At 43.1% G+C, this 144,179-nt stretch overlaps 1 protein-coding gene and 1 non-coding gene across 2 annotated transcripts; one reads left to right on the top strand and one right to left on the bottom strand.

The window, feature by feature from the left end:
- Window positions 1-46,392: 46,392 nt before the first annotated feature.
- On the bottom strand, window positions 46,393-134,884 carry DKK2 (dickkopf Wnt signaling pathway inhibitor 2). Its single transcript, XM_012779036.3, has 4 exons — window positions 133,986-134,884; window positions 50,630-50,780; window positions 49,044-49,250; window positions 46,393-46,952 (listed from the first exon to the last, which is right to left on the bottom strand). The coding sequence occupies exons 1-4, from the start codon at window positions 134,205-134,207 to the stop codon at window positions 46,702-46,704; spliced, it is 831 nt and encodes a 276-aa protein (XP_012634490.1). The 5' UTR covers window positions 134,208-134,884; the 3' UTR covers window positions 46,393-46,701.
- Window positions 95,855-95,968, top strand: LOC142864949 (U5 spliceosomal RNA). The gene has a single exon (XR_012915243.1). It is a non-coding gene; the product is annotated as a U5 spliceosomal RNA (small nuclear RNA).
- Window positions 134,885-144,179: the final 9,295 nt, after the last annotated feature.

The following is a 144,179-nucleotide window of genomic DNA, read 5'->3' as shown; positions in this document are numbered from 1 at the left end:
CTGTGACTGATTTATTTAATTGGAGGGTGTTATCTTCAAGCTCTGAGATTCTTTCTTCTGTTTGATCTATCCTGTTCTTGAGACTTTCCACTGTATTTTGTAGTTCCTTGAATTGAATCTTCATTTCCAGGAGTTCGGTTACACTTTTCTTCATTGTGCCTATTTCTTTTCCCATATCCTGGAGACTTTTTGTGGTTTCTTTGTGTTGGTTATTGAGTTGTTGTTGCAGCTGGGTGAGTGTTCTTATGATCCACATACGAAATTCCCCTTCTGTCATATCGGTTGCCTGATTTTGGTTGGTGTCCTTTTCTAGGGGGCTGGTGCTCCTCTTTGGGGGTGTGTTTTCCGTTTGGTTCTTCATATTTCCTGAGTTCTTTCGCTGATTTCTTCTCATGTCGATCAGTTGTTGTTTCTTTCCTTAGGTTATTGTTTGGGTATTCACACACCTTTTTTAGTTCCTGAGGTGTTAGGTGGTGTCTGTGGGTGAAATTGGACCACTCCCTGTATAATGAGTCAGTGGGTGCCGTGGAAAGGCTGTGCAAGATGCCGTCCCTGTCAGTAGGTGGCGTTTGCTTGTAGGAATAGGCTATACTGTTGATTTTGTGTCCTGTTAACAGCTCTTGTTCTGGGCGGAGCTGGGTTGGGTAAGCCTGCCCTCAGGCAGTTAGCAGGGGTCAAAGTTCTGTTCTCTGCTTCCAGGGAAAGCTGTCAGGGCGGGGCTGGAATGGTCCCGCTCAGCCAGAAAGTCTGTGTGTGGGGTTGGGGCTTTCTGAGACCCGCAGTCTGGAGCGAGCCTCGCTTCTTTCCACCCTCCCCAACTCCGCTGCTACTCCTGGGCCTCTGTCAGCAGGCCAGACCACAAGCCACCAGGCCTCCCCGGACTGTGATGCCGGCAGGGAGGTTCCCTGCACAGGAACGCCACCTGGGTTGGGCGCACGGCCTCCTCCTGGGAGGAGGGTTGCCCTCTAGGACGCCAATCCGCCCCTGGAGGCACACACACCTCAGTAGGCTGTTCACGTATAACCCTTCTGTGCCCTGGGCAATGCTAGCCCTCGGTGCAGGGGATCTGGTCTGCAGGTCCGACCTCTGGGTCCCAGAGTTCAAACTGTATCCCCACCAGGGAGAGGATTTCCGGTCCCAATTCACCCACAGGGAGCTCAAGCTGGGTCTATGTCTCTCAGCCTCTGAGTCGGCACCCTTCTCCTGGGAACACGGTGCCAGCAGCACCTGGGAGGGCGGGTGGGTAGGGAGCTCACAGTCTGAGTTCCCCTGAGTCAGGTGTAGGGTCCCAAACGGGAAGGTCCTGTTCCCTGGAGGTTCCTCCGGCTGGTGGCTGTATTGTCTCTCTGGGCAGCTGCAAGTAGGGTCGGCGGAGGGGAGGAGGAGGCAATATGGCGTCTGCTGCGCGGCTCGGGTCTGTGCACACGGAGGTGCCCAGAGAAAGTTGGGAACCTGGTGCCACGTCTGCTACAGGCTCACCGCTGGCTGGCGGCGGTGGTCTCTGGGCTGGTGTCCGCTGGGGAGCCCACCAGCAGTCCCGAATGCAGGGGAGGGGAAACAGCAAATCTACCTACCCTTGCCGCTGGTCTCCGGGCTGCTCCGGTGGTCTCAGCCTCCAGTTCTCCTCCGCAGCCTCCCCCCGTGGAGTCTCCCGGGGTCTCAGGTACCCCTCCTTCGGGCCCCTGTCCGCTGTATGCTCGTCTTCTTGTTTCTTTCCTCTAATTTCTGCTAGAATCTGTCTTTTCTGCAGAGACCCATGTCTGGCGGTGTCACTTGTCTGCCATCTTGCTCCGCCCCCTCTCGGTCAGTGTCCTTATAAGGAGAGATGCCTGGGAACCCGCTTCTCTCTACACGCAGAGAAGAGGCCGTGTGAGGACACAGTGAGAAGGAGGCAATGTGCGGACCAGGAGGAGAGGCCTCCAGAACTCTGGCAAATGCATTTCTGAAGCCGCCCGGTCTGCTTCCGAAGCGCAGGCAGACGGAGAGCGCCACGCGGGCTGGCAGACGGCGCCGGGGGCGGGGGCGGGGGCCGGGGCGGGGGCGGGGGCCGGGGCGGGGGCGGGGGCCGCCTTGTGGGCAGGCGAGCCTGCCCTCCACCCCCCCCCAGCGTCGCGGCGGGGCGCGCCTGCCCTCCACTCCCCCGGAGACCTCCCGGCTCCCCGGGACGTGGACGAGGCGCGGGTCCGACCTGCGCGGTGGCCGGGCCACGGACATTAAGTTTCTCGGTTTCTACAACAGCAGCAGTGACGGCACCGACCTCATAGGTTGGCTGTGAGAAGCAAACAAGTTAACAGTGAAGATAAATAAGCAAATGGTAATTGCTCCGTGACATTACTATTTTTATTCTTACAAACAATTTGCGCCTTCCCAAAGTTTGTTTTCCCCATCCAGCCAAATCAAAGACCTGAACTCAACCTATGAGTCACAGAAGGAAGATTGGGAACTCTTGATTTCCGAGGTCTGTGTGTAAGCACAGATATGTGTTGCACTGGATTCTGCACCATTCAAGTTTGACGTATGGCAAGGTTCTAGCTGTTCAAAGCCAAAACACCCACCAGTAGACTCTTCTCTTCCCATAGTGAGTTTGTTACCTTTTGGTAGAACTGTCAAAACAGACTCACATGAGTCATGGGTCTTACCCAATATCAAACTATTAATGATTCATGAGATACGAGTGAAAAAGAGGTACACATGCGGCATTCCTTTCCCAAGGGGCATGAGCCTTCAAAAGCAGCTTCCTAATTGCCCATTTCGCCAAACTGGAAGTAGCAAGCAAGTGCTGACAATGTGCAGTGTGCACACGAGCTCAGGGCAAGTCGTTAGGCTTTTGAGATGCTCACTTTTTATATGTGGGTAGTCATTCAAGGGTAAAGGTATTACAGGACTACTTTCATTCACCAGCCAACTGTATCCCCATAATTGCATAATAAGATTTATTTCCAGTATAGACAGACCAAGCACATCCTGCTCAAATCATCTTTTAGAAAAGAACTCCACAAAACCTGCCAGTGGCATGCTCACTAGGAGGTCTGGTGGATGGCCGTCAAGATTTCCTTCAGCCTGCTGCTAATACTTTCTGTTGTCCCTGACCTTCTGCTGGGTGCTGAGGTGGGATGGATTAGTATTTAAAAGCAAGACTTCTAGATCTACCTTGCCTGGATTCAAATAATGATTTTGCTATCATTGGTATGCTTGGCAAAGTACTTAATCATTGCCTCATTTTTTAATCTGCACAATGGGCGTAATAATAAGAGTTTTCTTCAACAAACTTACTGTTAGAATTTAAAAGTTAATACATGTAAATTACTTGAGAGTAGTATATGGCATATAGTGAATTCTCAATAACATTAGCTGACAAATGTAGTGTGATCCTAGGATGAAGCTTCATGAGTTAGACCTGTTTTTTGCTGAATCTAACTTACTTTCTACCAGCTCCTTCTCTTCTGCTTATACATAAACTCTCCATCCGTCCTGCTTGCTGTATCTCTCTTAACGGAATAAAGAAACGAAATGTTTCCTGAACAAAGCAGAATACCATCTGATTAGCTGAGGTGAGGATAACAAAGCTTTATTAGGGATCAGTCATTTCTCTGGTTTACCCCACAACACCACAGGCATAGTGATTAAGGAGTGCTAGACTGAGCTACATAAACGCTAGCAAGCTCAAGGTCACAGAGCAGATTAAATTATATGCTTGTCTTGCAACTTGGTGAAATCTCTCTTTAATGATGTTAAAGCCTTTTATTCAGTCTCTTGTTCTCCATTCACACTTAATAAGGCCCAGGCCCTACAAGGGCCCTGTCTACGCAGGACTTGTCCTTGCTTCTGAATCAGATTCTCTGTGTCTCACATTGTATTGCTTCCACTTTTTCTCACCATTGATTGATTCCCTAGATCCCTTAAAATTAGCTATCTAAATTAACAATCTGTTCAAGTCACTGTCCTGCTTAAAAATGATATCTGACTCTCAATTTCCTACAAGATGAAGTCAAACATTTCGAATGCATGGAGGGCTTTCCAAAATGTGATCCAACTTTCACTATAACTTTCACTGTTCACTGTGGATAGATCAGTTCTCCAGAAACCCGGAACATGCCCTGGACTCTGGAGACGTCAGAAGGTCTTTGTTTTATTTTGTTATTAATTTCTCATCTCCATGGCTTCGGTCATTCTCTTCCCTTCACTCGGATTGCTCCTCTCCCCCTTTATCCATGACCTCTTTAACTTCAGAGTTAGGAAGCCTCCTGGATTAGCCTAGGTGCAGTTGACAACTGTGTCTAGCTCCTTCTACAGTCTCCACGTGGCACAGTGTGGTTTGCAGCAGTGGAGACTGGGAGACCGTGAGAATTCCTCAACAGACTTCTTCAAAATATACTACATGCTAGTCTTCACTTCTCTCCGAGATTTAGCGATACAGTATTTTCGGGGGGTACACTTCTTTACAGTAGTTACCTTATCATTATTATTTTTCCACAAGGCTCTTTCTCATTATATACTAGCTTGGGCTTCTCAAAAAAAGTAACTGTATCTTAGCCATCCACAGATCCCTAATACATAGTAGAGGTACATTAAAATTATTTTTTTAAACATAAACTCAATTTATCAATTTTCAGATACATGCTCTATTTCCAAATGAAGTTGAGAAAAGTTTTTTTCATCTTGATAGTGATTAAGATCTAAAACCCAGCTGTACATATAAGTTATTTTGGAGGTTGAACTCTATGACTTTCAAAGACAGCATTTGTTTTATTTTCTGCATGTCAAATCCTAACAGTTCACTCTACAAATTCCCTTTCACAGAGTTTTATAGAGAAATATAGAAAACATTGTGTTTCTAAAGTATGTTTTATTTGCACTCAAATTATAATAAACTTATCTAAATGTGCTTAATTATGTAATGTTCTCAATCACAATACATTTACTTAAATGTATTTAATTATAATTAAAATACTGTTAAGGAAGCTTCTGCATATATACTCAGAAAATATATTTGATTTATTCATAGTGTATAAGCTATAATCTATTAAAATATAATTTTCATTTTTCCAAAAAGCAGAATAGAAGAAAAATGAGAGCCCTCTGGTGGGCAATGCTTTAAGTTCAAAATATTAAATACAGTATTTTCCTGATAGGATTCTCTAAAGATTAAGCAAACATTATATTTCGAAACAAATCAGTAACAAAAAGCAAGATGAACTTTCAAAAGCTATTTCAACTCATTAAGTGTAACGCAAGTAAACTAAATTTCTATGGAATATGTCTTATTCTAAGTAATTATTCTATTAAATAAAATAAATCTAAAAGCATAGGAAAACTTCTCACAAAAAAGCAAGAATAAAATATTAAAATACATTCATATCTTTATCCTCTCACATTAAATTTGAATCAAATAGATATATCAAATTAAAACCCAGAAAAGTGATGAAGTTAGGACTTTTGAAATGCAAATTATTCAATGACAAGTGTATTATTATTTTTTTTCTAATTGAGGTATATCTTTTTTTTTTAACTACAGCTACCATAACAAAAAACTATAAACTGAGTGGTTTACAATAGAGAAATATATTTCTCACAGTTCTGGAGGTTGGAAATCTGAGACCAGCAGAACCGCACGTTGGGATCTAGCGAGGGCTTTTCCCCGACTTGCAAACAGCCGGCGCGCTGCTGCGTCTTCAGATGACAGGGGGAGGAGGCTCTGGCATTTCTTCCTCTACTTTTAAGGGCACTAATCCCATGATGGGGCTCCACCCTCACAGCCCCACCTTCTAGTGCATCACATTAGGGGTTAGGGCTTCATCTGGTTCATAACAAGGTGAAGCTCTTAAGTCATAACAGTAAGCAGTTTAAACTGAACGATTCAGTGGTGTTTAGTACATTCACAACGCTGTGCACTGCCATCTCCATCTAGTTCCAAAACATTTACATTAGCACGAAATAAAAATCCATACCCGGTCAGCAGTTACTCCCCTATTCCCCTTTCCCTCAGTTCCTGGCAAATGCCACTTTGCTTTTTGTTTTTATGTATTCATGTATTCTGGATATTTCATATAAGTGAAATCATGTAACATGTGACATTTTGTGTCTGGCTTCTTTCACATGGCTTATTATTTTTTAAAATCATCTATATTATAGCTTGTATCATCACTTCATCCTTTTTTGTTGACACTGTCTCACTCTGTTGCCCGGGCTAGAATGCCTTGGCGTCAGCCTAGCTCACAGCAACCTCAAACTCCTGGGCTCAGGCAATTCTTTTGCCTCAGCCTTCCCAGTAGCTGGGACTAAAGGCATGCGCCACCGTGCCCAGCTAATTTTTTCTATATATTTTTAGTTGTCTAGCTAATTTTTTTCCATTTTAGTAGAGACAGGGTCTCACTCTTGCTCAGGCTGGTCTTGAACTCCTGACCTCCAGTGATCCTCCCTCCTCGGTCTCCCAGAGTGCTAGGATTACAGGCATGAGCTACTGCGCCTGGCCACTTCATCCATTTTATGACTGAAAAATATTATGTTTTGTGAATATACTACAGTTTTTTTATCCATTCATCTGTTGATGAACATTTGGGTTGTTTTATTTTTCTGTATTGTGACTACCAATAGGTAAAATTACTATGAGCATTCGTATGACCATTTGTTTGAGTTCTTGTTTTCAATTCTTTGGGGCTTATCCCTAGGAAAGGAATTGCATGGCTAAGTTATTAGAATGGAAATTAAATTATAATAAAAACATAAATGTAGTATTATGAAAAACTACAAGAGTAATCTATTCATTATGCTAGACAATCTTAGAGTAGAAAACTACATATGTACAGGAGATTTTAAATGCTGTTTTTCATTTTGTAAGTATAACAGTTAACTATGCCAGGGAATAATGAAACCATGTAGATATTTAAGAAGTTCACATTTTTAGCACATTTTCTTAATGGCAGTGGTAGAAATGATCAATTGCTTGTCCTGATTCACAAAGCAGCCCGGAGGACGAAAATAGCCAGTTTCATTATTCTGATGGTTGTTTACACTGATGGAGCCTCTGTGTGAATTCCAGTTGTTGACCATATGTGCAGTGATCTTTATAAACAAAATACTTTTCTTCACGACTACTTAAAATATATAAAACATATGCAACCAAGACCTTTCTGGTCAGTGTGAAGGGCTATCAACACCAGTTATCTTCAGTGTTTTTCTAAAAAAAAAAATCAGTTTATAGCATTAAGTACAGGAGAGGTATTAATAAAAACCATGAAATTTGCTATTCCATGAAACTCCTGACTTGTTTGTGCATGACAGTCATCTGCTCCATGACTGGAATACCAGTCAACCACAGACACTATCTTTTAATTAGCGAGATACCCAACTACTGGAGTTGGAAAAATATTTTGTAGATCCAAGTATAAGATTGCTCAAAGTTCAACAAGAAAGACAAAGGGAATCTAATTTCATAAAGGATCACTTTCCTTTGCGATTTTGCATTGCCTTGTACCTGCCTTAATGTTGAGATCATTCTCACACATGGTTTTAGTTTAAATTAAAATGAATTAACCAAAATGGCCAAGAAGTTTTTTTTGTTTCCTTAGTCTTTCTCTATTTAGTGAGAAAAGAGTTAAATGCTAAAAGAGGATGGTTAAAGAGAACTTTTGACTAAAAAGGATACCAGATATCCTATTTTTTCAAAAGCCATGTTATTTGTTTCAATTGATTTCAATTAATTAATGTAACTTTCCCAAGAGAAAAATCTGCTAAATATCCTGAAATCAAGTGAAAACCACATGTGAGAAAGAGGTAAATTGTACTAAATGACACTAGAATGTGGGAGAGGGGGAAGTTCTCATTTAGAAAGGCTGGGAGGTAATAAAAAAATGAAGAAATTATTACAAAATTGCATATTTATGAAGGAGATTTTCCTGGAGAATGAGAAAGAGTATTAAAAAGTTTTATTTATAGGAGACATATGACTATGATGGTTTGTGGTTATTTTTCTTGATGTAATTCATATTATGTGTCAGTTGCAAGTTGCACATCTGTGCTCCTCAGCCGGAGTCATTTATTTCATTACTATTAAGTTTTGAAGAATAAGCATGAAAAGGGGACTTTGTATCCTTATCAGTTTAGCAAATATACATCATAGATAAATGTCTAATTTTTATATTTTTTAAAGGAGTGGTGCCAGACAGGACAGGGAAAGTAGAAAAATATTTCCTAGTTTTATATGAAAGACATGAGGCTGGAAATCTTGTATATAATATCCCATTATATTAACACTATATATATATATATATATATACACACACACACACACACACACACACACACATATATATATTTTAAAATTATATCTGCCTTGTAGCCCCAGTACCTCTCAAGCTTCTCTTTAAATGCCTATAAAATCAAGGAAAAGAATACAAATTTTGAAAAATAATAAACACCAGTGAAGATGACAAATGCCCGGACCTGGCTGGGGTATTCACTAACTATTGGGCAGATAGAACTGGGATAAGAACGTATATAAAAATGTGTGTGTCTTGATCCCATGGTACCTTTGGATATTGCCTTGTACAATAGAGAATCATAGAAGGTAGAAAGACTTGCATCTCCAGCCCTGCCTACCCCCAGCTGAAGAAAAGACCTAGAGCAGCCTGCTCATTACCAGGAGGGTGTTACCTGTCGAGGAGGCCAGAATCCTGGTTCTGTCTGTCTGTAATCCCTATCTCTAGCTCTTCTGTCTGGTTTTTACACTTATACAGGAATGGAAACTCCAAGTAAACAGTTGCACAGAAAGAAAATGAAACAGTAATGGCATTATATAAACTTGACAGCTTTATAAAGTGAGGAAATAAAAGGAACATTAGTTGTGAGATTGCTGGGAATATTATTTTGTTATTTTTACAAAAATCCAGAGTAGAAGAGATACAGGTTATGGGGAGAGGAGAAGATAATGTCTATATGGTAGATATCTTTGCCCCAAACTAGAGATTAGATGAGGATTATGAATATTGATTTGCTCTTTTGTTGTTGATCTGAGAAGGCTACCTTTCAACTAAATCAAAATTGGTAGCACTTCTACAGTGCTTAGTATATGCCAGGTGTTGTTCTAAGCCCTTTATAGAAATTGACTCATTTAATTTTCCTAGAACCTTTATGAGGGAGATACTGTTATTATATTACCCAAACTTTACAGATGATGAAACGGAAACATAGAAAAGTCAAGTTCACAAAGCTAGCATATGGCAAAACTGGGATTTGAACCTGGGCAGTCTGGCTCTAGTGTCCGAACTCTTGATCGCAATTTAATAGAGAAAGAGAATAGAACCCAAGTGTGTCCTGCACCAGACCTACTTCAGAGATACACTACTTCAAAATTTGTAAAGAAATAGAACATCACTGGAATCAATGAAAACCACTGACAGAACACTTGAAAAATATCTTGATGAATCAGAGGATCAGCCACCCCTGAAAATTATCTCCTGTGAAATCCAGAAGAAAATGTCAAGAAACTATATGGAATCTTTAACATTGTTTCAGAAGAGATGAGAAAATCTACAATCTAGTCATAGTGGAGACAAAAGGAGAAAAGACAGCAGAATGGGATGAAAAGGATAATAGGAGATTAGAAAGAGTTTAAAGAAAATCTGACCCAAAATCAGATTTAAAATTCACCATGTACTGACTATTGTAACTGTATTCGTGTTAACCAATAATGAATAGGAAAAATTCGAGTGAGTTTTCAAAACAAATGAGTTGAAAATGGATACTTCTGGGGTGAATATTAGACCAAATGGAAAAGAAGCAATAATCAAGATACATAGTAGAGGTGTAAAATGACACGAATACTTAAAGGGCTTTCCATGTCCCAGACAAAATAAAGAGACTTTTGCGAGCTTCTTAAAATAAAGGTGTAATATATCTGTATTTTTTGTGATCTCAAAAAAGAGTTAATAGTTAAGTACTAAGAACTAAGAATTCAGTACTAAAGAGCATTACCAATTGCTCAGAGAACTCACCCCTAAAACCATGTGGGCCCCGGAGCTAAGATCTATATCATGGTAGTTCCTTGGCAATATTTTTCATTTCTTTTATCATTTGGGAAGGCTGTTCCTTCCTCATTTAATGTTAGTCATTTGTCTATTCTAGAGAAACATTAAGGCAGTCTAAATTTTGAAAATTGACAGCTTAGTTATCTATTTTAATAAATTTTAAAAATATTTCCTCCATATTTGTGGTTATATAGCCTTTCTCATTCCTGACATTATGCCTGTAGTTATGTCTTTTTATCTACTAGGTATTCGAGAGCCTTGGTTATATCATAGGTATTTTCAAAGAAATGGCTTTTAAATACAGTTAGCAATTCCACTATGTTTCTATTTTCTTGTCTTTTAGCTTCTGCTCTTATATTTTTATTGTTTTCTCATGGGTTTCTTAAGCTTGGATTTTGGTGGGTGGAATGCTTTTGCTACTTTCTTGAGTTGACCATTCAATTTGTTTCTTGATCAACTTGTTTCTTAATTCTTTCTTGATTAATCCTGAGTGCATTTAAGGCTATAGTTTTCTTCTTTGTTTTTGGCTACATCCCACAACTTATAGTGCAGTTACGATATCTTAATAGTCTACGATTATATTTTAAAGTTTTCAATGATATGAGAGTTACTTAACACAGTACTATTAAATTTCTGAGTGGATAAGTATAGTGGCTCCTTTTTCTTTCTTCTAACTCCTCCTATTATTACCTAATTTCATTTCAGTGTAGATGGGGAATATATCTTATATAATTCCTATTTCTAGAAATTTTGACAGATATTCTTTCTGGCCAAAGTATAATCACATTTAAAAGTTCCATGGGAATTGAAGAAGGTGTTTGCTTTGCAGGCATCAAAATATAACCTATGAGGCAATTAAATTAATTTTATTTATTGTATTATTAATTTTCCACGTATTCTGTGTAATGAATATCCCTGGCTATAGCTGAGAAACATTAGTTTCCCTTTTCTCATTTCTAGTATCTTTTGCAACCTGACTGAGGCTGATTCAAGTAGGCACTCTCCACAAACAGATTCATAAACCAAAACTAATTTATTGTGAGATTGTATACGTGTGTGTGTGTGTGTAAATGTGTGTATAAATATTTATATTCAAATACATATATACATGTATGTCAGGTTTTGAACAATTTCATCATATACTTATAACAGTTTTTATTTTTGAGAGATATTTTTAATAGAAAGCTATTTATAATTAATTATGCTTGAAAATAATGTTCAATTTATGCCAACTAAGATTTTTCAACTTTGTTTTTATTAGGTCATTAAGTTCAACTTAAAAATCTTGCTATGCCACATATAGATCTTATAAAATAATAATCACCATCATTAAAAAAATTTAGTGTTCTATTAAGTCAAATTGAACATATTGAACTCTTAAATCATCTGATCCAGTTAAACTCTTTATGCATTTTAAACTATATTTAGAACATTTATTTTGTCATATTAGAACTTTAATGCAAATTTTACTTTGAAAGCAGAAGGTAAAGAGATGGAGTTTGACTTACTAAACAGCACGGCCAGGAATTCTCAGAGATAAAACTAGTTACAGAAGAAGATAAAACCTTATTGTATGTTTATTCTACTTTTTTTTCATTCTCTTTAAAGCTTCTTTGAAAGTCTCTTCCTGTTCCAGCTGCATCAAGAGCATCAAGGAACTCTTATTGAAGTACTAAAAGGAGAGAGGTGAGACACCTCAATTCAAAACACATTTTGGAAATCAGTGTGCATCCTATAACAGAAATTGAGTTATAAAACAGTTGTCATTTTCTCTATCAGCTTAACCCTATTATAGCTGGTGTCTGTTCAAGTAATTTATACGAAAGTCACCTCTATGGACTTACTTGTAATTGACAGCATCAAATAGGATTGAGTAATATTAATAATTTACCTTATTTCCTCAATTTGAAACCACCACTAAAGGAGAACATGAACATAAAGATTGGTCTAGGTCTCATGCAAAAGTAAACAAACCTCTTTCCCCACCCCTATCAGCAAGTATGGAACCACTAAGAATGTTCAGACTGGATTTAAAATGGTATTCCAGCTGCCTTCCAGAGCTCCAGCCAGCAGTTATTTGGTTCACTGCCCCACTTTCCATAACTTTAATATATTCCATTGATTTAATAATAGCTCTTCACAGAAAAGAAACGAAAAAGAAGTTCTAGGATTCTGGCTTCCACATAAGATGTGAAAAGCTGAAAAGACTATTACACCCAGTCATAGCAAAAAAAAAAAAAACAAACCGAAAAATAGTGTTTGTTTTTTGTAGATAATCTGCAAAGTCACAAATTTTCTTGACCTGTTCAGAAAGCTGACATTATTATAAGGTAATGAAATTGTTCAACATCTAAGGAAGGGTAGGTAATTCCAAAGAAAGAATGGAATCTATCATTTGTTTAATTTGGGCAGATATTGAAAAAACAAACAAGCCAGAAGAATTAAGCAACTTGAAGAGATTGCTAAAGGCCAAATATGGGCTATCCTGAGAGTACAGAGTCCCTGGGAGCTCCCAAAACTACGGCAATTTGCATCCAGTCTCAGGCTCTTTTCCACAAAGCTCACATGGTGTTTACAAGAAGGATTAAGCACAGGTCAAGAGATGGGAGGAAGCCTCCTTAGTGACTTCATCTGGGAAAGGGAAATAGCAGCCTTCCCAGGAAAACCACAACAATCCTTCTATGACATCTTTTTGTGGAACAAAAGCCTTAAGCTTCAGGGAGAAGAGCAGCAAAACTGGTTGACTTTAGGACGTTTAGTGAAGATCATTTGAAGTTATACAAGCGGAATGAAAAGATTCCTCTACTCCTGAGGGAGGAAGAGGAATATGTCTTGGGCCCACAATATTAGAAATCTCCTACTGCTAGAAGAGAGGAAGGATCATTGACAAGACCTGAGTCTTAAAACCAAGGGACATTAGTACTTACCTAATCTAGAAATGTGTCCACAATAACAGAGAGGGACCCAGCAGCAATCATTGAGTGATAAGTAAGAGCAGTCTGGGTAAAAGGGACCAGAGTATAGAGGGACACCTTTCCAGAGGCACAGGAAATGTCTAAAGCTGGCGGCAGAACCGACATTGAGAACACTCTGGCAAGCCAGTGTCCACTGCATACACGCCCTAGCCTATGTTCGCTGCAAACTGAAGATAACAATGAACCCCAAGCATACCTCCTATTTTGACTAGATTGATTCAACTCTAACACCAAAAGTCTAACCAAAAATAGGCAAGCCTGTTTCCAGTCCATAAAAATTATCTTCTTTAGTTTCTACTGTTCTACAGAAGATCACCAGAGTTTACCAAAAAATCATGAGACGCACAAAGAATAAAGAAAAATGAAACATTTTTAAGAGACAAAGCAACCGCTGAACCAGAATCCTATCACTCAGATGTTGGAACTATCAAACAGGGACTCTAAAATAAACATGGTTATCATGTAATAAGCTCTAGTGGAAAAGGTGGACACTGCATGAACAGATGGGAAATTTTAACAGAAAGACAGACACGCTGAATAAAAATCAAGTGGAAATAGAAATCAAATTAATAGCAATGAAGGACAACATTGATTGACCCATCAATAGACGTGACATAGACAAGAATATAAGAAGTGAACTTGAAGATAAGTAATAGAAATCCCCCAAACTAGAATACAGAGAACGAAGAATGAGAAATGCAGAATATTCCGAGAGCTGTTAGAATACTATCAAATGGTCCAGCACATTATAATTGGAATCTTATAGGAAGAATATACAGAGAAAGCAGTAAAGACAAAATATTTAAAGAATTTTTATAAAATTCATTAATAATACAAACTCACAAATTCAAGAAGCTCCAAGAACACCAAGAATGATAAATATAAAAGCAAAAAAGGGAGGGTAATCAAGATGGAAGACAAGAAACACCACCAGACAGAGTGTCTCTGCAGAAAAGACAGCTTCTAGCAGAAATTAGAAGAAAGAAGCAAGAAGACGAGCATACATCGGCTGAGGGTCGGAAGGAAGGGTACCTGAAACCATGGGAGACTCCATAGGAGGAGGTTGCAGAGGAGAACTGGAAGCTGAGACCACCGGAGGAGCCCAGAGACCAGCGGGAAGGGTAGGTGAATCGGCCAAGTGTCCCCACCCTTGCATCTCAGACTGCTGGTGGGCTCCCCAGCAGGTGGAGAGACCTCAGGACACCAGCCCAGAGACGGCTGCCACCAGTGAGTGGTAAGCCAGTAGCAGACACGGAACCAGGCTCCCAAATCCCTCGGGACACCTCCGTGTGCACAGACCCGAGCTGCACGGCAGGTGCCATATTGCCTCCGTCTCCCCTCAGACAACCCTACCCGCGGCTGCCCAAAGAGACAATACAGCCATCAGCCAGGGGCACCTCCAAGGAATAGGACCTTCCCTTTTGGAGCCCTACAGCTGACTAAGGGGAACTCAGACTGTGAGCTCCCTACCCACCAGCCCTCCCAGGTGCTGCAGGAACGGTGATCACAGAACGGTGCAGACCCTGAGGCTGAGAGAAATAGACCCAGCTTGGACTCCCCATGGGTGAATTGGGACTGGCACTCCTCTCCCTGGTGGGGATATAGTTTTAACTCTGGGGCCCAGAGGTCAGACCTGCAGACCAGATCCCATGCACCGAGGTCTCGCATTGCCCAGGGCACAGAAGGGATAAACATGAACAGCCTACTGAGGTGTGTGTGCCTTCAGGGGCAGATCAGCGTCCTACCAAAGGGAGGCCGTGTGTCCAGCGCAGGTGACGTCCGTGCACAGGGAACCTCCCTGCCAGTATCACAGTCAGGGGAGGCCTGGTGGCGTGTGGTCTGGCCTGATGGCAGAGGCCCAGGAGTAGCCGCGAGTTGGGGAGGGTGGAAAGAAGCAAGGCACGCTTCAGACTGCGGGTCTAAGACAGCGCCACCCCTACACGCAGACTTTGTGGCTGAGCGGGACCATCCCAGCACCTCCCTGACAGCTATTCCTGGAAGCAGAGAACAGAACTTTGACCCACGACATTGGTGGTGCTTAAGGGCAGGCTTACCGAGCCCAGTTCCGCCCAGACTCACTCCCAGAGCAGCCCTCACTGAGGGGGAGAAAAGGACACACCTGGAAGTCCCAGGGCCCCACCCACCACCTGAGGCACTAGAGTGCCTCTCTACAGGAACAAGAGCTGATAACAGGACACAAAAACAACAATGTAGCCTGTTCCTCCAAGCAAGCACCACCTACTGACAGGGAGGACATCCTGCACAGCCTTTCCACGGCATCTACTGACTCATTATACATGGAGTGGTCAAATCTCACCCACAGATACCACCTACCAGCTCAGAAACTAAACAAGGCGTGTGAATACCCAAACAAAAACCTAAAAGAAAGAAACAAAACTGATCAACATGGGAAGAAATCAGCGAAGGAACTCCAGAAATATGAAGAACCAAATGGAAAACAAACCCCCAAAGAGGAGCACCAGCCCCCTAGAAATGGACACCAACCAAAATCAGGCAACGAAAATGACAGAAGAGGAATTTCGTATGTGGATCCTAAGAAAATTCAATGACCTGCAAGAACAACTCAATAACCAACACACAAAAAAAACCCAAAAGCCTCCAAGACCTGGAACAAAAGTTCACTAAAGAAATCAACACAATAAAGAAAAGTTTAATCGAACTCCTGGAAATGAAGAATCAATTCAAGGAACTACAAAATACAGTGGAAAGTCTCAAGAACAGGGTAGGCCAAACAGAAGAAAGAATCTCAGAGCTTGAAGATAACACCCTCCAATTAAATAAATCAGTCATAGAGATAGAGCAGAGAAACAAGAGAAAAGAGCAAAGCCTACAAGAGATGTGGGATTATGTGAAGAAACCTAATGTGAGAGTTATAGGGATACCAGAAGGGGAAGAAGACAACACTTAAGGGTTGGACAAGCTGTTTGAAGATATAATAGAGGAAAATTTCCCAGGCCTTGCTGACAATCTCGATATACAAGTTCAAGAAGCTCAGAGGACCCCTGGGAGATTCAATGCAAACAGGAAGACGTCATGACATGCAGTCTTCAGACTGACCAAAATATCAACTAAAGAGGCCCTTCTAAGAGCTGTAAGACGAAAGAAGCAAGTAACATACAAGGGAAAGCCAATTTGAATAACACCAGACTTCTCAATGAGACTTTACAAGCAAGGAGAGGCTGGGGCCCCATTCTCACTCTTCTGAAACAAAACAATGCCCAGCCTAGAATCTTATTCCCTGCAAAACTAAGCTTTGTATATGAAGGAGAAATAAAGACATTGTCAGATAAGCAAAGTTTCAGAGAATTCACCAAGACAAGACCAGCCCTACAAGAAGTACTCAAAACAGTGTTACTCACGGAACACCATAATAAAAACTCATGAATATAAAAACAACCAAAACCCAAAGATTAAAGGCCAGATATTAGAATGGCTCAAGAGAGAAATCAAAGCAACAACGTCTAACCCAACAGAATGAACAGTAATCTGCCTCACCCACCAGTTCTGTCAATAAATGTGAATGGCTTAAACTCCCCACTCAAGAGACATAGGCTGGCTGAATGGATAAGAAAATACAGGCCAAGTATATGCTGTCTTCAAGAAACACATCTAACCTGCAAGGATGCATATATACTAAAAGTAAAAGGGTGGAGATCAATATTCCAGGCAAGTGAAAGCCAAAAGAAGGCTGGCGTGGCATTTCTAATTTCAGACGATTCAGTTTTTAAACTAACAAAAGCAGTGAAAGACAAAGAGGGTCATTATATAATGGTGAAAGGCACAGTTCAACAAGAAGAGATAACAATTTTAAATATATATGCACCCAACTTAGGTGCACCCACCTAAGCAAACCTTACTGGATCTAAGCAAATGGATTAATAGCAACTCCATAATCGCCAGTGATTTCAACACCCCATTAACGGCACACGACAGATCCTCCAAACAGAAAATTAATAAAGAAATAATGGACTTAAACAAAACTCAAGAACAATTGGGTCTGACTGACATTTACAGGACATTCTACCCAAAATCCACTGAATATACATTCTTCTCATCAGCTCACGGGACATTCTCTAAGATTGACCATATCCTAGGACACAAATTAAACCTCAAGAAATTTAAAAAAATAGAAATCATACCATGTATCTTCTCAGATCACAGTGGAATAAAGGTAGAAATCAACCATAAGAGAAACTCACATTTCTACACAAAAACGTGGAAATGGAACAACCTCCTACTAAATGATTATTTTGTAAATGAAGAAATCAAGATGGAAATAAAAATATTCTATGAAGAAAATGACAATGGAGAGAAAAGTTATCAAATCCTGTGGGACACAGCTAAAGTAGTTCTGAGAAGAAAGTTTATCTGCATAAATGCCTATAACCAAAAGTCAAAAAGATCACAAATAGACAATCTAATGAAACAACTCAAAGAGCTGGAAAAAGAACATATTCGCCAGTATCGCCATAATCGCCAACCAACCCCAAACACAGCAGAAGAAGTGAAATCAACAAGATCAAATCAGAACTAAACGAAATTGACAACAGGGCAGCTATACAGGAGATTAATAAAACAAAAAATTGGTTCTTTGAAAAAATAAACAAAATCAACACACCATTGGCTAAGCTAATGAAAAGCAGAAAAGAGAAATCTCTAATAAGCTCCATCAGGAACAAAAAAGGAGATATCACAACTGATCCCAAAGAGATACAAGATACAATTTATGAATACTACAAAAATCTTTATGCACACAAACTGGAAAATGTGGAAGAAATGGACATATTTCTAGAAACATACAGCCTCCCTAGGCTCAACCAGGAAGAAATAGATTCCCTGAACAGACCAATCTCAACAGCTGAAATAGAAACAGCAATTAAAAATCTCCCTAAAAAGAAAAGTCTGGTCCAGATGGTTTCACACCCGAATTTTGCCACACTTACAAAGAAGAACTAGTACCTATCTTACAGAAATTATTCCACAACATCGAGAAGAACGGAAACCTCCCTGACACCTTTTATGAAGCGAATATTACTCTGATACCAAAACCAGGAAAGGATGCAACAAAAAAAGAAAACTACAGACCAATATCCCTAATGAATATAGATGCAAAAATTTCCAACAAAATCTTAGCTAACCGAATCCAGACGCTTATTAAAAAAATAATCCATCATGACCAAGTGGGCTTCATCCCAGGGATGCAGGGATGGTTCAACATACATAAACCAATAAATGCAATTCACCACATAAATAGAAGCAAAAACAAAGACCACATGATTCTTTCAATAGATGCAGAAAAAGCTTTGGACAAAATTCAATACCCTTTCATGATACGAACACTTAATAAAATAGGCATAGAAGGAACATACCTAAAAATGATACAAGCCATATATGACAGACCCATAGCCAACATCATACTGAATTGGGAAAAATTGAAAGCATTCCCACTCAGAACTGGAACCAGACAAGGCTGCCCACTATCTCCACTTCTATTCAACATAGTGCTGGAAGTCCTGGCTACAGCATTCAGACAGGAAAGTGGAATTAAAGGCATCCAAATAGGGGCAGAAGAGATCAAACTTTCACTGTTTGCTCATGATATGATATTATATTTAGAAAACCCCAAAGATTCAACCAAGAAACTCCTGGAACTGATCAATGAATTTAGTAAAGTCTCAGGATACAAAATCAATACACAGAAATCAGAGGCATTCATATACGCCAACAATAATCTAATTGAGAACCAATCAAAGACTCAATTCCCTTCACAATAGCAACTAAGAAATTAAAGTACCTAGGAATATACTTAACCAAGGAGGTAAAAGACCTCTACAGGGAGAACTATGAAACACTGAGGAAGGAAATAGCAGAGGATGTAAACAGATGGAAATCCATTCCATGCTCATGGATCGGCAGACTCAATATCATCAAAATGTCTATACTACCCAAACTGATCTACAGATTCAATGCAATACCTATTAAAGTCCCATCAGCATTCTTCACAGATATAGAAAAAATAATTTTACACTTCGTATGGAACCAAAGAAGACCCCGTATATCAAGAGCAATTCTAGGCAACAAAAACAAAATGGGAGGCATTAATATGCCAGATATCAAACTATACTACAAAGCTGTAGTAATTAAAACAATCTGGTATTGGCACAAAAATAGGAATATTGACCAGTGGAACAGATGTGAGAATCCTGATATAAAACCATCCTCATATAGCCATCTCATCTTTGACAAAGCAGACAAAAACATACGCTGGGGAAAAGAATCCCTCTTCAATAAATGGTGCTGGGAAAACTGGATAGCCACCTGTAGAAGGCTAAAACAGGACCCACACCTTTCACCTCTCACAAAAATCAACTCACGCTGGATAACAGACTTAAACCTAAGGTATGAAACTATTAGAATTCTAGAGGAAAAAGTTGGAAACACTCTCCTAGACATAGGCCTAGGCAAAAGTTTATGAAGAAGTCCCCAAAGGCAATCACAGCAGCAACAAAAATAAATAAATGGGACATGATCAAACTACAAAGCTTCTGCACAGCCAAAGAAATAGTCATGAAAGTAAACAGACAACCTACAGAATGGGAGAAAATTTTTGCATCCTATACGTCCGATAAGGGACTGATAACTAGAATATACTTAGAACTCACAAAAATCAGCAAGAAAAAATCAAATAACCCTATTAAAAAGTGGGCAAAGGACTTGAACAGAAACTTTTCTAAAGAAGACAGAAGAATGGCCAACAAACACATGAAAAAATGCTCAACATCTCTAATCATCAGGGAAATGCAAATCAAAACCACAATGAGATATCACTTAACTCCAGTGAGAATGGCCTTTATCAAAAAGTCCCCAAACAATAAATGCTGGCATGGATGCGGAGAGAGAGGAACACTCCTATACTGCTGTTGGGACTGCAAACTAGTTCAACCTCTGTGGAAAGCAATATGGAGATACCTTAAAGCGATACAATCCAATCTACCATTTGATCCAGCAATCCCATTGCTGGGCATCTACCCAAAAGGTCCAATGGCACTCTACAAAAAAGACACCTGCACTCGAATGTTTATAGCAGCACTATTCATAATTGCAAGGCTGTGGAAACAACCCAAGTGCCCATCCACCCACGAATGGATAAATAAAATGTGGTATATGTATACCATGGAGTACCATTCAGCTCTAAGAAACAATGGTGATATAGCACATCTTATATTTTCCTGGTTAGAGCTGGAACCCATTCTACTAAGGGAAGTATCCCAAGAATGGAAAAACAAGCACCACATGTACTCACCAGCAAATTGGTATTAATGGATCAACACATTAGTGGACATATAGGAATAACATTTATCGGATGTTGTGCGGGTGGGGGGGAGGGGCATGGGAGATATATGTAACTTTAACATTTGTACCCCCATACTATGCTGAAATAACAAAAGGAAGGGGGAAGAGCTGTGTTGCAGTTCTAATATTAAAGCAAGCATATTTGACCTTTTGGTGGTTTTAGACTCTTTCTTCAACTTCTCCTTTATTTAATAATTGATTCATTTTTTAAAAACTATGGTGGTTGCCTATACTATGATATTCACCCTTCTTTTTACTGGAGTAACAAATATAAATAAGATACTGTCCTTCCATACCTCCAAATATTCTCTATAACACGTTCTATCAGAAATTAATTTAAAATTAACTTAATCTTGAGATTTTTATCATTCCTCTTGAGAGAATCTGAAATTTTTTGGCAAGGGCCTGGGGGTGGTGTTGACAGGGCAGGGTTTTCAGAGTTAAGGAAGGGATTTTGCTATTCTAGAAATATGATGGATATTTATTTTACTTTACTCATCAAAACCTTTCTAATGTTTTAGGATGTGATAATCTAAGACATTCTTTTGTTGTTGTTGTTGTTGTTAATGTCATCTACTGACTTTACACTTCTATGCCCTGTTCTAGGAGAGAACAATTACTTTTAAAGTATAATTTTGAAACGATCATTAATAGGTTACATGACAATTGAATTCTATGGATTCTTCCTTTGTTTTCCTTTCTTGGCTGTGTTCAACAATGCAGCCATTGAGTCGAATGTCAAGGGAGTAAGAATGCCCAATCTGGGAGAAATATGGCACAACATTCCCTAATTTTCAGGACTGTAGGTATAGAATTTGTCAGCTATCTCTGTCCCAATATGAACTTCTCTCTGGTATGATCTATTACTGAGAAACAGGGAACAGCTCTGAAAACTTAAAAGGATTTTATTTTAACTTTGGAACTTGATATTTTAAAAGCTGAAAATGACATAGAGTTTAAAGTAATTTTCTCAATGCTTCTAAGTCTTGGTATGAAGCTTAACTTCCTCGCAGAGAATGCTGGCTTGCCAAACGGCTCTCCAGCTACTCTGGTATTTGTTCACTTCTTAGTCCTCAAAACCCAGCCACAAAGCATATGTGAAAGGAATCCTCCAAAGCAACTCCATATTAAAAAGAAAAAATGACTTAATCTAGGGAATGTATGCCAAAAGTAATTTATGTCTCTAAGGAAATTTGATCAATAAATTAGAGGAGAATGAAGACTTTTTCAAAATAAGATGACTACAGTGATGTTCTAATAAAGTGACACTAAACATATGCCATAGGGTGAGACATGATAGAAAAGGATAACTTAGCAATGCGACTCAAGAGGCAGCTAGGAAATGGGACAGCGTGGGCGCCTTGCGCACGGCCGTCTGAGGTTCTCAGCGACCCTAAAGCAACATGACTTACCCACAGACACTGGGGAGCCAGAGCAGCCCCTCAGAGAGCTGCAGCATGCCACTGCTCAACCTTTTTGGTTCTGTGGGGTGGCCAGAGAGTTCCTAAAGCCATCTTGGCGTGTAGTGCCACGATCTGTTAAGTTCCCTATCAATCCAGAGACATCAGCATCACTACGTGTTGGCTACTGCTATTGCCAAATGGTTAGTAGAATTAAAAAATAAGGATGTAGAGGCCAGCTTTCAAGCCTTGGTTTCGGCATTTGTTAACTGCTCTTTGTCAAGTCACGCGGTCTCTCTGAAGTCCCGTTTCTTAAGCTGTAACACGGGCATTATTATGCTTTACCTGAGAGGCTTTCCTGACGGCCTGGAGAGGCCGTGAGTGTTGAGCACAGGGCCTTGTGCCCTCATTCGTTGCTCTCTCTCTTGCACCGACCTATTCTAGCGCCTGCCACAGAGGAGATGCTCAATTAATATTTGTTGAATAAGTTAAATGAAAAGACAACAAATAAAGTATTTGAACACGACTTACAAGAACTTAAAATCCCATGTTAGTGTTAATTTAAACATGGGGAAAAATATCATCATTTTTTCCCCATGTTTAAATTGATTTGTTGTAAATTCATATATGAAAAAGTTATTTTGAAGAGTGGTGAAATATTTTCATGTCAATTTCAGTCACCACTCTACAAGGAAAAATAGGACTGCCAACACCTCTGAGTTGAGTGATGGCGTTGGCCAGTGAGGGCCAGGGAGATCTTTTCTCTCGTGGCGTATTAGACAACTGACTGTGCTGTAATGACTATTTGGTTTTCTCAGAATATGGCATTAGTCTGACTCCAAATTCTGAGTGAAGATAGCATAGTAAGTCTTATAAGGCTAGAAATACTTTCTATTAGTGACATATTCTTTGTTTTCAAAGATACATTATAGCAAAAGCTACCTAAAGAGATCATCCGCTAGTCACAAAAGTGTTTTTATAAAAGGAGCCACTAATGAAAGTTTCCTGCTTCTTTGACATAAAATCAAATCTAAGAAAATCTTGGGTCCTTAAATTAATGTGGTCTTCCAGACTGTATAAACCATATTTTTAAAATTTAGAAGCAATCTTGCTTTCTTTTCTTCAATATCTTTCTGGAATTCTATATAGAAAAAGTCTTTTCAGCACAAACATGAATGCTTATGCACTGTTGGAAAAATTTAGAAACATTTTAATATGTTTTTCTCCAATTTAATGTATTTCATACTGTGTGCATTCCTTTTTCTTTCACTCAACAATGTGGGCATCATCTGGTCGCCCAGATCATTCTTTTTAGCTTCTTACATTCTAGCACATCATGTCCTGTGTCTTCACTTTACGTGGTAAGTGTCCAGGTGCCATCTGTTTGCAAATGTCTTGAGGAAGGGGCTGAGAGTATGGGCTAGAAGAGAGCACACGCTGCTCTCCAGGAAGGGATTGAAAGTAGATGTTCTATGGATGGACCGTCTTGGAGAAAACATGAGCCATCAGAGGAGTGACTGGAGACAGACAAAGCAAAAGAGAGGGAGGTGGGGTGACCTACACAGCAAGATCAGAAGGCACCTGGGGAAAGCACCCGCACGCGGGAAGTGGGGGAGGAAAGAGCCCTGGGCTCCATGTTCCCCCGAGGACTCTCACTGCAAGCTGAGCTGGGAGGCCCAGCCTTCCCATGATGGCAGCCTCCAAACTGATCAGGGAGGTCTTGGAGACTGTGCAGTGACATTGTACCGTAGAGCAGGCACAGAAAGGACCAATGGCTTCCATTCCTGAAGTTGCAGCCACTGCAACTGACAGGCCCAGAGTGCCCAGTCTACACAGGGACCAGCTCTCCTGCCACGGCCTCCACATTGCCCTGCCAGCCCAGGGAGGCTGCAGGGAGAGCAGCCGCTCTCACGTGCCCGTGGCTGGGGCCATGCTGCCTCCCACTCCGCCGCCAGGGGCTCTGCGCAGGCCCCACGCATCACCAAATTAACCAGACCATGAGCCAGATTAACCAGATATACAAGAGAAAGGACCCAAATAAGTTCAATTTCTGGCAAAAATTTAAAAAGTTCAATGGATTTCTGGGTAAAATGGTAGCAGAGCAAGAGCCTGGATGGGGAATTGGTACTATGGAATTCAAAAGAAGCGACTATTCCAAGACGGAGAGCATGGAAAACAGTGTCAGATCTTTCCAAGAGGCCAAGAAAGTACGAGTTGGAGGAGCTGCCCAAATTTTCATCTCGCACCTTCTTGCCTAGCATGCGACTTTTTCTTCCATGAACATTGTCTAGAGACTCCTCCTCTCTATTACTGAATTAGTTTTGCGATTTGTTTTCTGATTGCCTACATTCTTTTCACAGTGGGATTGAACCTCTCCAAGAAACTTCTAAGCTTTGCACTACCATCTTTTAGATAATCCATTTGGGCTGCAACACCAGCGAAATGGTGCAATTATAGAGGCTAGAATCGCTTCACCATAACCTCACTTGCATTTTTTTTCATATAATTTTGGAGCTTGATCCATGAGCAAAAAGCACCCACTCTAGCCACCGACAATGACTTTAGGGAAGAGTTTCTTTCTTTCGTAACTTTAGAAACCACAGGGACCACATAAGGACTCTGCAGATAAATATTGCAAATTAAAGAAAGAGAAAAATCAGTGGGGGAAAAACACTTTATAATGGAAAGTGTTAGCTTTCTAAAGATGAGCAGCTGCGATTTCCATATCAGGCAACCAGAGCTAAACCGCCGTGCATTAATGCACTAATGCATTCTAAAGATCTCCGTGGGAGTTTCCGAGCGGGCTGTGCGTGCGCTGTCGCTGTGTCTGGGAGCCTTCGGGTGTATGATTTCTAATGAAGATGATCGTGGCTCACTCTTGCCCATGCCCAGGGGGACAGTTCTGCTGAATAACATTTCTCAGCTTATTCATCACGTCTCCTCAAGGACCTGATATGAAGGCTGCACATGAAATCATTCTGTCTTCCCAAGTGATGGATTTTATGTGCCTTTATGTTCCCCAAAGACAGCATTAGGCTTGGAGAAGGACTCCCTCAAAACCCAAGTGCACTAACACTGCAGGCCAGAGCGAGAGTAAGGTCCCGCGTGCCACCTCTCCAGAGGTGACTGCCAGAGTCCCTTCCACTCATTCAGAGATGAAGCCTGTCAGTAGGAAGGAAAAAATGAGTCCCCACAGCCCATTTCTGCCCCAAGTCTCTTTAGACAGAACGAAGACTGCAATTTGGACTGAAATTGAGGTCCTTTTGTTATGTGCTGGGAACTCGAGTTCTCTGGGAACTGTGCCAAGACCACCAGACACATTGAACTCACAACTTTTTGCCATCAGATCATCAGAACAAGTTCCAGTCCCTCTGGTCAATATTGGATTCTGACCAATGGGAGTCAGCGGAAAGGTCACTAACGCAAAAAGTACTTTGATTTTTCTTTTCTCTCCCTCTGACCTCTTCCCATTGTCCTGGTAATTATCTTGTGTTTATCACTCCTTAATACAAGTTAGATGTCGCTGTATACTGGCTTACCTCTATGTGGCTATAATATTTAACTGGAAGATTTTATAACCTTATTTAAGAAGGTTTAGTTTATAGGAAACTTACCAGTAAGAATAAAATGTAATTTAAAAATCTGACTTTCATGTTGAATGCTTATAAGGAAACATTTCTGACTCCTCCTTGGGGTCTTGCCTTTCTGAAAAACAAAACTTAAATGGACATAGTGGCTTCATTGATGTAGCCAGTTAGAGTACGCCAACAGAATAATTATGCAGAGTGGAAAAGTGCGCCTAAGTTCAACAGCGCATTAAATTCAGTAACGACACCCACGCCTGCATGAGTAATGATATATCTCACAGTATTTTTGCAGCAGATATTATCAAATTATTCTTCAGTAACCGACTTCTCCGTGATAGAGCATTTTTGTCTATAGAAAGAGCATGGGAAATGGGCGCCCTGCACAGACATGGGTTTTGACAGCAATTTTCATTATAGTAGTCAACAAATACATTTTGGGAACTGGTTTTGAGCTGGAATTAGAGATGGATGGCAATTTTGTTTTTATTTAACTAGATGTTTCCCCGTTAGTGCTCTGAGCTCAACTCTGGCTGGCAAACGACTGAAGGGCATGGTGGCAGGAAACTGCAGCTTTCAGATTCTGAGACCTGGCTAAATTCAGAATGTTCAAGTTATGGCCGGGCGCGGTGGCTCACGTCTGTAATCCTAGCACTGTGGGAGGCCGAGGCGGGTGGATCGCTCAAGATCAGGAGTTCGAAACCAGCATGAGCAAGAGTGAGACCCCGTCTCTACTAAAAGTAGAAATAAATCAATTGGCCAACTAAAAACATATAGAAAAAATTAGCCGGGCATGGTGGCACATGCCTGTAGTCCCAGCTACTTGGGACGCTGAGGCAGGAGGATCGCTTGAGCCCAGGAGTTTGAGGTTGCTGTGAGCTAGGCTGACGCCACGGCACTCTAGCCTGGGCAACAGAGTGAGACTCTGTCTCAGGAAAAAAAAAAAAAAAAAAAAAAGATTGTTCAAGTTTTAAGAGCACCACCTAGATACAGTAGCTACCCCAAACACCCAATTCAACTCACAGTCACAAAAAATGTATTAAACCCTCAGAATAAAAGATGAAAGTATTTTTGCCTGATGTGCACAGAGATATACAGCGGGTTTGGGTGGTGGTGGTTTGTTGGCTTGTTTTGATTTGTTTCATAGGTGGAGGAGTGTGTTTGGGACTTGCCAGACAGAGCAGTACTTCTCCAGTCTTTCGTTCTCTTTGAAACAAACAAAATGCCTTCATATTATCATCAAACGTGGAGCTGAATTGTCTTTGCACTGATGTTACTCAGCAAAAGTCACACCTGCCTAAGCATCCCCGAGAAGGTGTCTCAAGAGGGTGTTTACTCAGAGCTGACCTGGCCTGGTCCTCTTGGCCAGCCTGCCCCAGGAGAAGGTGCTCCCTTTTCTGAAGAAACAGGCCCAGGGTTCTCTAGTTGGAGCACTTGTAAAGATCTGGGGCTTCTGGCTTGTTCTCCCAGCGGCACCGTCAGATCAGGGCGTGCCTTCTGTCCGGCAGCTCCCTGTGCGCTGCGCTGGTTGGTGGTTAGCCGTGCCCAGGGTAGGGGCACGCGTGTTTGATGTTTGTTCCGAGGATCTTGTTTGAAAGGTGCTGTGCGCCCTTTCAGAGTGGAAAGTTAGCACCCGATGTCATGGCTTCCAACATGTGCTCAGATGTCAAAAAAAGGGGAAGATAACTAAAGCAATGCCATTTCCTTGGAGGGTGTTGTCAGGGATTGAAGGAAGGGTGCATGGATAAATAGGTGGCAGGTTGTTTTCCTGCCCTAAAGCACAGCTTTTGCATCATGTCATTCTGACAAGTGGAATTTGAAGAAAACTTCCAGCGAGGTGTGATGGACACTGGAAATGTTTGACGAAAGTTCACAGGGAAGTGACTGGGGACCTGGAAGTATGGACTTGATTTGAACCCTTGGATGGAAATCTTCTTTTCTGGGTTGTTTCTGTGACTTGTGATATTACAATGATGCCATTTGCACTCTCCAGCCCAGGATTAGTCGGAGGGGAAGGAGAGGCTCAGGGCAGTTGCTTTAGGGAGCACATAAGCCATGACATCTTCGACAGATAATTCTAATTAAAGGATCGTAAAACCCTAAGTCCAGTTTGCTCCCAGCATGGTAACACAATTATATACAACTGTGACATGTGCCTGAACATAAAGGGGAAATGCTTCTTCCTCGTCAGCTACATCCTGGCTTTGAGGTGAAAGAAGTCGGGACTTTCCTACTGGGACGTCAGATGCAGTCCCACCTCGGAGAGCAGACAGCACCCCACGCACAGATCATGGTTTCACAAGAGAAATCTGTTTTCAAACATTTGTCTTGAACAGTGGGCTGCTGGCAGGGAGGGAAAGCATCATTTGCACATGAAAGACAAGATATTTTGCTGTCAAGGAGGAACAACACACAGGCCCAGACTCTGGTGGCTCGCGCTGTGTGTCCTCGCGTGGGCGCCCCGCCGCGCCTGCAGCTCCGGAGACGACGGCCTCGCCCTCCGCTGTGTGAGGGAGCCACCAACATGTTCATCACGGTCAGCAGTAAAAATATAACGAAATACCTCGCATTTCTACTAAGGTAATTTCTATATCAAGGACCTAAAATAAGCTTTTGTTGCCATCTATATTTAATAGCTGAGGAAACTGAAGAAGAAACATTGTTACTTACTTTCCTTCTTTGTAGGAAGAAAGAATTTGACTAAGGTACTAAAACTCCTTCTAGCTTTAAAATTATTACACACATTGTTAACTTGCTAAAAGTTACACATTTTCTAATACCATGTTCTCCCAAAAATAAGACAGGGTCTTTTATTTATTTTTCCTCAAGAAGACACCCTAGGGCTTATTTTCAGGGCATGTGTTATTTTTTTAAGTACGGTACAACCATCTACATTTATTCAAACACAGTGAAGTCGTCTTCTTCTGGAACATCATCATCACTCTCCAAACCCTGAATTCCATCCTGAATTTCTTGCGACTCTATTTCCTTTAGAACCACTGGCCCCGATCTCTCGTGTGGAGCACTAGAGCTCTCCTGGGGCGGATGAGAAGGGCTGCTCTCTTCTTTCCTACGGCGCTGAAACCCGTGGGCCGTGCAGATGCGGGGTAGCCACGCCCATCGCTAGGGCTTACTTTTGGGGTAGGGCTTATATTGCGCCAATCCTGCTAGGGCTTACTTTATGGGTAGGTCTTATTTTCGGGGCAACACGGTAGTACCCTGACATTACACCGAGTGATTTCAGAATAAACTACTCTAAGATCTCATTGTCCCAATCTCAGAAATTTATGGTGACTTAGTGCTTATTTTTTTATGTCTTTAAATACTAAATAGTATCTCATCTCCCCAAATTTAAGGAGATTTGTAAATATGCACACAATGTAGTAAGATGAAATAAATATATAAAGTAAGGCAAAGAGAATATAAGGGATGGAATTTGAGTGAGGTTGTGAGGTTACAAGTTCCTAATATTTTTTTTATTTCATCATCTTATTGGGGTACAAATATTGTTAAGGTTACATATATTGCCCTTGCCACCCCTCCTCCCGCTGCTGAGTCAGAGCTTCAAGCGCGTCCATCCTCCAGGTGGTGCACATCGCACTCATTATGTAAGTATGCACCCATCCCGTCCTCCCACTCCCACCTGCCCGGCTCCCGATAAATGTTTTTTTTTTTTTTTTTTTTACATTTTGGTTACATTTTTTATCTTTGCCTCTCCCTAGGAAGGGTTAGGGGCATGCCCTTCCTCTTCACAATGCTCACCACATCCCTAAGATGTGGGTCTACCCCCCACCCCCGAATCCCTGGTGAACACCACCACCATTTGAGCACCGTAGTGTTAATCAGTCAGTACCAATTTGATGGCGAGTACATGTGGAGCCCATTTTCCTGATCTTGTGTCGCCTCACTTTGGATAATGGGCTTAAGCTTAATCCAGGATAGTATAAGTGGTGCTAGCTCACTGTCGCTTCTTAGAATTGAGTAATATTCCATTGTGAACATATATCACATTTTAATTATCCACTCATGAATTGACGGGCACTTGGGTTGTTTCCATGTCCCTGCAATAGTGAATTGTGCTGCCATAAGCATTCGGGTGCAGATGTCTTTATAATAGAGTGTCTTATGCTCTTTTGGGTAGATGCCCAACAATGCTATTGCTGGGTTGAATGGTATGTCTATTTCTAGCTGTTTGAGGTATCTCCAGATGCTTTTTCACAAAGATTGCACCAATTTGCAGTCCCACCAGCAGTGTAAGAGTGCTCCTGTCTCTCCGCATCCTCGCCAGCATTTGTTGTTTTGGGATTTCTTGATACAGGCCATTCTCACTGGGCTTAGGTGGTATCTCATTGTGGTTTTGATTTGCATTTCTCTAATGATTAGAGATGTTGAGCATTTTTTTTATATGTTTGCAGGCCATTATTCTGTCTTCTTTGGAGAAGTTTTTATTCATTTCCGTTGCTGATTTCTTGATGGGGTTTTTTATTTTTTCTTGTTAATTCTTTTGAGTTCTAGATGGATTCTTGTTATTAGACCTTTATCAGAAGTGTAGAGAGAAAATATTTTCTCCCATTCTGTGGTTGTCTATTTGCTCTAATGAAAGTTTCCTTGGCTATGCAGAAGCTTTTTAATTTGATCAGATCCCATTTGTTTACTTTTGCTGCGGTGATTGCCTTGGGGGTCTTCCTCAAGAATTCTTTGCCTAGGCCAATGTCTGATAGGGTTTTCCCAAGATTTTCTTCTAGGATTTTTAAGGTTTCATGCCTTAGGTTTAAATCTGTTATCCGTCTTGAGTGGATTTTTGTGAGAGGTGAGAGGTAGGGATTCTGATTCATTCTTCTGCATGTAGCTAACCAGTTTTCCCAGCACCATTTATTGAAGAGAGATTCTTTTCCCCTTTGTATATTTTTGTCTGCTTTATCAAAGATTAGGTTACCGTATGCAGATGGTTTCATCTCTAGAATCTCAGTTCTCTTCCAGACATCAATGCTTCTGTTCACAAGTTCCTAATATTGACTCCATTTTCCAGAGATGAGTCTCCTATTTGGATCTCATCTTGCTAAGACTCAAAAAGAAATGTGGAAACAGTCACAATAATAAGATTTTAGTTTTTTAAAGCAATAGTTTTCAAAATGTGGTCTGAGAATAACTGAGGGTCCCTTAGATACTTCAGAGGCTGCAAATTGGAAACTGTTTTCAGAATAAGACAAAACCCCCTTGCCTTTCCACTCTGCCTGCCTGGCTCCCGGGGCTGCGTGGCGAGAGGCGGTGCTGGTGCTGCGAGGGCTACCGGGAGTGTGCTCGTGTGGGTTGACATTTAACATTTTCCTTTCCCAGTTCCTAATACGGGAAATGTTAATAGACACAGCTCACATAAACAAAAACTCTGTGGGGTCCTCAATCATTTTTGAAAGTGTAAAAGGGTACTGAGAACTGCTTTGCTAAAGTAGGAACAATTGTGTTTTATTTTCACTTTCCTGACGTTGAAGCCTGAAAAATTTCCTGCATATAAGTGTAATATTAGTTATTATATTGGATCGTGGACTAATGAATAACTTTAGGTTATTTAGGATGAATTATAATCATCAGTTGAGTAGAAGATCTTATTGGTCCCTAATTTTGAAGCTTTGGGTCAAAAGGCCCCTTTTAAGAACTGATAAGAGCTGCATACACTCTCACTTCAACAGAACATCGGACACACAAAACCTTGCAAAGAATTGCCGAATGTTTCTGGGCACCCTGAAGTCTGCTGGTTGGCACCACAAAGTTTTAAGAACACCTGCACACAGAAAAGAAAGAAACACAGATATTCTAGTTTCCTGCAACTGATTTGTTTAAATTACTTTAAAACACAGTTTTGAAAGTTCAAAACACAGTTTTGAAAGTTTAAAACAATGAGTATAAATTTGGGTAATAAGACAAAAAGAAGTTTAATAAATAGTGATTCCTTTTTTGTATTCTCTCTCCGGGTATCCCTGTTTCTCCCATAGCATGAATTAAGGCAAATTATTTCTAGTTACACTGTAACTCATTCTACACCAGAAAAGAACTATCATTTCTCGTCATGTTGATATATGGAAGGGTTCGTAGGCTCAGTTTTTCTTCCTGAAAATAATAATCTCACTTGCATAACATAAATCCATTGTCTTGGAATCTTCTAATGGATGTCAAAATAGAAATATAAAAGTCTCGTAGATTTTAAAGACTTGGCTCCATGAAGCTAGGTGAGCTGATACAGCTCTGCAGAGATGCTCATGAGGAGTGCAGAGCCCCCACTACACAGCTTCTGAATTTACTGAGAGATATTCACTGAGTGTCCTCCATAGTATAGATCCCAGTAGACCTGAGGACTTTTGGGGCTATTTGAGTTTAGTCTGACATTTAGCTGAAACTGAAGATAGACATTATATACATACATGTATAAATGTACACACACACACACATGAGATAATGTAATGTACAGAATAGTTAAAAAGAAAGTCTCTAAATTTAGAAACTTGGGTGAGTGTCATCATTTACTGTCTGTATGGCTTGAGCAAATATTTTAATCTGGCCAATTGGATTGGTATACAGACAATACCTGATGCATATAGTTATTATGAGAATGAAATTGAGTAATGTATATAAAATACAGAGAAAACAGTGTGTCATATAACAAGTGCTCAGTAATGTTATCAGAGCAAAGTGCTGTGCTGCAGTTAAAAATGCAATATGAACTTGGAGAAGGGAAGGCTCACCAGGGGTTGGAAGGGCATGCAGGAAAGTTTGTGGAGGAGCTAAGCCTTCAGCTGTGGGTGAAGTGGAGCATGGAGTTATAAAGTTCTTGGTGCACCATAAATTCAGAGTTTAATGGAGGAGAGAGGATCAGCCCCAGTATGTACAAGCACAAGTGTCAGAAACATGGAAGGAATGCTCAGGTCTCCAGAGATACACATAGAAGTGCTAAAGCACAGGCCAGTGAAAAGGATAAAGACTGGGTGTGAGTTATTAAAATGATTGGAGTGAAGCTAAGTACACTGCTCTACTTATGGGACCAGATTGTTCCATTCATCCCTCCCAAATTAAATTTCACTTGTCTCATAGGAATCTTCTATGGGTAATGGTTCCAAAGGGAGGATTTGTCTTTCATATTCTTTATTTCTGAGTAAAACACACCTTATGCACATAGAAAATACACACATATGCACACCCTAAAAATGAAGCACCAAAAATCTATCTTTATGTGCTTTTACAACATTTGTGCTTTCTGTCTCTTCATTGAAAGAACTAAAAGAATAAAACATTATGGAAGGAATTTTGGAAAAGGCTTACAAGTACATGTTAATGGAAACAGATATTTCTACAGAAAAAAAATTCAAGGATATTCTAAAGTAATTGCTTTGCAAGTCTTTGCTGATTTTTTTTAATGGCCATGATGCTATATCCTGGCTTTGTTAGTGCACTTTTCCTGATTAAGAACCCCCATTACTCTAATTAAAATAACACCATATGGTTTTAATACTGCACAATAACTCTCATACCCCTTAATCCCAGGGCTGAAGCTACGTTCACAATCTGGACCATACATAGGTCATGCAGTATTAGTTCATTTGCTGCTATGATTTATGGATTTGCTGGTGGATGAGGTTGGGAGGTAGTGGTGCTGGAGTTTAAAAGGAAAAAAGGTAGAGAAGAAAGAAAGAACAAGAAACTGGAGTTGTTTGCATACATGCTACATCCTCCTCTCAAAACGGACAGCTTCAGGTTGCAGAGAGACGTGATGGCCATCCACACAGCGAGGACGCAGCTCCCCGAAGCTCAGGTCCAGACGTGCATGTGGATGATGTGTTGGGCCTAAAAGAAGGATGAGCTTGGGGGGGACAAGCTAGGTGGGTTCAAGGAACAGAAAGAAAATAAGTTTGGCAGGAGTGGAGCAAGAGAAGCAGGAAGAGATGACACAGGTTAAAAAGACAGGCCACATCATATGGGATTTTGAGGCTATTCTGGAGGGAATGGGACACTTCGGAGTATTTGTAGCTGAGAAATGAGGTGACAATTTTTTTCCTTAATGCTCAAAACAGAAGAAAAAGTCCACATTGAGTATTTTTTAAAGCAGCTGGTGCCAGACACATCAGAGAGTGGGGAACGGAGGGCCCCAGAGAACCCCGGCTCTCCCAGCGCCGGTCAGCTACTGCTGGGCAGAAACCGGGCTCGGAGTTCTCCTATGGCTCAGGGTGTTTGGTTTTGCTTTCTCAAGAATCTAGAAATCCGTATTTGTATGTGGTAAACTTTCAATTTTCTAAATATTGGCAAATAATATCAATGTTCCCAGATTTGGTATGTCACTAAGTGTTGTCAGCATGTCGCAGCCCGGTTGAACTGCAGGGCTCACTTACAGAGGGGCTTTTTTCAATGCACACAGCCGTCCCTCTGCACGGCAGGCCCGCGTCCGCGCGCGGTGTGGGCAGCACGCGGAACCTACCTGCAGGAAGGGCCACTCCTCCAAGGAACCTGCCTGCAGGAAGGGCCACTCCTCCTGGGAACCTGCCTGCAGGAAGGGCCACTCCTCCTAGGAACCTGCCTGCAGGAAGGGCCACTCCTCCAAGGAACCTGTCTGCAGGAAGGGCCACTCCTCCTGGGAACCTGCCTGCAGGAAGGGCCACTCCTCCAAGGAACCTGCCTGCAGGAAGGGCCACTCCTCCTGGGAACCTGCCTGCAGGAAGGGCCACTCCTCCTAGGAACCTACCTGCAGGAAGGACCACTCCTCCAAGGAACCTGCCTGCAGGAAGGGCCACTCCTCCTGGGAACCTGCCTGCAGGAAGGGCCACTCCTCCAGGGAACCTGCCTGCAGGAAGGGCCACTCCTCCTGGGAACCTACCTGCAGGAAGGGCCACTCCTCCTGGGAACCTGCCTGCAGGAAGGGCCACTCCTCCAAGGAACCTGCCTGCAGGAAGGGCCACTCCTCCAAGGAACCTACCTGCAGGAAGGGCCACTCCTCCTGGGAACCTGCCTGCAGGAAGGGCCACTCCTCCTGGGAACCTACCTGCAGGAAGGGCCACTCCTCCAAGGAACCTACCTGCAGGAAGGGCCACTCCTCCTGGGAACCTGCCTGCAGGAAGGGCCACTCCTCCAAGGAACCTGCCTGCAGGAAGGGCCACTCCTCCTGGGAACCTACCTGCAGGAAGGGCCACTCCTCCTGGGAACCTGCCTGCAGGAAGGGCCACTCCTCCTAGGAACCTACCTGCAGGAAGGGCCACTCCTCCTGGGAACCTGCCTGCAGGAAGGGCCACTCCTCCTGGGAACCTGCCTGCAGGAAGGGCCACTCCTCCTGGGAACCTGCCTGCAGGAAGGGCCACTCCTCCTGGGAACCTGCCTGCAGGAAGGGCCACTCCTCCAAGGAACCTGCCTGCAGGAAGGGCCACTCCTCCTAGGAACCTACCTGCAGGAAGGGCCACTCCTCCAAGGAACCTGCCTGCAGGAAGGGCCACTCCTCCTGGGAACCTACCTGCAGGAAGGGCCACTCCTCCTGGGAACCTGCCTGCAGGAAGGGCCACTCCTCCTGGGAACCTGCCTGCAGGAAGGGCCACTCCTCCTGGGAACCTGCCTGCAGGAAGGGCCACTCTTCCTGGGCCGTCCCGGGCCAGCTGCGGGCGAGCGTGCGCACCCTGGGCGAGGGGACCAGCTCCCCGCAGACAGGAGGAGGCACCGAGCACTGCGGGAGCCAGCACTCCGAAGGCAAGACCGGGCGTGTTCCGAAGCCGAATGGCGCTCTGACCTTGATTCTTGACCGTCTTCACGACTTTGGAGACTGCGAAGGGGAGCGGCGAGAAAGAAGAACACATTCACGTGTACCGCGGGGTGCTGCTCAGGGTCCTCAGGAAACTGATGGCAGACAGGGTGACGGAGCGGGAATCGATGAAGGCGCGGCTCATCACGGTGTGGTAGGGGCAGGAAAAGGCGGCAAAGGATGTTGACACAGCCAGGGCTGGATCAACCCCGAGTCACTACCACCGGCCCGAAGGAGTCCTTCCTGAAACGTGCGGAAGAGTCAAGCCAAGCCTGCCCGCGCCGGGCAGAGACCCAGCCACCGCCGCCTGGTGTGCGCCGCGGGAGCCGAGAGGCGAGCTCCGGGCTGGCCGCCCCCATAGCCACACCACCTCCCTCGGCCGTCCCCATAGCCACATCTCCCTCGGCCGTCCCCATAGCCACACCACCTCCCTCGGCCGTCCCCCATAGCCACATCTCCCTCGGCCGTCCCCATAGCCACACCACCTCCCTCGGCCGTCCCCCATAGCCACATCTCCCTCGGCCGTCCCCCATAGCCACACCACCTCCCTCGGCCGTCCCCCATAGCCACACCACCTCCCTCGGCCGTCCCCTATAGCCACACCACCTCCCTCGGCCGCCCCCATAGCCACACCACCTCCCTCGGCCGTCCCCCATAGCCACATCTCCCTCGGCCGTCCCCCATAGCCACACCACCTCCCTCGGCCGTCCCCCATAGCCACATCTCCCTCGGCCGTCCCCCATAGCCACACCACCTCCCTCGGCCGCCCCCATAGCCACACCACCTCCCTCGGCCGTCCCCTATAGCCACACCACCTCCCTCGGCCGCCCCCATAGCCACATCTCCCTCGGCCGTCCCCTATAGCCACACCACCTCCCTCGGCCGTCCCCCATAGCCACATCTCCCTCGGCCGTCCCCATAGCCACATCTCCCTCGGCCGTCCCCCATAGCCACACCACCTCCCTCGGCCGTCCCCCATAGCCACACCACCTCCCTCGGCCGTCCCCATAGCCACACCACCTCCCTCGGCCGTCCCATAGCCACACCACCTCCCTCGGCCGCCCCCATAGCCACACCACCTCCCTCGGCTGTCCCCATAGCCACACCACCTCCCTCGGCCGTCCCCATAGCCACACCACCTCCCTCGGCCGTCCCCCATAGCCACATCTCCCTCGGCCGTCCCCATAGCCACACCACCTCCCTCGGCCGTCCCCTATAGCCACACCACCTCCCTCGGCCGTCCCCTATAGCCACACCACCTCCCTCGGCCGCCCCCATAGCCACACCACCTCCCTCGGCCGTCCCCTATAGCCACACCACCTCCCTCGGCCGCCCCCATAGCCACATCTCCCTCGGCCGTCCCCTATAGCCACACCACCTCCCTCGGCCGTCCCCCATAGCCACATCTCCCTCGGCCGTCCCCATAGCCACATCTCCCTCGGCCGTCCCCCATAGCCACACCACCTCCCTCGGCCGTCCCCCATAGCCACACCACCTCCCTCGGCCGTCCCCATAGCCACACCACCTCCCTCGGCCGTCCCCATAGCCACACCACCTCCCTCGGCCGTCCCCTATAGCCACACCACCTCCCTCGGCCGTCCCCTATAGCCACACCACCTCCCTCGGCCGCCCCCATAGCCACACCACCTCCCTCGGCCGTCCCCTATAGCCACACCACCTCCCTCGGCCGCCCCCATAGCCACATCTCCCTCGGCCGTCCCCTATAGCCACACCACCTCCCTCGGCCGTCCCCCATAGCCACATCTCCCTCGGCCGTCCCCATAGCCACATCTCCCTCGGCCGTCCCCCATAGCCACACCACCTCCCTCCGCCGTCCCCCATAGCCACACCACCTCCCTCGGCCGCCCCCATAGCCACACCACCTCCCTCGGCCGTCCCCATAGCCACACCACCTCCCTCGGCCGTCCCCATAGCCACACCACCTCCCTCGGCCGTCCCCATAGCCACATCTCCCTCGGCCGTCCCCCATAGCCACACCACCTCCCTCGGCCGTCCCCATAGCCACACCACCTCCCTCGGCCGTCCCATAGCCACATCTCCCTCGGCCGTCCCCTATAGCCACATCTCCCTCGGCCGCCCCCATAGCCACACCACCTCCCTCGGCCGCCCCCATAGCCACACCACCTCCCTCGGCCGCCCCCATAGCCACACCACCTCCCTCGGCCGCCCCCATAGCCACACCACCTCCCTCGGCCGTCCCCATAGCCACACCACCTCCCTCGGCCGTCCCCATAGCCACACCACCTCCCTCGGCCGTCCCCCATAGCCACACCACCTCCCTCGGCCGTCCCCCATAGCCACATCTCCCTCGGCCGTCCCCCATAGCCACACCACCTCCCTCGGCCGTCCCCATAGCCACACCACCTCCCTCGGCCGTCCCCATAGCCACATCTCCCTCGGCCGTCCCCATAGCCACACCACCTCCCTCGGCCGCCCCCATAGCCACATCTCCCTCGGCCGTCCCCCATAGCCACACCACCTCCCTCGGCCGTCCCCATAGCCACACCACCTCCCTCGGCCGTCCCCCATAGCCACACCACCTCCCTCGGCCGTCCCCATAGCCACACCACCTCCCTCGGCCGTCTCCCTTTGGCCAAGCGCCTCTAGGAGCCAGAGACCTAGGGAGCTGCGCCCACTGGTGCAGCTGCTCTTGGTCGGGCCCTGAGAGGTGGGGGACGTCACAGTCCTTCACAGGATGGCCAGCACACTAGGGCACCTTTTCTCTAAAAAAAAATTTACATATATTTCAAATATAAGCGATTTCAAATACATTACCACCTTTAATAATTATAGCAATCCAATAAGCCATACAGATCCTTTCAACTTGAGCCATTTTTATAGAAATTGGTTGAAACTAAAAATTGTGTACTTAAAAAAAAAACTTGTTTATTGCTCTAAATTGTGGTCATTCTACAAAGTCTTTTCATACCTGACTCTGTTTCTTCATGTTGTTGCTCTTTAAGAAAAGAAATGCTTCTCAAGTGAAACTTTTATATTCTGGTAGAAATTACTCATCAAAACCCAGAGTTTTTAAAACAAAATCTAAACTGGCAATCAGCTTCAGTTTGCTCTTTAAGGAGCCAATCATAATGAGTGGATAAAGGGCTTTTATCAAAAAGTCCCAAAACAACAGATGCTGGCGTGGATGCGGAGAGACAGGAACACTCCTACACTGCTGGTGGGACTGCAAACTAGTACAACCTCTATGGAAAGTAATATGGAGATACCTTAAAGAACTAAAAGTAGAACCACCATTTGATACAGCAATCCCACTATGGGGTATTTACCCAAAGGAGAAAAAAGCATTCTATTAAAAAAAAAAATCTGCACTTGAATGTTTATAGCAGCACAATTCACAACTGCAAAGGTGTGGAAACACCCAAGTGCTTATTAATACATGAGTGGATTAATAAAATGTGGTATATGTATATCATGGAGTTCTACTCAGCCATAAAAAATAGTGGTGAACTACCTATTGTATTATCCTGGGTGGAGCTGGAGCCCCTTCTTCAAAGTGAAGTCTCATGAGAATGAGAAAACCAACACCATATGTGCTCACCATCAGATTGGCACTAATCAATCAACACTAATGTGCACACATGGAAGTAACATTCACTGGTGTTGGGCGGGTGGGAGAGGGGCGAGGGGATGGATAAATTCACACCTAGTGGGTATGGACAGCGCTATCTGGGGGATGGGCATGCTAGTACCAGTAGCTCTGACTCTGGTGGTGCAAAGTCAATTTATGTAAATAGTGTTTGTAGCCCCATAATATTCTGAAATTATAAAAAAATAATAATGAATAGCTAAACAGATGGCACTAGCAAAGCACCATTTGTAACATAAGAGAGCACCATCCCTCCAGAAGCTGATAAATTCTCTAGGCCACACCACACAAAGAAACAAGAAACACCTTAGTAATATTTTTAAAGAGCACATAAGAGAACTTGGCCCACAAATAAAATACAGGTGGAAAATCAAAGCATATTGGTCATAATTTGGGCAAATCTCCACCTCCACTTCCTCTGGCCCCCAACCCAAGGCCACTACCTTGGTGAATCATTTTGTTCAGTCTGCATTTCAGTCTCCCTAACAGGATGATTAGACATTTCAGGAAAAAAAAAGTGTATGAGAGAATGATGTATACATTCTCATCATGTTTAGTAATTCTGTGTATTATCTAAACAGAGACGATATTTTGGTAAAAGACAGAACAGAGAACAAGTTAAGTGGAATCTTAAACTAACTCTTAAAAATATAACAGTGTTTTCAAAGAAATGGTGATTAATTTTCTACTCTGAACTTTGTTCTCACAGCAGAATGCGAGGTGGGGCAGGGTGGGGATTCATTTGCTATTTTAGTGTGTTAGTCATACTGAGGCTAATTCCAGCCATGCACTCCTCGAATCTGTTTTGAAAGATCCCATTCCTGTTTTCTTTCTTTTTGTGAAATTTTGAACTTTTAAATTACCTTTTAATAATTGTCCACATATCAAATGACATTTATTTGTATGCATTATAACCTACAGAATGTTATATACCCTTAAGCTGTTCTTGTTAATGTCTGAAATACTAACTGATAGTTTGTCCTCTGAAAAGAAACCAACAGCAAGGAATTAACTACTGGGGGAGATAGTGATATACTGATTGTTCATCCTAATTTTAGCACTGACTCCTGCGGTTTTAGAGAAAGTTAGGAGACTGCTTTCGGACGTAATGAGCAAAGCTGAGCGAGAGGACATGGTTACCGAAGAGAGCCTCCAGCATCAGCCCGGCACTCGTGAGCTCCCGACGGCAGGCAGGCCACAGAAGGTGCCCGCATCGGAAAGGGGCTGGCTGGTCCTTCTGATGAAGGCAGCAAAAGCTGGTGGTTAAGAGTGAAAATTCTGGCCTCACACAGCCCCGGCCTCAAAGCCTGGCTCGTCCGCCGGAACGGTGGAGAGGTTGCCGCGAAGAACGTGAGCCGAAGCAGAGACCCCACGAAGCGGGCGCGGGCTCCGCAGCAGCAGCCGAGAGAGAGGGGCATTGCAAGCTCACGGCAAAGAATCTACTGTAGCAACACACATCGTGGCATTCTGGGCAAAGTGAAAAGTGTTGTGTAAACGTCAGGTCATTACCATACTGCCATGTCTGCACCCCATGGGAGGGTCCCTATGAACGATCTTTCTTGCCAACTGACCACGGGATCGGAGTTGGATTCTGAGCAGTGCAGCTGAAGGACAAGAGAAGGGTGTTGGGCGTGCACAACGCTGTTTGGATGGCCCTGACTCACTGACTTTTCTAGAAGCCTCCACCGCGGCAGCCAGCTTTCACGCAGCCCATCCTTCCAAGGGCTTCCTTGATTTGTCCTATTTCGAGGCTGCTAAAACATGTCTCTCTAAAAGGAAATCCACATATTCCCTGTTCCCTGAACATGCTCTGGAATCGTCCCTGATGGCGCCTTTCTTTCAGATGGACGATCTCTTCTTCCACCCTACTCTCGGCACCGATCAGCCCTCTCTCGGGGCTACTTTCCCCCATTAAATAATAGACATCCGTTTCCTTCTGTAATCTTAAAACAGGGTTTTAAGCAACTTCAAACTCATAGAAGAAGTGAATCCTGACAACTTTCATGTTGTCTTGACCTCTTAGTTTAAGAAAAGTTTTGCAGAGCATGGCCATGGTTCTGCATGGGGAACGCTGGCTTTTAATAGTCTCAAACTGAAGCCCATAGTGTACTGAGACAATCTGCTCCCCGTAGAGAATTCCAGGTCCCTCGAAACACGTACAGCAGGGTGTGCCGTGTGCTCCTCGCAGGCATTATAAAAGGCAGCACCACTGGGCCTGGATCTTGGACGGCTGTGAGACATGGACGCTGGGCGGCACTGCGAGACTGCTGGAGACGCCGCTCTGTCCTCTGTCTCGACGGGATTTAAGCGTGGCGTGACACTGGGCACAGAATCGATGAAGCAGGCAGGAACGCAGCTGGGAGGAATGATTGGCAAGGTAGGAAAAGAAATGGAAGATAAAGCGATCTCCATTTCAAGGTCTGTCCGAAAGCTTAAGCAGGACTCAGACCGCTTCACACGTGCTGGCGGACCTGGCGCTCTCCACCCGCCACGAGGCCCTGGAGACCGCTGGCCAGTAAACCCCGACGACGAGTGGCGCGGCAGGTGCCGCGGGGCGGGAAGGTGTGGAGCAAATAAAACAAGTCCGTGGCATCTATAAGAAACGCTGACCCCCAGGAAATTGTAAAAGGCTGTGCACTGTGGTATCCATGACGTATGTGTGAGAGGGAGGGCGGCAAGTGTATTTCTCATGAAAAGACTTCAATTACTTGCATATTGTTATTTCTTTAGAATTCCCAGGCCCGACAGTATGCAATTACTTAATACTCAAAGAGAACTATGACTTTGACAAACGGCCCTTTAATGCAATTAATTGGCCCGAGTCAATGGGAGTGTTGCCGGAGCTATGCCCTTTGCTAAAACAGTTTTCTAAATGCACTGCTGTGAGTCAACAGAGAATTCTTCCTGTAAGTTCTCCTTGTCACTCCTTGACATCTGTATCAAATTGAAGCTTCCTATTAGCACTTTTCAGGATTTCCAGCATTCCGCTGGACGCCTCTCTCTGTCTCAGACTCTCGCGTGAACCTGCTCAGCTTTGTGCTCTGGCCCTGTTTGTTCTCTTTTCCATGTTTTCCTGCCACCCCTTAATCTTTCCAAGCTCTCTCTTTTTGTTGATGCAATTCCTCCAACTTTCGGAAGAACTGTTGGCATTCCGCTGAAGGCAATCCTTTCTTTATATGTGAAATGTCACAGAAGGGCACGGTACAGGAAAAAGATACATTTTAACTTTTCTTACCAACCATGTCTCTTCCAGTGTTCCTGATTCTCATGCTAGTCTAAAGAGACCCCTTTCTTTCCTAGTCTTCATTCAGCCCAACAGCAAATCCATTCACTGTACAGCCAGCGGACCCCAAATCCAACAACTTCCCCTGACCTCTGCCTCCTGTCCCCAACCCGGGCCGCCAGCAGGCTCCCTGCAGTCTGTTCTCCACGCAGCAGCCGGGAGACCCGCTGGAAACAGAGGTCAGCTCATCTTACCCCTGCTCGAAAGCTTCCCCCAGCGTCCTGTCTCTGCAGACAAAGCTAATGATTGCCAGCAAGGTTCTGCACCGCCTGGCGCGGTTCCCGCTGCAGCCCGAGCCTCTCTCCCGCCCGACCCAGTGCCCAGCCTCAGCCCACTGGCAGGAGCTCGCCTTGCCCGCCACTGCCCGTGTCGGCTTCCCCAGACCTTTCAATTGCTGCCCGTTCACTCCAACCAGGCTTCTGCTCTTATTTTACTTCTCTAGGAGATCTTCCCTAAGAATCTGAAACAAAACTATTCATCTCCCTCTGTCCCTTTACTCTGCCTTAATTTTCTTCCTGTTGTTCATCTCTGTCTCCTACAGGATTGATAAATTTGCTGTTTAGTTCTCTGCTGTCCAGTCATTGCCCTAAATCATAACTGGAAAGTCAAACAGAGAGAGTGGACTTAATTGGTTTGGTTCTCTACTTCCACCTGCTGTGTCTACGGAGTTGCCCAGTGCACAGTGGGTGCTTGGCGACTGTGTTGAGTGAGGGAATCTAAGTCGGGAGTGCCTAGGAGTGTGTGGGCTTTCATGACATAACTTTCAGAAGTATCAATAGTGATTTTAGTTCAGGACTCTGTTGATGTGCTCCTGCAACTAGAAGAAAATACAGAGATGAAGGAGCAAATGATTGTGCAGTGTGAAGCGGCGGAAGCTGCCACTGTGGCACAGCCATGAGGAAGAGCAGCTGGCAGGATGCTGCGGCTGCCGATCACTGGACGAGCCTGTTCTCAGGTAAACACAGGCGATGCTTCGAATGTGCTAGATGCACAAGGAAGAAGCCCATGGCTAAGAGCAAGGCAAGTTTCTAAGCTCGGTCGATGCTCTATGAAGGCAGCGGTGCCTCAAATGCCACTCGCCCTCTAAAAGGAGGAGTCGCCTCCCTCCCCGCCGATGGTGAAACACAGCGCCAAGCCTGACTTTTGATGGAACATGTTTCCCAATAAGTTTCAGCTCACAGGCCATGGGTTCCAGACACTTGGTTAGGATTGGAGGGCGTTTCTAGCAAAGCAAAGCAAAAGCAAAGATTTTCTCCATCTTTCTCCACTTATATTTCATGCATCTCTAGTATGGCTTAGGACACCCCTAAGTCCTACATGAATTGACAGCCCTTTGCCTAAGATATCTTCTCTAAGAAATAGAAATCGGCTTGTTTTCTAAATGGGATGGCATCTTTGGCTTAATCTTGTGTGTCCTAATAATTCATTGGACTGTATTAAAAGTGAGCTATATCAGAAGTTGTCAAACCAATAAACTTCTGAGGTCCTACTGAGCCAACACTCATTCTGGCGAGAGGCGGCCGGCCCTCGCCGCGGGAGTTCCGGCTCGCCCCGGCGTGAGGAGCCCTTGTCTGAGACAGAGCAGGATACGGAAATAAGGAAGGAAAACTGCAGCCGTTAACTTGAGGATTTTGAACCTTGATTTTACCCACATGCCTGTTATAGAACACTTTAACGAGAAAATATATTAATAAATGTTCACTATTTGAGGTAGTGGATATCTATTTAATATGCCCTTAGTGAGTGATTAAAATGATATAGAAATTATCTCATCAGTGCCTGAGGTAGTCTCAGCTCTGATCTCTAGCTATGGGGCTGTTTTCGCTTCATTAAGCTGCCATAGCTACACTTTATCCGTCCCACCGTGTCACAGAATGTTTATTTTCTACATTCCCAGCCCATTAACCTCTCAATACAGCCTGGGCTCTTACAGCCATCCTTAGTCTCGTAATTGATAAGCTCTGTTTGTCAAACATTCCTGGAATCTCTGGGTTCAGGAAACAGAGGAGAGACCCATCTCCCAGGAAGTGGTTTTGAGTTTGGTCAGGACCAAGTAACTCCATTCATCTCCAAACACAGACAAAGGCATCTCGTAGCTTCTTTATGTTGTATGGAAATGAACCAATACCTTAAGATCGGTTCTTTTCAGCCTAGAGAGAAGAAGATTATGGGGAATACACTACCTGTCTTCAAGTATTGTGATGAGGTTTGTGGAGAGCCCTTGTTCTATGATGTTCCAGAAGGCAAAGTAAGAATAAATGGGTGGAAATCACAAGCTAGAATACTTTGGTTTAATTAAAAAATAACTTTCTAGCAATTGTAGCTATCTTGCCATGAAATAAGCTACCTCCGCAGTAGTAAACCTTTTTGAATCATCTCATGGTGATGTTGCCTAAAGGACTCCCACTCAGTCTGTGAACTGAGAACAAGTCCAGCTGAACTCTGAAAATTTATGATTCTATGAAAGTTTTTCCCATAGCAAAATACAAAGAACTTTGAATTCAAATTTTGGAAGGAAAAAATTTAATATATTTTATCTTATTATACATTTTCCCTAAATTACAAAGTCAATAGCTACAAATATATTCTGCTACAAAGCTTTCTGTAAGAAATATCTCTATAAGAAAATACATCTCATTAACATTTCCTGTAAATAAATTACTTCGAATAATAATTTTTGAAAGGGTGAACATAAGGAAATAATGCAGAAACCAGATTGTGAATGTAATTGCTATATAGGAAACGTTTGACGGAAATGTTCCATTCTCATGTCACCAAGCTTACAGCAATCTGCTTGTACAAACTTTAGTTCTTGGATAATTTAGCTTATAATTTTTGTTTTTGCAGACGTGCAGAAAACATAAATCTTAATCATCCTAGTAAATGTGTGTGGGAAGCTAAAATTCTTAATAGAGATACAGGCTCAAATTCAGTTTCTACTAGGAGAACTTAAATTGGAGACTGCAGATGGAGTTTCAATAAAAGAAAATTAAGGAGTGACTTGGGGTCTGTAAAAGTTTAAAGTAACAACTATAAGATAACCTTGTTTTCTTTTATGCTCTAGACACAATATTTAGAACTGAGTTAAGTAAAAAAGTAGTAAAGTTGTTTCAAAGAATTTAGAAACTTTGGTTTCTAAAGATTAGCAATATGTAGATTTTACAAGTTATTCTATTTATATTTCGTAACCTCAATGGCTGCAGGAACAGAAACTATATCTTTGGCAATGAAACAGCTATTGCAGGGAGAGTTTGGGACAATAAAACCAAACAAACAGATGGTGCTGTTGGTTCATCAGAAGCTTCTGGAAGGCAATGGAGCCTCCCTACACTGTCTACCTGGGGAGTCCATTGCGTGAGAACTCCTTAGAGGAAGATTATTTTAGGACCTCAAAAATATAAAATAAATATTTTGAGGAAAGTAAGGGCAAAGGACCTCAGGCTGGATTCATCTGTGTAGTAAATATTATGAAAGCAAATCCCATGGAGATATTTCATTTATGCTGTGCAGCCTCCAGTTTCAAAGATGAAAAGTCAGCTTGTGCTCCAGACACATGACCTATGTGTTGCCAAAACCTGGGGAATGGACAGCGTTTCCCCCAGGTTAGCGCTGCGCTTCAGTGCAGTGCAGGTATGGCTCGAGTCTCTGTTACTGCTGAGCATATAAAACATAAAATGTCTTTATCAGTCTAATCTGTGAAAACATAGGCCATGGCAAAGCTATAAAAAAACCAACGATCTCTCCATTAGCTTGTTTCCAACATATATTGAGCATCTTTAAATTTTTAGCAATCTGTGAAAATTCTGTGCCATGCGAGTATTGTGCTAGTCTCAATTGATGGATATATTTTGGAAAATAAAAAGTATTCAGGGCAGGAATCACATAGGATAAAGACACATGCGCTGTCATGCATTTAGACTCTGAAGGGACTGTTTTTGTCTTATACCAGTTCTAACTAATTACAGGCAAAATTAAACTTTTGAAAAATGTCAGTAGCAGTTTGTGGAAAAATAAGTTTTTTCCCCCTAGAAGTTCTTGATAAAACACCTGCCATGATTTTGAAATTATTTGGAAAATATTAACTTCTGACTACTTCTTTTCATTTACCAAGGCCTTTAATTAAGCAGCAGAATTAGTGCTCCAAATTAAAAGGTTATTCTGTGTTGCAAATTATGCTCCATGTTTTTATTTCCTGTTTAACAACTTTTTTCATTTTAGAGCCTATTGTATGTTCAAGTATACTGGAAGTATTTTGTTAAACTATAACTTTGAATAGAAACATGGCTTTTAGGTTATTTTTGTAGGCAATCTCCAATCTGAAGGAAACCTTTCCTCTAGCCCAACCTAAACTCTTGGATAGTCACATGGTATTTATTTTTCCATAATTTCTATTGTGTGCTTTGTTTTTAAATCATGGCGTTTTTGCAAATGTGTACATTATTTACATTTAAAAAGTTGCATAATGGAAACACACTGGCTGTGTTGCCTTTGTCACCCATTCTAATCTAGTCAGTTCTCTTTTTCTTTCTCTTGCTGTGATCTACATTCTTATCACATTTCTTATTTTGGCCATTCTTTTGCATTCCACATGTTATTTTCCACCATGCTATAATGCATTAAATACACAAATTCACAGTCTGCTAGTGATGATTTTCCTTGGTGGTGATCAAACTTTCTGACACACATGGAGTCTGGCTTTGGAGGAATAGGTCGCGTCTTTCCACACTTTGCAAGACAGGCCCTTGGCACAGTCACAGCGCTGGAAAATTTCCAGCCCGTGGGAGCCTTTCTTGCGCTGCTTGGTGCAGACCTCTCCCTGGTGCAGCACCGGCTTGCAGATTTTGGTCCAGAAGTGGCGAGCACAACAAAGCCCTTCAATGCAGTCCGACGATCGCAGGCAGGGGTCTCCCTCATGCCCTGCAGGATGAAGACCAAAAGGTATTATTACCATGGCACCCTAGGAAACAAATTCTACTTCATAATCAGAAGCACATAAAATATTTTTACTTATACTATCTTCTATGATGTCACCATTTTTAATGAAAAGTCTTAAATTCATAGCAATTGGTTCTCTCTCTAATCATGTCAATCCACTATTGTCTGTTTCCATTATTTGCCATCTGAATGTGAAATTTAATAAATAGCCAGGACTTTGCTTCATCTTTTCTTTACTTTGTCATCATCTGCTTTTCAGATATTTCTCTGATTGTTATTGTTTTCCTACTAGGAGAGTGCAAACAAAAGTAAAAGGATTTTTTTCAAATTAATTAATTTGATACCTTCTTGGAAGGTCTAAACAAACCTCTTATTCAAGGAGAAGGCTGAAATTGTCTGGTATTCCTAAGACCATGTATCAGTAAGAGTCTGGCCAGGATAACAGAAACTTTAAATGTTCAAACAGAAGATGTTTAATGCAGAGAGTTGTTCACACGGGGGGCAGTAGAGGTAAGATTATTAAAGGAAGGTGAGGCAATGTGGAGGTTAGCAGCCACAAAATGCCACTTCCACACTAGGGTGGAGGACCCAAAGGAGCAGATGTCGGAATTGGGGCTGGGGTCACTAGCCTGGAGCCCCAGCAGGCTCATAAGGCAGGCGCTAAAGCCGCAGGGAGACAGCTTTGCCAGGAACATCACCTACAGTGGTGGCAGCACAGGAGTATGTTGGCTTTTCCTTCCTCTGCCACTTACTCTCGCCCATGGCCAAGCCCGGCCAGCTGCAGCTGACCGGCAGCCTAGGACAGTTGGTCGATAGAGAGCTGGGAGAAAGAGCCGAACAGAACTGGCCATCAACCCATCCGAGAGCAAACAGCCTGAGGGGCTACCAAGAACTCATCATAAAAATATGTGGGAGCACAAATCTGGGTGTCTTATTCCAAGAAAGATGAAGTCAGCAAATAGCTCCCCCCCCCCCACTGTGGCAGGTTGACATGTAATCCACACAAGCAAACATGGGCAGACTGCTCTAGAAAGCACTGGGCTGTACAACGTCAGGGTTTGAGGCCCTGTGATCTCTGCCACAATCCTCAGTTCTGGTGCTTTACTGAAAAACAGCCGTAGACAATGCCTAAATGAGTGGACAAGTCTGTGTTCCCATTCAACACTGCTCAACAGAAACCAGGTGGCAGGAGAGACTGGCTCACAGGCAACAGTGCACCAACATCTGGAATAAAGGGTATCTGTCAGCCCAGATGTACCTAATCCCACTGTGTGATTTGCACACAACTCACTAGCCATCCAAAATAAGATTTCTTCCGTTTGCCATCAGAAAATTGTAAATATAAGTAGATAAACATTATTAGTAGATTTGGAGCTACGCTGTAACATAGTGTCTGTCGGAACAAGGAAGGGGACTGGCATAGTCATGGATGCACGTGAGTTTGGTGGAAGAGAAACAGGAGACATGGGGAGGGAATGTAGGACTTTAGGGAATATTGGGTTTCAATAATTTCATGCTTTCAAATTTTACTATTAGTGATTAGGTTTCTCAAATATTTTGACACAAGGAAGGAGATTGGATGGCCATACACAATGCCACAATAAACTAAATATTTTTGGTAGGTTTATGAACAGTGTCATCTGGCTGTTTAGTGAAATAAAGTTTCTCAATCAGAAAAGGTGAGAAAATGACCCCAAAACTTAAGGATTTAATCATGTGTCAATAACCATTTTCTCATTTATATTTTAGAAGATATTATCATTTGGCATGTATGTGACAGAAATATCTGTATGGGATATTTCTTCTAAATTCCATGTAAAAAGGAAAGCCTGTTTAGAAAATGGCATGATTTATCTACGTCCTGCAATTCTCACAATATATATATGACAATTTAAGATCTCCACGAAATTTCTGGCATCCTCAAAATTGAGAATTAATAAATTTAGTTAAAATTTTGCCCTTAAGCTACTTTCCTTGTAATTTTTTCCAAAACGAATAGAATTAATTATCTGTATTTTTCTTTCACCTCTTTATAAAACAAGAAATAATAAACAGAACTACAGGTAGCCCCACCTTTTATGTGTGACATCTTTGCATGTGGTCTTCCCAGGTTCTGCCATCCCAAGTCGTAGTTTGAGTAGTGGCCGTGGTTGCGGTCCCTGTGCCGGGTGCCGGCCAGCGCTGGGATGTGGGCGCCGTGGTTGCGGTCCCTGTGCCGGGTGCCGGCCAGCACTGGGATGTAGGCGGTGAGGATGCTCTCGGTGACTGGGATGCAGAGGCCTGCAGACGGTCATGCCAGCAGTTAGACTAACGATTCCACCAAGCGCAAACCTGCCCAGGTCTCGTCCTGATGTGAAGTAGGGGGCCATTTCCCCATCTACCTGCATATCTGCCTACCTAGCTGTCTACCTGTCCATCGCTCATTCATTCACTTATTGACTGAGAGAGAGTATGACAAACTCTGGCCCTACAGCCAGGCTTCCTTGATTTGAATCTTGCCTCTCTCGAGATCAAATGACCTTGGGAAAGAAAAGGACTAAAAATAGCATTGATTTCACTGAGTTATCGCACATGCATGTGAAATGCTGAGAATAATGACGTGGTAAAGAATTACATGCATGCTAGCTATTAGTCTTTTTAAATCATAGGACCAGACATACATCTTCTGGTTCCAGGTTCCTCTCTCAGTTAACAATATGCTCCGAGTCTACACTGCAGCTTCTCTAATGCTGTGGGCTTTCCTTTCCTCACCTCACGTCCAAGGTACTCATAGGAGACCTATGCCCAGAGGTCAGGAACGGTGTGGGAATATAAGCCTAATTACATTGTTTTGTATGACTACGTATATATTTCTGATTACCTTCTGCAATTATTTAATTTTTTAAATCACGTGTTGTCTGTGATTCTCCGTTTCATCGTTAATGTTGAATTGTCTGCCTATAAATTCTTTGAGATTGGGTGAATCCAGGCTGGGGGGTAGAATCGCGTGTCTCTACTCAGAGGAACCAATCACTCCATCACCGTAAGAGTGAGCCACAGAACGTCTTGGTACGAAACTGGGGCAGAACTGGAAGAGAGACCACACCTGCGCCACTAGCTCACGTCAGCTTCCTTTCTTTGGTTCTTTTGCATGTGCTCACGCAGGTGTGGCTGGGGCAGAACATCTTGCTATTTACATACAACACTCAGTGTGGCAGCAGCCCAGATCCGCGCAGACCATAACAGATAGGAAGGGATCAGATGAGCTGGAGCCCATTCTGCTAAGTGAAGTGTCCCAAGAATGGAAAAACAAGCACCACATGCCCTCCCCAGCAAACTGGTATGAACTGAGCAGCGCCTAAGTGGACACACAGGAGTAACATGTACCGGGTGTCGGCGGGCGGGAGGGGCGGCGGGGAGGGGTGTGTACAAGCTCGATGAGTGAGATGTGCAGCGTTTGGGGGGTGGTCACGCTTGAAGCTCTGACTCGAGGGGGCGGGGGCGGGGGCGGGGGCAATATATGTAACCTTAACATTTGCACCCCAACAATACGCTGAAATACAAAAAGGAAGAAAGTGATCAGAGCCCAGGAAACTAAGGTCTGGGAGGTCAGCCAGCTAATCTCATCCTACGACAGCACCCCTCCGCCGGGCGGCGGGAGAAGAGGGCGGCGTGGTTACCGTTGCTGCAGCGCGTCCCCGCGCAGCACGCGCCGTCGCGGCGGCAGCGCCTCTTCCTCCGGCGGCACAGCGCGCAGGCCGCCGCGCCCTGGTGCGGGCTGTGGCAGTACCTCCCGGGCCCGCACTCCTTGTCGCTGCTGCAAGGGTAGGCCTGCGCGAGCCAAACGACAGAGAGCAGAGGGTTAAACCCGTCCACGCCCCTCACGGCCACCCTGAGTGTCCTGAGCACAGCCCCGCACCGCCTCGCACCGCCCCGCACCTCCGCGCACAGCCCCGCACCTCCGCGCACAGCCCCGCACCGCCTCGCACCGCCCCGCACCGCCCCGCACCGCCGCGCACCGCCGCGCACCGCCCCGCACCGCCCCGCACCGCCGCGCACCGCCCCGCACCGCCGCGCACAGCCCCGCACCGCCCCGCACCGCCGCGCACAGCCCCGCACCGCCCCGCACCGCCCCGCACCGCCGCGCACCGCCCCGCACCGCCGCGCACCGCCCCGCACCGCCCCGCACCGCCGCGCACCGCCGCGCACAGCCGCTTACGGTGCTTGCTGGTGGTGACAAAGATAAAATTGACGCTATGCATCTACCGTGTTTCCCCGAAAACAAGACGGGGTCCTATATTTCTTTTTCCTCAAGAAGACACCCTAGGGCTTATTTTCAGGGGATGTGTTATTTTTTTAAGTACGGCACAACCATCTACATTGATTCAAATAGAGTGACGTCTTCTTCTGGAACATCATCCTCACTCTCCAAACCCCAAATTCCATCCTGAATTTCTTGCGACTCTATTTCCTTTAGAACCGTCCCCGGTCTCTCCTGTGGAGCCACAGAGCTGTCGGGGCGGATGAGAGGGCTGCTCGTGTCCTTTCCCGCCCGCCACCACACGCACGGGTCGTGCAGACCGCCGCGCAGCCACGCCGCCACTAGGGCTTGTTTTATGGGTAGGTCTTATTTTTGGGGAAATACGATATTTTCATTGACACAGCTTTAAAGTTAGAACTTAGTCTTTCTGTTGATTAGTAGAGCCCTGCGAGTGGCTTTGGGGTCTCGGGAACAGTCACCACTATCGTGTTGTTGCTGATTTACGGTGACTCTCCGTAGCCACTCCACGTCTCATCTGCCAAAGGGGGATGAGAAGAAGGTTAAATGAAACAACAAAGGACCGTGGAAGAAAGCAGGATGCAGCTCCTGCCTGCCTGTGTAACACGCACGTTGAGAGTGACTCCCCACGACTCCTGCCTGTGAAGAGCAAGGAGGAGAAACGCGTCCGGAGCAGTTTGGGACCACGCGCTGCCTGGCAAGAGGAGAGGGAGGATTTGCGAGGTGCTGTGCGACACGCGGGACGGGCAGCGCAGAGCCCAGCGGCGGACGGCGGAGCCCGGGGACCCCCGGCCCAGGGAGCGCGACGGCCCCAGGCCGCGCACCTTCGGGAGGGCTCTGCTCACGCGTCCTCTGCCGAGGGACCTGCAGAAGGCCACTGAGCCACTGTTGTGTGTGTGTGTGTGTGTGTGTAATATGTATATAAAATTTGTTTGCTCCTTACCTCTTGGAAGTTTTTGAAACATTTAAAATGTTCCCGTTTTCAGAGACGGAGCATTGAGAAACTAAAAAGGTCACACCGCACATTAAACGTAACTCATTTTGAATCAGGAAGACTTACCCGTTGGCCTTTCTTTCATGTGGGTAATTTTTTTCTTCTGATTTTCAGAGTAGCACATGATTTTTTAAAATTGAAAAATACAAGCTATAAAAAGAATCTATGCACTTGTTTTTAAGTATGTAAATGGCATGGCTATAAAACGATGGGGTAAGGCTTCCGTGACTCTCAAATAGTTACTGCGGGAGAGCGAGCGCTCACCGATGAGCGAGGCGGGATGCCCAACTCTGCGGGGCCACGCTCCCTCCCCGCCTTCTCCTCTCTTGCTCTCTCACTCTTTCTGTCTGCCCGTCTCCGGCATGTGTGTGCACATTTAGCCCCCATGTGTTTTCCATTTAGATTTGATCATCTTAAGTTAGAAAAAGGAAACGTGAGATTTATGTATGCATCTGAAGGAAAAAAAAATATATATATTTTAGTACTATTACAATTTCTTGTTTACCCCTGAAAGAATTACATGGAAAAATCACCAACTTCAAATTGAAAGTGATTTTTCTGAAGGCTTTCATAGTGGCAATGTTTAATGCATACATTATAATTGGAGCCAGATAAAGCTATAAAATGAATTTGCATACTATTTTCCCATTTTGTAATTCCGTCATTAGGCATGGAAGAATCTGAATGAGGTTGAACTGAGAGTATTAGGCCATTTTTCAAGAATCCAAGACTGATGAAAACAAAACAAATGTCACTTCCTGCCTTACCACACTTTTCCCCTAAGCACTTTACCCCCTTCATATTTAAACCCATTAATTTTAATTGTAACACAATTCACATGTTTCTGATTCATTTACATTTATTTCATCAAATTGTTTTGCAAGAAACATTTGATGTCTTACAAGTTTCTTTCCTTCCTCAAAAATAGGACATTTTCTTTCAACGGAAATAAACATGTGCCACATAAAACATCAAGTGCTATTTACAATGCAAACAACAAATGCCCAAGGGACTCCGAATATAGAATGATGCTGGGTTCTAGCCCTAAAAAATAGTCTACATGGTAGACTAACTTATTTATTAGTTGTTATTAATAGTTATTTATTTATAGTTGTTTGCTAAAAGTAGCAGTGGATATATGCAGAAAACTGCGAAAAGTGCATCATCTTCCCATTCTCAGTTGATGGGAAATGGAAAATATTAAAGTGGCAAATATTTGGAGCAGATGATATTATAAAAAGTGATATGCACAGGAGTGCTTTATTTGAATTGGATCACAGTAAAATTCTCATAATTCAAGTTTTAAAGAGGGATGCTCACTTTGTCCAAAGTAGAAAGTACATTAGAGGATATGTAGTTTGTTATGCTCTAATATATCTTTTAACTAACTTTTATTAAGTAAAAATGACACTTGAAGGGAAAATATGTTTGAATAACTTTTTAAAGTTTGAAAGGTTGTGGATATTGTGAACTTGCACTTGGATTAGAATCTCAGAACATAAATGCTAGGATGCTTTCTTTGGAAATTTAAAAAATAAATTTTAATAACTGAAAGGCAAGTTTTTATCACACAGCTTCTAGTATCCTTATGAAATTCCTGGATCCAATAAATAGCCTTTATGTATGACTAAAATCAAGAAGAGATTAAATAAATTTATTAAAGCAGGTTTTAGGGAAAACAAGAGATATTTGGGGACATGCCTTTCCCTCTGAAGTCATGTCCTCAGCACAGATCTATCCAGCCATAACGCTTCCCTTGGATAACCATTAGCAAGAAAACTTGGAACATGAGAAAATACAGATCTAACTCATTAATAACAATTCTCATGTTTTAACAAGCACCATGCATTATTTTTCAGTAAAGAGTTTTAAACAAAGCATTTTCAACTCAAGTATGAGGGTTCTGCAGCTTGTCTTGTTTTTTTCCCCCACATTAACTGCCCCTTCAAAGAGTCTGAGAATGGTATCTCAGGTGAGGCAGAGAAAGAGAGACACAGTCAACAGAAGCCATGCAGGACCCTCACGAGGTGAGGACTGTGGAAACCAGAGGACAGCTGGGGGTTACACACATTGATAAAAGTGCTATTCAGAAATTTCCAAGTGGGACATCTCTATTTTCCATTTAATTGGGCCTCCAAATGCCGTCACCTAGTCCTATCTGATGGTGGTTTTGTGATGAACAAAAAGTGAGCTTGAGTACCTCAGTCTAAGTTTCCCTTCAACAAAATCAATAATAGGTTTATCTGGTACTTATGTTAGAGCTGAATAAAAATGCTGATTTTTACTTAACTTGCTAATGAAATTTTTGATAGTTATATTTCATGGCTCTTACGTTACTCAGACTCCAGGTGGACAGATAAGATAACTTTTCCTTTTGGTCTGAGAACTACAGTAGTCTGTGTGAAAGGCTGGGAGTCGAGTGAATGGATTAGGGAGAGGCCACAGCACCCCTGTCCCGTGAGGAAATGTCCCACGGCCGAATCAGAAATTCGGCTTCGTGAACATCAGAGACACTTAGCTTTCTTGTAGAATCACGTTCATTACTCAGCGTTGGTCGCGAGTAGGAGATGAATTAATTTGGGACACCTAATAATAGCAGATGACTGGCCATAAATTAAGGATGTTTGAGAGCTACCCCCTGCTCAGGCCAAAAGACAAAGACGTTTTGGCCAATCCACTTTAGGCTAAAAATAGAGTAGTTTCCACAAATAGCAGTGCCAGTTATTACGATCATGACAAGAACTAAAAAAAGAGTAAACACATTGGACACAGCTTGAAAATAAAGTCTATCAGAAATTAGCATTTCTTTTTAGTATAAAAGACTTTTTTTTTAAAGTCCATTTCCTCTGTGCTAATTTGGAATCATTATTTAAAATTTTAGCAAAGAAGGGAAGGGAGGTTAAATAACTGTTGGGAATAAGTAAAGTGTTCTCAGGGCAGACCTTGGGCAGACTTACAGACCGTGGGCTCTGCCTGGGCTTTCAGGCCTTCCTGTAAGTTGTCATGACTAAGGGCATTTGACAAGGTTTGAGGCACACATAGATAAGATAATTAAGTAATGACCTATGTGCTGAATGTAGAGATTAAAAAAATAACTTGGCCACATCGTTTTCAAGAAGCCTCTAAATACCAATAGTGTGTCGAGCTGCAGGTGTTGGAAAGACGGAATACGAGAGGAAAACATCAACAAGTCCGTAAACAACATCTTCTCATTCTATTTCTTGACAGCAGTCTTACATTCATTGAACCTCAGTGTAAACCAGAGCTATAAGCAAAAGGCCATCATGCAAACAATGATAATGAAGTAATATTCTAGTGAACAAAGAGAAATTAAATATAGGCAGTCCATCTTATTTGAGCTAATTAAGCCTTTTCCCCAGTTAATCTCAAACCTGTAGGGAGAAAAGGCCTATCTATTGATTCAAGACTTATATTTAGGGTTAAGTTTATTCTTCTTTTTCAGTAACTGCCCACCTGTCAGAACAGGCGAATGCAGTAATGAGGTCATCAGATCCCTGGGAATAATGAGATGAGAAGTACTGTTTCAGGTATCTGGGCTGTCCTGACCATGGAATGGACCTTTTGCCACAAGTAAAACCTTAGTTTAGCTCTCAAGTTTTCAAAATAATGATATTGTTCCTGTTTAATGACGAGAGGGGAAGAAAGAAGAAGAGAGAAGCATCACGCAGTGTTAGTGTGGGATGGCCACCCATCCGGATTCTTGCAAGACCATCCTAGTTTTGTTGTTGTTTTAATCAGGACAATCCTTTGTCCCTCGAGCACTGTTTGTAGCAATCTCAGAAGGTTTTCTGGAGCCAAAAATAAGTCATCAGCGGGGCAGGCGGCAGAAAGCCGGCAAGGAGCAGCCCGGCTGTGGGAAGGAAAGCAGCTGAGGCAAGGGGAGAGGGCGGGGCCGGCACAGAGCTGGGGACGGGGCTGCTTCTGGGGTCTCCGTGAGCACTGCAGAAGGTTGACAGTTGCATTTGGGAAACCATATCAGACTGGCTTGCCCTAAGTCCTTAGGGAAAAGACTAATTTCCTTCGTTGCAGCATTCTGCATGATAGATCTATATTTCCAAGAACATGCACGATATGCTACCGTTCAGGTGGTCATTTCAAAATCAGATACTAAAATTGCAACTGCAAGAAGTTCAGGGACCTATAACTCCATCTAGCTACATGAAATTGCATACCGTCTGCCGAAGCCTGTGCAATCTCATCTTCTCTTTTGTCTATGATTACCTCTGGGGGAGAGAGGTGTGCTATGTGCATCTTTGAGGGTTTGTGAACATAAGGCCAGGAGGATTGCGCTATATTAAATTTGAGGGGAAAAGTTCAGATACTTCATGATGTTCTGCATGTGCAGTCATAGGATCATGAGGACAACTGCTTGGGTATTTATTCCATATTCAATAAATATTTATTCAGCCTATATTTATTGAATGCCAGCTATGATCCAGACACAACTAATTAGGTGATCATACAAATATTTTGTCTGTTATGCCTAAAATAATTTTGAAAAAACATATATCCTTTTACATATTTGACATCGAAATTTTTTCAGCATTTATTTAAGCTGATTTTATTACTATGATCTATTAAACATTTTAGAAGATGATGTTTGCACGATAATTTGACATGATTCAATAAAATGCCTTTTAACTACTTTCTTAATCAAAGCACACTGGTCCTAAAATTAATCATAGCATATTTATCCATGAGCATTTTCCCTTGAAAAACTGGATAGTCTGGAAAACATTTAGTTAAATTTTAAAATATACAAGTCCTCACCACTATTTTTAATATTCTGCATTGAAATTTTCAACCGGGACAAAGTTTCACTGTTAAAGAATTAACGATAAGACAAGGAAATATAGCACCATTGTGAGTGTAACATGTTCCAAGCAATCATTAAAAATGTCATTGTTAAAACCAAAATTCCAAATTTTATTTTTATTCATCATCCAAAATGACATATTTTTTTTATAGATAGAGTCTCACCATGTAGCCCAGGCTGCAGTGCAGTGGCGAGTCACAGGTGTGATTACAGCATACTGCAGCCCCGAACTCCAGGCCTCAAGCAATCTTCCCACACCTGAACCCCCTAGCTGGGACTGTAGGTACACACCGCCACGCCTGACCCCAAGCAATTTTGTATCTCTGGCTAATGCAGTACATTAAGATTTGGAATACAAGAAGGTGTTACCTCCTTTTCTACCCATAAAAGAGCAAAAAGAATTATAAGCCCAGGCATATTCCTGGACAATTTTAAGAAGAAAGAACCATGGAAATTGAGGATCTGGAAATTGATTCCATTATAACAACTCAAGCTGTGCACATATGGAAAATCTTTGAGTAGTTTTTACACACATTCATTTTAAAGCTAAAGTAGTTTGAAAAATGGCTTTTGATACAAAAGTTTAGAGCTGAGAGAATACCTACTACAATGGCCTGAATTATAAATTAGGAATGATAGATTTCTTCAAGTGGTCTCTTAGTCTCCACAATTAGTTTTCCCAGAAAGCTTCACGTAAATCCTGAGCAGTTCTATGAAATAAGGCAAGGTCCTCTCTAACTTCAGGTTCTCTACCCTGTTCTCGGTACGTCATTAAGCAGAAAGAAGATTCTAGGAAATTCTCTGCTTGGAGCATAGCCAACATCCTCCATGGTGACGAGCGTATCACTGTCTCGGCCGAGGGGAGAATGGAGAACTAGCCTTTCCCGTGCGGCCTCAGCACCCAGCAAGTCTCAGCTGTGTGGCTCACCTAGCACTTGATTATCCTTGTTTTTGACCCATTCCCCTCCCTCACTTAAAATATGTAGGATGAAACACTTGTATTCACGCTCTAGAAGCGGCATCTCAGGTTTTACAACAGTGCTTGGGGGCCATGTCCAATTATAAAGGTCTTCTTAATTCTGTGATTGTTGAGTATATTTGTCCTAACCAAATAGAGGAAAAACTGCACTATTTTAAAGTCTCTTGTAAATCTGATGTTGTCTATAATATAAATTTTCATTGTATGTCGCCTTACAGATTTGCCTGACCTCATGACCTTCAGAAAAGGAACATGGTAGGATGAATTTTAGAGTTATATTGCAGTTGGAGTTATGCCTCCAAAGTTAATTTCTTGTGCGACTCTTAGCTAAGTTACTGAATTTCAGTTTCCTCCTGGACAAAATTGATATAATTGCTAAATTCACTTGTGTTTCCTTACCTGCCTTGTCATAAACATTCCATGGGATTTCTTTATAAACTACTTATTCACAGACTCCTAGAAGTTTTATTTCTATAAGACTAGCTGGGGTCCCAGAATCTATATTTTTAACAAATATTGCCCCAGTGATCATACAATAAGGTGAGACAGGGAAAAGCTGCTATATAGAATTGCTGCAGAGAGGAATGATGCCGCCTGTGTATGTCTCATATAGACAATGCCTGGTCCATATACGATGTGGACCCAGCAGGATCTCTGGGTAGACATGGGTCCAAGTGAGGAATTGGCTTTCTGACAACAGCACAAGTCTGGGTATGAAACTCACTGACAACAGCAACTATCTCCAGGAAAGTTCATCTTCACTCCTAGTACTTAGCCACTGTGCTTAGGGGTGAGTTGAGAATTTCTAAAACTATATGAAAAATAAAATAACACATAACAAACACACCCGTGCACGCTCGGAGGAGCACAGGGAGGACTCGGAGCTGCCAGCGCAGCATCATGGCGGACCGGTTCACACCCCTGTGGTGTGCGCCGGTGTCTCGTCGGCAGTGCCTGGCTTTGCAGTTTCCTTTGTATCTTGTATGCTGTGGGTCTCTACAAAGCAAGCACTCTTCTCCATATCAAGCATGATAAGTGAGTTATGTGTGTTTTTATTATCTTCTATTCTTTGTATAGCATCAATGTTTTCTTTTTCAATACAAATACGTTCAAAAATTCAAAAACTGATATTCAGGTAGATATGATATCATACTTTCAAATTACTGTTTAGAAAAGACCTGCTTTGTGATTATAGAATAGATCACAGTTGGTGAATGTCTGTGCCCAAAATGCAAACACTCATGAGTTTAATGTTTTTATATGAGTTGAGTTTAAACACTCATGAGTTTATGTTTTTATATGAGTTGAAGTGAGTAATTTTTAACTTACAACATCATGGGTTTAGAAATGAGGGCATGAGATTCTTGTGAATATGCACATGTGAACACATGTGTGTATGTTATGTATATACACATACATACAGAAAGCTGTGTGTGTATGTGTAATATCGCAGAACAAATACACAAGATATGTGTAATGGAGTTTACCCACAGGAAGGTGGACAGGGTTATTGAGAGAGGAAAGAAGAAAATTCAGTTTACGTGTAAACCTTTTAAAACATTGTATAATTTGCACTATATGCTACAGAATAATGGCCAACAAATATATGAAAAAATGCTCAACATCTCTAATCATCAGAGAAATGCAAATCAAAACTGCAATGAGATATCACCTATCTCCAGTAGGAATGGCCTTTATCAAAAACTCCCCAAACAATAAATGGTGGCGTGGATGTGGAGAAAGAGGAACACTCCTACCCTGCTGGTGGGACTGCAAACTAGTTCAACCTCCGTGGAAAGCAATATGGAGATACCTCAAAGCGATACAAGTAGATCTACCATTTGATCCAGTGGAATCCAATAATTCCACTACTGGGCATCTACCCAAAAGATCAAAAGTCACTTTATGAAAAAGACACCTGCACTCAAATGTTTATAGCAGCACAATTCAAAATTGCAAAGCTGTGGAAACAACCCAAGTGCGCATCAATTCATGAGTGGATTAATAAAATGTGGTATATGTATACCATGCAGTACTATTCAGCTCTAAGAAACAATGGTGATATAGCACCTCTTGTATTTTCCTGAATAGAGCTGGAACCCATTCTATTAAGTGAAGTATCCCAAGAATGGAAAAATAAGCATCACATGTACTCACGAGCAAATTGATATTAACGGATCCACACCTAAGTGGACATACAGGAATAACATTTATTGGGTGTTGGGCAGGTGGGAGGGGGGAAGGAGGGATGGGTGTATACAAATACAATGAGATGTGCAACATTTGGGGGATGGTCACGCTTGAGGCTCTGACTGAAGGGGGGAGGGGAACATGGGTAATATACGTAACCTTAACATTTGTACCCCTATAATATGCTGAAATAAAAACATTATTACAATTTAAAAAGGAAATATTATAAGATCAAAGTGAAATTTCTTACTCCTTGCCGATTTATGCCTTATGGTTTCATATTAAGAAATCTTGGAAGAATTTGATTGTATTAGAGTCAGGGATTCTTCCACAAGGTGTCAAGCATCCAGACCAAAATTTCTGACATTATTCAGATAATAGACACACTAAAAACCCAGACGTCACCACTATACAATATATTCACGTAACAATATTGCACTTATACCCTTTAAATTTATACAAATAAAATTTTAAAATAATAAAAATAAAATTGTGTCTTTTGCTTTATAAATTTTATACCTCATTAGCAGAATCAGATTACCAATACAACATTAAAATACACACACACACACATATACACACAATTACATTGTTCCAATAATTGGAACAATGCATTGTTCCAACAATTAATTGACTGATGTTTACCATCTTGGCTGATTTGACTATAGAACATTCAATCTGCAATGCTTCTCTAATCTCGTTTAATTCTCTTTCATTTCCTCTAGGAATTAGGGCAGACTAACGTCCAATGGCCACTGACCACATTCTATTCTGATTTTGAGGAAACATCTGAGGGAAGCAGATAAAAGTAAAAGATTGTCTTTTACGGTTGGGAAGGTAGATAAAAATACAGCAAAATGTAACCCTCAATATTCATTCTGTGGTGAAAGGACTTCTAATTTCTGTTTAAGGGGAGATACTGTAAGCCCCATGTAAATATTTCTTGAAAATTCTAAAATGTTCCCATTTGAATTCACAGTCTGTGAGCAAAAAGGCAGGGGGGTCCTATCCTTCCAGGCGGGCAGCTGTGGTGTGGCTGCCCCAGGTGACCACCTGGACAGGTGGAGTAAGGCGCTCCTCATTAGCCACCCCCACGAAGATTAAATTGACTAAGAAACCTTTGACTGAAAACTAGGACAAGGAAGTTGCTCTCGGTTCTACCACAGAGCTCTGCCTGCGTAATTCACCTTCCTGCCTCTGCCGTTTAGAAGAAAATAAAACAGTCGTGGGTCTGTGAAGATTCTTGGACCAGAAATGTCCACCTGTGGGGTACGGGAGGACTTAGCTGCAAGTGACATCACAACAAGATAAAGGACTCTAACTGCTTGAACAAGCCACCTTATCTGTTAGTAAGAGAAAGGAACGGAAATTATCTCATATATTCAGTTACTTTACCATTCTTCTTCTTTCCCATTTTCCAGCTGAGACCTTCTCTGGGTATCTCCGGCCTCTACGTACATACCCTGTGACACAGTGAGGGTCCGTGTCCCACGCCTGTGTTTCCTTCTATTTATTTGGAATGTTTAATTGGTAAGGAAGATCTTACATATCAATTTATGCAAGGAGCGCTCTAAGTAAGCTTATATAGTCAATTAATCATGTCTGGCTTTCAAATATCAGGACAAACTACGTTTGGGAGAGTTTGAACCAGTCTCCAAGTCCCAACATAATGAGAGGTTCAAAGCATCCTGGGAGAAGTGTTACTTGCCTTCGTGACAGATGGCATTTCATAATGGACAAGGCCACTCTTTTACTTCAGACATTTTCCAGACGATTGAGTTGAAAAGCCTGAGCTTGGAGAGTATTTTTATTTTTCTGATAATAATAATATGACCACATGTTGTCTATTAAAATAAAATACTTTTCCAAAAAATAATCAGTATCTCAATACACACATGGACTTGCTTCTCAGCCTCCCACCTCGAGGAACCAATTCAAATTCCTACTGTGCGGAAGGAGGACGGAGGGTCAGCACATGAGGGCGAAGGGAATTTACGTCTAGCGAGCAGCATAGTATAAAGACATCATTCATGGGCTTATAATCTATTTCTATCAAAATATTCTATTAAATGCTTTGCTAGCAGATTGGCAATGGAGGGAATCATGAGCCAGAGGACAGACACTTTGGTCTGTGTGAGCCTGGTGTTCAAATCTCACCTCGGAAACGCGGCGCATCTCGGGTGACATGCTCAGTGCGTTCGCGATCCCCCAGAAGAACGTGCGGGCGGCACCGCGCATGCTCACAGGGCAAGGCCGCTCGGCTCTGTGGCCCGAGGAAAGAATGCAACCCTGTCTCCAGGTCCAAGCCGCTCTCCCTGCACCCCGTGGGCTCTTCTGGCCCGCGCGTGGGGCTGCTCCTCGGCGTCGCTCCCGCACGTTTCTCGGGCCCTTGTCCCCCGGCTGTCCTGGCACGGGCTCCTCTTAACGCCTGCCTCCACGTCTGGCTCACACTCCAGCGGCCTTGGCAGCAAGTGTCGCGCTGGAAAATGGACGTCGGGGGAGGCGGGAGGGAAGGGCTGAGGGGCGAAGGAGGCGGGAGGGAAGGGCTGAGGGGCGAAGGAGGCGGGAGGGAAGGGCTGAGGGGCGAAGGAGGCGGGGAGGGAAGGGCTGAGGGGCGAAGGAGGCGGGAGGGAAGGGCTGAGGGGCGAAGGAGGCGGGAGGGAAGGGCTGAGGGGCGAAGGAGGCGGGAGGGAAGGGCTGAGGGGCGAAGGAGGCGGGAGGGAAGGGCTGAGGGGCGAAGGAGGCGGGGAGGGAAGGGCTGAGGGGCGAAGGAGGCGGGAGGGAAGGGCTGAGGGGCGAAGGAGGCGGGGAGGGAAGGGCTGAGGGGCGAAGGAGGCGGGAGGGAAGGGCTGAGGGGCGAAGGAGGCGGGAGGGAAGGGCTGAGGGGCGAAGGAGGCGGGAGGGAAGGGCTGAGGGGCGAAGGAGGCGGGAGGGAAGGGCTGAGGGGCGAAGGAGGCGCACCCCCAGGGCTGGGATGGGTGCGTCCAGCCGCAGCGGGACTCGATGCTGTTTGGGTTCACGGGAACTCTAGGCAAACGCAGCAATCAAACTTCATTAGCCCACTGGCTCATGGAGTTTTTATGTGACTTCGTGAGGGTCCATCTGTAACTCCGTATTTTTATTCAAAGTTTCCCCCTTATATCGAACAGTGAAATGTATCTAGAACATGTTCTGAATGCTATATGAAATCTGGCCTGGTTTTATATTTATTTGTTTGTTTTAACCAACAAAGGAAGCTGCGTTAAAAATAAGATGATCAGAAAACCTCCTGGTTCTCAGCGCGGTGCGCGTTCCCTGCCCGCCTCTGCAGCCCTCAGTCCCGCCGGCGCGGCTGCGCACGGCCCTCGCCGCGGCCCCACGGATCCACGTGTTTGCAGACATTGTCCCTCTACCAGGAACACCCTTCCCCCATTCCCTTCATCATGAGAGAAGTCCCGAGTCGTCATTCAGAGATGCTGTCCTCTGACTTCACTTTTGGGAACCCTCTGGGCTGACTTCCCACCTCTGCTAAGACGCGCGTCTCCTTAGCCGGCGCCCTGCGGACACTTCATGCTTATCTGGACCATGATGTAGATCACACTCTGTTGAATTCTTCATCTGCCTTCTCTATACTCTCTGAGTAAGGAAAACATCCTTCATCTCTGTATCCCCAGTGGCCACACAATGCCTGGAATAATACAGCATTCCACAATTTATCCACTAATGAATTAATGAATGAGATTTTGTTGCAACAGTGATTGGAAATTTGTAGCATTGAATTGACAAAAATGCTCACATGAGAACCCAACATGAAATGGTAAAAGGAAAAAGCTTGAACATTAAGAGATGATTTTGTAGATATTTTGAAATTGATTTTTTTTAAATCAGCTAAGCCCTAAATAAGTCATCTATAACCTACGACTATGTAGGGAAGGGCAATATATGTATGCAAGAAGGAAGGAAATTGGCTGTCGAATGATTTTCCGGCCAGTATCTTGGCTGCAAGGATTTCATGTTGAGCCATAACATTCACATTTCAAGTGCTATCACCAGTTCCTTCACATTACGCTCCTACAGCTGAGCATATTTTTCATGTATGAGTTATCTAAAGTGAAAGATAGGCTCTTGCATTTCCAAGTGGTCTAGATCAGGCGTCCTCACACTACGGCCAGCGGGCCACATGCGGGTGTTTTTGCCTGTTTGTTTTTTTACTTCAAAATAAGATATGCGCAGGGTGCATAGGAATTTGTTCATAGTTTTTAAAACTATAGTCCAGCCCTCTGACGGTCTGAGGGACAGTGAACTGGCCCCCTGTTTAAAAAGTTTGGGGAGCCCTGCTCTAGATGGTCTCTACCATAGCAATAGTGACACGCTACAGCCATGCAGCCGTCGCTGGGTCTGACGTCTTGACTAACCATCCTCTTGGAACTGTTCAAGCCTATTGACAAGTGGGGGCTTTGACAGTGGGGACTTCGGAGGGTCCTGTGGCACTAGCGACACTCCCATCTTAAATATTTCTTTCTAATTTGTCTCTGTTCTGTTTCTAAATATTTTTCTTGTTGGAGGGTTGTATCTAATATTGCTTAGGGAGCCTTCACCACTATGAGGTGGTGTTGCAAAAAGCGGGAAAGGCAGCTTGCGAGAGCCTCCTGGAAATGTCTGTGGTGCTGGGCACCACCTTAGTCACGGCAACGTGTCAAGCAGCACGTAACAGCTGAAGTACGTTTTCCAGATACGTGCTTCATGGAATGCCACCGCTAAAACATACACCTGATCTCTAACTCACTTATGATCCTAAACAAATTGAGTTACACAAGGTTCCCACCAGCCATGTTAAATTCGTTAAATCTCACTGGCATGTCAATTTTTACCAAAAATGTGGACAATGCTTCTAGGTTTTGAACCAAATTCATTTCAAATAATGTCTACAGTTCTTGTACACAACTATCCAACTTTCCTCATTGTACCCACACTTATTGGAATTTTAGAAACATTCATGCATTTTTCATGCCCTGATTCCAAGTAAAGACTTCCTTCCGCCTAAGCTGGGTTTGTATTTGATATTTGTAGAAAGATGGTATGAGCCTATTATTACTTGGACAAAGAGAGAAGAAATAACAACTGTGTCTTCTAGGTTACATTTCCTAAGTTACATGTTTGCTACATATTTTGAGTCCGGGAAGAGATTGTGTATTTGAAAAGGTTAAGTCCTGGTAAGACTCCTGTGCAGTCTCTGTGCACAGTCTGCAGTAATTGGATCCCCCTGTTCTGTAGGAAGAGAAAAGACACGGCACACCTGGGCACAGCAGGTATCAGACAGGATGGATTACCACGTGACTTTAACATTTCCTAGGTTTAAATGGGATCACCAGAACTTTATTCACACAGACAAGTCAAGTTGTTTCCATATTCACATTGAATGAAGTGATTTTTATTACAAAACCCAGCACTAGTCAGGCTCCTGTCTGAGGGCAGATCAAAACCATAAGCATCTGGTCATGCGCTGCTTTTCATCTTCCCTCCTGAAGAACAGCACTGTCTAACACACACTGACCCAACTCTGCCTTGATTTTAAGTAGGGTGATTTGAAAAGGCCAAGAAGGTGCCTTTAAGTAAGACTGTTTATCCCAGAATAATGAGAACTGGAGCTGTACTTTTAAAAGTGGCACGTTGGAAACTCTTTGCAACTTCCAAATGACACTTGCAAGAAACATTAGAATGACTTTCTTACATAGAAACATCGGCAAATTTGCAAAAAAGTCCAGTCCTGCTTTCTGGGAACCTTCCAATAAGAAATCACAGATCTTCAAAATACAGTTTCACAGAGTGAATCAGTTAGAGGAGTCATCAGCTCGTTATTGATTATATAATAATAATTAATATTAATATTTAACAGCATGTGTATGTAGAGCCTTTTGTCTTCAAAGGAGTGAACTGCTTACGTATTAACAAATTACCTCTGTCATAAACTGCCAACACATGTTTGGAGATCTCCAGACAGAACTTACTTAACAGCCATGTGTTTTGTCCTGTTGCGTCCTGTTCATGTTTCCCTAACTATGGGATCCTTCCACGGTTAGAGAAACATGTTGGGATGTGCACAGATGGGGTAATACCACAACACACCCATGTCCTGATGTCTGTCTGGTTCATTGCTGAGTCCTCAACCAATACCCAATCCAAGGCAAAAAATGTGTTTCTGGTGATAGTGCAGTATGGTTTTCATTGAGGACAAGCTTTGCCGAAAATAAGACAAGAATTGTCTGGGAATTTGGGTGCATAACCTGGGTGTGGTGAGGAGGAGAGTTTCACATTTCTCACTAGAGTTCAGTAACTCTACACGTAACCTCAGCCCAGTCGTGGATCCTTAAATTCACTGTCTCACCAGCCAAAAAGATTCTGCCTGCCAACAGATGCCCTGGGGGCTAGCGCTCCTCTGCAAACCGTGCACATTTTCATGAGACTCTAAAAATAATAGGCTCCTGGAAACTGCAGACATTTTGTAGATGTAATTTTTACAAAATGATTTCACAATTTGCCTTGGCACTTTATCTATGTGTCACTTTACATATGAGTAAAAGCCAACCACTGTTCTTTATTACAAATCACAAATTTTAATTGTAATCACTTGTCTTTGTTAATTTCCAAAATTGTAAAAACTCAACAATTCCATCTATTGTATATTTAATAATATTAAAGAATTATAAATTTTTAGTTATGATTATAGTATTGCAGCTATTCTTAAAAACTTTTCTTTGGAAGAAACATCTAAAATATTTATGGGTAAAATAATATAACCTCTAGCGGGTCAGTTGGGGAGTGTGCAAGAAACGAGATTTAGCCATGAGCTAAACATTTTTAAAACTGTGGGACAGGCATGCAGGGTCCTTTCTCTACTTTTGTGTATGTTTGACATTTCCATTAAAAGAAAATGAAGAATTTCTGCAACATAGACAGAATTTGAAAACCAATCCCTAATAAGCAGCCAACTCCAGACATAATCTCAAATCACTTGGTCTACACAGAGCACAGGCAGCATCCTGACTATGTGGAATCGATATTCTCTCTTCCTGTTTCCATCTGCTATTGCAGAGGCTGAACGGGCAACTCCTCTGTCAGGCGGGAAGGACCTCTGCGTGCGCGGGCAGCCTCCCCACGAGCCGCCCACCACGCTGTGCGCGGGGAGCAGAGAATCGATGTCGCCAGACTGAGTGAAAATGTTTTAGGTACGTGGAGCATCGTGGCTGTTACTGACTGACTGATCGACTCAGGGTGACTGGGGCGTGCATATGAGCTGGAGGGCGGCACCTGAAGGCAGTGTCCCGGGACACCAGCCACACCTGCCACACCTGCCACACCTGCCACACCTGCCGTGAGCAGCCTTTCCCACCTCCATCCACCCCCACTCACCCTGACACAGCTGCTTGGAAAGTGCTAGAAAGATAAAGTGTTTTCTTTAAAATGCCATGGTGTTTGGCAACACTTGCTAAGTGTCTGTCTAACCGAAATGACGGAGGTCTCTGTTTTTCAGGAAAATAACAGCACTAGGATAGTCACTCTCAGAACAGCCTTCCTATGAACTCACGTCTGCGCAGCGCCCTGTGGCTCGCAAAGGCTTCACACGTCTGCAATCGTCAGACTAGGAAGGTGAGTTGAGCCGGCATGCTTAAGAAGTTATTGATGTAAAATTCACCTGACATAAAATTAATCATTCTAAAGTCAACTGTTCGGTGGCGTTTCATAGATTCACAAAGCCATGCAACCACTGCCTCTGATTCAGTTCCAAAACGTCTCCATCACTCCTAGATAAAACTCAGTACCCACTGAGCAGTTTGGGTAGGCATCGTTGACTTCAATTGCACAGTTGAGGAAGTCAGCTCGGAGATTGTTAGACGACGTGCTGTTGGTAAGTGTTAGAGCTAGAAACAGAACTTGGGGTTTGTAACTCCAAATTATTTACCAAACCAGAGGTTCTCAAATGTGAGCCTGCATCAGCACCCCCTGGCGGGTGTAAAAGCCCAGACTGCAGGCTTCCACCTTCAAAGTCTCGGACTCGGTAGGTCTGTGGTGGGGCCCGAGATCTGAACTTTCAGCAAGTTCTCAGGTGGCGCCCATGTCGCTGGTCCGGAGACCACACTCCGGGGGCAGCCGTGCTGCGCTGAGCTGCCCACTCTGATGGCAGGTTCCACTGACTCAGTCAGGGACTGTCGGATATTTAAGCAAAGTAGGCTTCTAGGAGGCACTTGCTTTCTCTGCCTCACCAGCTTTTTAAATTAAATCACCGTCAAAATGAAAACACGCAGGTGAAAGCACTTAACTTAAAAATTGCCATGGAGATGAGACTCCGATTTCTTGCTGAAGATCAGCCCTTTTACTTAACTGGCTAAGCTTACAATCCCTTACAACATATTTGAGCAAATTGCTAAACTATGTAAGTTCGTAGATCAGAACTGGAGGTATTCATATTTCCTATCATGGGTCTGACACAGCGCCTGGCATGTTTTGGTCATTAGCTGCTTGTTTAATAAATTAGTTTACTTAATATCAAAGATAAGAGGTTTTCTTTTGGTATTATCTGAAGCAACCCCAGATACACAGCATCTGTAGGATTTACATGATGGGCAGAGCTTTATACATAGGTTAGTCCTTGGCCAAGTCAGGTTTCATGCCAGTGTCCTGGTCTAACTGCATTAAAGGATCTTCTTAATGCACTGCCTGCAGTTGTCTGAGACATCCCATCCTCTCTTGGATCTCTGCTTAAGTTGATGCCAATGTTTTCAACCCCAAACCCTTTTCTTTGCCATCCCCTCACGTGCATACATGTGTGTCGATGATGATCTGTAAAGTAGCCAGCGGAAATTCCAACATCTGCACGCCAGATCTGCGCGCACCACTTGGTCACTTAGCTGAGGCTGGGTGAGGTGGAGCGTCACCGCAGAGCCATCGGTGGGGCTGACGATGCCTCATTTCTAAAGTGCCAGGATCCTTTAATCTTATTTCTTCCTTTGATGTTGGAGATTTTCTTCTTTACGCAGTGACACTGGGACCAAATGCAACACCAGGAAACCATTTCCAGTAAAGGGTGTGTGTTACAAACACCTGCAGCACCCATAGTGCCGGGTGACTTGAATTACTCACACATTTCTAGATCTTTGCTCTGTGGGTGGGTGGCTATTTTGACTCTTTTTTTTTTTTTTTACCTTGGGTAAAATGATGATAGTTCTGGTCACACTGCTATGATTTTAATTTATTTTATTTCCATGCATCAAGTAAAGGCACAAAGAATCAGAGAGGGTAAAAACCTCATAGCTCTTATGTATATAAAAGCAGTCGATGGCACACTCATAGAATCTTTGTACAAATGGGTTTTGGATTCAAATAAGAGAACATTTTGTGGTCAAGGGTGCTATGGACTGGTAGACAGAGTTTGGGGTTTGAGTCCTGACTCTGTCACCAATCGGCATGTAGACTCTGCACCTGTCACTTAACATTCAGGGCCTTCTGGTTTCTCATGTTTAGAATGAAGAAAAACAGCTTTAAAAGGTCAGTTTTTGTTTTATTTTTGGCAAACTATCTCTTGCAATTAATGAAAAACTTACATATTCCCAGATCTGCCTGTCATTAATCTGTCTTTTGCTTTACAGAAATAGTATATGACTTCCTTCCATTGTTCTTTTCATCTATTAGGATAAGCTAGACACCTAGACAGAACATGAGGTAAACATGAAGTAGCATCACTATAAACACAGCCCAGCACCAACAAAACTCGAGGCACAACCACCGCGCGTTGGGTCCCCTGTGCCAGGCTCCGGCGTGGTAAGTGCTTGGCGAGCAACGACTCCCTGGCGAAGCCCCTGCAGAGTGTGGAGCAAGCCCCGCGGCGCACGGCCGTCGCAGGCTGGCCGCAAACTGGGAAGTCGGAAAGGCCCAGCAGATGTGTATGTTCTGCTCAAGTCCTCACCGGTGGGGCTGGCCCCTGGAGGGCTGCGCAGAGGCTATGCATGCTCTTTCTGTCCTTCTCACAGGCGCCGTCCCCATCCCAGCGCGTGGACAGGCTGTGGCGGCAGTGGCTGCGGCCAGAAACCTTGAAGCCACCCATCCCTCCCCCTCATTCCTAGCTTCAAATCCGCTCGCAAATCCGGCCAGCTCTGTCTTCAGAGCGTTCTTAGCGTCCAGCCTCTCCGCCACGTGCCCTGCCCCCCTCCACCCCAGACCTCCGCCCGTGCCCCACCCCGGCAGGCCCTGCCACCGTCGTCGCAATCCGCAGGCCTGGGGGCCTGCTGAAAGGGGGTCCCGCCACGTCCGGTCACTTGCTAGAAACCGTCCCTGGCTTTGCACCTCACTCAGCGTGGACACCTGACTGAGCCCGTGTCTGCGACCAGCCACCCAGGGCTCCTCTCTCCCCTCGTCCCTCCGCTCACGCTGTGCAGCCGCACTCCCTCCTGCTGCTCCTGGACACCAGTGTCCTCCGCGCCTCCCAGAGAGCCCTGTGGCCACTCCCGCCTCCCTTCCAGGCTTTGTCCAAATGTCTCCTTCAGAGTCGAGCCTCCCTGATACGCTGTCCCACTCTCGGGCATTCTTGCCCAATTATTTTTCTCACTATCTGACATACTACCTGTTTTAATTATTTGTTTAATTATTATTTTTTATTATTATACATTATTATATTATTATTGTTAATAGTATTATTAATTGTCTGTTCTGCCTCTGGTCACTGAAGTGTAAGTAACATTTAGTAGGGATTTTAATTTTTCTTTGTTTGTGACTGTATCTCCAACGTCTACAACTGTATCTCGCACGGAGTAGATGCTTAGTGAGTGAGTGAATTAGTAGATACATTTTGTAAACTTAATTTTTCATATTCAGCATTAAAGAAGTCCTCTCTCCTTCCTACTGCTCTGTCTCTCTTCCAAGCTCCCTAGCTTCTCATTCCCTCAGTTATTTTTCCTTTATTTTATAAAAGTTTGCCTTACTACCTGAATTGTTTCCTGACACTGGCTCATGAGAGCGTGACTAGAAAGAGACACATTTCTTAAATTCTGTTCATCTACTAGCGACTTTTCATTCCCTTGCAAAAATTCCTTCCTGAAGAAAAATCCTAATTATGCTTATTCTCTCTTTCACTGGTAAATTTCTTGAAACAGTGGCATACACATGTCACCTCCTCTTTCTGGCCACTAATTTATTCCTTAATTTACGTGGAATCGTACGCTGCCACTGTACAGAAGAAATTCATCACTCACCTCTTGTCATACTTAACCTTCTAATAGTTAAATTCAAAGGGTTATTGACTTTATCACTCAGTATATTGACTTCATCATTCTCTACTCTTCTTATGGGATTTGCCTTTGTGGACAACCTTTCCCCTTAGCTTCTATTGCTTGTCTTCTTCTTAAACTTCTTCTCCTAAACGAGTCTTTTCTAACATAGTGATTCTTAACAGTTCTGGCCTCAGATTTCTTATTTACCTATAGAGTCTTTCACTCCAGAATCCTATTCACCTGTATAGCTTCAAGTGTGTTGGGTGGATGGCATTGTAAACACAGTGTCTAAGACTCATCCCCAGAGGCCCCCCCTTCACTGCCTATTTTTCGGATCTCTTCCGACATTCCGAACGCCACAGGTTTACATGTGCATGTGTTAAGATTCATTCAAGACCATCTCTTCCTCACCACTTTCTATTGCTCTTTAAACATCCTCCAAAAAAGGTAAACATTTGTGAGTTTGAGAGGTTTAAAAAGAGACTTAAAAACCTTGTGGCCAAGGGGTTAGGGAACGTTTGGTGTGGCATTGACTAAACAACAACAACTCTTAGATTCGGATGTGAGACTGGCAGTTATTGAATCAACATGAATTCTTACTCAGCGTTTTTGACATGTGGCCATCCAGTCTTGGCTTCAGTGCGGACACCACGGCCCCAAGGGGCTGTCCATTCCATTTGAAAATGAACTGCTAACCTGCTCTTGCCTGTATCAAGTAAAAGTCTAATTCCCTTTCTATTCTTATCCAGTTTTCCTGGTTCTTTCTAGTAGATCTACTCAGAATCAGCCTTATACTCTCATTAGTACAGAGGTTTCATTTAACTCTCCATGATTATGCCTTGAACTACAGAAAAGTATCCTCTTAGCTTTAGTTTCCTTATAGAAAAGGACCTATTTCTATTTCAGCCATTCTGGTATCACCTAGTATGAGGATAGGTACAGCAGGACTTATTTTTTTTAACCATAGGAATTGGCAACTTAATGAACTTTTCAACTTAAAAGACATGAATGTTAAGAACCTTCACTATTCCTCTCTATTTACAACTTTTCATAAATAATCAGATTCTGGCTCCTTTAAAATGACGAGTGATATCGATGACAAAATTCCTTACTTATATCAAGGTTAGGTTATGATCTGAAATGAGTACTGCCTCAGTGTCAACATATATTCAATGAGTTCATAAATCAAAAACAAACTTCTCAAAGTAAAAACAGACTCAAAGCCTTAAAATATAATGATAATTTGTTAGATTTCATAAATAGAAAAAAAAATTAAAAGTTACTGATTAACCATTTGCAGGAAAAGACTTGAGCATTTTCTAATCTTCAAACACCTTACCATCAATGGTCAAGAGGTTTAACTGACTGGGGAATCACATTTTCCACATCTGTTAGGATTTGAAGAGATTTCAAAAAGTCTGTTTTTCTTCATCCAAATTCTCCAAAATTTAATTTTTCATTGTCTCAACATGTGTTGGTCAATTTGCTTATAAAAATAATGCAAAACTTAAACATAGAATCTTCATTTTATGTCTTAGGGCTATTTTATCTATTTTTTAAATCTCTGATATATTCCTCCCTTTTACAAGTTGCATCTAATTTCCTGCTTTAGCTTAGTTACTTTTTGGTATTCCTCCTAGGTAACCACTTTTATTTTGTGGTATTCCCATTTGTGTTTCAACTCCTTGTTCAAATTTTTTCTGTAGACAACCAGCTGCTAAGCTTAAGAACACCAGATGTTAGTGTAAGATTTGAGATTTGAGATGTTGTTGCCAGGGCAACCAGCACTGACTGCCGGCCACCCGATCACTGTGCACACTCACTATGCCAAAAGAGACATTGGACTTCACCTTTCCATACAGAAATTAAACAGACAGAAACTCACTTATAGCACAAACTTAAGAGGTAGTAGAACACCCTTCTGCTGTAAACTCTGTTCATAACTTCCTGGTGTTCTGTTCTACATTAAGAAAAAAAAAGTGCTTAATTGAAAAAAAAAAAAAAAAGGAGCAGGGAGACAGACAAGGCTTTAAACCAGCGCCACTTGGACGGTCAATCGCATTTTGACAGTTGCCAAGGTTATAGATCAGTCTCCTCACTCTGCAGATGAAAAGGGGAAAAGCTTTGAGACTTCCTGCCCTTTCTACCCTTCTCTCAGAAGCTCAGAGGTTACTGGGCTATTTTTTTCTGTGTCCATATGAGGCAGTCTGTGAGATTCGGGGTGTCTCCCCAGAGAAAGGGGAGCATTCCAGCCTCTTTCTGACACTCAGAGCCACAGTGTCATAGGCATAGAGCCTATGGTAACATAGCACAACCCAACACTTTCAGGCACAAAATAAAATATTTCAGACTTCTAATCTCTGCCCATTTACTTGATGCTTCTAATCAATGTATCTGAAGTTCTTAACCTCTAGTTTTCTAGTTTTCTAAGTTCTAGTTTTCTTTCTTTCTAAAGTTCTGCTGTGTAGTGTGTTGAGGAAAATCCAAGTCTTGGACAGAGTATGGAGTGCTGTCTTTAGCAAATTACTGGCCAAGCCTCAGGTACACGAGTATACAAATAACTACTATCCACAGGTACACAAGTATAAAAATAACTACTATCCTATTTACTACACCACTGAGTGGTCAAGTGAGATAATATGTTATTTAAAGTGCATTATAAAAGGGTTATTATTCTCACTGATTTATATGAAAAGCCTGGAATTGAAAATAACCTGAATGGTGGAATGTTGTCTCTTCTCCCAGGGGCAGCCAGTGTTACCACTGCGCCAGCTACAGTTTCACAGACAAAAGATTTACAAGATAAGCTATTATCTAAAACTTCTAGGACTGTGCATATGAATTTCAAAGTTTTGAGTTGTTTTATTTATTGATTCATTTTGCCTGATATAATATTATTAATACTTCCTTATGTTTTCCACTTAGACTATCTAAAATCTATCTTATCTTAGGAAATAATGGAAATGAAATGACTGTTGTAAGTGCATTTTATTTTATTTATTTATTTATTTTTTTGAGACAGAGTCTCGCTTTGTTGCCCAGGCTAGAGTGAGTGCCATGGCAGCAGCCTAGCTCACAGCAACCTCAAGCTCCTGGGCTCAAGCGATCCTCTTTCCTCAGCCTCCCGAGTAGCTGGGACTACAGGCATGTGCCACCATGTCCGGCTACTTTTTCTCTATATATTAGTTGGCCAATTAATTTCTTTCTATTTATAGTAGAGATGGGTTCTTGCCCTTGCTCAGTCTGGTTTCGAACTCCTGACCTTGAGCAATCCGCCTGCCTCATCTTCCCAGAGTGCTAGGATTACAGGCATGAGCCACCACGCCTGGTTTATAAGTGCATTTTAATCAAAATCCAATATATTCTTTAATATACTACTCCATTATTTCAAATGACAGCCTAATCAGATTTGAGAAATGTCTGTTTTTATGTGACAAACAAAAGCAGGTCTTTGGCAGTTCTTGCTATACAGAAACCACCAGTGTTAGAAAAGGAAGAAACAAGACCATGTCTATAGGGACTGGAATAGGAACATTTCTGGACAATGTGGAGGGGTTTCCCCAGTGTGGACTGTGATCTCACAAGTGCGCAGTCAACATCACTTTGTTTCAGCTGAGGGGCCCTGGGAAATTGTGCAATGAGGCGACTTCACACGTCTTCTCAATGGAAATTTATTTTATTCATAAATCAAGTAATAGTGAGCGAGACATAGTGTGTTAGATTTTAATGTTAATTATCTTAAAAATAATGACTTACTGGAAATGCAATGGGCTTTTATTTTCTATTTTAATGTTGTTCTTATGGCCTCTCAAAAGTTGAAGTCTAGGAGGCTTTTTTTTGGCCCCTCTTCTTACTCATATTTTCCTATCTTTTAGAAGAGAGAAAGATAACGTATCTCTGCAGCTTAGAGTCTCTGAAAGCAGCGTGAGGTGAAGACATTGTGTAAACAGACCCATTTTGCTGGCTAGAGTTGCGAGGCCAAAGACGACGTGAGGCTGGAGTTGGGAGACGGGCAAAGGCCCGCCAGGCCACAGCACGTGTGTTGGAGAGCTGCTTTCAGGACTGTGGAACAACACCCAACGCGCGTCACAGCACGCGTGAACTCACCACAACCCTTCCTTTCTAACAATCCCAAGTGAGAACCAAATCGTTCTCATGTGACATGCCCCCGAAACCTTTGGCAAAGTTGCAGCTAAACCTAGATCTACCAAAAGGTTTTATTTGCTGTAATCAGAAACACAGAGAGCAAATGTAAAGCATTTCTCGGGAGTAAGATACTTTATTAGAACACTGATAAAGAGAGAAATCCTGCATTGAAGTCATGACGTGGCCACTGAAGATTTAAGTGAATGTCACCTGTCTGCAGTGTCCTCCCTTCCCTGCCCTCCTCCCGCACCCCAGCCCCAGGAGTAGGGCTCCCAGCCTCGCTCCCACTGAACTTCTTTCCCGGAGCCTTAATCACATTTCACTGTAGCTGTTTAGAAATTTCCTAAGGACAACTAAGGTGTTTCGCTATGTCTGTTTTTAAGTGTGTGACACAGTTTTTGGTGCACAGAAGACGATTAGGAATTCTGAACTGTAAAGATAATTTAATCTAAGGATTAAGAGAATATAGTCCATATTTGTTAATGTGATACTCTAAACAGCATTTTTTTTAAAAAGCAAGAGTTCTTTAGAAATGTGTAGCTGATCATGTTCATTGAAGTAAAAGAACTGAGAATTTATTCAGAATTGTCCACATTGCAAAACGTTGGTTTTACAATTTCTATGACCTATGATAGAAATAATTGATAGCATGATAATATATATTAAAAAGTATATTCAATATATAGATTATATTACAGGGTCTTGGAATAGAGTGTTTTACTATCTTTATCTTTGTTGAGATCATTATTAACAAAACACTATAATAACTATCCCAAGCTTGGTGTAAATACTAGTCACGATCATTCCTAAAGGGCTCAACCAAAACTACATGCAAACCTGAGATCTATGAGAATATGCCTGGATTACATATTACATATAATTTATAACATTTGCACTTGCATCCAAAAACAAGAGTGATATTTTTAGGATTAATCTTCATTCATGTTATACCTACCCCACCCCCACACATATAAAGTAAATAATAATAATCCTACTATACTGAATATATGGTAGGTAAGGTACTTCACAGTACTTCACAGTAAGGTACTTCACTTACTGTGAAGTAAGTCCAGAATAAGTCTAAATTCATGGACACATGCCTAGCAACATTTTCAAAGGGTATAGTTGGTAAAATCTTAATTAACCAAGGAGAGCAAAAATTATGCACTTGAGCACAGCTGCTTCTGATTATTGGTATACAGTTCAACCAACTGCCCTCATTCCTAATAGTTTCAGTTTTCCTAGTGTTCTCCCCATCTCCTAAATCAAACAAAATAAGAAACATTGCCTGGGCTAGAGTGCTGTGGCATCAGCCAGCTCACAGCAACTTCAAACTCCTGGATTCAAACGATCCTCCTGCCTCAGCCTCCTGAGTAGCTGGGACTACAGGCATGTGCCACCATGTCCGGCTAAGTTTTTCTATATAGTTTTAATTGGTTAATTAATTTCTTTCTATTTTTAGTAGAGACGGGGTCTCACTCTTGCTCAAGATGGTCTCGAACTCCTGAGCTCAAACGATCCTCACTCCTTGGCCTCCCAGAGTGCTAGGATTACAGGCGTGAACCACTGCACCCAGCCACTTCATAACTTTTTCTCCTAAAAAAATTTTCTTATTTAATTCTGCCCTTTCATCATTTGCTGCACAATTCAGGCAAATACAAAGAAACCAGCAGTCAATTACATGGTTAAAAGATCTTGTACTGTTTGATTCCTGGTTCTTCCACTTGCAAAATTATGTGTCTTTGGGCAAAGTACTTCACCTCTCTGTGCATCTATAAAATCTTACCACATGGAGCTTTTCTGAGAATGATATGACATATGTAAAGCACTTAGAACAATGTCTGACACTTAATAACTTCTCTAAGTGTTAGCTACTGCTATTATTGTACTTGTCATCAAGGCAAAGCTTGAGAAAATAAATTCACAGATAATCCTCAAGTCTTAGCTTGTCAAATTATCATGTTTTTTTTTCCTCACCAAACACTGGACTGGTTCTTAAGGAGTTTTCTGCACTTGACTGGGAAAACATGACATCTTTATTTTCACTAATGTCTAACTCCATGTCCTTCAATTGTGAAGGGATACAGTGGATCACAGTGGTATTAGAAATATCTATAAAGTTTATCAAGAAGTTCAAGAAATTATAAATATATCCACATTACATTGCAATTATTTCTGGATTTCAAAATATTTTTTCCACTCATATCATTTTAAAAATTATGATAGTTATTAATGACATTTTTCACATAAATAAAAAATCCTTAAATTTATATCAAACCACAAAAGACTCAAAATAGCCAAAGTAATGCTGAGCAAAAAGAAAAAACCTGAGGGCATCACATTTCCTAATTTCAAATTATATTGCGAATCCAGGGTAACCAAAACAGTGTGATACTGGCATGAAAACAGAGACATAGACCAATGGAACAGAATAGAGAACCCAGAAATAAATCAATACATTTACAGTCAACTCATTTTCTACAAAAGTGCCAAGAACATACAGTGGGGAAAGGATGCAACTACTAGAAGAAAACACTAAGGAAACACTCCAGGACATTGGTCTGGGCAAAGAGTTCTTGAGTAAAACCTCAAAAACATAGGCAACAATAGCAAAAATGAACAAATGGGATCACATCAAACTAAAAAGCTTCTTCACAGCAAAGGAAGCAATCAACAAAGTTAAAAGAAACCCACATAATGGGAGAAAATATTTGCAAACAATCCATTTTACAAGGGATTAATAGTCAGAATATATAATGAGCTCAAATAACTCAACAGGAAAAAAAATAATAATCTGATTTAAATATGAGCAAAAGATCTAAATAGACATTTCTTTAAAAAAGACATAGAAATGGCCAACAGGCATATGAAAAAATTCTCAACATCACTAATCATCAGAGAAATGCAAATCAAAACTACAATGAGATATCATCTTACCCCAGTTAAAATGGCTTTTGTCAGAAAGATAAGCAATAAAGGGTCCTGGCAAGGGTAAGGAGAAAGGGCAACCCTGGCACAGTGTTGGCGGGAATGTGAATTACTGCAGCCACTGTGGAGAAGAGTATGGGGGGCTCCTCAAAACATTAAAAACGGAACTACCATGTGATGCAGTCATCCCACTGTAAAGTATACATCCAACAAAAAGAAAATACGTATATTGAAGACATATCCGCACTCTTATGTTTATTGCAACACTATTCACCATAGCCAAGATATGGAATCAACCTAAGTGGCCATCAATGGATGTATAAATAATGAAAATGTGATACATATGCATCAGGGAGTATTATTCAACCAAAAAAAAGAATGAACTGTTGTCATTTGCAACAACCTGGATGGAACTGGAGGAAATTATGTCAAGGGAAATAAGCCAGACACACAAAGAGAAATATTAATATCACATGCTCTCATTCATATGTGTGGGAGCTAAAAAAATATATTGGACTCATAGAGATAGAGAGTAGAATGATGGTTACCAGAGGCTGGGAAGGGTGGTAAGGAGGAGAGGATAAAGTGGAGATGGTTAATGGACACAAAAATATAGTTATAAGGAATAAGATCTAATGTTTGGTAGCACAATTGGGAGGCTATTGTTAATTTATTGTATATTTCAAAATAGCTAAAAGAATGGAATTGGAATGTTCCTAACACAAAAAAATGATAAACATGAAGTTATGGGTATCTCAGTTACCTTGATTTGATCATTACACATTGTATCAAATTATCACACATACCTCATAAGTATAATTATTATGTATCTACAATATTAATAATTAAAATTAAAAATTAAAAAAATAAAATTATGGTAGTTATTAAACCTATAACTAGATTTTGTTATTTAATTTAAATAACAAAATTTAAATTTTGTTATTTAATTTAAATTTATTTTAATCTACAACTAGATTTTGTTATTTGTAAATAAACCCATATATTGCTGTATCACAAATTTGGTTAATCGTATTTCCATATAAATGTTGTTCCTTTTAGTTCTATTATTTCATTTAAACATTAATATGAGCAGGGGTCCCTACGCTTCACCAGACCACACAGGGGTATTGTGTACTTGCCCACTGCTCAAGTCCACAGAGGGGTGGCGGTGAGCTTGCTGCACTCTTTTCTCCTTCCGACTCCCAGATGAATGTACCAGTATACCACAAAGTGACTGAAAGGTAGGCAACTAAAGGAAGAAAAGATATAATTATAAAACTTTATATAATTATCATAAGTACCAGAGTTTTCTATACTGCTATGGTTTGAAATTTAAATTAAGCCAACAGGTGACAGATAATTAAGGAAGCTGGGGACTAATGAGAAGCTAGGTTTTTGTCTTTATGTGTCACCTTTGGTAGGCCATAGTATCCAATTTTTTAATCAAATGCTAATCTAGGTGTCGCTGGGAAGGCATTTTTTAGATGAGGTTAATAACTATAATCAGTGGACTCTAAGTGAGGGAGGTCCCTTGGATCACGTGGGTGGGCCTTACCCAATCAGTTGGGAGGCCTGAAGGTCAACAAACGAGGTTTCCCAGAGAAGAAATTCTGCCTCAAGACTGAAACACTGACTCATTCTGAGTTTCCAGCCTAAAGGTTTTGGACCTGCCAACTCTGCAATCATGTGACCAGTTTCTTAAAAATATATATATGCTATATATATATGTATATATATATATTATGTACACATTAATATGTGTATATGTGAGAAATATGTATGTATGTGATATATGTGTATGCATGTGTACACACACACACACACAGACACACACACACCTTATTGATTCTGTTTCTCTGAAAATCCTGACTGGGACAGTACAGTATCCATTACCACACAACTACTTGATTGCAAATAGAATAAAGATAAAAGAAATACATTTATCTTTGCCTTTCCACATTTTTCTTGTACTCCTACATTATTCTTACTTTATCTATGTCTTATACATTTTGTTACTTGATATTTATTTTCATATTTTTTATTTCATATTTTTATTTTATTTTATTTATTACAAATGTTTAGGTTACGTATATTGCATTTGCCCCACCCAAGTCAGAGCTTCAAGCGTGTCCATTCCCCAGATGGTGTGCACCACACCCATTAGGTGTGAATATGCCCATCCCCCCTCTCCCCTCCACCTGCCCAACACCTGATGAATGTTACTGTATGTGCAAATGAGTGTTAGTACCACCTAAAATAGCAATTTTGAAGACACAAAATACAATTATGATTTTTTGCCTTATTTTGTTAATATCTAGATAATTAATATTTTATATTTCTTAAAATAGCTAGTATCAGCCATTGTGTTTAAACTATGACAACATTACCTTTTATGAGTCTAATGTGCTTTTTCTAAAAGTTTGTCTGGAATAGAATTTCCCAAGAATATCAAAGCTAAGAGTTATATAAGTCTTCCCATTTAAAAAGCAATAAAAACTAGAGCATCCCACAAAAAATAAGATTTAATACATGCAACCTACTTCACTTGTTTTTAAATATTTTACATAAATCTCTCAGCTGTCTTCCAAAGAGTATTAATTCCTCTAAGCAGTTCTTGGTTATATTTGAAGCTCAGTGAAAATCCAGCGGTACCTATAATAATTTAAGATTTGAAAGTAATTATGAGAAAATGCAAAGGATTTTAAATATGTGGTTTCAAATGAACCTAGGTTTGGATGTTCATAATAAATCACGGCTAATCGATGCACGCTCACGGGGCGAATGGAGTCACACGCGTGCTCAGTCACCACTGGAAGCCGTGATAAGGACCAGCCAGTCATTTAGCACAGTGACCTGCCAGCCAGTGGCTAACACACTGGCTGCCAAGCAGGCCACTTCTGTGACGTGACATTCCTTCACTGAAAAACAACAAATGTTTCCCACTTTGGAATCAGACTCCGAGCTTAAAGAAAACCGGGCAGTCCACGGATCCTTTCCTACCCCTCTCACACATGGAATCTACATGAGAATATGTGTTACAGGCCGAAACTTTCACAGCACGTACTCTAAACTTCAGCCCCAATACTGCAGCAGAATATCAGCACAGTCGATTTCCTGAGGGTTTTCTTGTTAATAGCCAACTCCTCATCCCTTCTACATTTTCAACCATTCTAATTTTCCCAAGAATGTACTTGTGTTTTTATTTAAAGCTCATTTGTTCGGAACTACACTGAATGTCTTCACCATTGTTCTCAAATAGCCATGTTGGAAACAGCATGTTATAAGCCTCTGGGTCCTGCTGTCTTTAAATAATATGCATCTTAATGAAGAGCCTGCAAGTCCTGATTCTCTGGAGGCTGCCTGGGAATGCCAGGCTTTTCAGCTGTAGGTTTCTGGTTAATAACAGAGAACAAGTAAAAGGAAGGTCACAACAGGGACTCTCTCCAAAGAATCATCTTCATCATTAGAGTCCATTTGTGTATTGAAGGAGCCACATGTTTAAGTTTAAAAGAGAAACTATTTAAAGCGTTACAGCTACTATGAGCAACAGGAAAAAGAATGGATGGCAACGCAGTTCTTCAGTGGACACATCCATTCATTTAACTGTTCGTTCATTCATTCAGCTAATAAATATCGAGAGCTTATCCTAGGCCAGGCATCGAGTCCAGCACCGGCTGCACGATGGCCGGAGAGGACAAACACCTTTGCTCTTAGGGATCCTGCCTTTTGATGAAATAGATAGAAATTAGTAAAATAAACATGGCAAGCTTGGATAAGTACTCTGAGTAAATGTGGCACCGTGCTGTGGAAGTACAAAGCGAAAGATCCTGGTCTAGACTAAGGGTCAGAGAAAGTTTTTCCAAAGCAGTGACATTTGAGCTGAGACCTGAAGGGTGCCTAGGAGTCACCTCGCTAAAAGGAGAGCGAAGCAGAGAGAAAATGCCAGAGTGGACAGGGCTGTGTCAAGTCCCCGTGGCTGGATACAGTGTGGTGAGAAGGCAGGCAGAGGCCAGAGGGAGGACAGCAAGGTGGGGTGGGGTGACAGGAGGCTGCTCCAGAGCAGAAAAGGTCCAGAGAATCAGGAAGTTACAGAAGGATTTTAAGAAGGGTTCTGACATCATCTCAGCCATAGACTTGTCTTCCCTGCTGAGGGTTTTGTTAAACCTGGCACCAAGCATGCAATGCCTGACACTTAATGGAGTTGCCAAGTATTTGTTACAAAAAAGAAAGAAGGAAGGAAGGAGGGAACCAGGAAAGGTGGGAACCAGGCAAGGAAGGGGGAAAGGAGAGAAGGAGGAAGGGAAGAAGGAAGGAAACCTCAGAGGGTGAGACAGAGTGGAGGTGTAAGATTTGGGGATATTTAAATCAGATCAAGCCCCGGTCTACTACTGTGGCTCCTCATACTTTCTCCAGAGCTTCCCAGGCAGTCTCATTTTGATTGTTATCACGATTTTTATAGATGGGGACAATAAATCCAGGACAGTTAAGCGACTTGCTTAAGGTGATACGACCAGTTCTCACACCATCCCCCTCTCCAGCACATTAGCACGTGTTTGTGTGCACACAAGCGCACATGTACACACAAGCGCATCTATATATATATATATATATCATATATATTTTTTATCTCTCCACTGGAAAGGTCTTGTGATTAGATTTCAAGTAAGAGTCAAAATAATGGGCTCATGCTTCATTTATTCTTAAAATTATTGCAAATGTTCCATTCACTTTTAATTAAATTTACTGTCAAACAGTATGCCCAACAGATAGTAGAAATTTGATTTATGCGTAAAATGGACTACATAATGGAGTGATTGCTTCTCATGTCCGCATGGCTCTCTGGGGCGCGGGTTCGCTGTCCTGGCAGGGCTCCCAAGCGGCGGTCACACACGGGGCTTGCAGAAAATTAAAGAGCATGCTCCGCTCGTCATCTTTCAGGTCCCGAGGAAAGGAGCCAATAGTATTGACTTCCCCACTCAAGAGAAGACAAAAGACGCTCCCTTAAGATACACCGTCCTATCCCTCCCCTCTCTCACGCTGCCAGTTTGGAGTTCACAGAAGCACGACTGGTCAGTGTAGAGACACTCCCAGAGTAAAACAATGGAAACCCTCAGGAAGAAGAAATTTCAGCATTTGGCCTAAAATAATTTCCAGTTCTTTCTGGAATCAGGATAAGCGGTAGGTTACTGGTGGGTGGTGCTGACTTATGCTTTTTCAGTTTTTGTTTACATTTAGGAATCAATTTACCCGAAGAAGCACTTTCTCAATCTTTCCTCAAACTGAAGCGGGGCTTCCCCAGTTCTGCTGTCCCTGGAACTTCCAGGCCCCAGTTGGGAGCCTCTCCCCTCGCCCTCTCTCACGCAGGCTCCTCCCAGGCCTCTCCCCTGGCCCTCTCTCACGCAGGCTCCTCCCAGGCCCCTCTCCCCTGGCCCTCTCTCACGCAGGCTCCTCCCAGGCCTCTCCCCTGGCCCTCTCTCACGCAGGCTCCTCCCAGGCCTCTCCCCTGGCCCCTCTCTCACGCAGGCTCCTCCCAGGCCCCTCTCCCCTGGCCCCTCTCTCACGCAGGCTCCTCCCAGGCCCCTCCCTCACGCAGGCTCCTCCCAGGCCCCTCTCCCCTTGCCCCTCCCTCACGCAGGCTCCTCCCAGGCCCCTCTCCCCTCGCCCCTCTCTCACGCAGGCTCCTCCCAGGCCCCTCTCCCCTGGCCCTCTCTCACGCAGGCTCCTCCCAGGCCCCTCTCCCCTGGCCCTCTCTCACGCAGGCTCCTCCCAGGCCCCTCCCCTCGCCCCTCTCTCACGCAGGCTCCTCCCAGGCCTCTCCCCTGGCCCTCTCTCACGCAGGCTCCTCCCAGGCCCCTCTCCCCTGGCCCCTCCCTCACGCAGGCTCCTCCCAGGCCCCTCCCCTCGCCCTCTCTCACGCAGGCTCCTCCCAGGCCCCTCCCCTCGCCCTCTCTCACGTAGGCTCCTCCCAGGCCCCACCCCTCGCCCTCTCTCACCCAGGCTCCTCCCAGGCCCCTCTCCCCTGGCCCTCTCTCACGCAGGCTCCTCCCAGGCCCCTCCCCTTGCCCTCTCTCACCCAGGCTCCTCCCAGGCCCCTCTCCCCTGGCCCTCTCTCACGCAGGCTCCTCCCAGGCCCCTCCCCTGGCCCTCTCTCACGCAGGCTCCTCCCAGGCCTCTCCCCTGGCCCTCTCTCATGCAGGCTCCTCCCAGGCCCCTCTCCCCTGGCCCCTCTCTCACGCAGGCTCCTCCCAGGCCCCTCCCTCACGCAGGCTCCTCCCAGGCCCCTCCCTCACGCAGGCTCCTCCCAGGCCCCTCCCTCACCCAGGCTCCTCCCAGGCCCCTCCCTCACCCAGGCTCCTCCCAGGCCCCTCCCATCGCCCTCTCTCACGCAGGCTCCTCCCAGGCCTCTCCCCTGGCCCTCTCTCACGCAGGCTCCTCCCAGGCCCCTCCCCTCGCCCTCTCTCACGCAGGCTCCTCCCAGGCCTCTCCCCTGGCCCTCTCTCACGCAGGCTCCTCCCAGGCCCCTCCCCTCGCCCTCTCTCACGCAGGCTCCTCCCAGGCCCCTCCCCTGGCCCTCTCTTGCGCAGGCTCCTCCCAGGCCCCTCTCCCCTGGCCCCTCTCTCACGCAGGCTCCTCCCAGGCCCCTCCCTCACGCAGGCTCCTCCCAGGCCCCTCCCTCACGCAGGCTCCTCCCAGGCCCCTCTCCCCTCGCCCCTCTCTCACGCAGGCTCCTCCCAGGCCCCTCTCCCCTGGCCCCTCTCTCACGCAGGCTCCTCCCAGGCCCCTCCCTCACGCAGGCTCCTCCCAGGCCCCTCTCTCACACAGGCTCCTCCCAGGCCCCTCCCTCACGCAAGCTCCTCCCAGGCCCCTCTCCCCTCGCCCCTCTCTCACGCAGGCTCCTCCCAGGCCCCTCTCCCCTGGCCCTCTCTCACGCAGGCTCCTCCCAGGCCCCTCCCTCACGCAGGCTCCTCCCAGGCCCCTCTCTCACACAGGCTCCTCCCAGGCCCCTCCCTCGCCCCTCTCACGCAGGCTCCTCCCAGGCCTCTCCCCTCGCCCTCTCTCACGCAGGCTCCTCCCAGGCCTCTCCCCTCGCCCTCTCTCACGCAGGCTCCTCCCAGGCCTCTCCCCTCGCCCTCTCTCACGCAGGCTCCTCCCAGGCCCCTCCCTCGCCCTCTCTCACGCAGGCTCCTCCCAGGCCTCTCCCCTGGCCCCTCTCTCACGTAGGCTCCTCCCAGGCCCCTCCCCTCGCCCTCTCTCACGCAGGCTCCTCCCAGGCTCCTCCCTCATGCAGGCTCCTCCCAGGCCCCTCTCTCACACAGGCTCCTCCCAGGCCCCTCCCCTGGCCCCTCTCTCACCCAGGCTCCTCCCAGGCCCCTCCCCTCACCCTCTCTCACACAGGCTCCTCCTAGGCCCCTCCCCTGGCCCCTCTCTCACCCAGGCTCCTCCCAGGCCCCTCCCCTGGCCCTCTCTCACGCAGGCTCCTCCCAGGCCCCTCTCCCCTGGCCCCTCTCTCACGTAGGCTCCTCCCAGGCCTCTCCCCTGGCCCTCTCTCACGCAGGCTCCTCCCAGGCCCCTCTCCCCTGGCCCTCTCTCACGCAGGCTCCTCCCAGGCCCCTCCCTCATGCAGGCTCCTCCCAGGCCCCTCTCCCCTCGCCCCTCTCTCACGCAGGCTCCTCCCAGGCCCCTCCCCTCACCCTCTCTCACGCAGGCTCCTCCCAGGCCCCTGGCCCACGCAGGCTCCTCCCAGGCCCCTCCCTCACGCAGGCTCCTCCCAGGCCCCTCTCCCCTCACCCCTCTCTCACGCAGGCTCCTCCCAGGCCCCTCCCCTCGCACTCTCTCACGCAGGCTCCTCCCAGGCCCCTCCCTCAAGCAGGCTCCTCCCAGGCCCCTCCCTCACACAGGCTCCTCCCAGGCCCCTCTCCCCTCGCCCCTCTCTCACGCAGGCTCCTCCCAGGCCCCTCCCCTCGCACTCTCTCATGCAGGCTCCTCCCAGGCCCCTCCCCTCGCCCTCTCTCATGCAGGCTCCTCCCAGGCCCCTCCCCTCGCCCTCTCTCACGCAGGCTCCTCCCAGGCCCCTCCCCTGGCCCTCTCTCACGCAGGCTCCTCCCAGGCCCCTCCCCTCACCCCTCTCAGGCAGGCTCCTCCCAGGCCCCTCCCCTCGCCCCTCTCACGCAGGCTCCTCCCAGGCCCCTCCCCTCACCCCTCTCACGCAGGCTCCTCTCAGGCCCCTCCCCTCACCCCTCTCATGCAGACTCCTCCCAGGCCCCTCCCCTCACCCCTCTCCCCTCTCTCACACAGGCTCCTCCCAGGCCCCTCCCCTCGCCCCTCTCACGCAGGCTCCTCCCAGGCCCCTCCCCTCACCTCTCTCACGCAGGCTCCTCCCAGGCTCCTCCCCTCGCCCTCTCTCACGCAGGCTCCTCCCAGGCCCCTCCCCTCACCCTCTCTCACGCAGGCTCCTCCCAGGCCTCTCTCCCCTCCCCTCTCTCACGCAGGCTCCTCCCAGGCCTCTCTCCCCTCGCCCTCTCTCATGCAGGCTCCTCCCAGGCCCCTCCCCTCGCCCCTCTCACGCAGGCTCCTCCCAGGCCCCTCCCCTCGCCCCTCTCACGCAGGCTCCTCCCAGGCCCCTCCCCTCGCCCTCTCTCATGCAGGCTCCTCCCAGGCCCCTCCCCTCGCCCCTCTCACGCAGGCTCCTCCCAGGCCCCTCCCCTCGTCCCTCTCACGCAGGCTCCTCCCAGGCCCCTCCCCTCACCCTCTCACGCAGGCTCCTCCCAGGCCCCTCCCCTCGCCCCTCTCCCGCAGGCTCCTCCCAGGCCCCTCCCCTCGCCCCTCTCACGCAGGCTCCTCCCAGGCCCCTCCCCTCACCCTCTCTCCCGCAGGCTCCTCCCAGGCCCCTCCCCTCGCCCCTCTCACGCAGGCTCCTCCCAGGCCCCTCCCCTCGCCCCTCTCACGCAGGCTCCTCCCAGGCCCCTCCCCTCGCCCCTCTCACGCAGGCTCCTCCCAGGCCCCTCCCCGACCGCCTCCCTGGCGGCCAGGCAGCGCAGCTCGGTGGTAAGGCTGCTCTCCCTGCGGCGCCGAGGCCCAGCCCCAGCTCCGCTCAAGCTCAGCCCACGTCAGCTCCAGAACGCAGGAAACAGGTTTCCCTGAAAACCAGTGAAGGACTTGCAGCAAGTATAGAGTTTGAATGGCAATGGGAAGAAGCATAGTGTTTGAAATAAAAAGAAGAAAGTAGGAACATGTTTCCCCTCTGATGTGTTTTCAGCCCTCTCTGTGCTGTTGAGTCTCTGACCATATAACCCTCGGAGGCTTTTGATATTTACTTTGGGGGATTGCTTCAGGGGTGAGAAAAACTGGTGGGAGCAAAGTAAAGGGGCTGCCACAGGAGGACACGGAGCTCTGCAGAGGACAGAGATGGCCCGGGAGTGGCAGTTGGCCAGAGCTCCCTCCCACCCTCCCAATTCCCACCTTCCCGGCTGCGGCTGCGCACGTCTGCGGGAGCCCCAGCCCAGGGGCAGAAGACCTGGAGAACTACAGAGCTGGACGGAAACCTAAGGAGAGAGACTCTTAATATACAGTTTCAGGGATATTACAGGTTGGGATAAAAGTTTATGAAAACCCAACCACTGTTGTTATTTTTTTAAATCAGAACATGTAGTTTGAGCTTGGGTCAAACTTCAGGACACTTCGGGTTGCTTGGCTTTGAATCCCAATTCTACTGCTTATGAGATGCAGAACCTTTAACAATTTATTTAACCTCAGATATCACATTTATAAAATAGGACTCATATTGCTATCTACTTCATGAGGCTATTGTGAAGATCAAAAGTATTAATTAATGTGAAGAAATGAGAATATTTTCTGGCACTAGATGGGATTGTTTAATTAAAAAGATACATGATAAGGAAACATTGTAGAAGCTTTCAGAATACGTATATAACTGCAAGCCTGCAACAATAATGGATCTGAAAGAGAGTAACAGTTATCTATTTTTGCCATTATTGATCTAAAGATTTGGTAAGATGATGTTTGTGCAATTCTTAGCAAAATGCTTGGCATATAGCAGGTACTCAACAATAACTATCATTATTACCATTGTCAATATTTCTGTGGTTACATGACCACCTCCTTTTCCCCCAACTCCATTGGCAGTCCCTGTTGCTATCACAGAACTTCTCCGATGATTGACCCATCCAGTGCTTACTGTTTTGGGTCAAAATTCAGTCTTATTCCCGCTGCTGTGGTAGGGTTTGTGAACTTCTATAACTGCATGGGCCCTACTGAACCCACAGAGCGTGAGAACTGTGACAAAACCGGCATTGCCGGTCATTGGGAAGATCTCTAACCAGACAGTGCAGGTCAACACCGAAACCCGTATGGTCACCTGGGACCTCAAGAAGGGGTATCTGGCAGCCACAATTCATGTTTGACAGTGTTTCTTCATAAATCTTGCTTTTGAAGGCAATCTACCACCTCCTTGAGAAGGATCAGAGAGGTGAAGTTTCTAAAATGTCAACACGACTATTTGGAAACACAAAAAAGGAATCAAATAACTTCTGTTGTTATGTTTTAAACTTTTAAAATACCGAATTAGGTTTTGCTCTGTTTTGCTTTGCTTTGCTGCCGTAAACATTTGTTTGGGTGGCCATCTCAGAGTCTGTTCTAGCACTGATTTCTGTCGCAGCGCACAGATGTTTTTTCGCTTTGTGTTCTTTCTGGGTAAACATACAAAGAATGTGATTTTCCATATTCACTCTGTCATTTGCATTGCTTTGGAGGTTTGATTTGTCTGTGATATAGGGGATCCATGAATGAGGATAAACCCAGATGTTAACTTTCCAAGTGATACTGAGCTATTATTCCCTCTAGACGTGCAGATTTCTTCGTATTATGAATCTTTCCTTCCTAAAAGAAAACCATGTTATTTTCCTTTTCATGCTTTTTATATTATTAAAACAATAGTAGCCACATAATTCAATTTAATGTATGTCAAAACTAATTATTAAACAGCTCATATCTGCACTCTGCTGAATGCTGGGGGAGGAAAGAACTATAGCTTAACGGCACTCTGAGGGGATGGAGCAGAGAAACCCCTACCTCCAAGATCATCAAAACCAAAGACATGTACACAACTACCTATAATGTGGGCCAGACCACATAAATGCTAAGCAAGGTTTAAAAGTCTTCTGGAAAATAATGCTTAACTAAATAAAGTCACCCTACATCCAGAGTATGAATGATGCTGTTATTACTCATTTCTACTGTCTTCCATCTATTTTATAGTGTTCTTTGATCCATTCTTGCATTCTCTTGTCTGAAAGTAATGTTCTTGATATGTTTAATAATGAGACCCCTCCTTTGTTCCTAGATGGCTTGGCTGCTGACCAAAAAAAGCCACTGAGAGACTTAATCCTCTGAGCTTGGCAACACTTCAGTCTGAAGTAGTTTACATGCAGAGGACTTTGGAGTAAATACTCATTAGAGGTTCCGTTGGCTCGTTTGGTCACCCACATTTTGCAGTGGGTGGCCCACTTGGCATCCTCATTATTTTGTTTTCCACCCCTGAAAATAATCCAGATGCAGCAACCTGACACTACTTTCCTCGGTTCTGTTGGAGATCGTGATGGAGCACCCATTTATTTGTGATGCTAGTTAATGAGTCCAGATAAGTAAGGGCCTCAGGCTGGTAATGCTATAATAAATTTTTGCTAGTATACCTTTTTCAGTGCAACCCATTGAAATGCAATCTGAACACTTCAAGGATAATTTAGCAGTAATTTCTTGTGTCTGAAATTTAGAGAATGGTATCATCTCCTTCCTTTCTCTCCCTTCCCCTTTCCCTCCTCCCCCTCCTTCCCACTCACATCTTTATGCAAATGAACAAATCAATTTACAGAAGCAAATTTATTATGATTGTTCACAAACCACGAAGCAAAACTCATGTTTCTTCATTTGTTACCTAGCTAGATCTTTACTACTGAGCTTCTTGATTAGTACTTGAATGCAAGAAGCAGACAGTACCTAGGATATCATTGTCTTTGTAGATATAACAATGAAAGTCTCAAAAAAAATCAACTAATATTTCTTGACTACTTATTAAGTGCAAAGTATCATTAAAATACAAGGAGGATAAGACGTGTCTTATTCTTGCAGAACTTGCAATCTTGTTACTGTTTTCTTCATCATTATTATGATCAGCATATGCAAAATGCTTGTAGTAATATCTACCAGATAGAATATTTATTAATGTAAGATTAAGAACATATGTAAAGTTCTTAGAATTGTAGCTGGCTTTTCCCTGTAGGAACCAATATATGAGAAGCCACATTCTTGTCATATGAATTAGCATTAATCTTCAATAAGAAAACACTGAAAGTTTGTTCTTATTTTAGAATTTATAAAACTCTGAAATTCTCTTATTAATTTCCCGATGGGGGACAGGGGGTGAGAGGAAATGTGGTGCTGTAGGATGAGGGGATGTGGCTGTCCCACAGCTGTGGGCGTTATATTAGTATATTTGCATCTATTATTTTATTTACTACTCACAACGACCACACAGGTACATATTGCTTGGTCTGTGGGGCAAAAAACTAAACTCAGGCTAACAAAGGTTAAATAAAGATACAGGATTTGAAGGCAAGTTCATTTGACTCAAAAGTCAGATTTGTTAAGTACATTGTTTCCATTCCCTGCGTTCTAATCAGACTACTTAATATGATTTTTTTTTTTTCAAAGACAGGAAGAGTGTAGGAAGCACCCTGTCATCTTGTGCAAAGTCACAGTGTGTCTTGGGTTTTAACTGCCGCTAAGATTTAGTAACTGTGGGGAGCAAACCCGCGAGGTATCCTCTTGTGTGCCATAAATAGGCCACTCCGTGGTAATCACACACTCGAGACTTATCCCAGACAGAGCCCACATCGCGGCTGGACAGCGCCGCTAACCGGGGCGCCCCGAGGGCTGCGCGTGTCCGGGCGGCTCTGCCAAGGGTGTGACACGCGGGACGCCCTGTTCGCGGACGCGCGACTTTCCCGGACTCTCTGCGGCTTTCCCGGACCCGCGGCGGCTTTCCCGGACGCGCCGCCCTTTCCCGGCGGCTTTCCCGGACGCGCGGCCCTTTCCCGGACGCTTTCCCGGACGCCCGGCCCTTTCCCGGACGCTTTCCCGGACGCGCAACCCTTTCCCGGACGCGCCGCCCTTTCCCGGCGGCTTTCCCGGACGCGCGGCCCTTTCCCGGACGCTTTCCCAGACGCCCGGCCCTTTCCCGGACGCTTTCCCGGACGCGCAACCCTTTCCCGGACGCTTTCCCGGACGTGCGGCCCTTTCCCGGATGCGCTGCCCTTTCCCGGAGGCTTTCCGGGACGCGCGGCCCTTTCCGGACGCTTTCCCGGACGCGCGGCCCTTTCCGGACGCTTTCCCGGACGCGCGGCCCTTTCCGGACGCTTTCCCGGACGCGCGGCCCTTTCCCGGAGGCTTTCCCGGACGCGCGGCCCTTTCCGGACGCTTTCCCGGACGCGCAACCCTTTCCCGGACGCTTTCCCGGACGCGCAACCCTTTCCGGACGCTTTCCCGGACGCGCGGCCCTTTCCGGACGCTTTCCCGGACGCGCGGCCCTTTCCCGGACGCTTTCCCGGACGCGCGGCCCTTTCCGGACGCTTTCCCGGACGCGCGGCCCTTTCCCGGACGCTTTCCCGGACGCGCGGCCCTTTCCCGGACGCTTTCCCGGACGCGCGGCCCTTTCCCGGACGCTTTCCCGGACGCGCGGCCCTTTCCGGACGCTTTCCCGGACGCGCGGCCCTTTCCCGGACGCTTTCCCGGACGCGCGGCCCTTTCCCGGACGCTTTCCCGGACGCGCGGCCCTTTCCCGGACGCTTTCCCGGACGCGCGGCCCTTTCCGGACGCTTTCCCGGACGCGCGGCCCTTTCCCGGACGCTTTCCCGGACGCGCGGCCCTTTCCCGGACGCTTTCCCGAACGCGCGGCCCTTTCCGGACGCTTTCCCGGACGCGCGGCCCTTTCCGGACGCTTTCCCGGACGCGCGGCCCTTTCCGGACGCTTTCCCGGACGCGTGGCCCTTTCCCGGACGCTTTCCCGGACGCGTGGCCCTTTCCCGGACGCTTTCCCGGACGCGTGGCCCTTTCCCGGACGCTTTCCCGGACGCGCGGCCCTTTCCCGGCCTCGCTGCACTCGGGCGCAGACGCGTTGCTGCCTCTTCTCACCTCTCGGCAGCCAGGTGCTTGTTACTTTGCTCAGCCGTGATCCTGAACCACATACGACTTTGATCACTGGTCAAGTAGATTCATAAGGGGACAATTAATAAAGCCAGTCACTTTAAATAGTTTACTCCCATAAGCCTTAAGCTACTCATCCAAAACCTGCGCATGAAACTTCAGTTCGGTGTATTGGAGTTGCCGCTGCCCCAGTCCACGATACGGAGAGCGTCTCCCAAACAGGGTGCTACCGAGCTCTGAAATTATGTTTTAATTTTAACAAGGCAATTGCTGTATAGCTAGATATGTTTATTTTGTTTCAGTATGTTTTTTCTCTATCAGTATGATTTGAAACTCAGTACGTTCTGAGGCACTAGTATTACTAATTTCAACTTAGGATATATGGTTATAGATCTATAATATCTATGCATTTATATATTTACATATATTGATATATACCTATAGGTATATGTGTGTACATATATGCATATGTCTGTTATTGGCTCTGCTATTTAATTCTCAGAGTTCAGCCTTTATAGCAAAAAAAAAAAGATGGACTCAGAATAAAACAAATTGTGACCTTGGGGTACTTAAAGAAGTAGTCTGAATTGAAGAAAAAAAGAATTAATAATAAAATTATTGTGATTTCATATTGACACATTATGCAAATAAATATTCCTAGCCTTTAATTGGGAAAATAAAGACTTTTTATTATAAAATATTAAATTTTATCCTTTCTTCAGTCTAACATCTTCAAAAGCAACTACACAAATGAAAACATTCCCCCGTTCTAGTTAAAGCCTGTATCTTTGAATTCCCTTGGAAGCAGCCGTGAGCATAAGGTCTAAGTACAAACAGGCATCTCTCCACTGGCATTCATAATGTGTTGCTGCATGCTGTTTCTCTTTGTATTTTAAATCTACTTCTTTTTAGCTATAATCTCAAACTGGTCTTTCTATCATTCCCTGAAACAGAGGAGCCTCCTTCTGTCCCCATGCTGAGACTTTCTTAGGTCAGTCATCTTTTCCTCACTGTCCCTTGTCTCCCTGTGGTCTTTGGCTGTTTGAAGCCTCCCTACCATTTGGGGTTTACTGCAAAGCCATCTCTCTGATGTTTCTCAAGGGTGCTTTCTATGGTCAATTCAGAGAAAAGAGATTTCTCTTCTCATGGAATCAATTTTGTTTTACCTTTAGTTATCATTCATCTTATTTATATAACACTTCCTAAATATATTTATGTGTTTATGTATAATCTTATCTCTCCAGCTAAATTATAAATTCCTAGATGTCAGAAATTATGCAATTGTTTTCTTTGAAGGTATAGCAGCAACTAGGGCAATGCTTTAAGTATTCATGTACTCTATAAATATTGGGTGAATCAATAAAATATTATCAATGAATTTAACAATAATGTTCCCCAATGACATATTTTGTAATTCTAATATTATAATTGACATAATATTCCAAGACTTGAAGTTTTCGATATATGACAATGATAAAAACTAATGAAATGGCATTTATTCCAATCTGTGATTATTTCATTTATTTACTTGTTTATTTCTTTGTCTTTCACTAGACTAGAACCTCCATAAAGGCAAAGACCTGTCTGCTTTGTACAATACTTTATTATCAAGTAGCTATTAAGTATTTGTAGAAGGAATGAAGGAAAGTGGGAGGAAGAAATGCAAGCAGGGAGGAAGAGAGAAGACTAGCGGAAGAGAGGAAAGGAAGGAAGAAGAAAGGGAGAGAAGAAAGAAGAAATGTACGGAATCTGCATGTTAGTGCTCTCCTTACCACTTTCACTAACTAGCAAGTCATCTGTGTCTCGTTCCCTGGTTTCTGGTACTCCTAGTAAACCACCTTACTCTCTCTTTTGCTCATTTATTACTGTGACAATCATGAAAGTACATAATTTGACCAGTGAAATGCCAATGTAGGTGTTTGGTAAATATATAGGAAAATGTAAATTCATGCCTTCCATATACACACTAAGCATCAAATCTCAGAGCACAAAAGTGCTGAATCTAAGTTTATAGAAAGATACTTTAATTTACAGTGAAGATACTATAGATTATGTAAAGCAGTGGTGGAACAGCATGAATGAGCAAGAGGGGAGGAAGAAATATATTGATATTCTGAGGGAGACAAGAAAAAAGGAAAGGGCATCATTTTAGGATAATTAAAAAAAATTCAGTGGAGGAAGCACAGTTGTCTTTTCAATGGTGCAGGAGCAATAGGATATACATGGGCCACAAAGGAAAGAAAGACACAAAGAAACTTGGCCTAAATCAAGCCTCACACCTAATACAAACATTAACTCAAAATGAATAAATAAATCACAGAGCTCAATGTAAACATGAAACTATAAAACTTTTAGAAAAAGTAAGAAAGGCTTTGAGATCTAAGCTAGGCAAAGAGTTCTTTGACTTGATACCCAAAGCACAATCCAAACAAAAAAAAAAGAGAGAGAAAAAATGATACATTGGACTTCACCAAAAGTAAATGCTTCTGCTGTGTTAAAGACCCAGTTTAAAAAATATTAAAAGACAGGTGGCAGAGTGAGAGAAAATGTTTGTGAACTATAATGCAACAAAGGTCTAATATCTAGAATATATGAAGAAATCTCACAACTCAATAATAAAAAGACAAATAATCCAATTAGAAAATAGGACAAAGACATGAGGAGACATTTCATCTCAGAAGATACACAGATGGCAAAATTTATCTGAAAAGATAATCAGCATCATTGGTTATTAGGGAAATGCAAATTAAAACCACAATGAGGTACCAGTACATACCTATCAGAATGGCTAAATTAAAAAGTAAAACAAATAGAGATCCCAAATGCTAGTGAGGTTGCAGAAGAACTGAATCACTCGTATACTGCTGGGGGGTATAAAACGACACAGCTGCTCTGGCAAACTCAGGTTTGCAGTAATACCTACAGTGTACTGCACACAGTGCAATTATAAAATGGCATAATTTTAAATTCCCTTTGACATATATTTATTTACAGATATCTCTGAAAAGTTTTGGCAGGCACTATTTCTTATTGCTAAATGGTCACCATCAAGGCACTAGGAATTTCTCTTGACACTGGTTATGGAAGCAAAGGGCATTCTCCAGTTCCTCTGCATTACTATAAATATTTGGCCTTTTGCTAAAGATTTCTGAGGGGGAGAATAACTTTGAGTCTTACTTAATTGTTTGAGGACTTGCTTTGACAGTGCTAACTGTTTAGTTTTAATGGGAGACATTGTCTGTTGTGAAGTGAAAGCAGAAGTTTAAAAAAAAATACAGTCAATTCCTTTTAAGATCTTGGCATTGACACGCAGTCCATAAGCAATTTCAGACCAAGTGCTAAATAAATTCTCTCTTAATGTTCTTTAAAAACTTACAAATTTTAATGTAGATTGGAAATCTTAGTATAGAATAGCAGTTTACCACAGAATATATTCCTCTATAAACTAATAGTTCAGAGAAGTGTTCTAGGTTTTCTTTTTACACATAACTGGAGTGATTTCCTCACACACACACACACACACACACACACCCCCATCATCAATGAACTCATGTCAGAAGAGGCTACAGTCTTCCTAATTTGAAGCAGCTGGTACATTCTAAATATGGAGCGCCCGGGCTTCTAAAACCATCATTAACAATCAGAATCCTTGATTTATTACTCTTTATTATTCTTTCTGTAGGGGGATTTATATCACATAGCTGTTGGCTCTCCCCTATTGTTCCCAGACTGTCATGCATAAAATGTCAACAAGAGTATATTTCATTCATACTCTAAAATTGAATCCTTTATCCCACAATTAGCCATAATCATGACCACATACGACTATGATTTACTATAACTAAAATAGATGGTGTGGGCTTTATTGTTGGCTTATGTTTGAAATACCAAAGGCAGATTTTTTAATAAAATAATTGCATGCCAACTATTTGGGATATAATTGCCACTTATTTTGTTTTCCATATATCTCCACCTAGTTAGACAGCAAAATGTTCAAATGTCCTGTCAGTAAAATTTTAAACAAAATTGAAGGGACTGCTATGAAAATATATTTTTTTCTTATTTATTCACATATATATGTGTGCAAATGTGTAAATAAAGTATGCTCTTTGAGAACATGATCATTCTTAGCAGAGAAGAATAAACTAGATTATGAACTGTCTAATGATAATTTAAAAATGATCTTTATTAATAATCCGTAAGTGCTGTCACACTGTGTGTGCCTTTGTCAGTGATCTCCTCTGAGCAGCATGACGGCTCTGGAAGTCAGGAGCCTGTCACACACTCCACGCCCTTGCTCGTCCAGCACCAGGTCCCCTTGGCAACACCACTCTCATGTTTTATTTGAGAATCTGCCTCCAGCGTCGACTGCCATTTGTCAGTCAGGGAACCCTGCTCCTGCCCTCCCCGCCTGGGCCAAGGAAGGGGATGCAGGATCCCAACTAGCCACTCAGACTCTTTCTGGGGAATCTGCATCTTAAGCAGAGAGGCATAAGGATGCAATTTTATCATCTTCAATCTAGTTGTGGTGCCTTAATAATTCCCATCATTTCTTGTTTTCTAGAACCCTGGTGCTCCATGGGCTCAAACTCCTCTGAGGTCCAGTTCAGTCCTTCATCTGATCCCTTTGGCTACCTCATATTCTTACAATAAATTCCTTTTTAAAAATGGTTAGTTGTGTAAGAATTGATTTCTGTTGCTTGCACGTAAAAAACTCTGACCTGATGGTGCTGTCTTCTTGCAGACGAGGACATGGAGGTGGAGGAACTAGTCCCCAGTCACAGCACTTAGACCACACAGCTGAACTGAGGTCAGCCTCATTCCAAGCTCTGCTTTTATTTTTTCCAAGTTTTTTTTTATATTAGAAAAGTGAAATATGCCCATTACAGATAAATCAGAAAGTATAAAGTGGGAAAGAACCCCAAATTTCTTTCATAACTTGCTCCACCCAAAGGTAACTGTCAGTCCCTCCCCACACCAGAAGCGGTTAGTTCCAACACCGCAAAGGGTGGTGGAAAAGTCGATGGCCTGGCGGAAGGAAGAGGCCGCGAAAGTCAGGCACAGATGATGCTGCACCGAGTCCGGGGACGTGGCGGTGAGGGACACAGCCCGAGATCCCAGCAGGCGAGACAGTGCTCCCAAGATCAATTGGCATCTTCACAAATCCTATTTCAGAATGCCAGAAAGAATATAATCGATTTGAGAAAGAGTCCAAGAAAAAAAAGCTATGATGGCTTTTGCTTTATAAATGGAACTGAAAGACCCCAGCTTTGGCCGTGTGCAGAATCACATGCGTGGGGCCGCGGCAACCGCAGGTTCTGGGCCTCAGGGTGTTTGATTTCTAGGTATGTGTTGCGGGCAATCTTTTTTCAGAGCACTTTCATACTTCCATTCCACTCCTGTCAGCAGAGACAAAGATCCCATACACTGATGGGGAAACTGAGGCTTCTAGAAACCTAATGCAGGGCACAGTACCCAGGGGCTCGATTCCCCTCCTTTCTGCCGCAGCGTGCACACGCCCAGGCAGCCTCACCTGCTGACACTCGCAGGCATCAGGCCATCTTGTGGTGACAGAGTCCCCTCGGAGAGCCCCTTCTCTTGTAGAGTGCCGGCCGGGGCTTGGACTCCAGAGTCAGACCCCTTTCGGGAGGTCAGGCCTCCCGCAATTCAACTTTGTGAAGTCCAGGCGGGGCGAGTCCCCAGGCTGCACCCGGCACAGGAAGCTCCCGCCGAGTGGTAGCTATCATCGGCCACCGTCTGCTTGAATGTCTTCAGACACACGGGGCGACGGGCAGAGGCAGCGCTGTGTCCCGCTGGCCACCCTCCTCTTGGGCACCTCCTCCGTGTCCTGCAGGAGGCTTGGGGACCATGGGGGACACGAGGCAATGGGAACCATCCCATTTGTGCACACACAAGTAGGAGGCCCTGCTAACAGGTGCAGGGCAGGGCAGGCAAGGACAACCCCCACCCCCTGGCCGGGCCCCAGGAGGCCCAAGCCTGCTGCGTTCAGGTTTTCCTCTCTGGCGGTTCCCTCAGACCTGCAGCTGCTGGACAGAGGCCAGAGGGCCAGTGCCGGCCCAGCCAGCACTGCAGCACAGCCTCGGGGACAGAGGGCACAGAGGGCCAGTGGCGTCCCGGCCAGCACTGCAGCACAGCCTCGGGGACAGAGGCCAGAGGGCCAGTGCCGGCCCAGCCAGCACTGCAGCACAGCCTCGGGGACAGAGGCCAGAGGGCCAGTGCCGGCCCAGCCAGCACTGCAGCACAGCCTCGGGGACAGAGGCCAGAGGGCCAGTGGCGTCCCGGCCAGCACTGCAGCACAGCCTTGGGGACAGAGGCCAGAGGGCCAATGCCGGCCCGGCCAGCACTGCAGCACAGCCTCGGGGACAGAGGCCAGAGGGCCAGTGGCATCCCGGCCAGCACTGCAGCACAGCCTCGGGGACAGAGGCCAGAGGGCCAGTGCCGGCCCAGCCAGCACTGCAGCACAGCCTCGGGGACAGAGGCCAGAGGGCCAGTGCCGGCCCAGCCAGCACTGCAGCACAGCCTCGGGGACAGAGGCCAGAGGGCCAGTGGCGTCCCGGCCAGCACTGCAGCACAGCCTTGGGGACAGAGGCCAGAGGGCCAATGCCGGCCCGGCCAGCACTGCAGCACAGCCTCGGGGACAGAGGCCAGAGGGCCAGTGGCATCCCGGCCAGCACTGCAGCACAGCCTCGGGGACAGAGGCCAGAGGGCCAGTGGCGTCCCGGCCAGCACTGCAGCACAGCCTCGGGGACAGAGGCCAGAGGGCCAGTGGCGTCCCGGCCAGCACTGCAGCACAGCCTCGGGGACAGAGGCCAGAGGGCCAGTGCCATCCCGGCCAGCACTGCAGCACAGCCTCGGGGACAGAGGGCACAGAGGGAAACGCCCGGGCTCAGAGTAAGGAGACCTTTGCCTTGGGTGACAAGTGCAGGGGTGAGGCGTCACCAGCCCTCAGGGGTCTAGAGTGAGCCCCTTGGCAAATTGGTCTTACACATATTGACCGTTTCCCCCACCCATTTCCTCTGAAACAGCTGTTTTGAGAAAACACTTGGTTTCCTGTCCCACCCTGCCAGCTCTGTCTGGGCAGCAGCCTGGAGCCGCGGGAGGCTCTGCTGTGGGGAAAGGGGGCGCCATGCTCAGCGCTGCACCTTCCCCGCCCTCTCGCCCTCTCGCCCTCTCGCCCTCTCGCCCTCTCGCCCTCTCGCCCGCCCGCTCTCAGCTTCCAGGCGCGTGCCAAGGTGCAAGCTGCCGGCTGGACCAGCGTGTTAACCCCTTCTGTCTCCCCTCCTCTCTGGGCTGGCTGCGGGGCCCAGGCCCGCCCCCCACGGGACCAGGAGGGCACTGCAGCGCCGAGCCAGAGCCCTCCAAGGCCAAGGTTGGGCCCATAAAAGGAGGCTGGGGTAAGAGCAGCTGTGTGTGAGCACGCGGTGGGCAGAGGGCTGAGCCATGGCCAGAGCTGGGCCGCCCTGGGCCGCTGCAGGGGCCTGGAGGAGCCGGCCCAGGCCCTGCCCTTTTCCTTCCACGAAGGCTCTCGATGCCCGCGGCCATCGGGGAAGGACCTGCAGTGCTGGGCCTTGAGGCACTGCTTCCCCGGCTGCAGGGCTCCCAGACGGCCGGCCAAGCTCTGCTTTTAAACCCCAAGTAACACTGCTTCCATTTTCAAAGGAGTTCACGTGGGAGGACATCTAGGTGGTCACACAGTAGTATTAGATCGGGCCAAAAATATAAAATGCATACAGGAGGAAGTGCCCCTTGCTTTGTCACAGTTAATCCGACAGTCAGTGTTACTGTGCACCCAAAGGACTCCCTGCGCTAAATACGAGCACAGAACCATGACCAGCTCTGCAGGGATCCCGGAGTTCCTGTTACTCTCCTTCCAGTGTTTAATGTCACACAGCTGTGCACAATTCTGGAATTAACATGGGTTCAAGTACAGGGCCTACCTGCATTACAAAACAAAGTTTTATTTCACACCCATTTAGCAACAGAGGATAAGTGAAGTCCAGTGCAACGAGTGGTAACATATGTGTAAACATCACTTGAGAACTCCCGTGAAGAACCTCACTGTAAGTCAGAGTCAAATGCAGGAGGATCGAATTACGTCTAGACAGGAAAGAGGAACAGGAGGCAGCTCTGTGAGGTCTCCCACCCCAAGGTGGAGAGCCTCCATCCCATTTGTAGCTTGGACACAGTTTATGTCTTTGAGCCTCTGCTCTCCTCCTTCACTGTTGTCGTGTGGGGAAACACGACTATCTCGTGGTCCAAACAGCATTGGGGCGAAGGGTCAGGGCTGCGGGGGAGTGAGACTGGGGCTTAGCTGGACCCAGGTTCAGCTGAATGTCAGGCGCCCAAACTGGCCTGATCGAGTCCACCAAACCTCTGCTCACCCCTCCCTTCAAGTGGCCTGACAGGCCACCTCTGGAAGCAACTTTTCATGGAAGTGTTGTGAGCTCTGGTCTTTTCTAGGTTCCCTTCAAAGTGGTTGCCCCTGGGGCGAAGGAAGAGGTGGAATGTGGTCTGAGGCAATGGCATGGAGGGAGAAGGCATGCTAAAGACCACCTACATTTTGAGGAAAGTTTTAAAAAATCAGTATCTAGTAAATCAACAACGTTCCCCCATAAATTTTGTTCAAAATGCCTTAGAGTAAGGAATATTTATTGCATAGTTTGCTAGAAGGAGCCTAGACTATACAGTCAAGCAAACCTGGTCTTGATTGGGGCCTCGATGGCCACCAGCTGTGGGACTTGAGCAGGTAATCTCTCCATGCCTCAGTTTCCTGGTCTGTGAAATCTCAAAACATTTCTGTTTATCAGGATTATTGGGAGGGTTGAGTCAAGTAAACTATCCAAAAATTGTCTGGCATATGATAGCTACTTAAAAATATTAATATTTCCTTCCATTTTGGGAACACTTTGGGGGATTATTCCACCAGGGGACACTATAAAATTCTATTAATTGTTTAGGAAATATCATTAGAAGCCAAATATTGCCTGGCTAACAGTGACCACTGAATGTATCCTCTGAAAGAAGCCTGTTTCTTTTCTCTTTAAAAATGCAGTGGTGATTTAACTCACAAGGAATAAAATGGACTAGTCACAACAAATGGTTTTGTTTGGGGTTTTGGTGGCATCAGTTTGGGTCCCAGGAGGGTACGGTTGGGCCAGGTTTAGGGTGGCTTTGCCCACCCATGGAACCACATAGTCATTTAAAATTTACTAATAAACACATTAAAAATATTAAAAAGGTAAAACTAATCTTAATAATATATTTTAATGCAACATACCCAAAGTGTTATTTTAATAGGATTAACATAAAAAGTTATTAGTAAAATTCTTTTCCATTTTTTTATATTAGATCTTTTAAATCTGCTGTGTATTTTATCCTTACCGCCCATTTTTGCTCAAATAGTAAATCCTCGAGTAAAATATAATCCTACCAAAAGAATAAGGTTGTTTAATCTAAAAATATTTTATATTATTTTTTGTTTTTAAATTTTAATTTTAGTTAATTAATTTTTACTAAATTAAATAAAAAATTTAGTTTCTCAGTCATGCCATCATTATAGTTACACCATCTCCTTTAAGCTCACAGGAGTAAGGGTCAGAGGGCTAGCTGTGTAGAGAGAGCCCCTTCCATACTCCTCTAGCTGAGACACACAACCAACCTAGATGGCCAAGTGCAGGGGAACAAAAGGAATAATTCCCAGACCACACTCCTCTAGTGCTGTGCTGGTAATCTGTCCAAAAATGAAAACCCTGGTTTGTAGCATTTGCCTATTGACACGGTGTAAAATTTCCTACCATGGCTGATTATAAGCTTGTGATATGATGTCATTGAAAGCAGACTTGGGGAAAGATATGCAGAATTAATTGGCTCTCTCCAAAACACCACTGCATCTCCTCCTACCCTCCAATCTCCTGCTGGTGTCTCCTGTTGACCAGACTCAACTGGTAACCAGAGGGGCAAGGGAGCCCTGGTTCGTTTCCTATAGGCCAGTTTTCTAGGGCACAGGACAGATGGAGAAGGCTAAGAAGGACACGTGGAAAACATACTCAATGCTCAAAATAAAGAAGGCCTGTCCATCTTTTTCCCTTTGCCTTCTGCACACATAAAAGAAAATGACAGCCATAAGAAAGCTGAAGTCTATAGCACAGACTTAGAAGGGAGGATGTTAAATTGAGCAGGCATCAGATTGTTTATTTTTTAGATGAAATATTTTTGTTCTGCGAGTATAGAACTTCCACAAAGGAAGAATGCCCTTCTAATATAGATATTTTGTGAAGACAATTTTAGCTGATAATTGCTGAAATATTATATTTTATATGAAACAATGAGTCTCTTTAAATTAATAGTGTAGTTATTTAGTATACTGATACAATTGATGTGCTGCATAGATAATATTTTGTTTCAGTTAGTTATTTCAGCCTCCATGGTAGGAATTGCCCAGGTTTGTACACCTGTGTTCTTCTACACCTGTCTTCTGCCTTATGGCCAGTAATTGTTCAGATCCTTCCTTTTAGTTCCAGGCCTCTGCGACAGGGACCCCAGTCTTCACCACGCTGCCCTCCATGCTCTTGCCTGCTGTGAGTCCCTCCCCTGCCTTCCCTCTCTCTTCCCAGACTACCCTGCAGGGCTCCACTAGGGATTCTTCCTAAGATGCCACTTTTTATGCCATCCCACCACTTAGGAAGCTTTAGCAACTCTCTTTTGATGACCAAAACAAGTTCAAATTCTTGACCTGGTCTTCCAAGAACATCATAACTGAATTTAACCCACATTTCTACATATGAACACACACATGAGCCTCTCCCTACAGCCAGATCAAGTTATTGCTACCTCCAAAATGCAGGCCCAGTTTACCACAGTGCTTCTGTTGCTGGCTGACTCCTTTTGCCTGGCCTCCCACACACACGCTCATAAGCATGCATGCACACACACCAAAATACCACTGTTCTATAGCTATACTTTTCCACATCCCACTCAGCATAAGGCTCAGACTCAGAATTTTTGAAGGCCTTATAACCCCTGGGCCTACATCATCAGCTCCAGACTCTGAACTTCAGGGACAATTGACTCCTGACTCATTTTACCACCTGGGTCCTCATTCTACTTGTTCCTTTGCCCTCCCTGGCAGCGCTTCCTTTGCTACATTTTGACATTAAACTGTAAAAGTGATCCCATGAATTCAGAAAGGTGATCAGATTTTGAATGAAAATCACCTGCTGAACTTTCTTCAGAGTTGTGAGGTAAGCAGCAGGCTAGGAAAGACCAACAGTTTTCAAGAAAATATAACAAGATTATCTCTACCTGAACAGATTTATCCTACCATTGGCAGTAATGTATATGGTGCCACACTGCCCTAAATCTTGCAATCACTGTATTGTTAGATAAAAGATTTGCATTATGATATAGCAGAAATGCTGAAAATTTGGGTTTATTAAGTGCTAACCTGTGGTTAAGTTACAAAGTTTTTCTATATCTGTTTCTGCATTGGCCAATAACTTTCTGACTGGCACGTGGAATGCAACTCTGCTCATGTGAGCCCACACTGTCTCCAGCGTCGGGGCCATAGGTGCTAGCATAGCACCCCTCTGTGCCTGCCGCCCTCCTCCCCCTTCCCCACACTGAAGGCTTGCTTCTGGAAAGAGGCTATTATGGAAGGTCTAGAGCAGCAATTCTTGATTTGTACTTTGTGAGATATTGTTAGGTGTTAGTGAAGATAGGCGGCATATTACTAAATAAGTGCAGGATATGCTGGCTAGAACAAAAAATAAGTATCTTTATTGCAGAACTCAGAACCTTTACTAAGCTAAGGTGATCGTTAAAAAAATGTGAATCGTTAAAAAATAATATGGTAGGTAGCATTTCACACATATATCTGAGTAGAAAATCTCCCTCCACTATACTCTGCCCTGGAACATTGGAACTTGCCCCAAGGGCTGTTGAGAAGATTAAACGTCATATTGCATGGCGAGCACGTGGGACAGAGCCTGGCTGAAGATGAAAGTTCCTTGGACACGTTGCTGTTGTTGTCACCTAATGTCTAACTGGGACCTCCACAGGTGTCCCTGAACCCTCTGAGGGAGCAACAGGGTTACATGAGGATTGGACGGAGATCTTCTTCAAGTGACATGAGGATCCCATATGGATACTGCACAGAACAAGTGTGGACCTCTCTATGAGTTCATCTGAATCAGAAACCAGTTCAAGTGCAAAGAAGTTTGCTAATTTCTACTCTGCCCAAATCCTGGCTAACCCGGATGTAGCCGGGATTCAAATAAATAGCATGAGGTGGTGGTTCAGGGCGCAGCCTCTGCTCCTCCTTAATTCCTGGTTTTTCCGTTGGTGACCATATAGCCCTGGGCTAATGTTGAAAGGAACAATGCCTGCATATCTATGAGTCTGAATAATATTTATCTCTGGGTTGTTTTCAGGAACCCAAGAGATGATGTATGTGAAGCATGTAGCCCCATGCCTGACACATGGTAAAATGCTCAATAAATGGGGGTTTCCTTACTATCCCAGCGATAAAATTATTTATCTAGTTTATTTAAACTGTAAAATACCAGCTAACTTTACCCACGTAGTCATTGCCATAGTATACATAAGGACTGATTTGCTTAACAACTAATATGTATTTAGTAAATGTGCTGGCTACTAGGACCACGGACTGACTGGATTGCTGTATTAGCCTAAGGAGGCCTTATGGGCGGCCGGGCCCCTAAGGCCATTAGCAACTGAAGGGGGAGCCCTGCTAGCTCTCACTGGCCACTGCTCTTGGCAGCCAAAACAGGCAAACTCGATTCCACAAGATCAAAAAGTAATCTCTGAAGTAACTTTGGTACTCCTTTATTTTTAAAAATGTTTTTTAAATTTCTAATATATCAAGTTTTAGTTCCTAAAGTAAAAATCTTCCCAAATTCATTGTTTTGATTACGAACATTGTGAATAATACTGAAGTTATTCACAATCCAGTGGTCGGAAGCTGCGGGAAAAATAATTTTAATTTTAGATGTTTCATGCAACACTGCTAATGGTGTCTATCCGGTCTGGGCAGGGAGCAAACCGGCAGGAGGCGGGATGGGGAGTTCCCGTGAGTTAGAGGAAACACTGTGGCTGACCAACGAAGGGACTCCCCCGCCAAAACCAAAACAAGACAGTAACTCGGAGCGGGAAGGCTGCAGCACGATAATATCATGCGTGGCAACCTCATCTCCCGGTTGAAGTAACTGGGTTTGAAGAACTTAAAGAGAATTTTGTGGTTTATGTCAACTGCCAGCAGACACTGTATTTAGAGCTTCTCTTCTATTAAGCGCACATACCTCCTTCCCTTTCACCAAGTAAGGCCGTGCAGCTTCATCTCTGGGTTGTTACCAACCTGCCCAGGACCTCCTGAGCACAAGAGCCAAGCTTTCGGAGTCTGCATGCAATGCCCACGCACTGATGCTTCTGAAGACCAAAGTGTCTACAACAGATCTAAAAGTATCAGGATAATTTTTCCAAGTCTATTTATATAATTTTGGTTTAGGGTTTTGACATGCATCCCTCTTTCTTCCAGAAAGAGGCCATTCAGAACAGTCACACACACACACACACACACACACACACACACACACACACACGAACCTCAGGACAAGCTCACAATTCAAGTTTATAATAATTCTAAATTAAATAATTCAAAGGGTATGTTGTACGAAGTGAAACTGCTATTGAAGAATAAAATAATTGGGGGAGTAGAGACAAATTCTTTTTTTCTGTTTTATAATTCAATGCCATAACTTTGTCTGTGTGAATAACAGAAGAGTAGCCAGGGCATCAGTTGGCACTTTAAAGGCTGACGCTGGCCCTCCCCCTGCATCCCCTAGAAGTCCCGCTGTCCCCCCAAGAGATGTTCCAGGCACCTGCCGCTAGGGGGAGTCCTGCAAGGGCTCCTATCGGACCAACAGTTTTAGGGAGATGGGGGGGACTCATTTCCTCGTTCATTTTTCTAGTAAAAGAAGCTGTTACTCTAGCACGGAAGATTTCTCAAGACTGGCATGTTATTTTATACAACTATGGTTTCATGGGTTATAGACAATGCTACTGACAGTTATATGCATAATACTAGAACTATTACCTAAAATATTAATTTCCTATAATCCAATTTGTCTTTTATGTTTCTAGAATTTAATAATATCAAATATTATGTCAGGGTTAGTAATATTCCTAATGTCATTTTCTAAAGTAACTTGTTTGAGAATTAATGTAGAAATTAAAATGTATAGAATGTTAATCCTTTTATTTCATTTCTCCTTAGCTATAGACATTATTGGAAACACGTTGAATAAAGAATTGAATTCTTTTTCCTAAATTACTTTATATAAGAATTATTTGGCTTGGTGAACATATATATATATATGTACATATATATAAAGAATTATAAGTTAAAATTGAAACTTTATCTCAGAAATTTTATCCATTTCCCATTTGATGTTAATATTTTTTAAAATTTTCAGATTACATAGAAGTCTCAGTGGATGTTCTGTTTGTCATGAAATAAGATACACAGAACAAATTCATTTTACTCTTTCTTGTTCACTTTTTGCTGAAGGGATTTTTTAAAAATAAATTCACCAATATGAATTTATGTAATCTTACATAATGTAGAAGGAAAGCAAATCATTCCCCCATACAGAATGAGTTCATTGAGGAACAAGACTCTACCTTTAAAGTATCCTTTCTCCATGAGAAGTCCAAAAGAAATTTTGCTTCCATATTTTCACTTAATCAGCCATGTGAGTATCTGTCTTAAACTCTTAATTCTATGATATTGAGAGGGCTTAAAGAAGAACAAATAGTCCTGAAGAATTGAAAAAAAATACCAGCAACAAAATAGTCTGCTTGGGAAGTCTGTTATTTGTAATGAAAATCAAAGAGAATGTGTATTGACTATATATATTTTCCTTGTGGGTCTTCAGATTTACAGAATCTCTTCAATGACAAGTGTCCAGATAAAGCTGTTTGTGCCTACCATGATGTGCAGATCAGATTTTAAAAATAGTATACCATTCGATTAATGAAAAAGATAGACTATGTGACTCAAAGGAAAAACCTACAAACTTAGACGTTTCTTGTTTTAAGTGTTCAGATTGGGATTTTATTCTGATTCCAGGTGAGGTAACTGAACACCTCTCCTAGACAACAGATTGTAAGGTTAGTATGCTACTAAGAAAGGATTTTGAATGAAGTTCTTTTGAGTCTGGAGTTCTGAGGTAAACCAGAAGAAATCACATAGATTTTGAAGTTGACAGATCTTGAAGGCCACAACTACCCTCTAACCCAAAGACATCAAAGAAAGGGTGATGTCTGGCGATTAACCTCATGCATAAAATTCCAGGGCCATGCGATGGAAACAGGTTTCCACAGTCCCCTTGGTGACCTGGTTTGCTAGTCTAAAAACTAGAAGGATAAGGAAAAACAGCTGCACCAGGCTGGCTTTCTCTTTTCTAAGACGCTTGTGGCAGAAGTACAACCAACAGGTTTGTTTCCTGCTTCTCTGAAAAATGTCTGACACCTAGTTTAGCCTTGCTCTGTAGGCCAAGGCGAACTCTGAAAACCTAACTGTAATTTGACTAAAAGTAAATTACGTACTATTTTAAAAATAAATCATTTAGATGAAGCTTAGAAAGTTTCATCAACTAAACTACCACATATTAAGAGCCCTCCAAACTGGCACACCACTGCCTTTAGAACGCTCCTGGTGAGTTTTATGACCAAATCAGTCAATTTGTTTTTATAAAATCTCTGATGTTTAGAAAGTTTTACTTCATGCAAAACTCAAGTTTGAATCTCTGTAATGCCCACCATTAGTCCCAGCACTCTTACAAAGAGTACTCCCATAACAGAATCAAAACAATTCCTACATTTTCCTAGATCCTCATATCTGGCACAGGGCCTGACATGTAGTAGGCTGTTTATGAAGTTAATAAGTGAATAAATGACTGAATGAATGATTTACTCCATATCAACACTTAAAGTGTTGCTAGACTTTCTTTCCTGGTTAAAAAGTTTCAATTCTTTTATTCATTTATCCTGTAAAATGGTTTTCAGATTTTTTGCCAGCCACGTGCTGTGTGCCTTTGTGGAATATACAGATCATACTTACGCGCGAATGCAACCTGCAAAAAGATTCAGTTTCTCCCAGAAGTAGGAGATCCCCAACATTGTCAACAAGACTATCTGGAGCCAATCAGTTAGGCACTCAAGCGATATATTTCTCTGTTTCCTTAGAGTTGAACTCTTCTTACTGTCTCAACTGGAAAACTTCTTTGCAATTTCATCCATAAAAAGTTAATGGGGACAGAAACATATTAAATCCACAAACCAAAACATCCATGATGGAGTTCCTGGTGACGCAAGTTTTTTTCTCAACCACCTCCAAGACTTCAGGTACATTGAAATGAATATTCAGGTTTGCAATTATGCATGTATGTGTAATCGGTTACTCAGAAATGTTTTACCAGGCTCACACTTGCCATTCTCATTTTAAATAACTTCTTTTTTCTCTCTTTTATGGTCTACCAAATTACAACTGACTAAATGTACCTATTTAGTGAAAATGGATTCCATTAGAGTGGACTGTTACCCAACTATTGTTTTCTTCTGGAGGAAATAATGGAGAACATGTGCAGATGCTTAACATCAAGCTCCTGTTTCTAGAATTACAGCCTTAAAGCTGTCGGCATTGTTCAAGAACAAGGATGGGGCTCATTCCCCATGTGAAACGCCCTTCTTGTGAGCAGGTATGGCAGGAGAATGCCAAACAACTGGCATGCAAAGTATGACATATCCAAGCAAAGAGACTTTTCCTTTTCTTCTCAGTTGCCAAGACACCTTGTTTTTCCACAAAATAAATGAATCATATTTTTAAATCTATTTTCAATGTGCTGGGTTTATCTAGTCCATTCTGTTTCAATCTCAAAATCTGGTAGCCCTCAATCTGGCTCCAAAACAAGTTATTCTGCTTCACTTTCTTCTGCAAGAAAGAAGTGTGCCCACGTCTATCACATTGATATAATCACTTTGGTCACTCAAAGCCATAAAGGTACACTTGTACAGTTTCCTGCCTTTACTCTAATAAGGACAACCAGTCAATGTCAACTCCAAAACAATCTCTTAGATGAATGCCAACAAGCATTTATAATAATCTCATTTAATTCAGTAGCTCTTGTCAAAAAACACTAGTGATTTAAAAAATTATAACATTTTAAATGAAATCTTCAGTGAATTTTCACATAAAGGGAATAGTTCTCTAACATAACAATAATACTTTACAAAAGTGTATGTATAATAGATTTGTTGTCATATTTTCTTAAAATGAGCCATATCTGAATAGTTATAGTTAATCAGAAAAATTTCCCCAATTCTTTTTAGAAAGAAAAATCAGTTTTATTGTGCTTATTACAGAAAACATAAAAGAGTACTTCCTATTGAGAACTATATTAGAATGATTGCATTTGAGGCAATAAAATTTCAAATACTTTCAAGGTAGCTCAGAAATTGATCATAAGTATGTGATTGTACAACTGATAAAAACAGGTCCCTGAAAACTATCTGAAATTGTTCAGAGGAACAACTGAGGCATTAAAAATGGGAGTCACTCACTTAACTAATGTGGATGTAACGTAACGCATTAGAATTTAGAATTAGAATTTAGGGAAAAAAAAAAAAAGAACAAGAATTGGCTTCAGAGAAGTCATACAAACTTTGAAATCATAAAGACCTGGATTAATATGCTGACCCTGCAGCTTAGTTTTTGTGTTCTTCGGCAAGTTACTTTACGTTGCTGATGACAATTCTATGCTTGCTTTGTAGGATGACTACCAGTATCACGACTGAAGTACGTAAGCCACCGAGTGGCAGGCCTGGGTAACTGTAGGTTGCAGGCTTTTAAGAATGCATTAGTAGTAACTATAAAGAAAATCTTTATACAATATACATATATGTGTGCATATATGTGTATATTTTTCTCTAATTCAAGTTTTAGTTCTTTATTTAGAAAGGATAAGGCTATACAACAAAAATAGCTAATTTTAAAAATATAAGCTATTTTTTGTATTTTTTCCTTTTTAAATTTAATATCCTATAGATATACATAGAATATAAATTTTAAGTATAAACTGGAGCATTTTAAATTTGTCAAGATTTCAACTCTTAAAGTAATTATGGTAGAAATAACTGTGTCTGTGAAAGGAAGGGAACTGCTTTGAAATCTTATCACTAAGAAAATGAATAAATGTGATAATGAATATGTGATGTGAAAAGATATAGAGAAGAAGGCAACAAGAGCATATGTAACTGGAGAAGAGGAAAGTGTGTAAAGGGGTGATAAAATATAAACACCAACAGGCTGGAATATTTGAAACAATGCATACTTTTATGAACAATTAACAATAAGAACCTACTAAAGCTACTGCACTTAAGATTTTCTGTCTCATACACTGTTAGTTTTAAGAAGCTTAGTCCTCAATTAATGGCAATTTTTGCTTTTACTATGGATTCTTCTTTGCTAATATTTAGTATTGTAAGCTTAAAAAAACACAGTTCAATGGTTTTGAAATGATGTTAATGGAGATTAAATTACAATGTTTCTGTTTAATTCATCAACAGTATAGCACTCATTTCAATTAGAATAAAGAATGTTGTTTACAACATTTGGACAAAATGATTATGAGTTTTTTTAATCTAAGAAAAATCTGCACCATCAATTTTGTGACACCAGACACTAAACTACTTTTAGCACCTGAAACATGACTCATTGCAGAGGCTTCTACTTAAACAGCAAAAGGGCAATTTAAATCTGCATACTTCAATTTTTTATAAACATTTGGTAACTATTTAGTATCATTCTGGTCTGTTGCGTGCTCATCTTTCTCCATTTTCCTGTTTTCCTATTCTATATGTTAACTGAAGGGGCCTGTTCCAGATTTCCCCAGTTGTGGCCTCTTCATAATACAGCATATCCACATCAGCCAAATGACAAAGAAGCAGTCATTTGTCTATTCAAATGAAGACCCTGTGGCCCTTCCCTTGTAGGTCTCTGCCTTCGTTTTCACATGTCATTCTCCCATTTCTGCCAGCTATCTTGAGGGACACTCAGAGAAAACCAGCTACTAGAAGGTTCAGTCTGTCATCCCTATGCCCAAATCAGAGGACAAATTTGCACATCAGGACCACTGCAGACCTCCACCAGAGTTTCCTCTGTATCGCCCTGCCCAGGCAGAGCTCACCATCCTTCGGGTCCTGCTGTGCTCACGCTGCACTTCCCAGATGCTGCGGACAACAGCGGGCTCCGAATGCACTCGTGGAGGACGGAGGGCCCAGCACTCCCCACAGCCTGCACTTTGATTGCACGGAGGGCCAACCAAGGCTCCGCAGCACCGCCCTCCAGTATTGCCTTGGAGGGATTCCGTCTTAGCGATGGTTATTTCATCCCATTGACTCCTCAGCCAAGAACATACACCAAATGCCTGGACCTGTAGTTTCCTTTCCTGCTGAGCAGGATTACCATGGCAACAACATATCTTCAGTAGGGTAAAACTAACCTGTCTCAGGACTGAGTTTGGCATCATCACATTACCTGTGGTGTTATTAAAATTTAAAATATTAGGCTTCATTCCAGACCTGCAAAATCAGAATTTGCATCAAAATCCGAATTTTCATCATAATAAAATCCCCAGATAATTTATATGCACATTTAAGAAGCATTGCTGTAGAGGTTATGTAAATTTTTCATTCCAAACTGAACTACTAGATGGGCAAAAACTCATCAGGATGGAATTTATATTTCCTAATTGTTTTATTTACTACTGTTTTTATGAGACATGGTCAAAATTAAAATTGATGAAGCAATATGGTTCAAAATAATTTATATTCATAATACTATGTGGATTGAAAAGAGAAGGGAGGGAGAGGAAGGAGACAAAAGAGAAAGAGAGAGAGAAAAAGAGAGCAAGATTCAGTAAAACAGAAGTCAGGAAAAAGTACAATTTAAATTAAGCTCACAATTCCAGACCATGTAATCAAAGTCAGTGAGGGATTGGGTATGTAAACATGCTGTTGCATTACTCCGTCTGAGTTACAGGGCATCTCACTTCACTGTAATTCAAGTGTTTAGAGATATGCATTTTTCATCTGCTAACTACTCCATCTGGTGCTCACTCCCAATCACTATTCTAGTGATCTCTTCCAGTATAGGAAAAAAACACAAAAACACCTAATTGTGTTGGTTATTATCAATAGACCTATGCTAGGATTCACAATGACATCCTCCTAAAAAATGTTCGAAGATGATTTAGAACGAAGTTTCTTAAGTATCCATAACATCTATTCTACCATTAACTACAAGTCATTGTACTCATCTTAATTCATTGCAGATGCAGTTGCTACAAAAATACTACTAATACAATTTAAAAATTTGCCTTACTATACAATTCTATAAATTATAGAAGATGTGACAAACAACTGCTTAAAGGTCACACGTTAGAGTAGGCAGAATGATAGTTCCCCAGAGATATTCATATCCTAATCCCTGGAACCTGTGAGTATATGACCTTACATGGTAAAACAAACTTTGCAAATGTGATTGAGACTTTAAGGATGGGAAGATTATTTTGGAATATCTGGGATTAATATGGAATTATAGAATCTAATCACATGGGTCTTTAAAACATTCCAGGCTACAGTCAGGAGATGGTACTAAGGAGGGAGGTCAGAGAGCTGCAATGTGAAAAGGGTGCAGCCTACCATAAGCCGCGCTGTTACCATCCGTTTCCTACACATCTCCCTGTGCACGCGCTCAACCATTTCTCCAGGTTAATATTCTTAGCAGTGGAGTTGCTAGGCCACAGTGTATACAAATGTTCCGAATTACAAGATGTTGCCAAATAGTTGTAGTGATTACACCTCCACGAACCACATGTTAAAGTCCCACGTATGCACCTACATGCTTGGTGTGGTCAACATTCTTAATTTTTGATAATCTCATGTTATAAAATGGAAGATCAATATCTTAATTTGCATTTTTCTGCTACTAATAAGATTGAGGCTCTCTTCAAATATTTTTACTCTTCTGTCAAATGCTTTTCATGCGTTTCACCTATTTTTATTGGATTGTTTATCTCCCTGGTAATTCTTTATTGAATTATAGGGATTTGTTACATATTCTAAACACTAATTGTTAGTTATAAAGGACTTGGATTGGCTATATGTGCTAGATACATTTCCCAGTTAGGGGCCTGTTTTCTACTTTCTTTATGGTGCATTAGATAAGCTAGTATTCTTATATTTAAAATGCTAATTTTTTTTAAATTAATTTTTTTTATTTAATAAGGTAGTGCTCTAATATCACTTTTTTCCCACATGGATACCCAATTTTTTCCAGAATCACTTTTTAAATAGATCCTACTTCCTGGCATGATTTATGTCTCAATCTATATCTGGGCTCTCTAGTCTGTTCCATTGGTTAATTTGTCTGCCATAGTGTCAATTAGTATAGCTTTTCATTTTAATTTTTCTTGAAATGCAAATATTAATTTCTGTTAATGGGATCACAGAATCACCTGAAATTTAGGCAAAATAGGATGCTTTAGCTGTTAAAATCAAATACAGTTTCCCTCAAATGTCTATGTACCACTGTGATAGATGAAGCATATTAGTAATATGAGTGAAAATTAAAAGAGAAGAATTAAATACTCATGATAAAAATTGGGACCTATGATAAATGATGTGGTGACAATATCATAACACCTCCTGTGCGATAACCTTTTTCCTAACCCTAAACACCAAATAAGGCCTGATTTTCCAAAGAGTCAAATTAGAGCAAAGTTATCTGAAAGTCTGAGTTTGTAGAGCTAAGTCACATCTTACTGTAAGACCATTAGAGAACATCATGGAAAGTCTAAGGAATCCTTCTGCTTGTCTGCTTAGCATCCACTGCTTGCTATATGTGCACCATAACAGAGAGAAAAGCTAAAATAAAAATGGATGATATTAAGAAAACATGTCTAATATATAGATTTTGCTATTATCTAGTCACTATAAACAATATTTGAGGATTTCCATTTTTACTAACAAAGGACGGGATTCGTAAAGTGTTTTTTGTGTTTATAGGATATGGTTAACAAATGCTACTTCAGTAACTTGTCCTGCTCTGGCAGTGGCAGACTTGATGATTTAATTGGTTTCTAAAATGCCAATTTTTCTAATGTTCTATATGTAGACAGATAAAACATACCCCAGACTATAAAATAAAGATGTTTCTCGCATTTCTGTGAAGTTATTTTCTTAGGAAGGTCTGCTCTGCCGTGCGTGTATTCTGTGTAGCCTGATTTAAATGTCTAAATTATTTTTCTGTGAGCTGCTGGCTTTTTTTCCCTTTTCTTTTCTTTTCTTTTCTTGATTTATTTTTATTTTTATTTTATTTTATTTTTTTTGTTAACTGTTTTTTCCTTCCTTTTTATTTTTGTTTTTTAATTTCAGAATATTACAGATGTACAAATGTTTTAGTTACATAAATTGCTTTTGTACCATTTGAATAAAAGTTGTAAGTGTGCCCATCTCCCATTTTTAGCTATTTTCTCATGAAATTCTGTTATACTTTATAGGGAAGCCTTTTTGGATTTAGATATATATTTTGAAGCAAGATCTAAGGGACTTAGCTGAGGGGCTTTCCTGACGGGCTGAATGTAGGCAGGAATGAAACAGAAAAGTTATGGGCGAATCCAAAGCTTTTGGATGAGCAATTAGAAGGGTGGACTTACTATCAATTAAGATGGGGAAAACCATGGAAGTGGCAGGGTTGGTAAAGGGAAAAGATGGGATTTGAGTATGGGCAGCATGAAATACCCATTAATGGAAATGTTAAGTGGGCATTTGTATATATTAATCTAAAGTTCAAGAGAAGGACTTTGCTTAGTGTTATAAATATGGGAGTCATTGGCATATAGTGGTATTTAGATCCAGATGACCATTAAATCCCAAAGGGAGTGACTACAGATGGCGAGGACTAAACATCATACTGACGCCAGCCTCCATGTTCAAGAAATAACAAAATTAATTTGGTGTGGTCATCCTGAGTAAACCTGTGTTGTTTCTTTGGTATTTCTACTTCCTTAAGTACTTAATTTTATAATCCGCTCTGTGATATAAACCAGACTTAATATCAATTTCATCATTCTATAAAGTAACAGTTTCCCTCAAATGTCTATGTACCACTGTGTCTATGTACCTTCGTTTTTTGAAAAGCAAAATATCTCTTCAATATTACATAATTCCTTTTAGATTAATGGAAATGGTTGAAGTAACCTGACACAGTGGGATAAAGTCGCTTCTGGATAATACATTTTTCATTTCCTCTTGAGCTGAATAATTACATCTGTTTGCCTCAAGGCAAGGCCCTCTGATTTTGTAGGACATACTTGAATGAAGATGAGTAGGTTTTAACACATGAGACACAGTTTTCAAAACTGTGTTTGTGGCAGAAAGAGACAGAATCAGAGACAGAGCAAGGACATAATCTAAAGCTCTAAATTGCGGTACAATCTACTCACCTCACATATTCCCACCATTGTGTTTCCTATTTATTATACTCATTAGAAGCAGTTGTTAGAAGCAGCTGTTACTAAGACGGAAAGGAATGGGAAAGTTCTTAAATATTGCTTTCTTAAAAAAACCAAAACTTCAAAACATCTGGGCTCTGCACTGAGAAATATTTTTGGTGAGATGGAAATGATTACGTAAAAGATCATGCAGAAGGGACAGCAACTACATTTCTTTCTTGTTGCCTACATTTTTGAAATCTCCTTTTACTTTCACAGTGGTTTTTGTCAAATGCTATGTAAAGTTTAATGAATTTGTCTAGTTTTCTTCATTCCTAAATGCTTTAATATGACTTCACTTTGGAATGTGGTTGCTCAGTATCCACCAACGATTAGAAAAGCCACTCATTTTCATACAGTTTTACCTTTGTGTGTGTGTTTGATTACTGCAACAATTTTCTCACAGTGGGATGTTCCCACCCTTCTTAGAAGCACTCAAAATTTGGAGAGGTGAAGGAAGGAAACATGAACAACAATGCACCATATAAAAGAGGAAATCAAAACCAAAAAGTTGGCCCAGACTCTTAGAACAAACCATACACCCTCAATCTCAGTCCGATCTGAGTCACAGTGTCATGTTATCACCTTGGTCAGAGCTGTTGTTGTGAGGCCGGCATATCTGTTGTCACTGGAAGGCAGAACAGCCAAGCCATACTCCCCAGTGGCGGAGGGTGTGGCGTCAGAATTTCAGGAAGGTCCAGGCCAGAACACCTGCGCGCCAGGCCGGCCGCCGCGCTGTGGGCCGGCCAGTGCTGCAGCGCCATCTGCTCCACACATGGCATGCCAGTTTCCTACTGAAGCCGGGTTGAAGCATGGGATTCTTAAAAGAGAAAGCTCACAGCTCGGCTGTGACATCCTTAGCCTTTCTCACATTTTAAAATAAACAATTTTAGGAAGAGGGGATTAAAGGCTAATGTCTGAGCGATGACAAGTAGGGTATATTGCTAACTCCAGAAGAATTGCCTCAGAAGTTCCCCTTTAGATCGGCATTTGGCTTTTCATTCTGGTGACTGATGAAGTATGACTCCAACTCTCAGAAAGTTCCAGGTGTTAAGCATGTGCACATTCCAAAAATGCTCTATGTTCCTGTTGTTGAGCTTGTGACAATCAGACCAACAAGGGAATATCTCTCTTCCCCATCCCTTCTAAAACATAGTGAGATATTTGGCCCACACCTTGCCCTGATCAATGAAAATCGGGTCATTGTGGACAATCCAAATTCTATTGAACCACTGATATTAACTGCCTTTTTGCCCCCGCTAAAACTGATACCTAGAATAGTATAAACTAACACTCACTTCTTCGCAATTCTGGGGGCTGAGTCCTTGTTTAGCAATCTGCTACCTTTTAGTAACTATTAGTAATTATCAGATATTTAAAATGTTGTTTTTTGTTGGTAGTGGGATTTTTGTTGTTGTTGTTGTTGTTTTTTTTTTTAAAAGAGATTTACACCTGCTTCCTTGGAGATTATGGTAATTTTGGATTTCCTCCTTGGAGACAGAAAGACAAGAATTTCAATAATGTTCCCAGAGTTTATAGGCATAATACTCTAAGTTGTTAACCTCCTAAAACGAGACAAAATAAAAACCCAATATGAAGAAAACAATCTCATTCACTTTCACAAAAACAAAAATAAAAAAACAAAACTTAAGTGGTTTTCCCACTTTACTCAGCAAGGCACAATTATTCTACATTAAAACTGAAATCAAATAATTTTGACTTTGAAGCTGAGCCACCATACGATGGCAGATACCAAAAGTTGAGCTTGTTTCACCCTATTTGATTACTTTCCTGGCATCTTCCTTCCTGCCTGCCTGCCTCCTCTTCTAAATATTTTCTGAGTACGCTGCACATGGCAGAAGCTCATAGGATATTGAGAAGATTAAGATAACATAAAATTTCTGGCATATAGTAGGTGCTCACCAAGTGGTAGCTGCCCCTGTCTTCTAGAAGCAAGACACTATGCATTACTCAGACGCCCGACCACACTGAGGCGGGATGTAAGATGCTGCTAGGAATGTACTGGGGAGGTTTAGTGATGCCACATTTAATGTCAGAGAAGCAATGACTGTGATTTGGACTGTATTTACCCTACTTGATTTTGTTTGTGATTTTTGGAAGAACATGACCAGTCAGTCATGCTCTTCCTTTCCTTTCCATGCAGCTTCATTGCAGAATATCACTGCTTCAAACGCTTGTGTTAATCCCACTATAACAATTGCTATTGGCCCGTCACTGAGTGTGCAATTCTTAAATATGACAGCATAAATTTGAAATAAATCATGTGTTCACTGCTTTGGCCACTCTCCCTTGGTTTCCTAAGATATTTTAAATAGTCCTTGAAAAATTCAGAACATGACCATCAGAGTGTCCACTCTGGTTAGTTCCAGAAACAAAATTGCTGGTGAGGTTGGGCTACACTATGCTTGATTGATGGCTACTGAGAAGCAGGGTTATATTTTTATGTCTTACTTAATTTTGTAAGTTCCAGGCCACCAAATACAGTTACTATTTTGTGTTGAAAACTTGTATTTTCTAACAAGAATATTTACAGTACATACTGCAATCCAATTTGTGATCAATCGCTGGGATGGCTGTGGTAGAAGACCTGAGTGTTGGTTACTTGCGCCTTTCACAATGAGAACCAACAGAGACTAAAATTCAGTTACAATGCATTGCAGCTGCTGTGGCCAAGACCCCCTTGGAAATATAGTTTCAAGAAGATTTTTCTTGTTAAAAAGCCATTTCCTCTGAAGAATGTTGGGAAGATAGCAGCAAGGCAAATAGGCAAACAAGGAAATTTACAAGGATTTCAAAGAGTATTTTGGAAGCATTGTATTAATTTGAACAATTGAAAAAACATTTTTACTGAGTTAAGCAGTTGAGTCTTTTCTCTAAATTTTAATAGAATATATTTGCTTTTTTAAAAAAAATTAAGTTAAAAAATCTTTACTGTAAATTGACGATTTAGAAAATTCCATATAAATTTATGGTACACAAATGATATTACAGCTTATGAATACAATTTAGAATAATTAAATCAATCCAAGCACAGAAAGATATATGATGCATGTTCTCACTTATATGTGGAATCTAAAACAGTCAACTCATAAAAAAATAACTTCCTACAGACTTTGTGTGTGTGTGTGTGTGTGTGTGTGTGTGTGTGTGTGTGTGTGCATTTTAACTAACAAGTCGCACATGAAGTAATGTGTGTTACCAGACTGGACTTTAGGAATTGCACTGAGTATGGTTTGCTCCTGCCTCCTCTTTGGGAAGAAGTGCGGGGTGGGGTGGGCAGCGCGCTGCCAGCTGTGCTCGCTCACCGCCTCTGGACCACCGTGACTGTCCCGGACATAATAACCGGCTACACACATTTTCACCATGTTCTTCCAATGGAGAAAACTTCATTACAAGATAATATTACAGATTTTTTTTTAATTTTAAGATTTTATAAACCCACCATAAAGCAATCAACATTGGAAAGTTTAAAATTATCACGACACTGACTCCTTGACTCAGAATGGTTTTTGGAACTTTTTCAAATTGTTTCGGAAAACACACATTTCTTTGATACCCTAACCTTCTGTGGGGTATTTGATATATGGAAACAACAAAAAGCCACTCAGAGCCAAGTATTTCGAATGCGGCATATTAATCAATACGTATAACATTGTTTATGGTCCTAAAGTTATGGCCTAAAGTAAATAAATGTGTAAATTACTTCTGAAGTTAATTTCAAAAGACAGGTCTACATGACAATATCAAACAAAGAAATGAGTTTTCTGCAGTGACTAATTTGGAAAAACAATGTTTCAGAGTGCTTGCTTAAAACAATCTATGACGATATTTTAAACTTGCACTTTTATCAAATGTCTTTCTTTGATATATTTCAGTCCACGTGCTGTTGCTCTGCCCTGTGGCAAGTTCCTGTCCACTTCACTGGACACCTCCTCCACCAGTCCATGCTGAGCTCAAGGCTGATTCCTACACTTCAAGTTAGTTATTTCTCCCCATCTTTCTAATTCCTAACTACATTATTACCATAAAGCTCTTTTCATGACTGTTTATGGAGATAATTCGCTAGTATGTATGGGTCAGCCTACCTGTCCCCCAAAAGAACAGGGGTGCAATCTGTGAAGAATGACTACGATAACTCGATTACATTTTGTTACTGAGGAAGGGTTTCTGCATGGAGACTGATATCCAACTTTGCTTTATTCACCCTTCACTTACAGCAGAGAGCAGAATATCCCCATTCTTAACATAAAGTTAGCTAGAAAACTAAAAAATGCAATACAAGTGTTCACCCTTGGAAATCTGTATGGAAAAGGAAAACTCATCAAGTTGTCCAACTCTAATGCTATATTGGAATTATTAGAAACATAAACTTGACAATTTCTGGGAGCCTCTTTCAACCTTGAAATTTCAACTAGATTCCTCAAATACATTACATTTGTTTTGAATGCTACATATACTAAGGACCCACCATAGAGTATGTGTCTAGTAAATGTTTGTTGGTTGTGATTATAGCAACTAATACACTTAAGTAAGCAATAAGCAAATTGACTGACTTACCTGAAGAATTTGAATCACATCTGAATTTCGAAATGTACTAATAAAAGGTCTCTATCTGGTTTCTCTGGCCTCCGACTTATATGAGTAGCACAGTGATTAAGTATACAAACTCAGGTAAGACTGCTTGGCTTTAAATTCCAGCTCTGCTGCTCATGAGTTGTGTGGCTTGAGGGACAAAGTAGAGAAAAATTAGATAATTGATGACATTGTGTGCTATGTTGAGAAGTTTAGATTTCATGTTCTAGAAATGGACATAGATGGCGAACAGACTGATCAGATTTTTACATTAGAAAGCACAGTTTAGAAGTAGTGTGAAAGATGTTTAGGAGAAGTACAAAACTATTACCATATGTTAACAGTCTATTGAGAAATAACAATGGTCTGAGTCAAGGCAATAAAAATTGGGATGACAGTAAGGCAGAAGAAGGAATTAATATTAGAGAAGAGGTAGAATACTATAGATTAGAGAATAATTGCTTCAGAGGAGGGATAGAAATTGGGGAGCTTAGATTGTTTCTAGCTTGAACAAATGGTTGGACGGTGATGCTAATTGCTTTTATATGGAATAGAAGAGGGGAAACAAGTATAAGAGAAATAATGTGTTTAGTTTGGGAACATGTTCAATTTGAGTTGTCTGTCAAATGTCCAAGTGAGAAGATAGATACACAGACCTTTTCCTGATAATCTGATCATAAAGCACACAGCCTATAACCCTTTGCCTTACCTTTGCCCCTACAGTCTCCTACTTTGCAGTTTTTTCATAGATTATAATCATCAAGTTTTCTTCATTTTATTAAGAAGTAATAATAATGTTTACAAAATTTATTATTTCTGCTCATATACCAAGTAAACTGGATGTAAAAAATTACATCCAGAGCTGGCTAAAATTAACACTATTAATTTATTTTGGAAAGCAATTTTAGCTTTAAAAAAGAATCATCATGAAAAGACTAGGAGGAACCTTAAATACATATTGCAGAGTGAAAGAAGGCAACACACCTTAAGATTCCAACTATCTGGCATCCTGGATAAAGCAAAACTACGGAGACTGCAAAAAGTTCAATATTTAACAGGTGTTGGGGAGGAGGAAGGGATGAACAGGTGGAATACAGAGGACTTTTAGGAAGTGAAACTATTCTGTATGACACTAAAATGATGGCTACATGCCATTATACATTGGTCAAAATCTATAGAATGTACAGTGAACCTTAATGTAAACTATGGATTTTAGTTAGTAATAATGTATCAGTATTGACTCCTCAGTTGTAATAAATTTACCACACTAAGGCAAGTTATAGGGGAAACTGGCAAAGAGGGAAAGTGAGGGAATTCAGGGGAACTCGCTATACTTTCAGCTCAATTTTTTTCCAACCTAAAACTGCTCTAAAAATTAAAGTCTGTTAATAATCATTTTAAAAGAATCACACTGGTTCACTGAACACAATTTTTACCCTGATAGTCATATATATATATGTGTATATATATATATATATATACACATATATATACATATATTCACTATATTTACTACTCTGAGATTTTTGCACATGTAACATGAATAATCAGAGTTATTACTGTGTTCAACAGGAAATGCCTGCTTTGCGATACAATAATGCATTTTCAACAGCTTTGAAAAATACTCACTTTCCTGTTTGAAAAGTTTTTGATAAAATGTTATTTCCTCTGTCCCAGTGCATGTGGTTGCATATCAATATAACTTGGTTTCACAATTGGCTACTTCCTTGAACTTTGTCCATTCTGATCCTGTAACCTATAATGTGTCCAAAATATAACCCCGAGCTTAGTTGCAGAATGTTAAAAATACATTGATTTTTATTGTTGAGACCTTTACGATACCTTTCCAAGATGTTTCAAAAATATATAGCATGTGTATATAAAATATAAAAATAGTGTTCATGTATGTATATATATATGTTAAATATATATAAATAGTAGCACATTTCCCAGGCAAGATTGGGAAAAAGAGGCATATGGCTCTTCTCTCATAGGAAGGATATTACAAAAGCAGACAAGAGAGCTATTTGTAGCTTGCAAGGATAAAAACTAAATTTTTGTCAGAAATATGAAAGTCTTACTACTGAATTTTTTAATTTACTACTAAAATGTACTACTAAAATTTTTTAATAAATTCAAGAGAAATCAAAACAAATAGGCAAAAGAAGGAAAAACAAACCATAAAAATCTTCTACTCTTAGTCTGCCTATATATTTTTTAAAAGTAATCTGTCTAAACAGAAACTGAATTCATGATTCCAGAATCATAAATTATACTTGAGTTTATTCTGTCTAATTCAGATTTGCCCTTCATAAATTCAGGGTGGAAAAGTCTTATATTTGTTTTTCATAAAACAACCTCTAATGATATTAATACAAATAAGCAATGTTTTATGGTTCACAAAGAGATGAGAAAGACCATTTTGCTGATGAGAAAACTAAGGCTTAAATATTTTAGGTGATTTCTTTGAGGTCCTGCATAGCCAGGTCTTCAACTGAATTGATATCCAGGGCTCGTTCAGACTCATCTGCTCTCCCATGTAGAAACTATAACCGTCTTTAACAGTATGTTCTTAGAAATAAACTATGATGGTGTACATGGCAGACACCCAGAGGGAACAATTCTAACGTGGGACAGGAGATTCAGATTTAACATGCCGGGAACATTACAACATCAACTGCCCCATAGTTACAGCTCACTTACTCATGGAAGCAGAGAAAGAGGAAGAGGTCAAGTGCATCCCCAGGAAAAGAGTTCCCCATGCCACCGAGGCCAGAGGATGACACAGGTGCAGAAGGAAAAGGGGACGAGATCTGAGAAGACGGATGCTGGTCTGCATGCAGCCCTCCCTGGGGCTGCTTCTGAGAGCGTCTTGCCCAAATGCTTCTGATCCCCAGTTACAGGGCCCTGAGTTCCCTGCCAGGCAAGGGCAGCAGCCTAACGGGTCAGTTGGATCATTCCGTTCAATGAGTCATGACTGGCTTTCAAAAAAAAAGAAAGAAAGAAAATAACAGATAATACAATAATACAGAGTAGAAGGAAAGGACTAAAATTTTTAAATGTCATGCTATGTTTCCGTCGTAAGAGTATTTTATTTTTGGAACACTTTTTTCAGGAGTGTGGGTGGGTGGGGAGTGGTATACTGGAACATAATGTAAAATACATTTCTCTGTCAGAAAAAATTTAAAGTCTTTGGCCTGTATTGCAGATGATGCTTGGACAAAGGTCAAACTGTCCGCATTCTCAGCAGCCTGCCATGCCGCTGCTCTGTCGCTTCCTCCGCTGCTCCTGCCAGTCCGGTGCGAACTGTCCGGCCAGGCTTCCTGCTAATCACGTCCTAAAGTCATCACGACTGAAAAAGTGAGCAAAGACAATATAGTTCTAGCCACTTCTTCCATTAATTTTATTTAAAACCCACTGACACAGTTGTCATCATGACACTGTAATCTTTGATAATATATTTTGACATGCACAAATTTAGAGCTGAAAAAGAGCTCTACATATAATTTATCTTCTACCAGCTTTTTAATCAACTCAAGACAACTGAACTTAATTCTTACACAGAGTTTGTTTAATAGAAAGCATTGCTTTTGATTGTTTGAAAGGCGAGAATTTCTTCTTTATAGACACTGACTACACGCAGCACATTGGGGAGCTCGTGAAACCCCTCCCAGTCTGGTTCCCTCATGTGAGAAATGAACACGTTAAATTAGGTATTTCCGGCATGTCTCCCAGGTCCTACTGTGCTCTAGTCTATTGTATAACTTCTTAAAGCTTTTAGATAACAAAAGTTTCTTTTGGCCCTTTGTATAAATCTCTCTATCTTGAATAATAACTGTTAAGCACATTTGAAGAATCCTCTTACTTGGTTACTAAATATTCAAGCATTTTCAAGAGTCTATCAGGTTGAAAATAAATATTAAGGGAGTTTTCACACTGAAAATCAATGTAGCAACTAGCAAAAAAAATACTCTTTAGTACATAGCTCAAGATATAAAGGCAAATATTATCTATTGTTTAAAACAGGGGTCCTCAAACTTTTTAAACAGGGGCCAGGTCACCGTCCCTCAGACCGTGGAGGGCCGTTGGAGAGTGCGGCCCACATTCCACACATGCGCACTGTGGGCCCGGACGAGTCGGCTGCTAAGCAGGACAGGCAGCACGGCAAAAACACCTGGCAGGCGGATAAAAGTCCTCGGCAGCCGCATGTGGCCTGCTGGGCCATAGTTTGAGGACGCCTGGTTTAAAATATGCATGTACATATTATAATATGTAACATTTTGAGCTTAAATCATAGTTACTTGCATATTCTAATCAGACATGAGTTCCTCTTAGAATAGATCCACCAGAGAGAAAAAATTGAAGGCCATTTAAACCCCAAGCATTCAAATAAGTAGGGTTAAAGAAACAAAAATAACCTGTTTTCATAAGAACCTACACAGCGTGCATTCATTACCAATGAGTGAAGGAACAGTCCAGAGCATGGGGACAGTTGGGGGCCATCAGACTTTGTTCCTATAGCCTGCATCAGTCTACAGGCTCTTTGGATAGCTATGAGAAATCATAAAGCCTGGGTTGCCTGACTCCTAACAATTTGAGGTTAGAGATAAAAGCTTTAATTTTTATTATAGAGGCTTTTTTGTTGTTGTCGTAGTTGCTGCTGTTGTTTCTGGCAGGGTTTCTAAATCAGCTGAGCAAGAAATGGGGCTTAAAATTTTGTAAAGATAAAGGTAGACCTATGCGTATATGGAAAATGATTTCAAAGAAGGAAAATTATATCAATAAAGGAGAGAAAGTGGAACAGAAAGAAAGGAGGGCTGTGGAGAGAGCTTGAGGAAATGCCACGTTTGTAGAACGATAGTTGTAGAGGATTCAGTGGAGAAAATAAAGAGGAATGAGCCAGAGAAGAAAACAGAAATAGCATAATGTTAAAGAAGCAAACGAAAATCATTATCTGAATGCAATTGTAATTTAAAGTGATTTTAAATAACTCTCCCCTCCCATATGGATGAAGTTTTTTAGTTCATTACCCGATAGAAACATTGGCAAAAAGTTTGCATCTAATATATGTTGAAAAAAATTATTGCATGTTTCCATGAGATGATTTTTCACTCTCAATTTAACATTATTAAAATATTTCCAATTCACTCGAATCATGAAAATATAACTCAAAATGGGGGGGGGAGGAGAAAGTAAGGGGAATGGGATGGAAATAATGAGAGCCCAATTTCTGAGTCCTGGAAGAGACGGCTGATGCTCAAAGAGGGTTGTCAGCCTTCCAAATTCCCAGCAAGCTATCTGGGCCCATGCACTGTGTAGAAAGTATTAAGAATCTTGTCTTTGCAGGGACTATCTCAGTTTGCAAAATATCAAGTTAAAGGCAGCAGACTATAACATGTTGTTCAATTATTTTGGTTCCTGTGGTTAAATAACTAATACTGCCTTGGTTGTTAAGGCCTCTACCCATTGCGATTACATTTTAATGTCTGGTATAGCCTTGCTTCTGCATCCTTTCCATAATTTCACCAATTACTCAATTGTGTGTTAATTTGCTCATTTTCCACAAGACAAAATGACTTACCATCCCTCTTAATGTCACCGTCCAATATGAGAAAAGTGACAGTACATGTGTGTGTCTATTTTGTCTTGGTTTGTTTTACAATTCTTAGCCTTGGGGTAACTAGGTTCATTTGTTTTCTTCATCTACATCATATGAGTTAGTTTAGTTATCCCCTGCCCAACTTGTTGAGGAAGATTAAGCAGCCACTTCTTATTTGGTGCAAGAGCACTTGACTTTACTTATTTCTATAATGGCAGTGGTAATAATGACATCAGCACAATAACAGCTAGGCACACTTTTCAAAGTTTTCCATGTATGATATCTCATGTGATCCTCACTATTGCCCAGTGACTTAAGTACTATTACTAGTATGGTTGCTATTGTTATTAACCCAATTTTACAGACACAATAAAAGTACTTAGAGAGACTGTTGTTTCCAAAGACATTAAGCCAGTCAATGGTGAGCTGGAATTTAAAACCTGTTGGGAAACTGTCATGCTACAAAGCTGATACAGATCATGTGACTCTCTGTAAGGCAGTTAGGAGGGGTCAAAAGTAAGGAAAAAGCAAAAGCAGGCTCTAAGCCTAGACAATTTTCCCCTACCATGTTTCCCCAAAAATAAGACAGGGTCTTATATTTATTTTTCCTCAAGAAGACACCCTTGGGCTTATTTTCAGGGGATGTGTTATTTTTTTAAGTACGGTACAACAATCTACATCGATTCAAATATAGTGAAGTCGTCTTCTTCTGGAACATCATCATCACTCTCCAAACCCCGAATTCCATCCTGAATTTCTTGTGACTCTATTTCCTTTAGAACCATTGGCCCGATCTCTCATGTCAAGCACTAGAGCTCTCATGGGGCAGATGAGAAGGGCTGCTCGTGTTCTTTCCCGCTCCCCGACTGGCTGTCTGTGAGCGCAGGGAGCACTCGGATTCAGGGAGATAGGTCCAGGGGAATGTGTGCTTGTTGGTGTGAGAAAAGAAGAGAAGATGGTATTTATGCAATGAGATTCCCTTCTGGGTAGGGCAACACCATAATTTAATGAGAAGGAGTACAAGAATGTGTGTGTGTGTGTGTGTGTGTGTGTGTATGTGCATGTGTTGTGTGTTTCCTTGCTGACAGTGACACCCCTGATTAAATGGGGATGAAAGTGATGTATTGATACCTCGCCTGCCTTTGTATCCGCAAAGTACTGACATACTTTGGGCTGCTCAGAGTAGTGGCTGGCAGGAACAGAGAAGGTTTGGGTTTTGTTGTGGCGTTTAACGGACCTAGGGTTATTCCTATGTCATTACAAAACATAATAGGGAAGAGAAAAAGAAAAGTGCATGTTCTCTCTTAAATCCAGAATAAGCATAGTGTATTGCAGCTACATAGTCTGCTGGTTAAGTATACAGGTTCTAACAATTCAATTGCTTAGGTTTGGACTTTATCTTTCTTCACTTACTGCTGTGTGACTTGTACAAAATGCATAACCTCTCTGTGTCTCAAGAAAATTAATGTCTGTATTATTTATCAAATGTTTTGTCATTTATAATATAAGGATGATACTAGGGTTTGCTTCAAAGGGCTGCCTAGAGAATCAAGAGTTAATGCAAGTGGAGCATTTGGTTCTGTGCCTGGCAGAGTGAATAATCTATCAACGGCACCACTTACTATAACCTAACGTGTGCTATAGCTACTTGCAAGGCAGTGTAAGGAAATAACATTTGAAGGTCACTCACTTCTTCCAGTACCCTGAAGAAAGAACATTCTCACTATACAGGAAAAAGCATAACATGGCGAGCTAATGTCTTTTAGGAAAGGTTTGGACGGATCTACCTTGAGAAGTCACTTCCCTGAATTGTGATGCTCTGATTTGTTTTGGCACTTAATGTACTTATTCACCCACTGATCTTTAAAAATTTTGCTTTAGATTTATTTTGTTTTAGATTGTTTTAAATTAGATACTCCAAAATATTTAGAAGGATATTTGATGTATATTTGTCACTTTCATATGATGATGAGGGAGATAAGTGACTTTTAAAAAAAATGACTTTTGTGTTGTTATTGATTTTATTTCTGCATTCATTATTTGGAGCACATAAGTATGTCTAAGCTAATATTAAGATCCCACATATTCAATCTGTTGTACCAGTTCAGTGGTTGTGGAGTAAGTGGTTGTGCGATTCTGTTCTTACTGCTACATAAACTAATTACTTGGGTTAAAATACTACAATTTAGATATGATATTTCAATATCTCTCTGCCTTAAAAGTTCCTCTAATTCAATTTACCATTACAAAGAAAAGGAAAAATATCTATCAAATGTTATATTAATCGATCTCTTTGAAAAGTGGTTTATATTTGTACTAACAAAACCAAAAATTACAGAAAAATATGTCATTCTGCTCTTGTTCCTGGCAAAAGTGGACAGAGGAGGAAGAGAAAATTGACCTCTGCTTATCTTAAATAGTAAAACTAAATTTTTGTTATGCATTCCATATTTTGTCTTTCTAAGTAATCTTAAAGCAATGCTACCCAATCAACCTCCTAATTATTATTAATGTTATTTTCTTTTGATTTTTGCCTTTGATTTTTAAAAAGGACAGGCAGAGGTTCTTTTTTTAAAAAAGAGCCTCAGGCAGACACAAATATATAAATCTTTTCAATGATCAGATAAATAACTAGAAGCAGGTTTATCTTCTTTTTATAGATGAGTATAAGAGACTAGAGGTATAATGAAATAAAACACCTCTAATGGTCTGTTAGAAAATCATAGGCTTAAATAAAATTATAATTCATTTTGGTGTTACCTCAATACCAAAGAATGAACAGCTTTAAGAGAATGAATCTAAAATGACAAATATATTAAGGATTATACATTTTCTCTAAAACTTAACAGATTATTTTAATGTACATTTAAAATGATTGTGTAAGCCCCAATATTCTCCTAGAACAGAATGTACTATGATATGGCCTTATCCACCTCAAAAACTGTAAGATTCAAAACACCCTGGAAAGGAGAAGCAGGGGTGAAAATGGGTGTCAGAGGGGAATTCTAAAGGACGCCATGACAGGGTCGGAGTCACAGCTGGAGTGAGTTTAAGTGACCTGTCCTACTGCTCTCTCTAGTATAGCACAAAAATAAAATAAAATAATAGATGTGCAAGTTTAGATTACCATTAAAACATTTTTCTTGCTATTCATGATGTAACCTTCCATTTGTATCAACTATCAATTCTCTGTAATTCATAGTGAAAGAACAGGAACATTAATGTAGATTATTTCAAAATCTTTTCTATTATTTTGGAAAATTTTATGTTAAAAATTATTTGCTTTCCCTCTTATGTTTAGTGTCAGCTGATGTCCAGAGAAGCTAGCAGATTATTTACTCTCTAGCAGGAGAAAGTTGGGCTGAGGTTAGAGACAAAAAAAGGTATGAATAATTTCACAAAGTGAAAAGGCCACCTACAGAAAATAGAGTATATGGTTTATTTCAGTGCGTACTTTCATGAATGTACAAATAGATACAGCAGAAAATGCAATCTACAAATATTAGTGCTCTCTAACCAACTCCTTCAAGTTTTTGTTTCAATAAATGTCAAAAATTCTTTTCTCACAACATAACTTCATCCAAACTGCTGTCCTTCAAGTGTTTAAATTATATTAGAAAATCATGGAAACTGAATTTACCTTAAACCAGTTTTAGCTTATCTTTAGAAACACATTCCAGGTAGTTTATCTACATTTAAAATATAATTTATTTGTCACTGTTCTACTCACCATTTTTAAAGAATTTCAAAATGCTACAGATTTAATTCAAATTAAATTCATCTGCTAGTCTCAAAAAAAACAAAGCAAGGAGTGAAGAAGAAAATAAATAATTATAAACACAAATTCAAAAAGTTTTTCCTTCACACATAAAAAATTGTGAATTGCAAAGTTGTTTTCTTAATTGCTTGAATTTTTAAATTTGTTTTGAATGTTTTTCATGAAAGTCTATAACTTAAACTCCAGGGATGATATGGAGCAAAATATTTGATTAAATATTTTGATATTTAATAAAAATATATTTATCCACATGATATTGAAGATTTGGTTTGAAATTACTTTTGATTTAGAACATTTGAAATAGTCTCCTTAGGAATTGAAATATATAAATATTTATATATATAAAGCGTTCTATATATTTATATATATAAATATTTATATATTATTAGCAACAGTCCTGCAACTTAATTAACCCCGTATACATACACAGTACATGCACACACTACTTTTTAAAACCCATTAGTAATAACTGCAAAGGGAAAGGCAAATTAAAATACTGCAGTGAAGGCCGGGCGTGGTGGCTCACGCTTGTAATCCTAGCACTTTGGGAGGCCGAGGCGGGCGGATTGCTCAAGGTCAGGAGTTCGAAACCAGCCTGAGCGAGACCCCGTCTCTACCAAAAATAGAAATAAATTAATTGACCAACTAAAAATATATATACAAAAAATTAGCCAGGCATGGTGGCACATGCCTGTAGTCCCAGCTACTTGGGAGGCTGAGGCAGGAGGATCGCTGAGCCCCGGAGATTGAGGTTGCTGTGAGCCAGGCTGACGCCACGGCACTCACTCTAGCCTAGGCAACAAAGTGAGACTCTGTCTAAAAAAAAAAAAATACTGCAGTGAATAACTCAGCAAAATCATTTTCACTAATTCTGTATCAATCACCTGAATACTACCACTCTTACTTTTCTATGTCAGTTTTCATCATAACTCATCTTTGAAATCAAACCTAAAAATGAGAATTGTAACACCTCTGTAGAATAGTTTATTTTCTCTCTGGGTCTTCTCAATCTTAACTAAAATTCAAGGAACAAGTGGAAATCTTATAAATAAGCATGTGAAATCAGGCAAACCTCAAGACAACCTTAGAACACATTTAGTCTCATTTTTACTTTTGTTGGTTAATGAGTTATTAAATCTCTTCAAGAACTTCTTCTGCAATGGCAATAAAATTTTCATTTTAATTCTCTATCCTGAAAAATTAAAATAGACAATTATTTAATTTCCATTTCAGAAAAAGCATACCAAAGGCTAACGAAGCTGCGCCCTAAAGTTTCTCGCTCCTGTGTCCCTGAAAGGCACCTATTCCAGCACTGTCAGTCAAGCGGCGAGGGAGTGGGGGCCTCAAACTATTAAGCTTCAGGGTGACACGATCTAATTGCCTCCATGACCAGTTAGCACTTCATCTTCAATCTTGACAACCACATTTTGCTATTACGATGGATAAATGTTCAGCTCAGCTACATTTCAATTCTAGAGATCTTCTCTATAAAAGAAAGTAACATCTTCCCTTGAATAACATTTCTAATTTCCATTCCATTTCCGAAGATATGAGTACTAAGAATTTTGGTGGTGGCCACATGACTAGTAGAATTAAGAAGACAAAGAAAAAGATAAAGAGACTCATAAGTAGCCAAAGAATTCCTTTTTCTACTCCAAAGAGATTTTTCTATTGGTTTCTCCACGACAACACACATTTTTAGATCATCTGCTACACAAGTGAAAGGCATCATCTACAAAATAAAATTATCCCATTTGCCACCTATCCGGCTATGCAACCCAATATTTGTTTTGTTTTGCTGTTATCGCCAATATGTTATAATTTGCTCACAAGCCTATCATCAAATTTTAACCATCTGGTATTCCGGGTAAGTAAATATAATGAAAAATATTCCATAGAACTGCTAAATTATGGAGGGCATATCAGAAACTCAACTCATTTGCCAAATAAATAAATCAATCCTTGAATTGAGGAGATGCAAGTGGCTAATAACGAAGTAGATATTTGGAAGGGCGGCAAAGTAAGCATGTGTTATACCCACTTATATACAGATATATTAGCCAAACATACAGAACAAGCTCGGTTCAGGGATACTGCCGCGGCCTACTGGGGGTGACACTGGCTGGTGATAGTGCTTACACAACTGATTACTGACAGAGGAACACCCCGAAACATTCATGGATGAGAATGGAAAGGAATCTCAAGAGATCTTTGAGTCAGTGCTCGCCTCCTTGGGGTGGCTACACGGTAAGCCCTAAACCGCCGGTGGCATTAGAGGGCCCTGCGGCTGGGGCTGGAGCAGCTTAGGCCCGCCGCTCCGGAGAATGCGGGCCTCACCGGGAGAGGGAAGGGAATGAGAGTGACCACGGAGCTGCGTGCGTGCGCGTGTGTGCGGGTGGCGTGTGCGGGTGTGCAACGGTGGCGATGCATACACTGTATGCCTGTGTCTTATTTTCCTTGAGACCTTAAAAAAAATTCTTTGATTGCAGCCCCTGTAATCCTTTGAAAAGGACAGCTGAAATATTTCCCATTTCAAAGCACTGGGAAGCGTTCTGGAACCGCAAGACCAGCAGTGTGCACCCTGTGAGCGGGCAGTAGGGGCCAAGCGCGGGCCAGAGTCCTCTCAGCCGTCCGCCGGACCGGCCTCGCCGTCACCCCTCGCCCTGCGGAGCAGCGCGGACGCCCAAGGGCGCGGGAGCTGCGGCGGGTCCGGAGCCGGCGCGGGGCTCGGGCCTGCGGCGTGGGCCGGCCGACGTGCGCCGTGCGTCTCAGCCGCGGCCTCCCGAGAAGCGGGAGGGGCTGTCGCGGGTCCCGCGCCCGCAGAGCCCCCTCTCCTGGCCGCTGCGCGCTCGTGCCTCTGCGCGTCTGTCTGCGCAGCTGCTCGCAAGTGACCGGCACCATCTGTGTGACACAGCCAGGGACGCCTGTGGACAGTTCCCGCCCTTAAGAGCGCCTCCAGCGTCCTCGCTCGGTGTCTCGGGCACCTACTGCGCTGTCACTGTCACCCCGTCAGTTTGCGTCTCGGTTTACTCACGACCCCACGTGAGAAGAGCGTGTCTGCTGGAGTCGTTCTCTGCTTGCCACCCCCTTCTCTGAAGGGGGGCGGTGGCGGGGGGGGGGGGCGGTGGCCGAGACGGCGGGTTCCGCCGAGGGGAAATCCTGCCCCAGGTCGCAAGCCGCAACGGCTAAGCCCCGGGCCCGAGCCGACCGTCCAGGGCGCCACCGCCGCGCGGCGGCCACGCCGCCGGCCTCTGCGCGCCTGGACTGCGGCGTCCCGGGGGCGCCGAGCGCCGTCGTGGCACGTCACAGTCGCCGAGTGCTGGCCGCTATTGGCGTGCTCCTCGCTGTGTTGGACGGGAGGCCGCTCTGGCCACTCTCCCCCGGGAGCGCACCGAAGCCCGGTGCGTGCCCACGCCCCGAAGCGAAGGTGAGGCAGACCCCAAGCCCGCGCCCGCGCCGCGCAGCCCCAGCCGCGGGGACCCGCCCCGGCCGCCCGCGCCCCGCCTGGGGCCGCACTCCCGGAGTGCGGCGCGGGCGAGCGCCAGCGCGAGCGGCCCACCCGCCGCTCCGGCCGAGGGGCACACGGGGGTGGGGACGTTTCCTACCTGCCCCAGGTGCTTGCCCTTCTTACTGCCGCCGAAAGCCAGTCCTTGGTACGCGCCCGCGGATAGATTGGCGGCCTGCGCCGGCGTTTCCCCGCCCAGAGAGGACTTGATGGAGTTGAGTTTGGCCCGCGAGCTGCCGATCTGCGCGCTCTCCGCCATCAGCACTGCGGCCAGGAGGAGCAGGCAGCGGGACGGGTCCTTGCCCCGCATCCACGCGGCCATCTCCCGGCGAGGAGTCCTGGGGTCGCACGGCCCGGAGGGTGCGAGTGCAAGGGGAGGGAGGCCCCGACACGGAGCCCCTCGCTCGGGGAGCGGGGGCACGCAGACTCTGTTCCCGCAGCCCTTCCTGGTTCTGAGCCCCAGGGTCCTGTGGACTCAGTCTTACGCGTCGGGCCAGCAGCTCGCGCGACCCCGGCGAGACCCGCTTCTCCGCAGGGCAGCGACTTCGGCAGGAGCTGGCAGCGACCAAAGGCGCGGCGCCTCTGGCCCAGGAGGCGTGACTCGAGGTGCAAGAAGACCCAGCCCGCGGGGCGCACCGCTCCGCCGCTCCCTGCCTGCGCCGCGGTGGCCCGCCGAGATCTCCGCGCGTCAGGCCCCCTCCTGACTGCTTAGGGGGTCGCACCGGTGTCTTCTCCTCCGGACTCAGTCGCTTTCCTCACCTCTCCTTTTCTACCCTTCGCGATTCCACCTTTGCAGGGCACAGTGCGCCGTTTCAAGGTCAGCAGGCGCTACAGCGAGGGATCAGGAGCTGCCCTGGATCTGACCCTCGAGCGCTGAGGCGAGCCGAGTCCCCCACGCGCGCAATCACAGTTGTCCCAAAGCGTCACACTGGACGACCAGCCGCTGCCAGCGACGCAGCTGTGCCCGGGAGCGGACTGCGCCCCGCGCGAGCTCCCGCGCTCTCTGCTCTCTCCCCCGCCCTCTTCGCTTTTTATAGCTTCCCACAGTGGGGTTATTTCCCTCCGCCCCCAATTCCAGAGTGACAAAGAGTGAAAATGCTTCTCTCACCCCGCGCCCCTGCCCTCTCCTCCCCTCCCCCTGCCGCGGTTCCTCGTGCTGCTCCCCCCCTCGCCCTCCCACTCCCCTACCCCACAACGAATGGAAAGTGGGTTCGCCCCCAGAGGAGACTGGGGGCTCCTAATTCCTGACAAGCGCTCGAGCGGGCGGAGGGACCTTTCGAAACAGGAGGGGACAGATGTGGACACGGACGGGCAAGCTGCCCCACGCGCCGAGAGCCTGGCGCCCCTCCGCGGCCCTGACTCCGCGGGGAAGCCGGGGAGAAGGAGCGTCCGCGCGTCGGCGTCGCGTTCGGCGTGCGGCCACGTTCAGGCTCAGCCCGGCCGGGAGCGCGCGGAGCCGGCGCGGCAGGTGCGCGGGGAGCCCGGCGGTGCGGCTGGCGGCCTTGGACGGAGAAAAGAGGCCAAAGGGGGAAGATGAGCCTGTTCTCCCCGGAGGCGTCTGGGTCTTTTATCCTCCTTCTCCACTCCGACCCCCACCAGAGCGCCCGTGTCGCTGAGGGTCTGGGAGCAAGGGGTGCCCGGGTGTGCCTCAGGCTCTGGCGCTCAGGGCTTGCCTGAGACGTTGCGCGCCACGCCGCCCTCTGCAAAGAGGAAATCCCAGGCCGGAATGAGCGGCGCAGAGGGCCTTGGAGGTCCTGCCACCCTCCGTCTCCTGTCCCTAGCCCCTGGGAATTGCGAGGGTAGCCTTCCCTGCCAGTCCCGCCTCCCAGGGCCGTCCGCTTGGCGAAGCTTGGAGCCGCTCCGGGAGGGACCGGGAAGCGCGGGCGCAGCGCGGGGCGCCGCGGGGACGAGCTGTCCTGGGCAGCGCCGCGCCTGGAGAGGCCTGACCGCCAAGCGCGGACTTCCCGAGCACGGGGCTGACCCGACGTTGGTGCGTCTCCCTCGCAGGCGCCAACGTCCCGGAGCGGAGAAAGGGCAGCATGGAGCCGCAGCTTGGAGTTCGGCAGTGACGGCTAGCAGCGAGGGGAGGGACTAGCAGTGTCCTTTTTAAATTTTGGACCCAGGTTCCTCAGCTTCCACTCCGATCCTGGCACACACCAGCCATGTCTGGGGACACAAGTTTAACTTGTAGCTAAGTGAGAACGTTAGTGATTCCTTTATTTTCCTCCGAACAAGGCCGAGTTCTAACGCGTGTATTTGGAGCTAGTCTTTCCGAGACAGCTCCAGTTTTACAAATTTCTCTGTCCTGACCTGTGAGTCTCTTTGGCTTGAAATTCTTCCTTTTCACCAAGTTGTTGTTTTTAAGGCACAGCCAGAGATTAAAACTTAATGAACCACTGGCATGTTTTATCTTTGGATTTCATTGTGTTTCCTTAGGATAGAGCTTTTCTTTTACTTCCTTTTTTTTTTTTTTTTTTTTGAGACAGGGTGTCTCACTATATTGTCCAGGCTAGTCTCAAACTCTTGGCCTCAAGAGATCCTCTGGCACCCTCCTCTGAAAGTACTGGGATTAGAGGCATGAGCCACCACACCTGGCTAGATTTTTTCACATTTTAATTTTTTAATCTTATTTTTAAAAAATACGCCCAAGAATACCAACATGGATAACCTTTGAGGACATCATGCTAAGTGAAATCATCATAGAAAGACAAATATTGCATGATTTCCTTATATGAGGTATCTAAAATAGTTGAATTTATAGAATCAAAGAGTGGAATGGTGGTTACCAGGAGCCGATAGGACCGGAGGAAGGGGAGTTACTGTATCAATGGGCAAAAAGTTTTAGTTAAGCAAGATTAATAAGCTCTAGAGATGTGATGTATAACATTGTACTTATAGTCAACAACAATAGTCAACAATAATACACTTAAAAATGTATTAGGAGGGTAGAGCTCATGTTAAATGTTCTTATCACAATAGAGGTGTGTGTGTGTGTGTGTGTATACACACATAAATTTATATATAGTTATATATATGTACATATATACATATGTATGTATATATATGTACTTTATATATGTACAAGTGTACATATATAAAGTTTATATGTAAATACATATATACTATTATGTATTATATATACATCATACATATACATATATAAACCTATACATAACATATAAAATTTATATATATATGCCCAGTAATAAATTTGTAAATTTGTTAGGCTAAGGGAGTCATTTCAGACACTAGTGGAAGGTAAGGAAATTGATCCATACTCTATAAATAAGTACTTGGGATTCAGAGCCTAGACTTTACAGAAGGGTGTACCTTTTGCCTCCTTCCTGATTTGCCAAGCGAGGAAGCATTACGGAAATGGAGAAAATTAAGTTAGGAATCTACTGGCTCAGATAATTTTTGAAGAACATTTGGAACAAAAGGAAAAGACAAAATATAGCTAAATATGTAGGCAAAACAATCACTCTACTGCCACTTGGAAGGCTATAGATTTGTCCACATGTTGAACGACAAACTCAAATGAGAGAACCAAGAGAAAATTTCTCAACCAAGAGAAAATTTGCAGATGTTTGCCTATTTCTGTCTCTTCCTTCTTTTTCTCTAGTCAAAATAATATCCCACATACACAGGTGTAACTTTACTCGTCTGTACTGCTAAAAAGAAATGTCAAACACAGAGCCATTTACTATCAGCTCTGAGTACCATCACAAAGAGATGATCTCAGAGCACTACACAGGCTCCAAAAGCAAACTTTTCCAAATACAGTTAAAATCAAAGTTCAGATAAAACATACTTGCACAAACATTCTCCCATAGAAAACAATATCACACATATGGAATCAAATGCTAACGCATACACACCTACGCTTTAGGCTAAAAGGGAGGCAAAAACTAATTTCAATCATGACCCAAATGCTTTCTGTAAAATTGTTTGATAGAAATAGACACACATAACCCATATGTAGACAAGTAGATATGCATACACAAAATCAACTAACTGCAAATAAACATAATCCTTTGGATTACTGTCATAATCACGTGCTTTTGCCTTGTGTGTTTTCCTAACCATAAAGACACAAGCCTCATATTTTACTTAGAAATATAGATTTTATGCCATTTGAAGATGATTAGAGAGCAAATATGTAAAATCAAGACTGTTCATAAGTAGGGATAGGACCCTCTTGTTCAGAAGAAAGAATCTCTTTGAACACTTTTTTCCTTGGCCATACATTTATTCTTCTCTTTGCTCCTCTAGCTGTGGGTTCTATAGCTTTTTGGTTCTATAGAAAAGCCAAAACTTTCTCAGAAGTTGTTTCTGGATCCTAGTTTCCTTCTGAATATTTAACCCTGAAAGTAAGATAAGTGTACAACTGGTCACCTTATTCCTGTTTGCTGCAACTTACTTACTATTTTTCATCCCACCATCTCTCTCCCTACAGTAGGGAATACTTCTCGTGTTAGTCTGTTCAGCAGTTGTTCATGCATTCATTGTACACTAATTAAGTGTAGGACCTTGAGGACACAGAGGTGAGTAAGCGGAGGCCTTGGCCCTAAAGAGGCTTGCAGCCTATTGTCTAGGCCTCCAATCACTGAACTCTGCCTCTGGCTCCTCCCTGAGTCTTCCTCTGTTTTCACCCACTGCTGAATGCTGCCAGACTCAGAGTTCAGTTTATCAGGATACCTGCAACTTCCAAGCTACCTTGAATTCATGTGTCTATGGGAATAAAAAGGATTAAAGATATTCCCCAGAGTACTTTCCTTTCCCCAGAATTTACATGGACATTTTAATAGTGTACATAGTGACAATACTCCTATATTTGTGGTTGAGCCCAAAGAAATTATCCTGGTGATGGTCAGTTTGGGTCATAAGAATAGCAGTATTTTATTATGGTAAACTTGGGAAGGGAGATTATTTTCTAGTAGGTCTCATAGGACCCCAAATCATCTTGCACACACAGAATAGACATGAAAGATCTTCATAATATGGCTGAATCTTGGTGAATGTTAAGGATCCAGAAAATAAGGTCATGTGGATTTCCCCTCTCTATAGTAAACCAAGCTACCTCATTCTGTATTCTGGTGGTACTCACACTTTGGATTTTATCACATGAGAGTTTTATGTTTCTCACTCTGCCTAGAGAACAACAATATCATCTGCTGCTGTCAATTACATTTTAAATAATTTGTAACGAATGTAAGCTAGCACTGCTATTGTGAAATCTTTTCTATTTCTTGATGGGAACAATTCCATACCAGATATGAAAAACAGCACCTCCTATTTGATCCCTGTGTCAGTTTCAGTTGTTAGCTCCATCCCTTTGAGACCTCACAGCCAGTGGTCCTCAGGTTTTTCGGCACCAGGGGCCAGTTTCATGGAAGACAGTTTTTCCAGGGGGGAGGAGGGCAGAGCTCACATAGTGATGCAGGGGATGAGGAGCGGCTCTCAGTACAGACGAAACTTCCCTTGCTTGCCCTCATCTCACGTCCTTCTGTGTGCCCTGCCTCTTTCCTAAGTTTCATGGAAGACAGTTTTTCCACGGACAGGGGTAGCGGTGTTTGGGGCTAGGGAGAACAGTGGCAGCGGAGCTCCAACAAGCCACAGACCCGAACCAGTCTGCGGCCCTTGGTTGGGGACCACAGTCATAGACAACAGGACTAGTTAGTGAGAAAATACCTTGTCACTTACATGTGAGTCACTAGCTATGCTTGACACAAACATGCACAAGTGAGATGGTTCAGGGGATTTCACAGTAAATCAATCAGAAACATAAGAATTGTTCAGTCAATGGATTCATTTTTGAACCTTGATAAATCAGTCATCTTCTCAAAACTTTACCTGCCACCTAAATGAAAGAGGATTACTGAACAGATCTCCTCCCTTGAGCCTGAACCCAAAGCATAAAAATAAAATCCAAGTAACATAATCTAAGACTCAGGTAGATAAACTTCTACTGATTCTTGTGTGTGTAGGTGGAGTTGGAGTTAGAAGCAATTGCCAAATGTTTAAGACCAAACCTATCCCTTTATGACACACAGTTTCTGTCGGTTCTATACACAACACATCCTTCCTGGCGTTTTCTCTTTGTTGAGTTCTGGCAGCTGTTTCAAGGTTCATCTTTGGAAATAGTACTAAAGTCACAGTAATACTCGGCTATGAGCGAGAAATAGGTTTAATTCTTGAGTGAGGTTCAATTGCAAGAAATCTCATCTTGAGCAAAAAAACAAACAATTTTTAGATGGCCTGGACCAGTGATGGTTTCCTGACTCTGTTCCTTAGATCTCTAAGGTTCTGCAGAGGTCTCACAAGGAAGTTGAAAGCTATAGTATTTTTAATAAGACCTCAGAGGAGAGGGATCCAGCAACATTAATTTTTAAGTGCCTGTTTTTGTTATTGTTCTTATTTGGAAGATTTGTGGGTTTTGGCTGGTTGGTTTTAAGCCACTCTTAACTGCTCAGATTTAGAAGCCACAGTGAGTTGGACAAAATGTTCTGTGAGCCTTCAAACTGCCAACAACAGGATGGATTGCTTTCTATCCCATTATTATTACAGATTATTTTCAAAATGAATGTTACTCCAAAGGGGAAACTATTGAAAATATGGTCATTTATTCAGTCAGAAATAATCTGATCATTTGAAGTAATGAATATTAAAAAATGAAAGGGTAGCTAATCAAGTCATGGCACAATGTATTTATTCCTGGTCAGTTACCTGAACACAGCTATACTCATACCACACATAAAATAAATTGTGATACAAATTAGAAATAATGGGAAAACTATTTGCAAAACATAAGAAAATAAGTTCCCAAGTGGCAATTCAAAATCTGTGTTTGAAGCATAACTGGGCTTGGTAACAAAAAATGTAAAATGTGTTTAATTTATCTCTGGGAGATTAATTTGCAGTAGATCCTAATTTTGAGGCTCTAGGAATAGGTTATAATACCTAAGCTCAAAAATAGTTTGGGGTAAGAGAAAATCAAGATACTAAGCTTCAATCGGCTTCAGGAATTTTCTAGGTAACTAGCTTGGGATATATAGCAATAGTAAAAATAAAAATCAAATTTATGAAATACTTGCTATGTGCCAGGTTTGTTGAATACTTTACATGTACTACCTCTTACTTATCTCCCACAGTTCATAACCTTTAAAACATGAATGTACAATCCAATATTAAAATAATACTGAGCAAAGAGTAGCTTGCAGCACAGCAGGTCCTCATTTGTGGTTACAATGCCCAGTCATGCCGATACTGTGGAGGGCACATAAGAAAAGGGGAAGACATCAGGAAAAGTGGAAGTGGCTTTGCATCCTTGCAGCAAGGCCCAACACAAATTTATCTGAAGGAACCAAGATAAACACTTGGTAAAGGGCTACAAATAACATAAAAAATATGAGTATGTGAGTACATGTATTGCAGCTTTGCCTAATGTAGTAAAAGTCTTGGGACTAAATGGTCATATAGCAGAAAACTTAAAATGGCCTTCTGCTATAAGGTGATTATTAGGTTTCCAGGTCTGCCGTAACAAGCTACTACAGATTTGTTTGCTTAAACAACAGAAATTTATTTCCTCACCATTCTGGAGGCCAGAAGTCCAAAATCAGGTGTCCGTAGATCTGGTTTCTTCTGAGGCCTCCCTCCTGGCCTGGCAGATGACCACCGCCTCGCTGCATTCTCACTTGGGTGTCCCTTGTCTGCATTCAAATTTTCTCTTCTTATAGGAATACCAGTCATATTGGATTGGGGTGTGCCCTAAAGGCCTCATTTTAACTTAATTACCTCTTTAAAGACCTTAATCTCCAACTACGGTCACATTCTGAGGTCCTAGGAGTTAGGGCTGCAGCATATGAATTTGGCAGCGGTACAGGGGACGCAATTCAGCCTATAACAGGCGGATTAATAAACATAGTGCATAAAACATTTAGGAAAAAGGTAACATTTCTGTACAAAAGACATATAGCAATCTCTTAGAATTTCCAAACTTAATGGGGAAGTTGTGTTATATGTTCACTTGAAAGCATTATTTAATTCTTTCTATCATCATTTACTTCTGAGTCTGTGTTAACGATACTGATTTTCTCAGCTTCCCTCTGTGTGTGACTTGTGGGTAAATTTGAACTTAGCCAACTGAATCTGAACGTGATTGTCAAGATTCCACTGGGGCCCTTAAAAACGAAAACAAAGAATGCAAGCAATTTTCCCAGAATATAAGGCCATTTCTACATTTTAAAAAAGTACCTAGTTAGTGAAAGCTGGAAACAAAAAAACACATGAGTACATGATAGAAAAATAAAATCATTGCAGATCAAAGAAAAAGGAAGTGACAATCAAACATAAAGTGACCTAGCAATCATCAACTTGTTCTGTTACTAACTTAATTTGTCTATAATTTAATTTGATTTGTTCAATTTACTCAGTAAATTATTATAATAGTCACTTGGAATCATAGTACCTTTAATAAATTCAAGATAGTAAGAAACATGTGAAAACAGGGGACTATCTAATTTCATTGAAACTGCTAATGAAATCATTTTTAATATATGTGCACTTGACCACTTAGTGTTTAAATTATCAAAAAATCTGAGTTTGAATAAGCTTAAACTTAGTTTAGCTTTTTGTTATTGTTCTCTCTGGAATTTATGAAGTGCATTTAGGTTATTAGTGTTAAGAAAATATGTGCAGATTTATATATACCAAAAATAAAATAATATCTCCTACAACATAACAACTGCTTACATAATACAGCTAAAGTTGTGGTAGCCTTGTTCTCTAAAACCAACCAATATATTTTTTTTAATTTAGTTAATTAACATAATGTTTAAAATTAATAATTAACAAATAATATTTTAATTAATAAAATGAAATTCTTGATCCTTGGTCAATTTACCTTTTAAATAATATCAAAATGTATAAGTATTGTTTAGCATGTATGGAAGTAGTCAAAGCTTGAAACTATTGCTTTTGTTTTAAATTTTGAATATATTCTCCCCTACCAGTTAATGCTGAAGCTAGCTGGTATTGGTGCCAGGAGTATACAAACTGAGATCCTTTCTAACATAAGGCAAGATACATTTAGAACCTTCTAAATGTTTCTTCCAAATTCACTGAATTACTTCATTTTTCTCCTACATACTAGCATAATTTAAGGAGGTCATTCATTAAAGAAGCCCACAGCTGTAAATTGCAACACAAGGTTATGTTTGTTGCAGTCCAAACTCTTCATTCTCTTTAGCCAAGTGTAGATACTGCCTAAGACCACTAATTATAAAGTAATGTGTATGATGTCTGTCACTCACTTGTAAAGCACTTCCTGAACAAAGCAGATACAATTGTCTGATTTTCTGTTTCAGTGGCCATTTAATGTTAAAATGTCTCTAAGGAAACCATTCTAAGTAATGCCTCTAAGTAAATCCACACATGTGGGAGATGGAAATTGCAACCCATCATGGTATCATTCACTCACAACAAGAGTTCTTGTTAACTGTTAGTAATGGGATTAAAAAAATTAACACTCTTACACAGTTATTAGTCTGAAAGACTGAGAGGTTCTACCTCATGCAGCAGAGGGCAGTAATGCATACTTATCCTGGTAAGAAAGATGAGCTAGAGATTACTACAAAGTCATTTTTCTGGAGAAAAGAGTTTAAAGACTTTTCCTAGACCAGTGTTATTGGATGGAGGAGAATGAATAGAATCACCTATTCTTCCCATGAAATGGCTGCAATACTACCCAAATATTAGACTGCCAACATTATAAAAAGAAAAACTAAAAAATTTTCCCTTACCCGTCTAGACTAACAAGGGCCATCTTCCTTTGTCAGGGTCTATGCGGAGATTGTCCATGTAGGGTTGTAAAAGTTATTTCAAACTACTGAGAAACAAAGGCAGGCATACAATGTTGTAAATCATCTGATGAATGGGCAGAATGCATGGAAATTAACAGTACCTACTTAATCTCATTTACTGCCCCTTTATCCTCTGTCTTTCTCTGGCTACTCTAAATAAATAAATAAATGCAACAAAATCTAGGAATTTCAGTACTTATCCCCCTAGTTCTTGTGACTTCCCATCGCCCTAATAATGTTTGCAACTTTTTGTCCTGGTTCTTTCAAAAACTCCTTCAACAAGATGTTCTTTCCTCACTCACTCCCCTCGCCCCCGACCTTACCCCTTGTTCCAGCACTTAAGATAAACTATCCAATAAAGCAGCCCTAACACAATGCAGTGGGGGGTTATTATTCAAAAATCCCATAGGTAAAAATCAGAAGGTAGAATTTGG

This window comes from Microcebus murinus, chromosome 27 (assembly GCF_040939455.1).
Source record: "Microcebus murinus isolate Inina chromosome 27, M.murinus_Inina_mat1.0, whole genome shotgun sequence".
NCBI lineage: Eukaryota > Metazoa > Chordata > Mammalia > Primates > Cheirogaleidae > Microcebus > Microcebus murinus.
This window is presented reverse-complemented; position numbering and strand designations above follow the sequence as displayed.

What these genes read in the sequence shown, in the direction of transcription:
- DKK2 (XM_012779036.3), bottom strand. Translation starts at nt 134,207, where the DNA reads ATGGCCGCGTGGATGCGGGGCAAGGACCCGTCCCGCTGCCTGCTCCTC. An exon ending in AGGGCAAGCACCTGGGGCAG is followed by an intron (nt 50,781 to 133,985) that starts GTAGGAAACGTC and finishes TGGCTCGCGCAG; the next exon opens with GCCTACCCTTGCAGCAGCGA. An exon ending in AAAGATGTCACACATAAAAG is followed by an intron (nt 46,953 to 49,043) that starts GTGGGGCTACCT and finishes TTCATCCTGCAG; the next exon opens with GGCATGAGGGAGACCCCTGC.